General features: G+C 42.4%; 1 protein-coding gene across 1 annotated transcript; it reads right to left on the bottom strand.

Moving 5' to 3' along the window:
- Positions 1–44,704: 44,704 nt before the first annotated feature.
- On the bottom strand, positions 44,705–114,953 carry NOX3 (NADPH oxidase 3). The gene is made up of 13 exons (XM_056126385.1): positions 114,909–114,953; positions 114,184–114,279; positions 113,962–114,072; positions 112,401–112,485; positions 100,429–100,574; positions 97,407–97,588; positions 93,519–93,648; positions 85,797–85,889; positions 82,613–82,866; positions 77,453–77,612; positions 61,786–61,932; positions 57,273–57,397; positions 44,705–44,831 (listed from the first exon to the last, which is right to left on the bottom strand). Exons 1-13 carry the CDS (start codon positions 114,951–114,953, stop codon positions 44,705–44,707), a joined length of 1,701 nt encoding a protein of 566 aa, XP_055982360.1.
- Positions 114,954–144,179: the final 29,226 nt, after the last annotated feature.

Raw genomic sequence — 144,179 nt, 5'->3', positions numbered from 1 at the left:
ATCTTTGAAGATACCATTAGCTTCAATGTCATGGAGGGTTTTGCCAACTTTATCTTCAATGTACCTTATGGTTTCTGGTCTGATGTTGAGGTCTTTAATCCATTTTGATCTTACTTTTGTACATGGTGTTAGGCAGAGTTCTGAGCCTATTTTTCTGCATGTAGCCGTCCAGTGATGCCAACACAATTTATTAAAGAGGCTTTCCTTACTCCACTTCACATTACTTGCACCTTTATCAAAGATTAGATGAGCATATGATTGAGGAGAAATGTCAGTGTATTCAACCCTGTTCCATTGGTCTGCAGTTCTGCCTTTGTTCCAGTACCATGCTGTTTTAATTATTACTGCTTTGTAGTACAGTTTGAAGTTCGGGAGGTTGATTCCTCCCATTTTCTTTTTCCCAAGAATTGCTTTAGCTATTCGTGGGGGCTTATTGTTCCATATAAATTTCAAGAGTGTTTGCTCCATTTCTTTGAAGAATGTCATGGGTATCCTTATAGGGATTGCATTGAATTTATACAATGCTTTCGGTAGTATTGCCATTTTGACAATGTTAAGTCTCCCGACCCATGAGCAGGGGATATCTTTCCATTTCCTCATGTCCTCTTTTATTTCCTGAAGTAGCGTTTTGTAGTTTTCTTTGTACAGGTCCTTTACTTCCTTAGTTAAGCTGATTCCTAGGTACTTGATTTTCTGGGGCACAATTGTGAATGGGATTGTTTTTTTCATGTTGCTTTCTTCTCTCTCACTGTTTGCGTATAGGAAAGCCATGGACTTTTGGGTATTGATTTTATAACCTGCAACTTTACTATACGAGTCTATTGTTTCTAAGAGTTTTTTGGTGGAAGTTATTGGGTTCTCTAAGTAGAGTATCATATCATCTGCGAATAGTGAGAGCTTGATTTCTTCCTTTCCTACCTGAATGCCCTTAATATCTTTTTCCTGCCTAATCGCTATTGCAAGTACTTCCAGTACTATATTGAACAGCAGTGGAGAGAGTGGGCATCCCTGTCTCGTCCCTGATCTTAGAGGGAAGGCTCTCAGTTTTTCCCCATTGAGGATGATGCTTGCTGTAGGCTTGTGGTAGATGGCTTTAATTATGTTGAGGAAGGTCCCCTCTATACCCATTTTGGCTAGGGTTTTCATCATAAAGGGGTGCTGGATCTTATCAAATGCTTTCTCTGCATCTATTGATATGATCATATGCTTTTTATCTTTTCTTTTGTTGATATGGTGGATTATGTTGATTGATTTCCGAATGTTGAACCATCCTTGCATCCCTGGGATGAATCCTACTTGGTCATGGTGTATGATCGTTTTGATGAGTAGTTGGATTCTATTTGCTAGTAGTTTGTTGAGGATCTTTGCATCTGTGTTCATCAGGGATATCGGCCTGTAATTCTCTTTCTTTGTGGTATCTCTGTCTGCTTTTGGTATCAGTGTGATATTTGCTTCGTAGAAACTGTTTGGAAGTGTTTTTGATATTTCAATTTCGTGGAAAAGCTTAAAGAGTATTGGGAGTAAGTCCTCTTTAAAGATTTGGAAGAATTCACTAGTGAATCCATCCGGGCCAGGACTTTTGTGCTTGGGGAGACTTTTTATTACCATTTCAATTTCCTTGATGGTGATAGGTCTGTTCAGGTATTCCAGGTCTTCTTGGTTCAGCCTTGGGAGTCTGTAGGAGTCTAGGAATTTATCCATTTCCTCGAGGTTTTGATGTTCCGTGGCATAAAGCTTCTCAAAGTACTCCCTGAGGATCCTCTGAATTTCTGTGGTTTCTGTTGTAATGACCCCCTTTTCATTTCTGATTCGGTTTATTAGGGTTTTCTCTCTCCCTTTCTTTGTGAGTTTTGCTAGAGGCTTATCGATCTTGTTAATTTTCTCAAAGAACCAGCTCTTGGTTTCATTGATCTTTCGGATTGTTTTTTGGGTTTCCATCTCATTAATCTCTGCTCTGAGTTTTATTATTTCCTTTCTCCTGTTCGGGTTGTGCTCCTTTTTTTGGTCCTTCTCCAAGCTCTTAAGCTGTGAGGTTAGGTTACTTATGTGTGCTCGCTCCTCCTTCCTGAGGAATGCTTGTAGAGCTATAAACTTTCCTCTTAACACAGCCTTTGCTGTGTCCCATAAGTTTTGGTAACTCGTGTTCTCATTTTCATTCCTTTCTAGGAATCTTTTGATTTCCTCTTTGATTTCCTGTCTAATCCACTCGTTGTTCAATAGTGCACTGTTTAATTTCCAGGTGTTTGATTTAGTTTTCTGTTTTTGTGTGTGATTTACTTCTAATTTCAGCGCATTATGGTCTGAGAAGATTGTTGATACAATCTCTACCTTCTTAATTTTATGGAGGCATGTTTTGTGGCTCAGCATGTGGTCTATCTTGGAGAATGTTCCATGTACGCTTGAGAAGAATGTGTATTCAGCTTTTTGTGGATGAAGTGTCCTGTATATATCTACTAAGTCCCTTTCTTCCATTGTTTCCCTCAAATGAAGTATGTCCTTGCTAAGCTTGAGTCTGGTTGATCTATCAAGAGGTGACAAAGCAGTGTTGAAGTCTCCCACTAGTATTGTGTTGCTATTGATGTCTTTTTCCAAATCTATGAGTAGTTGTTTTAAGTACTTTGCTGGTCTCTCATTAGGTGCATATACATTTATTATTGTAAGTTCTTCCTGTTGTACAGATCCTCTGATCAATAAGTAATGGCCTTCACTGTCTCTTATGACCTTCCTCACTCTGAAATCAATGTGGTCTGATATAAGGATGGCTACCCCAGCTTTTTTATGGGAGCTGTTTGCCTGTAGGATTGTTTTCCAGCCTTTGACTCTGAGTCTGTGTTTGCTTTGACTATTGAGATGCGTTTCTTGCAGGCAGCAGAATGTTGGGTTCAATTTTCTAATCCATCCTGCCACTCTATGTCTTTTAATTGGTGCGTTTAGCCCATTGACATTGAGAGAGATTATTGTTATGGGATTTTGTCCCATTGTTCTGTTAAAATTGGGTGTATTTGAGGGGCCTTTCTTGCCTTAAAGTAGCCCATTTAGTTGTTCTTGTAACCATGGTTTTGAGTCTATGAAGTTCCTGAGCTGTTGTTTGTCTGTGAAACTGTGTGTTGTTCCTTCTATTATGAATGAGAGTCTTGCTGGGAAAAGTATTTTGGGGGAGGCATTTATTTCATTGAGTTTTTTTACTATGTCCCACCACTGTTTTCGGGCCATGAGGGTTTCATCAGAAAAATCAGCTGTGAATTTTAAGGATGCTCCTTTGTAAGAGATTTCTTTCTTCGATCTTGCTGCTTTCAGAATTTTGTCTCTGTCTAAGGTTTTGGTCATTTTGATCAGAATGTGTCTTGGGGTATTTTTATTCGGATTTCTTCTAGCTGGTACCCTTCGGGCCTCCTGAATGTGGTCACAAGTTTTCTTCAGCTCTGGAAATGTTGTAGCAATGATGTCTTTGACAGTTTCTTCTTCATCGAGGTTTTCTTCCTGTCCCTCTGGGACTCCAATAATTCTTATGTTACCCCTCTTGGCTTCATCACGATCTTCTCTTGCCATCTGTTCCCGAATTGTGAGTCTCTTTTCCATTTTCTGCTCTTTTCGGGAGAGTCTCTGAACTTCATCTTCGAGCTCACTGATTCTGTTCTCAGCCGCTGTTACTCTGCTGCTGAGGCCTTCCACTGAGCTTTTCAATTCGCCTACGAGATTTTTCAGGTCTGACATTTCTGATTGCATTTTCCTCATTTCTGCCTTCAGATCCTCTTGTCTTCTATTGGCATTGCTTTCCATTGTTTCTTTTAATTCCCTAAGCATCCTAAGTAGCTCCCTTCTGAATTCCTTGTCAGAGAGGTTGTCTAACACTACAGTACTGTTGGTGTCATCTGGGCTAGACTCTTCAATATGAATGTTTGGTGGGCTTTTGCGTTGCTTTACCATTGTGAGAGGTGTGGTTTAGTCCTTCACGTTCAGTGTTACTATTCTGCTTGATATGCAGTGTGAGTTAAGATAGGCTTACGAGTTATTGGCAACTGTATTTCTAGTGGCTGAGCTAAAATAGAGAAGTTTCCATCTAAGAAGTTAGCTTATGGTTCCTATGGCATATGTAGTGGGAAAATATTTCGCGGCCGCATTAGCGGCCGCGGCTCCGGAAAGAGTCCCTGGCACTGGGCGAGGAGTTGGGAATGTCTCCTGTTTGGAATTGGAGCCGTTCAGCTTTGTTGCCCAGAGCTGGGTCTCTGTGCCCGTCCCACGCGGCTCAGGGGTTGAAAACCAGCTGTCTCGGGGCTGTTTCTAGCTGCGCGTGCCCAGAGAGGAACCCAGGCCCTTGGGGGCGGGCTGTACCTGTTGGAATTGGAGCCGTTCAGCTTTGTTGCCCAGAGCTGGGCCTCTGTGCCCGTCCCACGCGGCTCAGGGGTTGAAAACCGGCTGTCTCGGGGCTGTTTCTAGCTGCGCGTGCCCAGAGAGGAACCCAGGCCCTTGGGGGCGGGCTGTACCTGTTGGAATTGGAGCCGTTCAGCTTTGTTGCCCAGAGCTGGGCCTCTGTGCCCGTCCCACGCGGCTCAGGGGTTGAAAACCGGCTGTCTCGGGGCTGTTTCTAGCTGCGCGTGCCCAGAGAGGAACCCAGGCCCTTGGGGGCGGGCTGTACCTGTTGGAATTGGAGCCGTTCAGCTTTGTTGCCCAGAGCTGGGCCTCTGTGCCTGTCCCACGCGGCTCAGGGGTTGAAAACCTCTAGCCTCATTCTATTTCTTGTTTCTTACCATCTCTCTTGTTAATTTGGGGCATGAAGTTTGCCACTACTGCTCAGCCCCTTTGCTACCTGGAAGCCTCTTTGCCATAGTTCTACACTTTTCTCCTGGCGAGTGTCCTGTTCTTGCATCCCTGGTAATGACACTCTGCGTCTGTTCTTCCCCTAGGACGAGTCTCATAACCCTCTGTGGAAGTCAACCCAGCCCGTTGTGGCTGGTCCATTCTTCCAAGTTATTCACCAGAGTTTTAGGTCATGCTGCAGCTGTTCCAGAGCAATCTGCATGTCCTCCACTCTCTTCCAAGTGACTGATAAAAAGGGTAAATGAAATCGAAGGGGGTAGCAAGGAGAAGTCATTGGGACATAACCAGGGCAGGGGCTGAGGGTCTGAGGTCCAAGGTGGTATTGAGACATGGTGTAGATTCACACCACAGAGCCAATCGTATCGAAAGCAGGAGATCCATGCCACAACAACCCAACTCCGAATGGGCCTGTGAAGGAGGCAGGCTGGGGCCCGGGAGGGAACCTGGGGACATCAAGGGAGCGGAAATGACCCTGGTGGAGGGATTAGTGTTGGAACCTTGTATGTCTGAAACGCAACTGAAAATAACTTTGTAAATCATGGGGGCTGGAGCGATAGCTCAGTGGTAGGGCATTTGCCTTGCACGCAGCCAGCCCGGCGGAGTTGGGTTTGATTCCTCTGCCCCTCTCAGAGAGCCCGGCAAGCTACCAAGAGTATCTCACCCGCACGGCAAAGCCTGACAAGCTACCCGTGACATATTTAATATGCCAAACACAGTAACAACAAGTCTCACGATGGAGACTTATTGGGCCCGCTTGAGCAAATTGATGAACAACGGGAGGACAGTGCTACAGTGTGTGAACTCAGTAACACAGTGCTACAGTAAATCATGGTGTCTTAATAAAAAAAAAAAGAAAGAAAAAATTTATAAAGTGGGAACTAAATTCCAGGCGGAAATCCCCACTCTCTGTGATAATCCCTTCCCGTCACAGGCTTTCAGCTCCGAACCCTCCCTGCACTGTTTCTCTAACATTTCCCTGCACAGTTATTTAGAAACAAATGTTCAATATTTATTATAGACGGAGCACTAATTTTAGCCAAATTAGGACAAGGGAGAGATAGTTTTTATGTGACCTTTGTGCTTAGGGGTTGGTTTGGTTCCTTTTATTGTCATTGTGGGTCTTATTTCTGCTCATTTTATAAGAGCTGGGACCTAATTTTACTATTATGATTAAGCAAAGAAATTTTTAAACTGTGTCTTTTCTTTTCTTGACGTATTGCTACTCCGCTCATTGATGGATTGCATCTGGGACCCTGGGGAAGAACACAATCCTCATTACATGTTCTTAAGGGATGACATTGTGTCCGTGAGGACCACCTGACTGGAACAGGAGGTGACGCTGCGGAGTGAAATAGGTCAGGACGGGAAAGATGGACACCAGATGGTTTTGCTCGTATGTGGAAGACTATCAGTCACTAAAGCAAACAAACCAGCCAAACGCTACAGAACAAACTCCTAGACTTGTGGAACTATGGCGGTGACCAGAGGGCAGTGGGGGTGAGGTGGGAGGCATGGGGAAATAGGACTTTTTATGGGGACTTTTTATGGGGCTTGTGTGGTGGGTGGGATGAGTCCCCTACACAGAGAGAGCGAGGTGTTAAGCTGTAGCTCTGACATGCTAGGATGGTGTAAATAAAAGGTAGGCCAAGAAGAAGAGCAAAACACAATGCAGAGTAAGTGTGGGGAGCAAAGGGCAGTTAGGAGGGAGAAGGGATGGCTATAACTGTAAGAAAATAATCACTCTGGACAAGAACTGAGTGCGGAAAGTGGGTAAAGGGATATTTATGAGCAACTTTCTGTATCTGTATTGTAAACCAGAATGGCCAAATGGGGGAGGTGGGGGGAGAGAGACAGAGATACAGAGAGACAGAGAGACAGAGAGACACAGAGACAGAGAGAGACAGAGAGAGAGAGAGAAAGAGAGAGAGAGAGAGTAGGAAAGTGCCTGTCACAGAGGCAGGCAGGGGTTGAGGGGAGGGCAGGAGGAAAACTGGAAATATGGGTGGTGGGAAATGTACACTGGTGAAGGGACGGGTGTTGGAACATAATATAACTGAAGCCCAGTAATGAACAGCTTTGTAACTGTGTATCTCATTGTGATTCCATAAAATAATTCATTGTGGAATTATTTTATTCCATACAATAATTCATTGTATCTCATTGTGATTCCAAAAAATTCTCTTTTTTTTAAAAAAAAGAGAAGGAAAGACAAAACCCTAAACAAAGAGAAAACAAGTTGGAACTGATGTGAAGGTGCAATTCACTTTGCACTAATGTGTTTTGTGATGTCCTATTTCTAGGAACTCACTGGGGCAGTAAGAAGGACGTCTGACACCCCAAAATGCTTCAAGTTCCAATTCCCAGCAAGGTCTCTGAGAGAGAGACTCAGTGATCACAACTTTAGATAAATTTTTCTAATTTCAGTATTAATTTTTCCCTTGTTGATGATTTCTTTTATTCGAGGGAGGGTAAACAATATCTATCATCTATGATTATTGCTGGAAAAATGTGGCTGGGTTTGAGTGACACAGAGTTTGAAGTCACTGAGACATGTACATTACAGCTCAGACATGGTCATGAGGATCCATTAGAACCTGTTGTGGAGGAGAGGATGGTTATGAACCTGCCTCTTTGATGCAGGAGCCAGCATCTTTAAGAGGTGGAATTCTAGGTGTCCTATGGCAGGAATCGCTCCACCACCTGCCTTTACTGGCACTGAGGCCCCATCAGGTAAACAGGGTAGATGCATCAGTACAGAACCAACAGTCACTGTGCAAGCAACCAGCATCTATATTCTGCAACCCCAAGTACCACAAGGACAGGGAAGAAGTGGAACAAATGCTTCCAAAGCCAGAAGTATAGGAAGGCCATCAGGATGTCACACAAGCTAGGCAGGTCTTGGAGTGAGCCATGGTCACATGGAAATTTAATAATTATTCACTCAGTGAAACACTTATTTCTAGGATATTGGCAATTGGGCAATAGAGAAAAGTCCTTTACTACACTATTCTGCTGTTGTTCATCGATTTGCTCGAGTGGGCACCAGTAACATCTCACAACAAATTGTGAGACTTGTTGTTACTGTTTTTAGCATATCGAATATGTCACGGAGAGCTTGCAAAGCTTTGCCATGCGGGAAGGATAATCTTGGTAGTTTGCCGGGCTCTCTGAGAGGGGAGGAGGAATCAAACCTGGGTCAGCTGCGTACAAGGCAAATGCCCTACCTGCTATGCTATCGCTCCAGCCCAGAGAAAAATCCTACTGAGAGTATTTTAGTTTTGCTGTGTAGTTCAATGAACACATGTGATATTTCTATAGTTCAAAATGTTCTGAATCATGATATGACTGAAATCAAATCATAAACAACTCTGTAACTGTGTATCTCACTGTGATTCAATTAAAAATAAATAAAACTTAAAAAAATTATGAATGTAAGAAATGTTACTGAGTAATTTTCCATTATAAAGTTCCAAACATCATTATATATGTCACATTATATATATACACATGTTTAAAAATATATACACTGTATTATAGGTAGCATGTGACATAATACTGTGAATGTGTTATATTCCAAATTTATAATTTATAGAAGCTGATTATTCTAACATAATTTACATTTACCTTTATTTTAACAGCTCTGGTGTCTGATGTTGAGGTTAGAAAATTTTCTGGGTTGGGGCTGGAATGATAGCACAGTGGGTAGGGTGTTTACCTTGCATGCACCTGACCTGGGTTCGATTCCCAGCATCCCATACGGTCTCCTGAGCACCACCAGGAGTAATTCCTGTGTGCATCAGCCAGGAGTAACCCCTGTTCAATGCAAGGTGTGACCTAAAAAGAAAAAAAAATTTTCTGGGTGATGATTATTTTGATATTTTAGAACATTGATCTGTAACTCACCAGTAGTAAGTATAGTATAACAAAAACCCCTAGAATGATCTCTGTCTCTAAGCATGATCTTATGACAGAAGAAGGGATTATAGTAGTCCTATAGCTGACTTCCAGCAATAATCCAAGTTACTCTTCCATGCTTTTCAATAACCATGTATCTGACAAAGGATAAAATCAGATTATTCATTGTCTGCATAAGTGTATGTGCCCGATTTTCAGTGCTACTCTTACACTTAATGTTATAATTCAGAATGACTCCAGTTAAAGATTAAAAAAACCCAGCAAAATAATAATGTATCACTCTCTGTTACAGATAGCATATTGCAAAATCACATATAATATATGCCTATATGTATGTTATACTTAAAATGACCCAATTTGTGTTTCACAGGAGCTACTCATGCAGATTAAACACATGATTGCTGTAACAAGGTGTACCAGACAGTTCAAGGAAGCATGGCCGTGTGGGACTGGTTTGGAGAAATGGAAATTAAATGAGTTGGAGGAGAAATATGGAGTCTGCCCCCAGAGCTCAGGAAACACCCTGTTTCCTGGAATGGATGTGCAGAGGAACGGATGTGTGGCTCAGTGGGTTTATCTGATACAAAGAGAGGGAATTCTTCTAGAAAGGAAGCAAGAGACAGCCTCAGTGATACACTGGTGCGTAGCTCAACTTGTGTCTTTTAGAGTATTTTGACTGGTATTAGTGACAGCTTAGAAGAACAAAAACAAAAGTCCTTTAAAGATAGAAACCATCCTTGGTATAAGAACTTGGCCTCAGGAGTTAGCTTAGGTGATGCATGCAGGAGCCTCAGCCCTGTGTCCACCTCTTCCCTCTCTTGCCTGTGCTAGATGCTCTGGCCCCGGGTCCCAGCTGCCTTCAGAGCACAGTCTCTGGGCTCAGGTGAAGCCCACAGCCACATGGCTTGGTGGCGAGTTCCTGGTGCATGGTTCCTTGTAGTGCATGGTTCCTGGTCTTCTACACCACCTCCCAGATCAGCTGGTCTGCCTCTCTCCAGTCCAGACTCACTTTTTCTCCCTGAAACTCCACCCGTTGCTCTCATCCTCTTCACGGAGATGGTATCTGCACCCTCCTGCAACTCTGAGTTATCTGGTTTCCTTTTTTATTTCATTTCCAAATTGCCATGTTTTCCTTAGAAAAGCACTTACAGTTTTTTCCTTTTCCTTCTGTTTCCTCCCTGTACAAGAAGGGACACATCTACGACATTGGCAACTATCACCCGATCTGCCTGTTGTCCGTTGTCTACAAGCTGTTCATTCGAGTCATCCTGAAAAGGATTGGCAGAACACTAGATGAAGGACAACCAGGCAAGCGAGCTGGGTTCTGCAAAGGATTCAGCATGATCGACCATATCCACACGATAACCAAGTTCATTGAGGTTTCTCAGGAGTTCAAGATGCCACTCTTTTTAACATTCATTGATTTAAAGAAGGCCTTTGATTCTGTTGAGACTGAAGCGGTCATTGAAGCCCTAGCCAAACAGGTCATTCAACTCAATACATCAGGATCCTCCATGAGTTGTATTATGGACTCAGTACCAGGATCTCACTGTTCTACAAGGAAGTGATCGTTGATGTCAAGAAAGGGGTTTGGCAGAGTGATGCCATTTAACCAAAACTCTTCAGTGCCACCCTCAAGAAAATCATGTGACGACTGGAATGGGAAGAAATGGGAGTGAAGATAGATGGTTAGCAACTACACCACCTCCACTTTGCTGATGACATTGTTCTAATAACACCAAACATTAGCCAAGTGGTACAAATGCTGGCCGACTTCGACTGTGAGTGTGGAAAGGTCGGACTGCAGTTGAATCTCACAAAGACAATGTTCGTGAGAAACAGACTCATTCCTGACATTCCATTTGCTCTCAATGGAACGAACATCTCCAAATGCAGCAGTTATGTGTACCTAGGTCGAGAACTCAACCTGGCACTTGAGTTGCACAGGTGGAATGCCTTCAAGAGTGTCAAAGAAATAGCTAAGAGGACAAAGAACCTCCAGCTCTGGACACATCTCTTTGATTTCACTGTTCTTCCTGCATTATACACCTCAGAGACCTGGGCCCTACAAAAACAGGATGAGAACTCTATTTGGGTCTCCCAAAGAGGAATTGAAAGAGCTATGCTTGGAGTATCATGCTTCACTTAAGTGAGAGAAGGAATCAGGAGTTCCAATCTCTGTCGATGATCGAGAATCTGGGATGCTGTCTTGTTTGCCAAAGTGACAAAAATTAGATGGGCTGGACATGTAATGTGATTTGGAGACCACCGCTGGATTAGAGCCGTTACCAAATGTATTCCACTTGACATCAAAAGATTGCATGGCTGCCCACCTACGAGATGATCAGACTTCTTTGTCAAGACCCTGATTGAACTGTTTGAGGCTCTTTGTGTTCCTGGAGTGAGCAGACACCACTGGGCTACACTAGTACATGACAGGGACCAACGGAGACGTTACTGGCGCCCGCTCGAGCAAATCAATGTGTAACGGGGATGTCAAGTGATGAAGTGATCCTTTCGTTTCTACGTTTAATCCATCTTTATCTGGATAATATTTCAGCTTCTCACTGGTTCTGTCTACAGCCTCACCTTCTCTTCCCCTGGTCTGACATAGTAATGCAGAAGACTATTTTTTAAACATGTGCAAAAAGAACATTTAAGAAGTTCCAGAAACGTGGCTTTGCCAAAGGAAGGAAGACTGCAGAAGACCACACAGTTAGTCAGAGACAGTGATGGCTTGAGTCCAAGATTTAAACTTTAGTTCCAATACTTTTTCTACCACTGTACTCCATGTCTTGTGAATTCCAGTACAGCCATGAGTGTCTGTCCCATTTTAGCCCTAAATGTTCCAATTTGTTGACCTTCAGTTCCTCTTGGAAGTCGGTGGGATCCTAAAACTTAAGTAAACAAAAACGAATGATGACCCAAATAAAAATGTGATATAAATAGAAGCCAGGAATGGGGGATGTGGCTTACCAGTCATAAATGTGAGACCCTGGGTTCAACGCCAGGAACCGTAAACAAATACAAGTGGACAAGCAGAATACAGTCTTTGTACTGTCTTTCTTTTATCCCCCAGACAGATCAAACTGAAAGAACTTGGTATCACATGTTGTTGACTACCATTTTTCATTCAAGACAATTTCTGACACCAGACAATTTCTGAATCAGAATTGAGCTGGTTCTAACTGTGTGAGTGGGAGGTGCTTCATGCAGCTGACCTCTGACCTTTTTTTTTTTTTCAGCGTCTTTCAAGAACATTTACATAGGTTCTGATTTCTTTCATTGGTTGGTAAGTCTTTATCCCTCAGTGTTGGAACTTGGGGTATAAGGAGCAGGGAGCTCTCTGTTTATGTTAGCATGCATGGCATAGAAAGTGGATGGAATTTTCTTTGTGAATGTTTTATGTATTTTATTTGAATGACTGAGGAACATTTCCAATGGCTTGATGCTGTGCCTATACTTCCTTACGTTGCAGAAAGGTAAATTAAAGTTTGCATATGTGACTATTTAAAAATCTCTTAGTATTGCCATTCCCCGTCCCTTCTCTTCCCTTTGTGGGAATTGCAATGACCTGAGGTGACACACACTTGGGTGTGGTCCTTGAATACGTGTGTGTGTGTGTGTGTGTGTGTACCACACCTCTTCTATGTGCACTTATGTTCTTGTTCTTTTTCCAGTTGAGTCACTGTGACTTATAAAGACTGTCCATAATAGAATCTCAGGCCAACAGTGTTCCAACACCAGTCTATCCACCAGAGTCATTTTCCCTTCACCAATGACCTCAGGTTCCCTCCCACAACTCAGCCGGCCTACTAGAAAGAAGCGTATTTGAATATTTTGATTATTGTCATTTGGCCCAATGCTTTCAGTATTGTTGACTCTGCATATAGACATATAGGTATACCACGCCTGTACACCACTCATGTGCCCAAGGCCCCAGGTCCCTATCCTTGTTATCTCCCATCTGTCTCTTCTTCCCCCTCCACTTTTCCTCCCTTGCTCTTTTCATTTCTATACTTTAGGGCCAAGGGTTTGTCCACCTTTGAGATTTTGTTTTTTCTTGTGATGTTCTATGCACCACAGATAAGTGAGATCATCTGGTATTTGTTCTTCTTCTTCTGTTGTACTTCACTTAACATTAGATACTCCTGTTTTACTCATGTTATAGCCAATTGCATGATTTCATGATTCCTTATAGCTGTATAGTATTCCACTATAGATATCACATCTTAAGTTGCATTAAGTTGCATACAATATCACATCAATGCTATACAGCTGTATAGTATCCTTCCCATGCCCTTGGGCCACACCAGCCAAAGCACCCCTCCCAGGCTGAGAGCCCACCCCTCCCAGCTCACTTGCCACCAAAGTTTTCACTGAGAGAGTTTGATGCTGAGTTTACTTTGAGGGATACTTTTCAGGAATTTAAACATTTTTTCCCCCATTGATTTTTGTTTTATTTATTTTGGTTTGGGCTGGAGTGATAGCACAGCAGTAGGGTGTTTGCTTTGCACGCGGCTGACCCTGATTCGATTCCTCTGTCCCTCTCATAGAGCCCAGCAATCTACCGAGAGTATCCTGCCCACACGGCAAAGCCTGGCAAGCTCCCCGTGATGTATTTGATATGCTGAAAACAGTAACAAGTCTCACAATGGAGATGTTACTGGTGCCAGCTCGAGCAAATTGATGAACAGCAGGAGGACAGTGCTACAGTGCTACATAGATATCACATCATCATCTGTCATTGGACACCAGGGTTGATTCCATATTTTAGCTTTTGTACTGAGTGCTGCAATGAATAATGGCATGAACACGTCTTGCTTTCACATGCTGGTTGCAGTCATGGTTGCAGTCCCGGGGATGACTTCCTTCATTGTGGTGTGGGGTTGGGACCACAGCTTGCATCTCACTCACACGTGGGAGACTTGCCTTACTGGAAACCCTAGAGAAGGCAGTTTGGGGCTCAGCTTCCCCAGAGTCAAAGAGCACCCATAGCCCATCTTAGGCCCCAGAGTTGTCTTAACTAGTAGTGAATTTGCTTCTTCTGCCACCTGGTTATAACAAATGAGAGTTCAATACACCAAGCCCTTATTTGGCAATTTCTATCTTTGATACACTTTCCAAGTGTTAACGAGTTTATCTGCATGACCAGATTAAGTAGTTAATCTGGTTCCATTGAGCATTTGTCCATGATCAAAAGTGTATCCACTTTTTATAAGTGGATCAACCTGGAAAGTATCATGTTAAGTGAAGTGACTCAGGAAGAGAGGGGCAGACATAGAAAGATTGCCTTCATCTGGGAATATAAAGTAACAAAATGGGAGACTAACACCCAAGAATAGTAGAGATAAGGTTTGCTCCATGGCTTGGAAGCTTGCCTCACATGCTGGGGAAAAAGGTAGCTCAGATAGAGAAGGGAACACCAAGTAAAGGGTGTTTGGAAGATCCTCTCAGGTTGGGAGATGCATGCCGAAAGTAGACTATAGACCTAACACAATGACCACTTAATATTTCTATTGCAAACCACAACACCCCAAAGGAGAGAGAGAGCAAAAGGGAATGCCCTGCCACAGAGGTGGGGTGGGGGTGGTGGGAGGGATACTGGGATCATTGGTGGTAGAGAATGGGCACTGGTGGAGGGATGGGTGCTCGATCATTGTATAACTGAAACACAAGCATGAAAGTTTGAAGTATGTAACATCATAGTGATTCACTAATAAAAAAAAAACCCTAGAACTAAAATGGGTTAGTTTGTGTATGTATAAACACGCATATAGTTTGCTTACTATGTGTATATTTAAAAAATTTCAAGCAGAAGGAAAAAATCCACTTTTTAGTGCTTTGATATTTCTCATTGTTTTCTCCCTGGCTGTAGTCCTTCCAGGGCCAAAAGAGCACAGTTCTTTGCTGACATGAGACTGTCTTCTTCATTCTCCTGGGCTCAATTCCCTCTTAGTGGAAGGTGTTCAAGCATGAAGATGAAGTGAAGGAAAGGTGGAGGTCCACCTACCTTTGTATCCGTCACAAATGCCACTCAAAGAGAAAGCCAACATTCTAGTGCCTCTCTGGTTAGGCCCCCTGGATTGAGCTATGTCTCTGCTGATGGACAAATTTGTACGGAGCACCTCCTAGGAGCCAGATTTTTTGTTATACACCAGGATGGAGTAGTGAATGAAACAGATGTCAGGCTCTGCCCTGATGGTAGGTAGCCCAGAAACTTAGAGACTTACTTGGATTTTCCTGTAAAGTTCATATCTTCTTATTTGAAAGCATTTTTTGAAAACAAATTCCACAATAGTTACGATTCTTGGGGTAAATGCAACTTAATTTGTTTTAAAGCAGTTTTCTTTCAAGCCCCAATGATTATGCCTGGTAATTAATGACCTAAGCCAGGAATGAAGGTCTAGACCAAATACTATCTTGACTGCTTAATTCTTGAGATTTTTGGATTTGGGAAACTTGTTGAGGATTTGAAAGCGTATATCACACCAAGTTTTCAGAAGATATGCATACATGTGTATAAAGCGTGTCTATTTATGTGCAAGATATGTAACCACAGATATGTATATATGTGGAGATGAATATACCCTTTAAACATTTTTAAAAGTAATTATATTTTACTTATTTAATTAATTATTACTTATTGTTTGTTTATTTTTGGGCCATGCCTGTCAGTGCTCAGAGCTTACTCCTGGGTGGTCTGGGGGACCATGTGTGGTTCTGGAAATTGAATCTAGGTTGGCCACATGCAAAGCAAATATCTTACTCTTTGTACTATCTCTTCAGTTCTCAAATTGATCATATTCTGTTTTGGGGGTCTTTTTCAAGCAGTGTTCAGGGAGTCTAGGGGTCTCTCCTGGAGATGTCTATTGGGCTCCCTGGGCCAAAAGATTCCATGTTCATGCTCTTTTAAGGAACTTAAAGACCTCCTGAGTGCCTGGACCCCAGGTGACTGATCAGCATCTATTGAGAAATATTGCAGTTTCATAGACCTTGTCTCATTTACATGTCAGCTGTCACCAGAGGGTTTTACAGATCAGAGAATGTTGCTGATGAACACTGGTTCTCACAGACAACTCTCTTCAATTCACTTCTTTGACCTCTTTGATCTCTCCACTGGGTTGTTTCAGCCCTTTGAGGGGTGACTGATGTCAGAGCATTCTAGATGGGAATATACCACTATAGCATGACTAGGACACAGGTTTCCACCTTAGTTTTCTCTGTCAGTTGGATAAGTACTTTGTCTCTAATGTATGTTCTTCCATGAAGAAGACATGTTCTACATTCTGGGTAGTGATGGAAAGAAATCTTGGCAGGCATCGTTTCCCCAGGATAACTCGTCTTTGATTTCCCCCAGTGCATTCATTCTCTTCCACTTGCCTATGAGAAATTCTATCTGACAGCTTTCTGTTTCTAAATGTAGTTCTGTGAAATTTTCACTGATGATGTAATGTTTTATTATTAAATAGGACTTAGTGTCATGTGAGAAACCCGGGGATTTTATTGGAAACAACCAATAGTGTCTTGTTTCGTTGAGCAATTTTTACAGTACTTATCCTTGCCTTAGTTTTATTTTTTCCTTTTCTTTTTCTTTCTGGACTAATGTCAATTAGCTCTTCCAAGACAAAAATATTGAGTTCCAAGGTATATGTGGCAAAATAGTTACAGCACATATTCTCTGGTTAGCTGGATTATGGATGATTTTAGTTTTATTCATTTTTCTTCTCTGTATTTTCTACATTTTCTACAGAGACAGCTTATTGCTTTTGTAATAAATATTATTAAATATACATAGTTCTTCGTGGAATTTTATGTAAGTCTTACCTGTAAAGAAATATATCTATTAGATTCTTCTTAGAAGTATCTTGTCCCTTCCTAACTGTAGATAATAATGATTATGATCATTATTCAGTCCTAGGAATCAAAACCAGGGCCTCACACATGCATTCAATCACTGAATCATGTCCCTAGCCCCAAGATTCATTTCTTCTTACTTTCTTTTTGTTTTTTTTTTTTAGGGCTGTATCTGGTGGTGCACAGGGCTTACTCCCGGCTCTGTGTCAGTGATTACTCCTGGAGGTGCTGGGATCAAACCTGGGTTAGTCACGTCTAGGAAAATATCTTTATTCTTAAATGTACAGGGAATCATATCCTTTGGTCTTCACTCTTCACTGCCTGCCAATTAGCGGCTTGTCAGACCTCTGTTCAATTGATCTGTCGGCACAAGTTTCAATGGATGCAGAATTTTACCCTTGAGCTTGTTCTAAACTCTTGAGTACAGCACATTTATTTCCAGTGATTTTTCAACTTTGGGAAAGAAAATTGTGACAAAATGCATTATTGATTCAGCCAGGAACACCTAGTTTATTTATCGCTATTTGATTTTGTACCTGTGACTGATCTGCTTCAGAAGTTAATTTAGGAGTGAGAATGTCACTAATGCCTTCCTTTATAAATGGATTCATTCTGCTATCTCCTTTTCAGACCTGCATGCACTTTTTATATTGTGATCATCAATCAATGGATCTCATTGATTCTCTTGTGGTCTTTTTTGCTCCCATGTTTCTCATAAATATTTTAATACTGGGGTTGGTTGCTCAGAAAGGTCCCCCACGTTTTTCCTAGTGAATTTAAAGGAGAGAACTTTGCATCGGTTCTACTCTCGGTGACGTTCCTTCTCTTTTTCTAGTTGAGCATATTTATTTTTACTATGATGTCTTCTAAATTCAATATTTTCTTCTTAAGCTCTACAAAACTGGCAGATTATGGAGGATGGGGTTGTGGGCAGGATTTGACCCGGAAGCGATAGCCAACTGCAAACTTCGAATCTAGATATTTATGAATGACCTTCTTAGAGCCATTCCCACCCATGCCAAATTTCTATCATATTTCTTTTGCACCTAAAATCTTATCAATTTTTTTTTTGTTTAAGATGCCCAACAGTACAAAGACACCACTACCCCCTCCTGTGCACCTGCTCCCTGTCCTTCTTATAGAGTTTTTGTTCGGCAGCAAGCGTCTGGCTAGTTTGTTGCCTGCTAATTATATAAAAATCCTCATTTGTTGCCAAGTGTTCCCATATGGCCATTTGGTCTGGTGAGTCTTTAATGCTTTTTGGAGCAGTTAGGCATACAGGAATGGTCTTTCGCCACTTGTCCCAACCCTTAATTCTTAGATTAGGGCATCTTTATTTTAGTATCCTTATTTTTCTCAGATTGTTCGTTGATTCCTGATTGCTTGCTTTGAGTCTGGAAAAACTTAGTTATTGTATTTCCTTCCATTTTTCTCCCAGTTTCAAAAAAGCTTTCTGAGACTTGAAAAAGATCCTTAGCAGGTTGGTGTTATTTTGCCTCAGATGGTAGCCTACATTTTCCCATATAGAATTTTCATATCCCCAAAACTCTCCTGGTTCTTGGTGAATCTATGAGTCTTGTCTTTATATATTATCTTGTCTACATATTCAGGCTCTGGAAAATGTTTAGCTTTAAAATTCTTCTTCGACTCTATCTTGCCTTGTGAGAGTGGATTGGAACAGGTATCTGTCCCTTAAAATGAGTCAAGCATCGTTCAAATTGAATGACTATAATGGGTCCTACCTACTTTATCCTCTCTAACATCAGCAGCCTGAGTTACAAATAACTGGGGCATGCCAGTGTATTCAGTACATGTCTATGGCCAAGAACATATATTTGAGCTTAGTCTATCCAATCTATACATGAACCCACTTTCTCTCTTTCCAGGAGCATCTCTATCTTGGAGAAGGTGGCTAGGGAAAAAGGATGGGAAATGCCCTGGGAGTTAGTCTAAACAAAAATTAATTTCTTGTCTTACTGTGTCCAGTTGGATTTGCTGTCATGAAAAGAGCACTGCAGTTAGAGTCAAGAGGTTTGACTTTTCCTTCTGGATCTGTCTCAACAAGTTTCCCCAATCTGATTGACAGGACTTCAAAGCAGGTGGTGCTAAACTGTTTCTATGGTGACCTGCCATTGATGGTCAATGAGAAGAGGGATGAGCCTGAGTCCTACAATAACTGGTACCCGGAGAGATGAGGTGAGCTCTAGGGCCACAGCACTTTCCTCTGGGCAAGAGTCTAAGTTCTGAAGTTGTTGAATGTTATGTGTTGACCTATTTTTATTCTATCCCCTCCTCCTCCTTCCCTTCCTGGCTCTTGTTGATGCTGTGGTGAGCGGACGTTGTGCACACCTGGTTTTGACGTTGGCAGAGCCCACACCATACTCTGATGCTCACACTCTCGGCTGTGGTGTGTCATCCGCGTGATGCTCCTTGTGTCCACTGGACTCACACTCTTAGGCACTGTGAATGTTGTGACTGTGGTGCTCGCTGGACGTTGCTTTGGAGTTTACACTCCCACACATATCCGATAAGAGGTCCCACTTCCTGGTGGTGGTGTTTGCCCTGCAGGCACACCTCCTTCTGTGGTACTTCCAAACACCTGACTGGTGTGAGTAGAAGTTGCTTTTGGTGTCAGGATCACAGATAGCAGAGCTGAGGGCATTGTATTGGACGTCACAGGTGGAAAACCAAAGTTTTAATGGCTTCATCTATTTGGGGCGGGGAGAGACTCCCAAGCAGTGTTTCAGGGGCCCAGGGGCCACTGATTGGGATCCTCAGCCAGTTGGCCAGATGGTCTAATGTGTGACTCAGTGAAATGGTCCTGCTCAGGCCCAGGTGTTCTGGGGGTCACCAGGGGCACAGTGGAAGTGTTTAGGGGCCGTGTGATGTTAGGAGCAAAGCTGGGACCTCCTGCATGCAAGGCATATGCTCCAGTTCTTTGAACAATTTCCCATGAGGCCCTAAGTTACTTTGTGTGTTTGTTCTTGGGTCATGCCTGACAGTGCTTAGAGCTTACTCCAGGCTCTGTCCTTCAGGATTACTCCTGGCTGGCTCAAGGGACCACATGGGAACTGAGGATGAAATTTGGGTGGGCCATGTACAAGGCAAGTATCTTACCTGCTATTCTATCACTCTGGCCTCATAATTGCTTAATATATATATGTATATATATATATATTTTTTCCCTTTGGGTCACACCCAGCTGATGCTCAGGGGTTACTCATGGCTCTGCACTCGGGACTCACTCCTGGCGGTACTTGGGGAACCATATGGGATGCTGGGAATCGAACCTGGGTTGGCTGCGTACAAGGCAAACACCCTACCTGCAGTGCTATTGCTCCAGCCCCAATTGCTTAATATTTTAATGCAAGTTTCTTTCAGCGAAGATGCAAATGATTATGTCTGTTAGGATCATAAACAAACATTGAGAAGATATTGGCCTCTAGTCACACAATTCATCTGGTACAGGAGACATCAGGGTGATATGAGGCATGAAGATAGCTCTGTTCTCCACTTGGATTGCTGAATTGTAATAATAAAACTCTTAAAATCGTATTTTCTAACCCAATCATATCATATTCAGTCTTGTTTACTCCAAATGTTCTCTTGATTCTTTTACATGAGCATCTTACTTGACTTTTTTGTTTTTCATAAAAGTTGGGTTGGAGCTAGGGAGATGGCTTAAAGTGCCAGAGTGTGTGAATGGCAATGCATGAGGCGAACTTTATTTTATTTTACTTTTATATTTTTAAATTTTTTATTAGTGAAACACCATGAGGTACAGTTGTAGACTTACAAATTTTTGTGCTTGGGTTTCAGTTACACAATGATCAAGTACCCATCCCTCCACTAGTGCCCGTTCTCCACCACCAAGGATCCCAGTATCCCTCCCACGCCCCTTTCCCCCATCCCACCGCACCTCTGTGGCAGGGCATTCCCCTCTGTTCTCTCTCTCCTTTTGGGTCCTGTGGTTTGCAAAAGAGGCATTGAGTGGCAATCATGTTCGGTCTATAGTCTACTTTCAGCATGCTTCTCCCATCCTGGGAGGATCCTCCCAACACCTTTATTTGGTGCTCCCTTCTCTATCTGGGCTCACTTTTCCCCTGTAGGGGAAATAGGTGATACTATTTCAAATCGTTAGAGATGATTAAAATAATGGGATATTTCCATTTTTGACCGCTCTCATCTCTCAGGCAACATTTCTGATCTCCAGTGGGAATTACTGGGCTCTTTCTGATAAACAGGAAGTTAACGAGTGTCCAACATAAAATTCTGCCCCAGAGCTTAGTCTCACCCTAAGATAATGGGCAATACCTAAGGCAAATGACCAGCCAAAGATCTGTTTGACCCTTGCATTCTCTGTACCTTTCTTGTCAATCATAGGAAATGCAGAGAGCTAAATTTCCATTTAAAAAGGCCTACATGAAAAAAATGATTATCTTTAACTTCCTTGCATATATCTCAAAGACCCAGTTTTCCTATAAAAGCCCCATAAATGGAGCCATAGTTAATTCAATCCTATACTACCACATGGGAATTTTTTTTTTCCTTTCACTTCTACTTTCCAATAAGCTTTTCTATTTCTATCTCTGAGTGTCTTTATTGCTCAATATTTTTATTCTGGAAACTATTGAAGAACCTGGGAGCCCTGGATGAGCACAGTGACATTCCCTCCCGGTCACTATGGCTACATCATCATTCCTGGTTCTGTGGAAGTTAAAAGTGAAGCACAGTGCCTGCCCAGTGGGTCCGTCTCTGCTCTAGTTCCTGGGAAAGGGTTCTGAGTTACTGAGCCCAGAGGTCTTAGAAGTTCTGATCATAGGCAGACCCTGGAGGCGGTGTCCACACAGACCCCAGTGCTAGGGACTTGGGGGATACTGGCCACTATGGTGATACTGGCAGGTATCCATGGTCGTGAGGATTGCCAGGAAAGATCAAAGCAACAGAATGATAGGAACCACTGTTAATGCACATTTATTATGTATGCCAAGCAATGCATCTGAGCTATGTCATCCTTTTAAAGTTTATTATAAAAATCCACATAAGAAAGTAAAAAATTGGGGCTGAAAATTGAGCTCAGCAACAGAGCTCTTGCTTTGCATATTAGAGGCTCCAGATTCCATTCTTGGCGCTGCAACAAAAGTGAAAGTCTAAGTGAAAATTACCCCTACATCCATCATCTACATTTAAAAATTGGATGATATCAAATGTTTTTCTGTAGGTGAGTCTTTTTTTTTTTTTATTGGTGGAAGTACCTTAAGTTACAGTTATCATGATAAAAACACTCCTGAAAAATAAGGACATTTTCCATATAACTCTAGCATTAATATCATTCCTGACTAAGTTAATAAGGCTCTAATATCACCGAATGCTCTGTTGATATTCAAATTTCCCCATTTCCCCCCAACTAATGTCTTTTATAGCTCATTTGTTTAAACCAGAATCAAATTGTCGCATTTGTTATGTCTTTTACATATCTTTTGAGAGAGAAAAATCCCTCTTTCCTAGTATAGCATTGCATTCTGCCCTAGAATGATGGCATCAAGACAAGGAAAGCCTGACTCTACAGCCAAAGCACCCAAGACAATACCACTGTCCTTTGGTCACTTTTATTATTTTTTGTTTGTTTTGGGGCCACACCTGACTGTGCTCAGGGCTTACTCCTGGCTCAGCTCTCAGGAATCATTCTTGGAGGGCTCCAGGAGCCATATGAGATGCTGGGGATGGAACCCTGGTCAACCGTGTTCAGTGCAAGCACCTTGCTCATGGTACTATTTCTCTGGACCTCTTTGGTCCCTTTTGCTCCACAACATACATTCGCCCCTCCTTTTTCATAGCTGAATAGTATTCCATTGTGTAGCTAGACCACAACTGTGTTATCTGCTCTGCTATGTGAAGCATTGCTTGTTCCTGGTCTCTGCGATTGTAAATGGTTATGCAGCAAACATCGGTGAACCTATTTTTTCACATAAATATTTTTGTATGTTTCGGATGGACATCAAAAAGATTGGAATCACTGGGTCATATGGTAATTCTATTTTTAGAGAAGTAGTTCTTCAATTTTGAGAAGTCTCCATATTGTTTGCCATAGAGGCTGAATCAGACATCAGGCTCACCAGCAGAGAATGAAATTCCTTTTCTATTGCAACTCCACCAGCACTGGTTGTTTCTAGATTTTTTTGTTCATTTGTTTGTTTTGGGCCATATGAGGCAGTACACTGGGCTAATTTCTGGCGCTGGGCTCAGAGATCACTCCTGGTGGGGATCCAGGGATATGGTACCAGGGATTGAACCTCAGCTACCGTGCAACACAAATGCTCAAATATTGTACTGTATCTCTCCAGCTCTTTTTCTAGATTTTTTGAGATAAGACATTCCACTGATGGCAGGTAATGGCTTAGTGTTGTTCAATTTGCATTTTCCTATTGATAGAGTTGAACAAATGTCTGTAGGCCATCTCTATGTCTTCTTTAAGGAAGCACCTATTCAGTAAACCTCCCCATTTTTGGTGGGGTTGTTTGCTCTTTTGTTGAATTCTCTTAATGTATTGTAGATCCTGGATATTAGCCCTTCAAAGGACAGTCGTTCTTTCTAGCATCTTGTGTTTTTTTTTTCTGTTTGCTTGTGGTACCCCCATCTCCTATATCTAAAAGCCCAACTGAATTCAGGCTGAAGCATTTTATCAAGAAAACTCGATCTTGGTGGGTAGTGGAAGGTGTCTAGTCCATTTTAATGACATTAACATTTATCCCTGGGAAAAACTGGTCATCCTTATATCCCTATTGTTGCTTTGTCTTCTAAACCTCCCTGTCGTAGTTGTTTCACAGACTCTATGTGCTTGAAACATTTCTACATCTTGCATCCCATTATTTGTGTTTTCTGCTCATGACGACAGTCCTGTGGACCCTTTACAAGAATGTACTTCACCTCACAAAACTGGTGCAAAGAAGAAGAAAGTGACTGAGAACTATCCTGAAGACTCAGTGGATATAAATAGAGTAGAGCAGGAGTAGATAAAAGAAAAATCCAGATCTAGTTCTGTGCGAAATTTTCATAAACTCAGCTTTTTTATTTGTTTACATTCTTACTCTTAGGTTATTTTGACCTGGGAAAACATGGTCGGATAAATCCAAGTGTATTACTAGGTACTCTCCTCCACACTCATGTGAATGTGGGAGGGAGCAGGTGTGTAGTAGGTATTCTTTTTTTTAAAAAATTTTTTTTTATTAGTGAAACATCATGAGGTACAGTTGTAGACTTACAAAGTTTTGTGCTTGGGTTTCCGTTGTACAATGATCAAACACCCATCCCTCCAACAGTGCCCATTTTCCACCATCACTGATCCCAGTACCCCTTGCACCCCCCTCATCCCCCCATCCCACCCTGCCTCTGTGACATGGCACTCCCTTTTGTTCTTTCTCTCTCCCTTTGGGTGCTGTGGCCTGCAAAAAAGGCATCGAGTGGCAACATGTTCGGTCTAGAGTCTAGTCTCAGCATGCTTCTCCCATCCTGGGGGGATCCTCCCAATACCCCCCATTTGGTGCTCCCTTCTACATCTGGGCTGCCTTTACCCTTAGAGTGTGAAGCTGGCCTCCAAGCCATGGAGTAAACCTCCTGGTATTTATCACAGCTGCTCTTGGGTGTTAGTCTCTTATTTTGTTACTTTATGTTATCCAGCCACGCGGGTTCCGGGGCCAAGACCTCCAAGCCTACTCGGATTGGAGTCGAGCATCTTCCACCCAGATCCTCCAAATTCCAGTAGGCGGGGGTCACACCCACCACCTGGCCCCCTGGCGCCGTGTAATCCCATCAGCGGCCAAGACTCAGAGACTATAAAATCCAGATCCCGGACGAGAACAGTGCAGTCTTCTGCCCCCGCGCCTGGGTGTTCCTTCCCGGGGCCCCTTGGAGGGGAGCGGTTTGAGCTTTCCTCCCCGCCCCGACCAGGGCTCCGGCAGCCGAAGACCTCCAGGACCAGCCACCACCATGCTGAGACCACTCTCCGCATACATGAAGGTACTGGCAGAGGGACAAAGCCACGCGGGTTCCGGGGCCAAGACCTCCAAGCCTACTCGGATTGGAGTCGAGCATCTTCCACCCAGATCCTCCAAATTCCAGTAGGCGGGGGTCACACCCACCACCTGGCCCCCTGGCGCTGTGTAATCCCATCAGCGGCCAAGACTCAGAGACTATAAAATCCAGATCCCGGAACCAAGCGGCCGCATTCGCGGCCGCAAGACATCTTATCAAAACTTTTTTTTATGACATCTTATTGTCTCATTCCTACTTTGGACAAACTTGCAGGCTATCGAATGTAGCCTGCCCACAGGGCAGAGTCTGGCAAACTCCCCGTGGCGTACCAAATATGCCAAATACCAGTAACAATGATGGGTCTCATTCTCCTAAAGAGCCTTGAATATAATCTCAGGGCTAGGATGAAAGAGACATTACTGGGGCCTGCTCGAGGCAATCGACGAATTGACGAATGTTATCCAGATGAATGCAATCTTTCTATGTCTGTCCCTCTCTTTCTGACTCATTTCGCTTAGCATGATACTTTCCATGTAGTACCACTTGTATGTAAATTTCATGACTTCATCTTTTCTGACAGCTACATAGTATTCCATTGTGTAGATGTACCAAAGTTTCTTTAACCAGTCATCTGTTCTCGGGCACTCGGGTTTTTTCCAGATTCTAGCTATTGTAAACAGTGCTGCAATGAACAGAGCAGGTGTGTAGTAATAACAGACATGGTGCTACAACTCGGGGAGTTTGGGGGTTCGTCAAAGTCCTACAGCCAAACATGTGTTAATTTTTCTCTCCTTTCTTATCTCTTACTTAAAAAAAATAAACTTAATTTAAAGGGCTGGAGCCATAGCATAGTGGGTAGGGCATTTGCCTTGTGCGTGGCCAACACGGCCGACCCGAGTTCAATTCCTCTGCCCCTCTCAGAGAGCCTGGCAAGCTACCGAGAGTATCTCGCTGGCATGGCAAACCCTGGCAAGCTACCCGTGACGTATTCAATATGCCAAACACAGTTAACAAGTCTCACAATGTTACTGGGCCTGCTCGAGCAAATTGATGAACAACAGGAGGACAGTAACAGTGAATCTTTTAAAAAAATTAAGATGTTGTGATTCTTGAGTTACTCATAATCAAGTTTCAGTTATACAATGTTTCAACGACAATCCCACTACTAATATGACCTTTTCTCCACCAATGGCCCTGGGTTCCCTCTTATCCCCAAACTACCTTCCTGAAGGGCACATTTTTGTTGGTTTTGTTGGTTTTTGGGTCACCCTGTGGTGCCCAGGGTTTACTCCTGGCTCTGTGCGCAGGAGACACTCCTGCTGGTGCTGGCGGATCATGGAGGTGCTGGGGACTGAAATTCGATTAGCCGAATGCAAGGTAAATGTCCTCTCTGCAGTACTGTTGCTCTGATCCTTCTGCCAGGCACATTTTTAAGTTTAGTTATTATAGTTCCTGTCTCGTCTCTTGCTTGCAATGTTGTTGGCTCTGTGATTTACTATCCATGATAGCCAAAACCCGAAAACAAACCAAGTGTCCAAGAATAGATGACTAGATAAAGAAACTATGGTACATATACTTAATGGAAGATTTTTAAATTGAATTCCATAAGAGACACAGTTCAAAAGTTCATGATTGAATTTCAGTCATACAATGCTCCAACACCCTTTACCGGTGTCTTTTCCTTTTAGACACCTGGCTTGCACAGTGTTCACTGAAAAGGTCTCCTGCACATCACTTTATCTTCTTTCAGCACACAGTTCTTATCTAGAATGATTATTTTCAACCATCACTGTTATAGTGGTCACTTCTCTGTTCTAACTGCACTCCCCTACCCCTCCTCCACACACACACACACACACACACACACACACACACACACACACACCCTTGTGGTAGGCTTCCTACCATGGGCCAATCCTCCTGGCCCCCATTTCTACTGTCTTTGAGTATTATTCTCATACTATTTGTTTTTACGTATCCCACAAATGAGTGACATCACTCTATGTCTGTCCCTCTCCGTCAGACTTATTTCACTCAGCATGATACTCTCCGTGTCCAGGTATAAGGAAATTTCATGACTTCACTTTTGCTAATGGCTGTGTAGTATTCCACTGTGTAGATGTACCATAGTTTCTCTTTCACATTTCTCTTCTCAAGCACTTGGGTTGTTTCCAGATTCTGGTTATTGTGAATAGTGCAGCAATGAACATAGGAGGGCAGATTTTTTTTTTCTGCATTGTATTTTTGGCTCCTTAGGGTATATTCCCCAGAGCAGTATTGCTGGGCTCAATTTTTAATTTTTTGAGCAATGTTTATATTGTTTTCCAAAAAGGATGGATGATTCAGCATTCCCACCAACATGAATGAAAGTCTCTTTCTCTCCACATTCATGCCAGCACTGGTTGTTCTTATTCTTTTTGATGTGACATGATATCTTATTGGTCTTTGAATTTGCATCTCCCAGGTGATTAATGATGTAGAGCACTTTTTTATGTACCTTTTAGTAATTTGTAATTTTTTTTGAGGAAATTTCTGTTAATCTCTCCCCCTTATATTTTTTTATGGGATTGGATGTTATGTTCTTGTTAAATTATATCAGTGCCTTATGTATCTTGGATATTAATTCTTATCTGATGGGTATTGTGTAGATAATGTCTCCCATTCTGTGGTCTGTCTTTGTACACAGTGGAATATTACTCAACCATAAGAAAAGATAGTCATGAAATTTTCTGCTACCAGGAGGGATCTGGAGAGTCTCACGCTGAGTGAAGTTAGTCAGGGGCAGAGGGGAGGTACTGACACAGAACAATCTCTCTCATGTGCGAGATATATGGAAACAAAGGTGCAATGATGAATACACATAGACAATGGGAATAAAGAACACAAGAACTGGTATTCAATAGAAACATGCCCCCTGAGGGGCTGGGGGGGGGTGGGATTGGGAGGGGACAATGTCTATGGTGGGGGGAAGGGTTCAACCAGGAGGAGAACCTGAAGCTGAATGGTGGTGAAGTGTTATGGACAAAACCCTATCGGACCACTCGGCCACGCTATGTAGCTGTTAGAAAAGATGACGTCATGAAATTTACATACAAGTGGCACTACATGGAAAGTATCATGTTAAGCGAAATGAGTCAGAAAGAGCGGGATAGACACAGAAAGATTGCATTCATCTGGGGAACATAAAGCAACCAAACGGGAGACTAACACCCAGGAATGGCTGAGATTAGTACCAGGAATTTTGCTCCATGACTTGAAGGTCAGCCACATGTGCTAGGGGAAAAGGAAGCTCAGATAGAGAAGGGAGCAACAAATAAAGGGTGTTGGGAGGATCCTCCCAGGATGGGAGAAGCATGCTGAAAGTAGGCTATAGACCAAACATGATTGCCACTCAATGCCTCTCTTGCAAACCACAGCACCCAAAAGGAGAGAGAGAGAGAACAAAAGGGAATGCCCTGCCACAGAGGCAGGGTGGGATGGGGGGGATGGGGGGTGGGAGGGATACTGGGACCCATGGTGGTGGAAAATGGGCACTGGTGGAGGGATGGGTACTTGGTCACTGTATAACTGAAACCCAAGCACAAAAATTTGTAAGTCTATAACTGTACCTGATGGTGTTTCACTAATAATAATAATAAAAAAAAACACCCTACCAGAACCTCTCATAGAAGCAGAATGGGGTGGGGGGCAGGTGGAAGACAAAAGGGGGTGTGGGAGGCATTGGTGAATGAAGTGAACACTAGTGAAAGGGTTAGTGTTGAAACATGGTATGCCGAAGACCCAGCCTTGTGTAACTGCAATTTCATGGTCACTAAATAAAAATAGTTAAAAAAAGAAAGATATATCTGATTGTGCATCCTTGGCTTGCTGCCATTGCCTGTTTGATGGTGAGCCTGTGACAGCAGCCTGTGAAACACCTTGTAACAGTGCTCAGGTGGGAAGAAGCTAGTCACTGGACTCAGGTCCTAAGTGGTCTTGAAGGTGGCTTATTATGGACAGTCACGTACCACTTCACGATTGGGATGTGTTCTGAGAAATGCACTGTTGGATGGTTTCAGTGTGTGAACTCACAGAATGTACTCACACAAACCAAAATAATACATCCTACAGGCCACCTGGGACCTACTCCAGTGATTCCCATTTAAGTCCCACCCTCAGAAATGTAATCTGTGAACTATCAAGACATTTTGTGGTGGTGCATAACTGTTTACGCACCATGTGACCATGTACAAATGGTTCAATCTTTGAAACTAAGTTCACTCAGCAGGGGGGATAGTGATGTAACTTCTCAGATCTGCTCTCTGGGTTCATTCATTCTTGCTTCCAACCACCAAGTACCTACTGAACACCTTCAGCTTGCCAAGCACAGTTCTGGAGAGGGAGAATAGTGTTGCTTACGTGAGATCTTTGCTCTTGTTGTGCCTTCCAATAGTCTGATCTCAAAGCAAGTGAAATATCCAGCACATAGGATAGGTTAGAGCTCATTATTTCCTTTGATCTCTCTTTCTCTCCTTGTTCATCCTTGAGTGGTCTACACTGTCTGGAGGGGAGCTGATTACAACTTGAATTAACAGTGAAAAAATATTGAGGCTTATCTACTACGTGTGTGTGTGTGTGTGTGTGTGTGTGTGTGTGTGTGTGTGTGTGCGGCCGAGGGGGTGAATTTGGAAAGACAAATGCATCCATTTCAGTTCCAGGGCAGGAGCGATCGTATAGCAGGTAGGGCATTCACCTTGCATGTGGCCAACCTGGGTCTGGTCCCATCTGGTCCTCTGAGCCCTTCAGGGGGTGATTCCTGAGTGCAGAGCCAGGAGTAAGCTGTGAGTATCGCTGGGTGTGCCCCCACAAGCAGTTCTCTAGTCCATAGTGCTGCTTTGACATGGAGAAAACCTTAGACATAAGGCAAGGGAGACATCCTTATTCAGTGTGTTAGGAAAAAACTGTAAACAAAAATGTTTATGTATAAATATATGTACATAAATACTCCAAGACATTCTGGAGAAAGAGTGGCTGAGTTCCTCACATCTTTTCCTTTTGAATTTGGATCATTTCTGCTGCTCTTTTGCCTCCTGGCATTTCTAATGAGTTCTCTTTGTATATTTATTTATTTATTTATTTTTTGCCCTGCCCTGCCATCTGATGCCATGTCTTACCCAACCCAGAGACTGTGGGCACGATTCCTGCTCAAGGACGACTTAAGCCAGCATCGCAAGCCAGGCCCAGCCGGTCCCCAGCCCTGAGTACCCCGAGGATGACTGTGCTGGGTCAGCTTCCTGTGTTCCAGATGGATAGACGCCGTCCACCGCCGCCTGCATGCTTCCTTGCGCCTCAGTCTCTTGGCCACTGTTATTATTCCACACCTTCAAGCATTTTCCGCTAAAGAAGCTGACTGAGCAAACGCACGGAGTTATTTTTCATTTCCTTTGATGGAGCATAATGCTTTCGTATATAAACACAATAACACAGCCATCAACGCCCGCGCTTTGATTACCGGAGCGGATGCTGTGTGTTCAGCATCACTCGGGGCCAGGCAAGGGGGCCGCTCATTTTCCGTTTTCCCTTCCCATCGAAATGATGTTCACCAGAAGGGAGTTCTCAATCAAGGGAAAACACAGTTTCCCCCTCCCGCAGCCTAGTGGATCTCCACGCGGGCACACACGCTCTCCCATCCCTGCATCTCTCCTTGGCTTCTATCGTTCACCCGGAGCCGGTGTGAGATGCTCAGCCTGGCTCCTCGGAGCACTAGCACCACGGCTCCGAAGCTGTCTCTTGCAACGCACCTCTGTGATTTGCGAAAGTGGAAATAAATCAAACCTGGGAAGAGATGCCGCGTTAAGCCAGAAGCTAAATGTTACATCATGTTGTGCAAGGCGCGGGGAAGGGAGCAGCCTGATTTTTTTTTTTTTTTTTTTTTTGCTGGCAGCACAATATCTTTGAGCTTGTTACCTCCGCCACAGCCCCATTAAAATCATCATTCTGAATCTGCGGGAAATTGTCACCTCTTTCTTGCCTGCCCTGGCAGCTGGGATGGGACCGCTGCAGACATTGCTCATTCCCTTCAAGGTTCTTAACACGCAGGCAAAAAAAAAAAAAAAAAGGGGGGGGTGGGTGGGAAAGATGAAGCTTAATTTGTTAAAGAAGGACAAAAAAAGAAAAGAAAAACAACAACCCAGTGTCAGCTTACCCTCCGGCTCAGCGCGGGCACCGGGGAAAAAGCAAAGCAAAGATAAATGCCTCTAGGTGAACTGGCATCGACTGTTTCTCTGCCCTCACTCTGCTGCTCTGCAGCGTGTATCACATTCATCATGCCCCGATGGGGAGACATTTCAAAAACTTAGGCAATTTACAAACAAAGATGTACCATCTTTGAAAAAAAAATGCAATCGCCTAACTTTATTTTGGGATGCTTTTCCCCCCCCTTTTTTTTTTTTATTTTTTGCAACAACTGTGAATCAGAAAAAGGTGTTGCAGATGTGAGGGGAGGCGGTTAATTCCCTGGATGCGGACAGGAGATGAGGCAGGAGGGGAGGATAGAGCAGAGCAGCTGCCCTTCCTCTCTCATGCAGTGACCTTCCTCCCAGGGTAGGCACTTGGCCAGCCCTTCCCAGGCCCTGCAAAGCTCAGCTCTGCCTGGCTCCTTCCGCAGCTCCTAAGCTGAGAGACAGGCAGTGCTCAAACAGTTCCGTTGCTTCATCCCATGGAATTGAACTGAGCTTCCCGGAGCTTGGAGCTTCGGGGTATCCCAGGGCCTTCTGTGCACTCCCTCCAACATCTGGGTTTCTTTTTGCCTCTTGTTGCCTTGCTACCAAGAGCAAGTGTGGAATCTGTTCCCAATATCGATCTCTGCAGCTATTATGGCCCTGATGCTAGAGGTTGGAGCTTTCTGTTAATGACCCTTGGTATCATCAGTCTAATATGTCTCTCCACCCTGGATTTCTGCTACCTGTTCTTCCAGCTAGGATCCCGGGAACTACAAGTCTGTGATCTCATGCACACATAGTCCATCTGAGTGTGTGACCTTAAACATTGCAACAGCAGCAGCAGCAGCTGCAGCAACAACAGAAGGGAAGGCAGAGAAAAATGTGATTGAAGAAATGAGTGTTACCGAGGTTATGAAAGTCATCTTATTCTATTCGTTTGCGTCATCTCTACCTTTCAAAAAATCAGAAGTATGCGGTGTTCTAAGTTGGGGAATATAGTTTAATTTCTGGATTTTATACACACGGTTGTATGTCTGTGTTATAAAATGATTATTTTTCTTGTTTTCAATCTTATTGGAATGATTCCACTTGAAGCATATTACTTCAAACATATTCATCTGTACCTTCCGTGCCCTCAGTATAATTGTGAGGTTTACTCCTATTTTTTAATTCAACAGTGAGCCAAAAAAAAAAAAAACTGGTGGAAGCAAAGGATGCTTGGAGGATCCTTTTGGGATGGGAGATCTGTATACTGTATCACTGTCCTCCCATGGTTCATTGATTTGCTTGAGCAGGCCCAGTAATGTCTCCATTGTGAGATTTGTTGTTACTGTGTTTGGCGTACCGAATACTTCACGGGAAGATTGCCAGGCTTTGCCATGCTGGCGAGAAACTCTCGGTAGCTTGCTGGGCTCTCCAAGAGGGGTGGAGGAATCGAAACTGGCTCGGTCAGGTTGGCTGCGTGCAAGGCAAATGCCCTACCACTGTGCTATTGCTCCAACAAGGATGGGGGATATGTGCTGAAAGTAGACTATAGACCGAACATGATGGCCACTTAATACCTGTATTGCAGGTCACAACACCCAAAAGGAGAGTGAGAGAGAGCAAAAGGGAATGCGACTGCTGCAGAAGTGGGGGGTAGGGGAGAAAAGGTGGGTGGTGAGAGGGATACTGGGAACATTGGTGGTAGAGAATGGGCATTGGTGGAGGGATGGGTACTTGATCATCATATGACTGAAATGTAAGCACAGAAAGTCTATAACTGTACCACATGGTGATTCATTAAGAAATTTTAAAAAAAGCTGGTGGTATGTTTTTAGACATAACATTTTAGGCTATAATTTTTCATATTTGTAAAAATATGAATAATAAACATAATACAAGCAGGAGACAAGACAGAGTCCATCTATGGTTGACAACGCCTGAAATATTTATTAAACTCTTTACAAATTTCATGATCCTTGTTTTTTTTTTTTTTTGGGTGGGCACACCCAGTAGTGCTTACAGGCTACTATGGGTCCATGATCAGGGGTCATTCTTGGTGATAGTCAGGCGACAATCTAGGGCTGGGTGTCATACCCAGATCTCCTGCATAAGGAACACTCAGCCTGTTGCATTATCTTGGGCCCTTGTGGTCCTTGTTCTTTAGTTTTGTGTGAGTTATTCTTATTCCAGTATTTTCTAGGTATCTTTAAAAAATTAGACTGTTGACTTTTTGGCAAAAATTTCTTAAGGATATTCACTGAAGAGAATTGATGTATTTATAATGTTAAACCCTTCCACAAATTGCCAACTGGTGACTATAACTTGAAATGACACATGTTTCTCTTATTCTTATGGTCTAACTCCAACACGAATCCCACTGAACTAAAGCCAAGGTGTCTGGAGAAACTTCCAAGGTGTTCTCTTGGAAGGTGCTAGAGAGGCTCTGATTCTACATCCCTTGGCTTGCATATGCTCCCATCCTCCTGGAAACACCCAGGTCCACCCAGGCCCTGCTTCTGCCTCACATCATCTCTGACAGTCTCATGCCTCTTCTCAAGTCTCCAGGTAACAAGGCTCAGCTGGATGGGAGCCGACTCTCTTCCCACCTCAAGGACTCATCTGAAAACAAGCCTGTTGCCTTAAGTCCATGTTGCCAGTTAATATCAGAGTCAGTTTCTAGGAACCAGGATGCTCTTCGTCTTATTCTACACTGGTCCATCTGGCAAGTATTTGTAGATTAAAAAATTATTACTATTATTGTTATTGTTATTATTATTATTATTATTTGCTTTTTGGGTCACACCCAGCGATGCTCAGGTGTTATTCCTGGCTCTGAATTCAGGAATTTCTCCTGGCCATGCTCGGGGGACCATATAGGATGCCGGGGTTTGAACCGAGGTTGGCCGCGTGGAAGGCAAACGCTTTACCCGCTGCACTATCGCTTTGAACCCTAAAAATTATTATTTTTGGTTCAATTACTTTTTAAGTTCAGGGGCCACACCCTATAGTGCTGCTGACTATCCCTGCATAGTGCTCAGGAATCACCCGGGCAGTGCTCAGGGAACCATGCAATTCTGAGGATCAAGGCTGAAGTTTCCACATGCCAAGCTTGTGCACAAATCCTTTGAACTACCTCCCTGGTCCCTAAATTTTTAATTAATTTTTACTTTTTTAGATGGCTGGAGGAACCGGTCGGGATGGGAGATATGTGCAGAAAGTAGATAAAGGACCAAACATGATAACCTCTCAGGGTCTATATTACAAACCATAATGCCCCAAAGTAGAGAGAGATTATGGGGAATATGGTCTGCCATGGAGGCAGAGGGAGGGTGGGAAACAGGGGTGGGGTATACCAGGGATATTGGTGGTGGGGAATGTGCACTGGTGGAAGGATGGGTGTTTGATCATTGTGTGATTGTAACCCAAACATGAAAGCTTATAACTATCTCACAGTGATTCAATAAAATTAAAATAATTTTTTTTCACTTTTTTGGGGATTAATACCCAGCAGTCCTCAGATCTTTCTTACTGCTGGCTCTGTGCTCACGGATCACTCCTGGCAGTGCTCAGGTACCCTGTGCAGGGCTGGGGTCAAAGTGGATTCTGCCCCATGCAAGGCAAGCACCTTAACCCCTGTACCATATCTCCTCCTCCCCCATCCCTAGTTCTTACATTTTTAAGTTCTGAAACTTACATCTGCCTGTCTAATACCTGTTATTTTATTTTATTATTTTTTTATGTTAAGGGCTGTTTTCCCTTTTATTTAAGGGATGACTGTAGTTCGCTGGAACATTTTTATAACTGCTTTAACTTCTCTTTGGTTAATGCCAACACTTGTGGCATCTCGGTGTCGGCATCTGCTGATTTCCTTTCTTGTTTCGGTGGAGATTTTCCTAGTTCTCTGTATGACAAAATCTTTGGATCGCATCCTGGACATGTTGAGCTTAATGTTATGATACTCCGGTTCTTATTTAGAGCTTCTATTTTAGCTGGCAGCAGGTTTAGGTTCAGAACACACACATCCTGGTCTTCTTTCAAGGTTTGTGGTTCCAACATCAATTAGTTCTCCAAGTCTTGCAGTCTGGCCCACCCCGTCTGCGTGCGACCCAGAGGCCAATGTGAACCCTGGGTCACATTACTCACTAGAGTTCAATTATCAAATCATTTATGGTATTGATTCAGGTTAGTTTTATACACTGTCCTCTTGGGAGTTTGCCTAGGACCTCACACATAGGCTTAAGATTTCATTTTTAAAGTTCCTTTTCCTCTTTAATTAGCTCTTCCGCCCACCCATACACCTCTGCTAGACGTTTGTTGAGTGTAGAAAAGGAATGGCTGGCAAATCTATACCCTTTGCTCTTGGAACTTGGGGTGCAGTGAAGCAGGAATCTATTTGTAACATTGAGGCAGAGAGGGGATTTTTAGCATGTTCTCTGTAAAGATTCTATGCTTTTTATTTGAATGATTGATGAATATTTTCTCTGGGCCAATGTTTACTTCCAAACATCAAAAATAAGATAAATTTGAAGTTGGATGTAAATTTCTTGGGAATTTGGAGGATTCTGGGGCTTGGGGAATATGTACTACATTATAAAAATATCATATGAATATAAAATTAGAATATCATATGAAAATGTGATGGTGAGGTAGGAGATAGTACACAGGGAATATGCCCACTAAGTGCCTGACTTGGATTTGACTTCTAGCACTACATGGTCCCCAAGAATTATAGATGCCCATCAGGAGGTGTCCCCTAGTACGGCTAGGTATGGCCCAGAAGGTTCCTGGTATCATTAGGGTAGCCTGGGTATCTGTGATACCACAGGGTCTGAGCAGAGTCACATCCTTGGGCCCTTGTATTAAATTGCCTGTCTAATAGACTAAGAATTGCTAAAGGGACCCCTTGGGCCTCCTAAGCAATGCTTGGGTCCCCCAACATGATCATGATGATCCTAGGGAATTTTTTAGTGGACTCTGTGGATTGAGATCAGATCACTATTATGCTGTTGTCTTTCTGATCAGAGACTTTTATAATAACTTTCCATTGGTTGGAATTGATAAGGAACAGAGCAACTGGACAGAGCGATAGCACAGTGGGTAGGGTGTTTGCCTTGCAGGCAGCCGACCCAGGTTCGATTCCTCAGTCCCTCTCGGAGAGCCCGGCAATCTACTAAGGGTATCTCACCCGCAAGAGCCTGGCAAGCTCTCCGTGGCATATTCATTATACCAAAAACGGTAACAACAAGTCTCACAATGGAGATGTTACTGGTGCCTGCTGGAGCAAATAGATGAACAATGGGAGGACAGTACTATAATACTAAGAATTCTTAAAGCAGTATTTCTCCTATTCAGTCTGAGGGGAAGAACTGGGAGAAAGTAAACTTAGAGGACTTTAGATATTATGAAAACTGATAGGATGAACAATATAAGAACTGAAGAAAATGCAAAAGAAACAGAGGAAAGAAAAAAATCCACCATGTGACCGTGGTTGGTAAATCCCTAAGAAGATGCCATAGATTATTTGACAATGAGGAGACCTACATAGATGAAGATATATCAAACTTGGACACCACCACCTCATCTAGGAAGGAAAGGCAAGTCAATTTGATGAGCAGAGCTTTATATGAGTTGGTAGACAGCTTTACCTAAAGGACTGGATAGGACAGAGCGAAATTTAAAACACACACACACACACACACACACACACACACACACATTTTTTTTTTTTTGCTTGTTGGGTCAGTCCCAGTGATGCTCAGGAGTCACTCCCGACCTGGCTTTGCATTCAGGAATCACAGCTGGTGGTTCTTGGGGGACCATCTAGGGTGCTGGGGATTGTATCCGGGTCAGCCATGTGCAAGGCAAGCGCCTGGCCTGCTGTGCTATCTCTCTGCCCTCCAGAAATTTCTCTCGTACTTATAGGATGTCACAAAAATATAACTTTTGTTTTCCAGAAATATTTATAGAAAAAGTGAAACAAATGAGATGACGAGGCAGTGGTTTGGGATGGGGTTGGCAGATGGGATGAAAAAAAGTGAGGAATGAAAAAACTCAGTGATATTTAGTGTTTTCAGCTTAGACATTTTGCTAGATGCTGGTGCCATGAACTGAAGTAAGAAAAACTGGAGTAACAACAAATTGTGAGAAGTAAAACAAAGAGTTTGGTTGGGAATATGTAATATTCAAGACGCATAGTGCCATCGGTGGAGTAGGCAGCAGGATGGAACAGACTGGAATCCAGAGAAGTCTGCTAGAGTTTTAAATCTGGGACCCATCCACCAACAGATGGTACCGAAAGCCTGGGGAATGTATGATGTTTCTCAAAGGAAGAGAGAAGACAGAAAAAGAAAAGAATTCTGACTAAGTCGTAGAACACTTCGGCATTTTTTTAAGCTGAAGAGAGACGCCTGAGAAAAAAGTGAAGAGGTCATATGTCACCAAAGTCATAGGAAGAAAGCATTTCAAGGAAGAAGAAGTGGTCAACTGCTTTAGTGTCAGCTAAAAATAAAAAGGAGTTGAACTCACATCCGGCAGATGGTGGACTTGATAATAGTTATAGTTGTGGAGCTAACGGTCTCATTGGAGGGTTGGCGAATATTCTGACTGTTCATTTATATTGCAAAGAACACCCACATTTGCTAATAGTCACAATAAGAAATAAGTATAAGGTAATTAAAAAAGTTGTGTACAAATAATAGAAGATTCTGAAGCAGAACAGTCCAATAGTCTGAGTTGGTTTCTACCTGGCCCTGCCCCTCTGAAGGAGTACTCATGAGTCACTAATACTTTTACTTCTCAAAGACCATGAAGGTATTCTAAAATTTGTCCTTCTTCTTTGGGGAAGGTATGAATAAATAGGGAAAGAATTTATCAGATCTGACTTTATTTTAGAAGAAGGAATTCAAATTTCATTGAGAGAAGGAATTCAATGTCTGTGAATAACCTCTCACAGATAAGGATTATGCTTTTTCCTTCCCTGCCCAATTAGATGAGTGAACCATGTAGATTTTATAATCACAGAAGATAAAATGGAACCCCCAAAATATAGCTTCCTCAGCCTCTGAGCCGGATTCCCCTGCTCTGACAGTCCTTCGTTGCTGCTTCTGTTCTTTCAGACTAATTGGAAAGTTGATGAAACATGAAACACCCAGGTTAAAGTTATGGTTTAGAAGACAAAACATACCCCATATCAAAAAAATGATGCAGCATTGCTGAAAGTAGACTATAGACCAAACATGAATGCCACCCAATGCCTCTTCTGCAAACCACAGCACCCAAAAGGAGAGAGAGAATAAGTGGGAGTGCCCTGCCACAGAGGTAGGGTGGGATGGGGGGATGGAGGGTGGGAGGGATACTGGGATCAGTGGTGGTGGAGAATTGGCACTGGTGGAGGGATGGGTATTTGATCATTGTATAACTGAAACCAAAGCACAAAAATTTGTAAGTCTACAACTGTACCTCATGGTGTTTCACTAATAAAAATAAAAAAAAATGATGGAAGGAGCAACATGACTCATAATGTCCCTGCAACCCCCAGCAACATGGCAGGAGCCACTACTATATGAAGTGGAATACTGAAATACTGTTTGACCAAAGAAATAAAAAGTATTGAGATATTCTACAACATTTAAAAAATTTTGTGTGTGTGTGGAGAGGTGGGGTACACATGACTGTGCAAGGCTTTACTTCTAGCTCTGTGCTCAGGGATCACTCCTGGGGGGGGGGGGGCGGTAGGAGGGCCACGTGGGGATTGGAAGGCAAGTTTCTTACCCACTATCTCTCCAGCTCCCCTCCACGACTAAGAAACCAGCCACATGAGGCCATGTATTGTATAATTCCATTTATAGGAAAAGGTCCAGAATCAACAACTTTATAGTGATAGAAAGTTCACTGATGGTTTCCCAGATTTGGGGTTCAATTTTAGGGGAAATAACTGATGATGGGATGGGGTCTGTTTCGGTAGTGTTTGAAATACTATAACGTGGGCCCTGGTAATGTCTCACAACTTTGCAAATATATGAAAGCTTTTGAATCATGCCTTTAAGTGGGTTCATTTCATTGTATGTAAATTATATTTCAGTAAGACCTACAGTTAAAAAATTACACAAGATAAAACATGATCTCAGAGAGAGTGAGGAAAAAACACCCAAGATGTGACCAACAACATGGAAAAATCGATAAAATATCTGGTCAGAGTCAGCTTACATAAACAAGGTGAAAAAAATATGAGGAGTAACTGTACCAAAATGATCTAGGGAAAAATAATACTGGATAGAACAAGGGGAAAAGCCCTCAATTTAGTAGAAATTTTAATGGAGTTAGTTCTTCAAAATTGCTTTATGTAATGGAGAGTTTAATGAGAACATTAATTTAAGGAAAGGAGAAAAAAGAAAAAAATTATTAAAAATAAGCAATGAAATGAAAATGGATATTGTAGTTCTAAGGAACCAGTCAGTATTCCAATCAACAATTTTAAAGGTAGAAGTAATTTAAAAATTGCAAACACTAAGTAATACAATAGATATTACTGAACAAGTAAAATGGAATAAATAAAACTAAATTCTAAGTCTGCTATCCTTCCCTAAGTTGAAGTTCCAAAATCCAAAAATATGAAAAAAAAAAGACTTATTTCCTTTTGGTTACCCATGTGGCATGTGGTTGCATGATCTATTCCAAACAGAGATGAAGTTATTTATAATCTCTGTTTGCCCCCACTTAATTTAAAAAATTATATTTATACTTTTCATTAAAAAAACAAGAAAGGTTTTGTATACTGGTGTTATTTCAGACTTTTCTTAGACATGCTATACAATATATGGACTGTATTTCTTTTCTTTTTTCTTTTCTTTTTTTCTTTTTCCTTCCTTCCTTCCTTCTTCCTTCCTCCTTCCTTCCTTCCTTCCTTCCTTCCTTCCTTCCTTCCTTCCTTCCTTTCTTTCTTTCTTTCTTTCTTTCTTTCTTTCTTTCTTTCTTTCTTTCTTTCTTTTTTGTGTCACACTCAGCAGTGCTTGGCTGGAACAGTAGAACAGCAGGTAGGATGTTTGCCTTGCACGCGGCCGACCCGGGTTTGATTTTCCCGCCCCTCTCGGGAGAGTCTGGCAAGCTACCCGTGATGTATTCAATATGCCAAGAACAGTAGCAACAAGTCTCACAATTTGCTGTGAGATATTACTGGTGTCGGCTGTAGCAAATTGATGAACAATGGGAGGACAGTGCTACAGTGCTACTCAGCAGTGCTCGGGGTTATTACTGGTTCTGTACTCAGGAATTACTCTTGGTGGTGCTTGGGGGACCATATGGGATGCTGGGTATCAAACCCTGGTTGGCCATGTACAAGGCAAGAACCTTACCTGTTGTACTACTGCTTCGACACATATTTATTTTCTAAGATTTGAAATTATTTAAATTATAAAACTATTCTATGGGTTTCAGGCAAGGTTGAGGGCAAGGAACAAAAGTGAGAAAAATTGAAGATACGACTTTATCATAATTAGAAAAATGAATAGAGTGGAAATAAGAGCAATGAGGATAAAGACAATTGATATCACTGAGTTAGGGAGACAAAGTACACAGGGTTCAATAAAAAATCTTTTCCCACAATGAAGAAAATAATCTCCAGAATACAATGCAATGCAAGAAAAATCGGTGTGACAGAGTAAATAGAACAAGTTATGAACTTGATCAAAGAAGCCAAAGGGAATTTAGGTATGCAGACAAAGAAAAGGTAAAGGGGAATGAACAAAATTGAACCCACAATTCACTGCCAGCATATTCAAAGACCAAAACACCTACTTATATTTACAAAGTTCCCGTTGCAAGAAAACTCTGTGCAACCAATTCTCCATCCAGTGATAAAGCAGCAGGTTGACATTCTCAAAGATGAATCAAATCAAGAGAACACAACATCTATGCTCTTAAAACATGTTGCTTGACAATTAATCTAACAGATTAGTAGTTTAGGCTCAATAGGAGAATAGAGAAGTTGAAATAAAAGGAATAGCGGTGAGCTGAGTTTTCTCTTTTAAGTTACTTATAGACTTGAACCAAGGGTACATTTAATCAATATTTCTTTTATCCTCCTGTATAATATATGAATCTGGGCATGCTTCGATTCCAGAGTCAACCTCTCATCTTCCACATTATTATTGTCCACAATCTTAGCTTTATTTGTTTATTTTTAAAATATATTTTTTATAAAGTTTTTCACAATATCTGATTACATTTAATATTTGAACTCCAATCCTCCACCATTACACCTTCCCACCACCGTATTTCCATCTGGATATTCAAACGCTGCCCCCAAAGCAGAACCAAAATAATTTATTTTGTATTGCTGGTTATGAACAATTCACTAAAAATGAGACAAAAAAAGTGTTTCTTAGAGAAAAGTGTGTGAAGATTGTTGTATTTCACCTAGGAGTCATTAAATCCTTCTATAAGAGATTAGTAGAATGTTAAAGATTGAGCTTTGTATGCTTATATATATATTTGTATAAAAATATAAATGTATAAATACATTTCACCCTTAAACCCCATCAAATGTGGCATGCTACTTTTGGTATATTAGTGATGTAAAGTATGAGATGTCCAGGAATAGATTCACTTGTGGGTGACGTTTGGCCGAGCTTGTGGAGGGCAGCCATGAACACGGAGGCAGTTTAGTTCTGGAGGTTTTCGGCTGCAGGAGCTGGGTCCCTTGGGACAGGGAGGGGGTCTCACCCACCCCCTTCTGGGTTGCCCTGCATGAAACAGCCTGTTCTGGGATCGGCACCATGGTTATGGGTTATCTTAGTTTTAATTTTAGCAACATTCCTTATGAAATAATCACGCTCTTTTACCAGTTAGTGCTCAGGGATTTGGGAAAAATACTTTTTATTTTTTCTTATCATCATTGAATTTATGCAGTCCTTTTCTGTCTCCGTTTGTTGTTGTTTTGGTGAAGGAGATGCCTTTCAGGTTTTTTTTTTTGTCTGCCAGTATCTATTTGCCTTTACTCTTGTATAATAATTCTGCTGAGCCCCAAATTCTCAGTTGGTAGTTATGTTTCTTCAGCACTTTGAGGATGTTATTTTGTTATCCTCTGTTGTCTATTGATGTGTTGAGAAGGCAGCTGTCAGATTTATTGTTCATTTGTAGGTAATTTAACTTCTCTCTGGTTCTTCCACGGCTGCTTTTTCATGAGACTGATTCTGGACATGGTTTTTCTTTTTCTTTTCTTTCTTTCCCTTGTTTTATTTTCTACACTTTAAAATTTTCTTTTGTATATTCTCCTTAGATAAATTTTAGGATATCTACTCCTTCAAGATCAGGAATGGGTTCAGTGGTGGAAGGCATGCCTTACATGTGTGAGAATCAGGGTACAAACTCCTAAATTGAGAAAATAAAATCTACTCTATCAAAAAATTTCAAAGAAACTTGAAATGAACTAATTTGGAATAAATTGGTATCTTTAGCATGTTTAAAAGTTCTTTTGGAAACATGTTATTTCTACTCACTTAAAATGTCTCTTTGTAAATATTTGTTCATTTGTCAGTCATAAAATTATGAGTAAATAAACTTATAGATTTGCTACAATTAAAATTTTTTTGAATATACAATTTCCTTAAAAAGTAATATCTTCTACCTAGCTATTTCTATATGAAACAATCTGCTAGTCTTGCATTTTTAATATCTTGATCACTTAATCACTTAATATCTTGATACTCAGATTTTTTACAATTTGTCATTAAGTAGCATAGAGGTTAGACGGAAAAAAGGATATAAATAACAGAGATTAAAAAATTCATCAAAATCTGCTTTTTAAAAGACTTTGCTTTTTAAATGAGCATTTAGGTTTTACCGAAAATTGAAGGAAATATGCGGAGATTAAACTTTGTTTTTAAGGACAAGTATACTTTAATAGATTAGATAAAGTGAGATGACTAAAGAATACATTTGATTTTCCAATGGGAAAATAAAAATAACATGGCCAAGAGAAAATATTTTAATATATTTAATTTTCTTGCTAAAGTAAATTTTAGGTCTGTACATTCAACTATATAAAATTCTACTTGTAAAGTCTGAATCAAAATTAAATGAGGAAGCAAATATGCAGACAGCTGAGGTTTATCAAAATTAGTACAGTTGAAAAAATAGGCATCAAGTAATAATGAAAAATTCCACTGCAGAGTTAGTAGATATAATTTCTGAGACATCAGGGAATATACTCAACCTCCCCCCTAGAGTATATTTTAAAAGTGTCCTCGATATCTTAGCACTAATGTCACGATAGGAGGACAAAGCAGAAGAAATGATCAACTTACATTTAAAAATACCTGAAAGAGCTTAAATGACCACACTGGATTTTGTAAGAACAAATCATGTCAGACCAATTTGATTCTTTTAATGACATAGTGGAATCTGCAAAGATTGGCATTCGTAAAGCAATATTTTAATTTTAATAAGCATTTTGTTCTGTTGTGATTAGAATGCTATTAGTAAGCTAAGGAAGGATAACAAAAGCGGTACCATTCTCAATGGTTATCATTAACACTATCCTTGAGGCTCTCAGAACAAAAAGGAGGTGCAAGAATTTGTGGAGTCCTATGGATTCAATAGCTTGATTGAAAACCTACGCAAAAATTTTAAGGTATTTCTAAAGCTGTAGCTGTTCCTAAGATAAATATGAGTTTTGGAATTGTGTTACTTTCAAAATGTTCTTAAAATAATGGGAACAATTTAAATATTGTGCAGTGAACACATTTATGAATACATTGGCATAAACAGCTGCATAGTATAGAATAACTGGCCCTATAATTAAAGGAAAATTCCCTGTGTATTTGCGGGGCAAAGCTAAAATTGAAGATAAGTGTCAAGATGATCATAGATCAAGATATAATAGTGATCAAAAGTGTTTATGAGAGCCTGAGAAATATAGAAGAAAGAAAAAAGAAAGAAAAATAAGGAAGAAGGAAAAGAAAAGAAATTTAGTTCAATTGAAAAAACATATGGGATACAAGGTCTGAAAAAATCACTTTCTATATAATACAAGTCATTTTTCTATTAGAACATACTGTTTCATTTCAGTCGACACATTTTAAAAGGATGTGGGGGAAATGAAAATGGATTTGAAAAAGAGAACCAAGAATGATTGAAAGGCTCAAATATATATCCTAGACGGAAAGGTTAAGAAATCAGCATTATTTGAACTAGGAAAAGGATAGGAAGGGATGATGTTATTATCATTTTCAAGTATATAGAAGATTTTTTATGAATGATAACTTCTGTTGGTAATTTCTCAGGTTGACAGAGGATGAAAAAAAGCAACAAAGGAGCTTTAGTTTAAGCAGAAAAGATCAGATATGGATATAAGGCAGTTTGCCATTGAAGTGATGGAAATTTGAAATGGCTTCTACAGGACACTGCAAGGCAGGCAGCTACATCATATTGTTACATGCAGTCTCCATAGTGCATGGAACATCAAACAGGAAAATACGTTTGGGAGACAGGGCCTATATCTAGATCAGCAATCTACTCCACTGGTCTACTATCTTTTATTTTTTTTGGGTAACCCATCAGCTGAGAATGACTTGTGCAATTTTCAATCATTGGAAACAAGTCAAAAGAATATCTTATGACATAAGAAAAGTATGTGAAATTCTATTTCAGTGTTCACAAATAAAGTTTTCTTGGAACACAGCCATCTCCATCAGCGATGTATCTTTGGCGGTGGTGAAGCATTAAAATGGCAGAGTTTGCCTAGTTTTGACTCAGACCATATGGTTCAAAGAGCCTAAAATAATTGGTCCCTGTAATGCTACATACTGAAGTAAATGCAGTGATTTTTACAGGAAGTTTTCCAACCCTTGACCTTTATCACTGTAGCCACTTACTCAATACTGCGATTTCATCTCCAAAGTCTAGAAGTGTTCCTTATTGTAGTAAAAATGCACCCCCCTGGGGTCAGCTGACGAATGTAAGTGGCACATCTTTTGGAGTGTCTTTGAGAGACTTTTGGGCCCACAGAAGAACACGCCGATGCTGCTACTGTAGAAGGTAAAGCAAAAGAAGGAACGTGTTACTCAGAGCAAGCCTGGCCAGAGGCCAAGGCACAAGGAATGAAGGTGCAAAGTGAGGGCAATGAGCTCATTTGTAAAAATCTCCGAGGGTGACCAGGGGATGGCTTCCTAGGTTCTGGGGGTACCGGGCCACTCCCCCAGCCAGGGCGGCCCAGGCCCTAGGGTAGATGGTGGAGGAGACGAGGGCCAAGCCGGTGGATTGATCATATACCATTTATTCCCCCTTCATTTCTCTCTCTCTCTCTCTCTCTCTCTCTCTCTCTCTCTCTCTCTCTCTCTCTCTCTCTCCCCTTCTATCCTGGACCCTTTTTCTCCCTCTCGCTCTGACTCTGGATCTCTGGAGCCCGAACCCCTTCTGATCTTACAGAGAGTCTTAGTTTATACAGCAATCATGTAGGGTGGTGACACAAAGGTGGGTTGAACATCCACAAATCAACAAAGAGAGGTAAGACCACTCCTCCAGGAGATTAACTCAAGGATAAAATCTCATCTAAAGAGATTACTCCAGATTTCTAGGAGATCTGCTCAAGGGTGGGATCCCAACGAGGGTGTGTTCTTTCCTCAGCTAGTAATCTACTTAAATAGTTGTAGTAAATCTATTTTCGATATTTCTAGCAATGTCACTCTGTACGAGCACAGTAAGAGATATAAACTTAAATTTTGGTTCTTCCTGAGAACATCTCACTATCTATTCCACAGTCCTCAGGCCAGGTTAGTCTTCTTAGCCCCAGCAGGGTCGTAGTCTCGTGGTTACTTACTTTTGGATCATGACAGCGTTTTTCCATGATCATGCCCTCAACTTATAGTTGAGTATAGTGGCAAGGTATCTCACAGCTTGCCCTGGGTCTATTCAGTCCCTCATTGGGACCCTGCTTTTAGGGTGCTAGGATCTAAGGGCAACTGAGTCAAGAGAGCAGATTCCCAGGAGTAAATATCATTCGGAGTCAACCAACTTCCAAGTTACAAAGCATAATATTAACTGTCTTCTTGTGTCCATACAGAAAGGACATTGCTTTAAGGTAAACTATTCAAAAGACATAACTTACAATACAAGTTCAGTATCCTTAGAAGGATCTGATCTTACAAGCTAACAGAATCTGATTAGGGAGAAAAGGTGATTAACTGTTTGGGGAAGAGAGCATAGAGAAGTAGTTACAAATAAACAAAAGAATGGGAGTGACTCGGGAGCACTGGGATGAGTGTGACCTGATAAACCTAAGCTACCTGAGGAAGGACAAAACAGTATTATCCTACACTCAGTGCATTTCCTCAACCCACTTTCTCTTCTCTTAGATTCTCTTGTCTTGCTTTGACTACCCTGTTCCCAAACAGGCTTCCAGAGGACTGTTACACCCTGAATCAAACCGGCTGGTGGTGCCAAGAAGATCTGAGGCCAGTGAGGGCCGTGGTGACTCAGAAGGGAGTTTTGAGATGGAGGCCCTATTGGCTGGCTTTGTGGTTAGATGACCTCGAGTAGCATCTTCATGGGGTGGAGACCAGGATATAAGTTTGCTGAGAGCAGGAAGCTACACTGGTTGGTTTATATTAACATCCCACCATAGTGCCCAGTGAATAGTAAAAAATCAAACCTATTTTTCTAATGGAATAAATAAATTATTCTGCTCATTATTATGTGCCTGGTCTCAGGCAAGACTCTGTCACTGGGTTTATTATTTTAAAAATTGGGGCTACATCCCATAGTGCCGGGTGGAACAGTGGGGGCCGTGCCAACTCCCACAGATGCTCTACTGTGCAGTGTGGTCCATGGTGCTTGGATCAAACTCAGGGTCTCTCCTATGCTGGGCAACACACGTTCTACCATTTAAGCCACACCCTGTGCCCAGTACAAGACTCTGAGCCTCATTCTTCACATGTCTAAAGCCAAGATAATAATGACTACATGGTATGTTCTATTGAAAGCCAAATTAGAGAACACATTCCAAATGGGGTTAAAGTGTTAGTTATGAATATCTTGTTCAACCCTGCCTTTTGGTAGATAATGCAATTTATACCAAAGTAATAGCAATTTAGCTATTTCATCTGCTGGAATTACTTTAGTTTTTAGAAAAGGCTCAAAAGAAGAGTTGGAGAGGAAAAAGACATTTGCTGAAAATGAAGTCAGCCAAAAGTTGTCATCTTTAATCATGACATTGCAAATAGCCATTGGAGAGGAATTTTACACATTGGGATGGTCCAGGGACTGTTCAATGCATTGTGACCACAGCTGCCGGCTCTTCAAATATAGAAGCAAAGCAGGGATGCAAGGAGTCAGGGAGTCTCTGGGAGCCAGGAGGGGCCAAAGTCTTATGGACACCATATATACCTCGATCTAACCTTTCCCCAGCCTCTGAAGTAAGATGCATTCATTAACCCAGATCAAGATTCTCAAAAAATTAGAAATTGAGCTCCCATTTGACCCAGTAATACCACTCCTGGGAATATACCCCGGAAGGGCAAAAAAGTTAGTCGAAGTGACATCTGCACTTGTTTGTTCATTGCAGCACTCTTTACAATAGCCAGAATCTGGAAAAAAACCTGAGTGCCCGAGAACAGATGACTGGTTAAAGAAATTTTGGTGCATCTACACAATGGAGTACTATGTAGCAGTTAGAAAAAAAGAAGTCATGAAATTTACATACAAGTGGTACTACATGGAAAATATCATGCTAAGCGAAATGAGTCAGAAAGAGAGGGACAGACATAGAAAGATTGCATTCATCTGGATAACATAAAGTAACAAAATAAGAGACTAACACCCAAGAGCAGCTGTGATAAATACCAGGTTGTTCACTCCATGGCTTAGAAGCCAGCGGCACACTGTTGGGGCAAAGGCAGCTCAGATAGAAAAGGGAGCACCAAATAAAGGGTGCTGGGAAGATCTGTCCAGGATGGGAGATGCATGCTGAAAGTAGTCTATAGACAGAACATGATTGCCACCCAATGTCTCTTCTGCAGACCACAGCACCCAAAAGGAGAGATAGAACAAAAGGGAGTGCCCTGCCACAGAGGCAGGGTGGGATGGGGGGGATGGGGGGGTGGGAGGGATACTGGGATTGGTGCGGGTGGAGAATGGGCACTGGTGGTGGGATGGGTACTCGATCATTGTATAACTGAAACCCAAGCACAACAACTTGTAATTCTACAACTGTACCTCAAGGTGCTTCACTAATAAAAAATAAATAAATTAAACAACAACAACAACAAAAAGATTTCTCATACTTTGCTGTGCAAAAAGCATCTAGGCAGACCCTTAAGACATACATTCCTGAGCTAGAAACCAAGGAATGCCTCATTAGTAAGACTATAGGTTAGACTGAAGTCCTGTGTAGTTCTCTTTTTTAGGCAACAGATCCATTAACTTTTTTGAGGATGCTTCAGATCCAACACCAACAAGGGCAAACCCCTTTGATTGGCCATTGGCAGTCTCCTGCCCCCGCGCCTGACTGTCCTTGCCGCTGGGGCCCCTTGGAGGGGAGCGGGTTGAGCTTTCCTCCCCGCCCCGACCAGGGCTCCGGCAGCCAAAGACCTCCAGGACCAGCCACCACCATGCTGAGACTACTCTCCGCACACATGAAGGTACTGGCAGAGGGACAAAGTCACGAGGGTTCCGGGGCCGAGATCTCCAAGCCTACTCGGATTTGGGCCAAGCATCCTCCACCCAGATCCTCCAAATTCCAGTAGGCGGGGATCACAACCACCAACTGGCCCCCCTGGCGCCGTATAATCCCATCAACGGCCAAGACTCAGAGACTATAAAAACCAGCTCCCGGAACCACGCGGCTGCATTTGCGGCTGCACGACATCCTATTATAACATCTTATTATCTCATTCCTACTTTGGACAAACTGGCAGGCTCCCGAATGTAGCCTGCCCACACGGCAGAGTCTGGCAAACTCCCCGTGGCGTACCCAATATGCCAAATACCAGTAACAATGATGGGTCTCATTCTCCTAAAGAGCCTTGAATATAATCTCAGGGCTAGGATGAAGGAGACGTTACTTAGACCTGCTCGAGGCAATCGACGATTAACAGGATGATTTGTGATTTTTTTGTGATTGTGAAGTCCTGTGACTCACTCTTTTAGGGACTTTCTTCAGGCCCCAGGACCAGTACTCTGTACCTTCTCAGTACTGGCTTTCCACTGGGAAATGTGGATTTAGTCTACATCTTATTTACTTATATTTTCACTTACATATCACTTATATATTCTTATTACTTATAGAAGTGGTTGTTGGCCAATTATTCTGTATCCACATTTTAATTGTGAGTTTGAGGACCAACTGGAACAACCACGGTAGACGTTGATGGTTCAATTGCATTTCAAGCTCTCACTTCAAAAAAATTTATCAGCAAATTCATTTTAACAATGATTAAAATGCCTAACTGCTATTTTTTTAAAATAAATCACTGCCATGGCTAACTTGGAGGAAGCATTCCTTCAGAAAATATTTCCCACTGAAAAATCAGAGTCGGGGGCTTAATGCGGCCACTTGAAGGAGCTGAAGAAGAAGAAGAAAGTGATGCTGAAGAGCTTCTGTTGCTTATACACTTCGTTGCTGGGTAACTTGGGATATGCTGACCGCCGCCTCAAACCTTCCATGTCCTTTGTACACAAGAAAATATGTATCTCCGGGGAGATTTCCCCCTAGCTTCTAAAAGCTCCTTGAGAATTTAGACAAGACACAGCCTGCATGCTCCCGGTTTTCAGCCCCATGCTGGGGACACTTCATGAATTTACAGAGGCCTCATCCTGCTGCTCCGAGCTGAACAGAAAAGAGGATGCGGCTGTTAACCCCTCACCCCGTGTTGATTACAGGCTTCCCCATCCTGTATTTGGTGTGGTGTCTGCATCCCCGGCTAATGCATTTGCACAGGGTCAGGCAAAACCCTCCTCAGCCTCCTCAGCCCGGTGTGGCGTCTGAGGGAGCCTTGCATCTCCGTTCAAAGGCTCTGTGGTGGGTGGTGTTAGCTTCCCAGGCGTGGAGGTGTCAGCAAAGTGATTGCCCACCGGCCCCTTCCCACAGGCTGGGATTGCCCTTTCGTGTGCTGCCGTGGGGACTGTTTACAGAGCCCAAGGATACCCTTTGATGCTCTGCCTTTAAGGCTCCATTTCAAAGGATTCAGGTTGCTGCTGCCAGGCGTGCCACGGGGTCTCCTACAGTTCACAGCTACCCCCGCTGCCTTTGAAGCTGTGGCCATTACTGCAGCTAAGTACACACTTTTCTGTATTCAGGTAACCATCCCCGTCAAGGCACCGGGCCACAGAGACTCACAAAGGCCATTCATTAGCTCCCTTCCTGGAAGGTGGAGAGAGGCCAGTCTGTTGCTAGCACCCGGTGCATTCTTGAGAAATAGCTTTTCCCCTGCCCTCCCTTTTTTTTTCTCTTCTTTTTCTTTTATGAGGTCATGGACAAGTGCAATAGAACCCTAAGGTTTGGTTAAGAAAAAAATAATCTTCAATAAAGTTTAATGACTCATGATTGCTCAGAATTTCAAAACAAAGCAAAAAACGCCAATTTCTCTGCACAAGATGTGCAAGAACAGGAGATATTCTGGTTCAGGTTCCGGCTTGCAGGTTCCCGAGCTTGTGCAAGCATTGGAGGGCCGAAACAGTAGCAGCATGAGCAGCATTGATCAGTAGGAGCTGCTGACTGCCGCGAGGACCGTTTTTACTCCAACGGCAAAGACGGCCGACCTTGGCAGGATTCTTTCAAGCCCTGCTAACCTGTAAAGAAAATGCCCTTCTCCCTCGCTTGCCATCTGAACACCACCAGGACTCAGCTCTGCGGGAATGATGCATTTTTCAAAATCAGTACTGCACTGCGAAGGGTTCCAAAGGTCACAAAGATTTCCAGGCAACAGATATTTGGGAACATGGGGGCTCCCCAGAGCAAACCCACCATCTTGCCAGACTCCCAGCTTCGGCTACCCTGAGCCCAGCGCTCTCTAAATTGTATGTTTGTTTTTATGTGCTGACTTTTATGCTTGGTAAGTTATAAGCCTATAGGGGCAGACCCTAAACCCCATTAAAAAAATCAAATTACTTTATACCCTGAGTGTATTCTGCAAATAAAATCGATAAACAGAAGCTTCCCGTGGATTTATGGAGGCGCAGCAAAGAGATGAGAGCCCCTCACTAAGTCGGTGTTGCAGGATGGACGCAACTTTTGGTTAATCTCTCCTGGAGAGTGTTTTCCATTAGAAAATGCCTCCAAATGATTCATGGCATAATTATATTTTTGTGCAACATCGTTCCCCCCACCCCCTGCCCAGTAACACAGATGATAATTGTACTGACCATTTTTTTTCTCTTTTTAACCCTTCACCCACTTGATTTTCGACAGCCAATTTGGGTGGTTTTCTTTGCAGCCTAATAGCTCAACAGCTCAGTTGTTTCTGAGTAGTAACAGATACCCTTGGTGGTAACTGCGACAGCTGCGATGCACCCCTCCAGTCCCCGGAGCTCTCCCCAGCAATTCTCTCTGCTTCTGTACAAGTTAGTTCTCTTGTTCAGCTGCCCATCATTCCTTCTTGCCATCCTTTCAACTAGTTATGTTGGCTACTGTGCCAAGCCCTGAGAACTGGGCAGTTACTGGCCATGAGGACTTTCTTGAGGGGAAAAAGAAAGCAGTTGATGTGTAGCCCTGAAACATAGAGAATAATAAAGCCCGTTTGCCTGCCAATCCTGTCTATTTCTCCTCTCTGAGAAAATGCTAACCTATAAACTACTGCATACAGAAATATCCCATTATTTTAATCATTTCTAACGATTTAAAATAGTACCACCTATTTCCCCTGTAGGGGAAAAGGGACCCCAGATAGAGAAGGGAGCACCAAATAAAGGGTGTTGGGAGGATCCTCCCAGGATGGGAGAAGCATGCTGAAAATAGACTATAGACCAAATATGATTGCCACTCAATGGCTCTTTTGCAAACCACAACACCCAAAAGGAGAGAGAGAACAAAAGGGAATGCCCTGCAATAGAGGCAGGGTGGGATGGGGGGGATGGGGGGTGGGAGGGATACTGGGACCCGTGTTGGTGGAAAATGGGCACTGGTGGAGGGATGGGTATTTGATCATTGTATAATTGAAACCCAAGCACAAAAATTTGTAAGTCTACAACTGTACCTCATGGTGTTTCACTAATAAAAATTAAAAAAAAGAAAGAAATAGCATCACCTAAACTTCAGAGTAATGGTAGGTCCACCTTGTGCTACTCCATAAACAAACAAATGCCAGTAATTTTCTTTTTTCTTCCCATTTTTATTTTAGGGGGACCAGGAAGGGGAGATTTTTCAAGTAGTACTTGGGAATACTGGGGGCCATTCCCTCTGACACTCAGTCTGGCTGTGTGGGCCTGAAGGTGTGTGGTCCTGGTGCTATTTGGGCCCAAGGGTGCTGAATCATTATAATTGAATCTACTCTAGATTATAACTGGAAAATGGAGTGTCCTATGGTAGAAAGGTACTATTAAGAATGCCCCAGTGACAGGGCTATGGTGACTTTATTTTTCTCATGAACCCATCATTTATCACAAGAAGTATTTCCATTTCAGTCTCTTTCTTTAAGTCTGCTGAAAGGTAGTTATACAGTGAATGTTCAGAGTATCCTATTCGACGGAGGGTTCTGCATGCTATTATCAGAATGTCAATTTCCTAAAGATGTCATTTAAAAACATTTTGGGCATATGCACGTACAAATGAGAATTGGAGGGTGTGCATGAAAGCAAATGTGGTTCCAGATGGACACGTTTACTCAATTTAGCAGACAGGTATTTCTACATTTCTGCAAACAATAGTGGGTTTAAAATACATCCATGCAGAATGGATGATAAGCTCCCCAGTCTAATTGGTGTGGACATCTTTCTTCATCCCTAGGTTGGTTGGCTGTTCTAACAAATGGTGATATTCTTATTTAATACATTAGAAATATTTCCAGTAGAGTTATGAAAAAAATGGTCAAATCTTTAAAGTTTCTATGATAATTATTATGTAAAGTTTAATGCCCACAAAACACGGGAAAGTTATCAGTGGACATGTCAAAAAGTGGCCAACTTAAAGTATATAAAGTATAAGATCAAAGGTGGAATTCTACAGGGAATCATTTAATTCAGTGTGTTAAAAACAACTGATCCACAAATCCAGAAGGTGGAATATATCACAATGTGTGTTTATCAAAAAAGTAGCTTGATGTGACAAAGATATATTTATTTTTATTCTATCTACTTTCTTGGAAACGATTCCCTGATTTTCTGAACATTTGTCTAAAACTTAGGAACATATTGAGAATATTTAAAAAAAAATCAAGTACAGCTTCTTCCATTTTTGGGTAGATGCACGTTTTGATAAATTAGAAAATGCTATCAAGACATGTATTTAATTAACCTATATTTTAATTGGAGCATGAGTTTTATTGTTTTGGTGTTTAAAGTAATTTTCTACGTCTAACTTAAGTCCTACACAACAGTTGCTGCATACATGTGAAATTGGACATTTCAACGAATGTACGAATTTGGATCATATATCAGTAGATATCGGTATGAACAGTAACGCAAATAAAAACAACAGAATATACTTTCCCGGTTTCGACTTTCTGTCTTTGATCTCATTTTAATTTTCCTCCTCTTTCCTTATTTGTATTCATTTTGATGCCCACCAATTTGTTTCTCTCTGACTGTTATTTTTGCAATTTTCTGGTTCCTTTATAGCTTGCACTAGTCTCTTTGATCTGCTTTCCTTCAAGCCTTATTTTTGGTGCTGTTTTTCATGTTCTATAAAAAAAAATAGTTTTGTCCCCTCTCCCCTTTATTCTTTTGATTTAACTCCTTCTTCTGAGAATGAGAACAAACTCCAGCTTTGAGTGAACAGGTAAATGTTTTTAAAAAGAGTAAGCCCTAAGAATCCTTGGCTTTGCGCTGATGAATAGAAATGGTTGAGAGCCAACTTCAAAGATTCTCAAGAACAAAGACCCTTTTCTGAGGCCACGAACAAGCCCACCGATTCTGACTCATCTTTGCCAAAAGATATGAGCTAATGACAGGACAGACCTGTCTTGTAAGAGTAGCCAAGTGGGCTTGGGAACAAACATATCCTTGACATAATAAGGGGAAAACATACTGTTTATCTCCTTAATAACCATCTTGAGGAAAATTAATGGGACTTTGTCCTTTGTGCAGAACAGTAATTGGATTGTGTGTTTCATTTATAGCTGGACAAAGGCCAGGATATTGAAATACTTCTCAATATTAGATTTTCTTGTTTAAAAATTAGATTTTATTGGCATTCCCTTTCCGAGATTTCTTCATTAAAAGCTTCATTAAGCATAAATCTTCTTTTACACAGCAGAGCACAAAATTATTTTAAGGAGGTCATTATAAAAATCTTTTGGTGGTGTGGTGTGAAGCTCTTTACTGGAGTTCTGCATTTTCCCAGGGAATCTGGAGTTCCAGGGATAAGAGAATGACGGGGCTTTGCGTATGTGTGTCTGTTATTAACTCCATTGATGGGGTGGATTTAGACAACCAGGCAGAGTGCTCTAGTGCTGAAGGCTATTTACAAATAGGTAATTTAAAATAAAGCTTTAGTATAGTATGTGGTTGAGGCTTGATCCTGTGGCGTCTGAGCTTTGGGGAAATCTCTTCTGGTCTGGAAGAGATAACGCTTGTCCATGGGGAAAGCATTTAAATATCTAAAGTTTGGATAAGTAGAACTGGTTTTTCTGTATGTTTCTGTCCTGATCTTTGAGGCAGGCTGCTGGGAGGGGTTGAGAAGACCATCCTCACCAGGACAGGTGACCACGGTGTCAGGTGTCCCCCTTCACATGTTCCTCTGACTCCCTGAACATGGGACACTGTTGTACTGGAGCCAGAGAACAGAAGGAAAAGAAAAAACGTAAATGTGGGTTGTCCATGACCCAGAGGATGAATACTAGTCAGTACACATGTGTTCCAGAGGGCAGGAAAAATACTAGGGAAGTGTGTAATGTTTGATGAGGCCATGCTTTCTGGGTAGGAAGACCCAGGTAGACAGCAACATGACCAACGGGAGAGAGAGCCAATAGAGAAAGCCAGCCAGAGATACCTCATGACTTCCGTATACTCTTGGTGGCTGAGCATCATGGACAAAAAGAAGAAGGGGCGTGGTCTAAATGTTAAGGTAAATAAAATAGCTAGAAGCAGTGTACTCAGCAGAACTCTATACACTACAGAGAGAGAATATATCTTCTTATCCTTCCACTAGTTTGGTTCCTGGATCTCTGTACATTTATAGATGCATCTTCCTTCTATCCAGCACCTTGGATCCAAAGGCACCTTATAGGCTTATTTCACCTCCCCCTGCCTCTTTCATGTCACCCCTGAGAAACTAACTTATGCCTAAATCTCACCCCTAAGCCCCTGACTCATATTCACTGACCTGATACACATTTCTTGGGTATAGAACAGGCAAGCTATGCATGTCAAAGACCAGGAGACTCGATTGCCTGCACCTGCTGGAAGTTCATTATTCTTTCAGAAGAAACTCCATCCTGACTGGGGTTGGCCTCTGCATCTTCAGAAAAGATCCAGATCCCAATGGCCTTTTCAGATCCAAGTCCACCACCATGGGGCACCTCCCCGCTGTGTTCTGCACTCCCTAAAGATGCTTCTGACTGCCAATAGATGCCACGGAAGACAAGAAGGGTTCTACCCTGCCTCTGCCTGCGCATCCCTCATGGCAGCCCTCTAAGGAAGAGATATAAAGTCTTATCACAGCCCATGACTGACCCCCATTGCGACTTTTACAGTGACTGTTTCTTTAATCCACCCAGTTCCAGCTGTGCTTTCATCATAGATTCCTGCAGTGCACAGTGACTCTGTGTCCTCCTGTTCTTTCTGCCCATGTGGAACACCCTCTGCTTATTTCTGCTGCATCCTCAAATACAGAAATGCATCTTGAAACAAAGATATGGTTAGCCCATGCTGGCTTTCAGTAGCCTTAGTATAAGGGCCTTCAAAATAGAAGTTGACTTAGGAGGACATGAAATCACAAGGGTAACTAGGTACATGTGCTCTGCCCTTGTCAATAGGCCATGTGTTCTCTTGGTTCTGAAAGCAATGTGGAGAGTGTGTTGGATTAGCCATGCCTCAGAACGGGGCAAAATAGCTGGAATAAATGACCCTGTCCAAGATCACATAGTAACTTCTAGAATCCAAAAAGCACAGGATTCTTTAGTCTTGCTTGGTGGTCCCAGAGCAAATGCTCTTCCTCCTTTCCATCAAAATTTATGATAGAAAACAATAGTAATAACAGGAATGGTGACAATGGTAATGGCAGGAATAACAATAGCTCACAATTTGCTATATTAAACAAAATATGGTTGAGCACTTCTCTGCATTAACTCATCTAATCCACACAGCAGGCAAGGCAGGAACCACTGCTTTTATTTACACAGGAGACTGAGTCAGCACTCAGGCCTGTCCAAGAGTTACCTGTTATGCTGCCACAACCAAGATTTATATTGAGTCCCTTGGGCACAAGAGCCTGGGCCTTTAGTCACCATCTGAAATCCTCGCTTGGCCTTAACCACTTTTTATCTGCTTCGCTGGACAGACTAGTTTTAACTTATAGTTTGATACAAGTGGATTCTCCAGTTGGGGGATTAGAAATCAATTCTTTTCACAAAGATGTCTTGAAGAAATAGGATCTTCAACAAACTATGATTTCTCTTTCTTTCTTTCTTTCTTTCTTTCTTTCTTTCTTTCTTTCTTTCTTTCTTTCTTTCTTTTTCTTTCCTTTCTTCCTGCCATACCCATTGAAACTCAGGAGTTACTCCTGGCTCTGCATTCAGGAATTATTCCTGGTCATGATCAGGGGACCATATGGGTTTCTGGGGCTCAAACCCAGGTTGGCCCCTTGCAAATCAAGTGCCCTCCACTACTTGCTGTTCTATCTATCCAGCCCAACAAGCTACCATCTTTAATTGATGGTAAGGGTGAAAACTTTCAAGGCAATTGCAAAGTTCCAGATGGGTCTTGAACTAACCCAGGACCATCTTTTTCTTTTCTCTTTACCTTCACACCCCTTGGCCGAGTGAGATGGCCTTCTATTTTTTTTTATGGTCACACCTGGTGATGCACAAGGGTTACTCATGGCTTTGCACTCAAAAATTGCTCCTGGCGGTGCTCGGGGGATCATATGGGATGCTGGAAATTGAACCCGGGTTGGCTGTGTACAAGGCAAATGCCCTACCTGTTATACTATCACTCCAGCCCCTGACCTTCTATTTTTAAGGCAAATGTTTTGTCTTGAAATGAGGTTCCCTATGCTACAGACTAACAAGCTTGCACGCCAAAACCTTCCATATCAGCAGCAACTTGCATTTCTCTATGGACGCTCGCTGTGGGCAGGGAAAAGAGTCCCAAGTGCCTTACCCAGGGTGGTTGTAAGCCATTTGCTGAAACTCCTTGTTCCAATTGGGCCTTCCATAGGAGGTTTTCTGCTTTAGCCCCGTAATTGCATCAGTAGTTTCATCCCAGTGCAGAGCTATGTAAATAGCCTACATAAAAAACAAACAAACACATTCATCAATGTTATCAGTGGCTAGTTATGGGATGGGAAAATGAAATATCTACTAAACAGTGGATGAAGTTGCAGTGTCCTGCTATAGATTTAATATGCAAAATCTTATTTCTGTTGCAGTTGCTGGAGGGGGGAAACACCTAGTGGTGCTGAGTGATACTGGGATCCAACCCAGGGCCTCACACACGGCAGACCAGGGTGTTCCACTTGAACCACCGTCCTTTTTGGATGGGGCTGGAAATGCTTATTCTTGTTATCAGAGCTCCTGGGTTCTGTCTTCTCCCAGAGGCCTTCTGTTTCATTTGTTTTTCTACTCTGTCTTGGTGCTATAGGAATGAGGCCCTTTCCTTGGTGTGGTTGAGTAAGAGCATGGGAATTGAACCCATGCCTGGAGCATGAGTTTTTGCTTCAAAGAGACAAGACTTACACAGTGACAGTGGTTCATGAAAAGTAAGCTCAAAGCTCCTTCCTTTTTTCCTCCACACTTTCCAAGAACAAACCTGACCTTTGATCCCTGTCATTTAATAACAGAACTTGGGACTTGACTGGAGTGATAGGAAAATTCTGGGGAGAAGCTGGATCTATCATTACACTGCATTTGGCCTGGCAGAAGAAGGCATGGGTGGGGCACATCAGATTTTTTTAATTCTTACTCTGCTGTCTTCAAGATGTAGTTGCCCTTTCCAGTCTTCATTTTAAAGTCTCGGCACCTCTCTTGGATTTCAACTCCCCAAAGTATTTTCATTAAGATCATGATCATGATCATCCTGTTGTTCGTTAATTGCCTCGAGCAGGCACCAGTAACGTCTCCTTTGTCCTAGGCCTGAGATTCTCAAAAGTTCCACATTCAAGGCTCTTTCAGGGTTAGGAGAATGAGACCCATCATTGTTACTGGTATTTGGCATATTGGGTACGCCATGGGGAGTTTGCCAGACTCTGCCGTGTGGGCAGGTTACATTCGGTAGCCTGCCAGGTTGTCCAAAGCAAGAATGAGATAATGAAGTTATGAAATTTGATTATAAGTGGGTGCTCATGGAGAAATCAGGCTAAGTGAAATGAGTTAGAAAGAGAGGGACAGACGTAGAAGGACTGTGCTCATTTGTGGAATATAAAATAACATAATAGGAGACTGACACTCAAGGATAGTAGACACAAGGGCCAGGAATATTGCCCCACAGTTGAAAGCCTGCATCATGAGCTAGGGGAGAAGACAGTTGGAATAGAGAAGGGATCACTAAGTCATTACAGTTGGAGGAATCGTTCAGGATGGAGATGTATGCTGAAAGTACAGGACCAAATGTGATAGCCTCTCAGTATCTGTAATAGCCTCTCAGTCTCTGTATTGCAAACCAAAATGCCCAAAAGTAGAGAGAGAGTATGGGGAAAATTGCCTTCAAGGGAAGGCTTGTAAAGGGGAGGGGTATACTAGGGACAATAGTGGTGGAGAATGTGCACTGGTGGAGGGAGAGGTGTTTGATCATTGTATGACTGAAACTCAAACATGAAAGTTCTGTAACTGTATCTCCCAGTGATTCAATTAAAAAAAAAGTGTTTCCATTTCTCAGGATCCCAGTTGGCATGATCTTCAAATACCAACCACAGCCCCCTCTGCCCCACCTCAGTCTCCCTGCCCGAGTCTGGTGCTTGAAATGACATCCCATTCCCCACATCACTAGCCACTTCCCCTCTATCTCCACGTTGATTGGCTGATGCCTCTAGGCGGACACTCTTGGTGGAGGGTATCTGTTTTGTGAGATGCTCCTCAGAGGAAGGCCCCTCTGTAGATATCTCTACAGTCCCTGTGTACAACCACTGTGGCCTGGAGCAGACCATGAGACTTCTTTACAAGAACCACACAGTGCTCTGGAAAGAGAACATTGCTCTCATGAGACTGAAGTCATTTTGATCAAGACAACCTGAGAAGGCATGAGTGGATTTAAGGGGCAAACTATGAAGTAGGCAGAAGGGAAAGGCTAAAGTGTTAGGTGACTTGGATAAAGACATGGATTGGAGCTGCAGCCAGAAGAAAAGGATGGAATGTCCCAGAACAAAGGGCTTCTGCCAGACTAGAAAGGAACTTCATTATTCAGCCAATAAGGCGACCTTTCCTTCTTGTGTTGTAACACCACTGAGCTACCAATCTCCAGTGTTCAAGCATTCACAATTCTCTAAGTCCCATATTTCTCAGCTTAGTGTTCAATTAATCTCTCAAACCTGTTGATTTGCCCTCTATAATACCTTTCCATCTGTCCCTTCTGTTCTTGTCATTCTGCCACTTTGAGGTTGTCGAATTCACTTGAACCATTTTTTTTTCTAAAACACCCTCTTGATTTCTTCCTGACAGAATGCACCAATTATTTTTTTCACCTCCCCCACCCCAAACCAAAATTTGAGCATCTAAAGTATTTTCAACATGTCATGGCAAAAATTGAAGGAATGTCTATTTTAAATCACATGTCTTCTGAAACTTTATTTTCTATACTTTTGGAAGAGACCACAATGGAATAGGACAGTGTTGTGACAAAAACCAAGCAGAATTGCAGCCCTATAACTCCTTAATGCCCTAATGATAGGGATAGTGTTGATGTGGAATCAACTCACTTCAGAAGCAGAGAGCAAGCACAATTCTAGAACCGAAAGACCAAAGATGTGTCTGTATTTTGCCAAGTGGGTCATTAGTGAAAAATCCCATTTGAATAAGGGAGAGGTGTATTTGGAAAGCACAATTAACACTATTTAATTTATTAAGAGGTTTTAAGTCTAGTTCCCAGACCTATATTTCTATTTCTCTCAGAGGAATAAATATTTAAAGCTGGCTGCTAATAAAAACCCGAAGGTTAATTTAGATACCGAATTTTAAGTAAAGTCTTATTCATTTGTAGAAAGAGTCAAATTATAGGGATGTTCCACAGTGCCAATGTGTGTGTGCATGAGAGAGAAAGAGAGAAAGAGAGAGAGAGAAACTATGTTTGAGAAAGAAAAGGATAAGAAAAAGCAAAAAGAGGGAAGGGAGAGAAAGAAAAAGACAGGTGGAGGAGAGAGTGAAGGTTGAGAGAGAGGCTGAGGGGGAGAAAGAGGCTTTAAAGAATTTGTAAATGCAGTAACTTAAAAGCAAATCTCCTTAGTGCAAACACTTTTCTTCAAGTAAGTACCAGTAGTAGCTGCTACAGACTTGTTGTTTAGAACATATGTTTCATAATCTATTAATCACTTTACTGTTGTCTTCCATATTTGAGGGGCTAGAAAAAATTTGCAATTTAGATTTATCACTCATTATTATCAATAATGAAATGCTGTCATTGCACAATATTTTCTTTATAGTCATTAAACTCAGCTTTAATACCTCATTAATAAAATCACCTGGACAAAGGATCATCCTGACCTTTGGTGAGTAAGCATATATGGACACAATGTCTCAGAGTGTCTTCCGAAAAAGACAATCATGTACTCAAAGCAATTATTTTCTATTATAAATACATAGCTAAATCATGTACATAGATAAATCATGTACTCATAGCAATTATTTTCTATTGATGCTCATATGTTTTACCAAACAAAATATTGAGTGTAAAACAGCTGACGGGTTTTCTGTTTGACTCTGAGCAGCTCAAAGATTGAAATTAGTATCAATTAGGATCCCAATAAGTCTCACAGTCAATCAATATTGACTGGAAGTCACTAAAATGACACGTGTGGCTTTCAGTGCCTTGATTTTTCTCGGCATTCCAAACTTGAGATTGGCTTCCCACACCACCCTCTCTTCCAATCTTCTCTATTCCTCGGTAAATGAACTGAAGTTTCTTTTATTGTTTCAATCTCAATAGGCTGCTTTAACCTGGTTTCATTTCATTCTCCTTTCTTTTTAAGAACAGAAAAAAAATATGTCTTTCATGTTACCCGATAACTACAGCTCATTATTGAAATTATTGCTCCTCTTCTCTTTGCTCTATTATTAGATGAGTTAGATAATTTGGCGGACTTATGAGCAAAGGGGAGAAGGCAGCAGGAATAGAGAAGAGATCACTAAGAAAATGATGGCTTGAGGAGCCAGTTGGGATGGGAGATGTGTGCAGAAAGTAGATAAAGGACCAAACATGTGCCTGTATTACAAATCATAATGCCCAAAAGTAGAGAGAGAGAGAGAGAGTATGGGGAATGTTGTCTGCCATGGAGGCAGGGGGATGGTGGGAAAGGGGGGGTATACCAGGGATATTGGTGGCGGGGAATGTGCACTGGTGGAGGGATGGGTGTTTGATCATTGTGTGATTGTAACCCAAACATGAAAGCTTGTAACTATCTCACGGTGATTCAATAAAATTAAAAAAAAAGAGATAATTTGACTGCTTCTCAGAGTCTTATCAATACCTGGTTCTCATCCCATTCTGTAAGAAATATGTGGTAACTCAGAAAATAAGGTTTTCCTTGCTCGCTCATGCGTGTTTCCAGAGACAGTAAGAGATCAGCAAACCATTCAAAAGCCTTCGGATCCCGGCAAATCCAGTAGAAATACACCTGCGGAGAGAGAAGGCAAGACAACGGATCTGTTCTTCTTTCCATAATGTGCTGATAATCACAGGCTACTTTATCTCCATTAAATTATTTGAGCCCAAATGGGCACTTCTGTGAAATAACACGCTTCCCTCTGCCAGCCAACAGTCCCACACTGTGATTTCTTTAGAAGAAATTCACATTGTGTTTGAAAAGGCCCAGAGTGAATTCTGTGTCAGGAGCCCGTGGGCTGTTGCCAGTTCCTCTGCAAGAGGATCAATTCGCGGCGTCGCTGGCTGTGCGGCCTTTGAATGAGGTTAATAATCATAACTAGCTGTGCCTTTCACGGCTCCCGAAGGGGATAAACTGTTAGACCAACCCCCTTCATCTTTACTTATGACCTAAGCTCGGGATTTGAACTCTCTTCTCTGGAGACCTCTGAGGCTGGGGCGCTAATCCCCTTCACTAGCCAGGACCTCTAGAGACTGGAGATTATGGTAATTGTAAATCTAGCCACCACTGGGGCCAGAAGTTTCTCCCAGCCAGACATATCGGTGTCCAGGCAAGCTGGTGGGTGGAGGCGGCGGCTATGTGACAATCACCGTTACAAAATTATGTGTAGGAACATTTGAAAAAAAATATTCTCTGCATTTAGAACACGGCATGTGGCCAGAAGTCACTTGGGTTTGCTAAACAGAAAGGGTTGGCTACTGTGCTTTGCTTTGCTTTCAGATCATTGTATCTAGAAAAAAAAAATCACAGGATAACGCTATTAATTCTTCTGATTTTTCTCACCCTCTGATGGCTTGCTGCCCTCAACTCTTTCTCCTCCTCCCCCACACCCCTACCGAGTCATCTCCACTGATTCCCAGGATAAAATTTGGGGTGGGATGGGCTGGTCTGGATCTCCATCAGAATAAGTCTCTTCCACATTCCCTCTCCCCCCACCCCATCTCAGCCGGCAAATGTACAATCATACCATCAACTTATAGACAAGATTGAATGTACATAACAAATTCATGAGAAAAATAAAAACATCATGGTATAGTCCAAGGCTAAATATCCTGTTTGTTCTTTCTAGTTTTGTGAAGGATTTTTTAATATTGACAGGAAGAATAAAAACTGGTGAAGGAGAGGCTGAAGAGATAGCACAATGGGTAGGGCGTTTGCCTTGCATGCGGCCAACGTGGTTTCGGTTCCCAGCATCCCATATGGTCCCCTGAGCACCGCCAGGAGTAACTCCTGAGTGCAGAGCCAGGAGTAACCTCTGTGCATCGCTGGGTGTGACCCAGAAAGCAAAAAACAAAACAAAACAAAAAAACCTGGTGAAGGAGACCTTCTCTTCAGATCTAGATTTGGCAGATTTAGTAGGCAGCTGGTGCTTGGAAGGGTACTTTGAATATAAATCTCAGGACAAACACTCTCAAAGTTCCATTTGGCATGTCTGCTGCAAAATGTAACTTTCTGGTGACTGTGTGGAAACCCCTACAAATACAGTAAAGGTGCACACCTTCTCTTTGACTGGCTCAACTAATAGGGGATAAGTGCTCATTCTGTGTGGATTTGCCTTGGTTCTGGAACATACAAGTGCTAAAGACACAAAACGCCCTGCCCTCATGAATTTCTACTTCTGAGGAGGTAGAAAGACAATCAATGGCTAAAGTGTAGACAGTAGAATGTTTCTCCACAGATTAATAAATACTATGGAAAAGATGGCGTGGAAAGGACACTACTAAGTAAAGCATTTGAAGAAAGAGACAGCTGGTGAGATACAGCAATTTTCACTAATTTTCTTCAGAGGAAATATTTTTTTCATCATTCTGTTAGCAATTTAACAACAGCAAGAGAAAATTAATTACTGTGGGCCTGCGACGGGGGCAGGTTTAAGGGGTAATTGGGAAAACTAGAGACAATGGTGGAGGGAAGGGGATCATGTAGTGGGATTTGGGTTGGAATGTTAAGTCCCTGTAACAAATCATCAGGAACAATTTTGTAAACCACAATGTTTGAATAAGTGTGTGTGTGTGTGTGTGTGTGTGTGTGTGTGTGTGTGTTGGGGTCGGGGGAATTTTTTGCATATGTAGGACTTACCTATTTCATGTAAACTTTAAAATATATTAACACAGAATTACAAAGTTTTGTTAATGACAGCTAAGGCGTAATTATTACCACAATGAGATCCAAGTGCAAAATAAAATTTAATGCAATAAAAAAAGGCATGGAAGAGGTGGGTGTGAGGGGTAAGTCTATGGATGGAAGAAGGAGGACTGAGGATGGAAGATGGAGATGGAAGATGAAGATAGAAGACGAAGAACAAAAATCAGAGATGGAGGACAGAATGGAAGATAAAGTATAGAGATGGAAGAGGGAGATGGAGATAGAGCATGGAAGACAGAGATGGAGAAGGATGGAGAGAGATCAAGGGGAGAACATCCGGGAAGAGACCTTGAGTGGGACTTCTTCTCAGGGAGAATTCAGGAGGCTGCTGTGCCTGGAGAGAGAGACAAAGAGAGAGAGACACACAGAGAGAGAGAGAGGCAGAGACAGAGAGAGACAGAGGACAGAGACAGAGAGAAAGCAATAAGGGGTCTGAAGGAAGGCTGGGGAATTGAAGATGGACTTACGACCACCATGGATGCTGTTCATTGTTGACAGTGCTTTCCACATGAGAGAAAGTGTGTGTGTGTGTGTGGGGGGGGGGTGTACCCTGCCTTTAGGAAGTATCATGGCACTGGGTTACCCGGAGGTTGTGTGGAGAGTGGAGGAGTGGGCAGTGGAAGCCAAGAGACTCCTTTTCTATCCTGGCTTGTGCTTGATACTGCCCTCTTCCTCCTTTTCATCCTGTGCCATGCCTAAATTGAAAATCTTAGAAAAGGCAAAAATCTTACTGTATTCATGGGTACAGTATGGACTGAATGTAAGCCCTTCCCAACTAGATATCCTCAGAAGAAGGTTGCCATCTGAAATGGTGGCATTTGGCTTAGAACAACCTTCATTGACTGCTTTTCTGTCATTTTCCACACTGTAAGGCACAGGCTTAAAAGAAATCATGAGATTTGTTTAAAAAGACCCTCTTGATTTTAAAATCGAATCCCAGTGGTCTTCCTTGAAGGAAAAAAAAATAACGCCTGCCGAAAGCATTGTATAAATTCAATGCAATCCCTATAAGGATACCCATGACATTCTTCAAAGAAATGGAGCAAACACTCTTGAAATTTATATGGAACAATAAGCCCCCACGAATAGCTAAAGCAATTCTTGGGAAAAAGAAAATGGGAGGAATCAACCTCCCGAACTTCAAACTGTACTACAAAGCAGTAATAATTAAAACAGCATGGTACTGGAACAAAGGCAGAACTGCAGACCAATGGAACAGGGTTGAATACACTGACATCTCTCCTCAATCATATGCTCATCTAATCTTTGATAAAGGTGCAAGTAATGTGAAGTGGAGTAAGGAAAGCCTCTTTAATAAATTGTGTTGGCATCACTGGACGGCTACATGCAAAAAAATAGGCTCAGAACTCTGCCTAACACCATGTACAAAAGTAAGATCAAAATGGATTAAAGACCTCAACATCAGACCAGAAACCATAAGGTACATTGAAGACAAAGTTGGCAAAACCCTCCATGACATTGAAGCTAATGGTATCTTCAAAGATGCCACGCCACTGGCCAAGCAAGTGAAAACAGAGATAGATAAATGGGACTATCTTAAACTAAGAAGCTTCTGCACCTCCAAAGAAACAGTGACCAAAATACAAAGACAGTCTACAGAATGGGAAAGGATATTCACCGAATACACATCTGACAAGGGGTTGATATCCAGGATATACAAAATACTGGTTAAACTCCACAAGAAGAAAACATCCAACCCCATCCAAAAATGGGGCAATGAAATGAACAGAAACTTTCTCAAAGAAGAAATCCGAATGGCAAAAAAGCACATGAGAAAATGCTCTACATCATTAATCATCAGGGAGATGCAGATCAAAACCACAATGAGATACCATCTCACACCTCAGAGACTGGCCCAAATTCAAAAGAACAAAAGCAACCGATGCTGGCATGGATGTGGCGAGAAAGGGACACTCCTTCACTGTTGGTGGGAATGTCCACTGGTTCAGCCCTTCTGGAAAACAGTATGGACGATTCTCAAAAAATTAGAAATTGAGCTCCCATTTGACCCAGCAATACCACTCCTGGGAATATATCCCAGAGAGGCAAAAATGTATAGTCGAAGTGACATCTGCACTTGTTTGTTCATTGCAGCCCTCTTTACAATAGCCAGAAACTGGAAGAAACCTGAATGCCCAAGAACAGATGACTGGTTAAAGAAACTTTGGTACATCTACACAATGGAGTACTATGTAGCTCTTAGAAAAGATGAAGTCATGAAATTTACATACAAGTGGTACAATATGGAAAGTATCATGCTAAGCGAAATGAGTCAGAAAGAGAGGGATAGACATAGAAAGATTGCATTCATCTGGGGGATATAAAGTAACAAAGTATGAGATTAATACCCAAGAATAGCTGAGATCAGCACCAGGAGGATTACTCCATAACTTAGAGGCCAGCCGGGTATCCTAGAGGAAAGGGCTATTCAGATAGAGAAGGGAGCACCAAATAAAGGATGTTTGGAGGATCCTCCCAGGAGGGGAGATGCATGTCGAAAGTAGACTATGGACTGAACATGTTTGCCACTCAATGCCTCTTTTGCAGACCACAACACCCAAAAGGAGAGAGAGAACACAGGGGATTGCCCTGCCACAGAGACGGGGGGATGGGGGGATGGGGGTGGGAGGGATATTATCCATGGTGGTGGAAAATGGGCACTGGTGGAGGGATGGGTATCTGATCATTGTATAATTGAAACCAAAGCACAAAAATTGTAAATCTACAACTTTAAAAAAAATAAAATAAAATAAAGGGGGAAAAAAAAAATAACGCCTGCATCTTAGCTACCCCCCCACACTGACCTGAGTAGCCTTTCCAATCAGAACCACCCCTGTCCTGACTTTCTTGTGGCCGGGCTGTGTGGTGTGACGGCCTGCCTAGGGCTTGCAGCTCTTTTATCCCCTCTCCCTCCTGGCCATCGCTTTGTGTGTGTTTCGCGCTATAATTGACTTACAGGTGACACTGCACAGCTTTGGTGTGAGAGGCAATGGAGGAGAAAACTGAATAGGCCCCAGAGAAGTGCTTCAGGCGGAAAAGGAGACTTTGAACACAGGAAAAGGGTATTTACTTTGATTCTCTTTCATCTTGCTAATGATGAGGGATCCTCGCTGCGAGGGCGCCGCGGAGAGCCACCTCTGTGTTTGGTCCGATGGGAAGGGCCGGGACATGTCCCCAACAATAAGCTTCACTTTGTGGTCCAGGCCTCCCTCCACTTGCCCTTCCTTAGTCTCCAGAAATAAAAGCACCCTGAAAATCCAGCTCCCGCTAGAAAGCAGGGCTTTGAGAATTCTCTAGCTGACATCAGAGGGCCGCAATCCTTAAGGTGACTTTCAAAGGTTTGATTTGAAAAAGAAAGTCCTCAATGGAACGAAGAAAGCTTAGACTTTTGGAGGAATGAGACAGATTCATGGGGCAGGACTGGGCCAACCCAATCTTGGAGGTGGGATGGATCCCCCAAAGCTTCAGGGTACTCCTCTGGAACTGTGCCATAAGGTGAAGGGGTTCTGTGTGCCTAAAGACTCTCATGAACCTTCACTGTCATCCCGTTCTGGACACTCAGTCACATGCTGATACACAGGGATTGAGTCCAAGAGACACTTTCCTGACAACCCCATGCCAGCCCCATATTCCTCTGCTGTGTGTGTGTGTGTGTGTGTGTGTGTGTGTGTGTGTGTGTGTGTTTATGTGGTGGTGGGGGGGTTCCTCTTTACAAATTCTGCTGTGATACCTAGTCAGGTCAAGGCAATCTTGGGCCAGTAGGAAAAAGGACTCTTACTACAATTCCAGACATGAAACAAGGAAAATTAAAAATCTACACCACAGTCCCAAACTCAGCAGAGTTTCCGATTGTAACTGGATAGGCATGCGCAAAAACACGGCTAGAAAATAAATCCATAAATACAATCTCTGCTGCTTTATTTATTTGATTTTTGGGCCACACCCATCAATGCTCAGAGCTTACCTCTGCCTCTGTGTTCAAGGATTACTCCAGGCAATGCTCAGGGACCATATGTAGTACGAGGGGTCGAACCCAGGTTGGTTGCTTGCAAGGCCAGTACCTGAACAACAATCTCTGTTCCTTTAGCTCCCAAATCAATTTTATGATGATGCAATAGGGGAAAATGACTATTTCTTTCTCTATATCTATCTACCCAGCCATCAATCTTTCCAACTATCTGTCTATTCATTCATCTGTTTACTGACCTCTCTATTTATACATGTACCTATATTGCCCATTTGTCTACCTATATAAAGGAGATTGTTCAGGAGGACTCAGGGTTAGTTGGGATGGGTGAGTACATCAGAGTAATTACTCACTGTGACTCCTTGAGCCCCATGACTTGGCTTCGCCATCTCCACACCGAGTGACTAGGGGCAGGTTATTTAATTGAGCCCAATGACCACATGTGAGCAATGGCAAAAGAAAGCCAAGTCAGTCCAGAAACATAAGCCACGAGCATATTGTGAAGATGAAAGGTCATGGCATGTGGCAACACTTGGCCTGAGCTCACTGCAAGCTCTGAGAGGTTGGCTGGCCTTACAGCTCTCTTTCCCCCGCCACCTGCTTCCTTGAGGGAGTCCAGGGGCCATTTGCCTTAGTTGCTGTTGGGGGTGTGGAGGACTCAGTTCCCACTGGCCACTGCTGAATCACGGAGATGGTGGCACTGAGTGGAGGAGGGAGCCACTCTTTCTTTCTGGCTGCAGTCCGGGAAGCTGGCATCAGGTAGTGATGAGACAGGCGACCCCTGCCCGGGTACACCCCAGCATCCTAGAAGCTACACCTGCATGGAGGTTGGACTCGGTACCACCTCTCCCTGGGAGATGCCACTGGGTGGTGCTCTCTCTCTGTCACAGGGAAGCAGTGGCAGAACCAAGAATCATGTGACATGAACGGTTTACTTGCTTTGAGAAAAAGAAATCACTTTCAGGACTAACAAATAATGGTGAAAGCTGGTCTCGGACTCTAAAAGCTGAAGAGCCAGGAAAGGCTGCTCTGTGGAAGCCACATTAGCAAAGCTGCTCAAGAAAAGGACGTCCTTGGAGCCCAGGGATGGCTCCACGGTAAAAAGCCCCTGCCTTAGCAGCAGTGTGGCTGCAAGTTCGATCTCCAGTGCCTCTCACGTGCACCAAGAGTGGTCCTGGCAGCTCTGTTGTTTGGGATGGCCAGCCTTGAGCATCACCCTAGAGGGTGAGATCTCCAGCCTGTGTCAGCTAGAGATGGCGTGGGTGCGTGTGAGCACTGGCACTGAGGCAAAGGGCACCACAGCAGCCCCTAACAGCAGCAGCACCCACGGACCAGCTTCACAACTCAGGGGAACAAAGTGCCCAGTGCACTGTGCTGCCAGCACCAAGAGGTGTGTGATCCCAATCACTGCCACCACAACAAAGGGAAAGGAAGGGAAATGGGAGGGGAAAGCCAAAACCCTTGCTTCAGAATGTGTGCGCTAATGAATTGACCCGGAGTGGCCTCGGCCACTGGCCGTGACAAAATAAAATCCAGGATCACGGCAGCAACTATTGATCGAGGAGCGCCGAGGTGTTCTCAATGTCAGCTGTGGCCCTTACCTCTTCAGCGAAGAAATTCTCTTGGGGGCAAAGAGTCTTGACACCCTGGAAACTCGTGGCTACTGGCTGCCAGCAGTCATTATTTCCTGCCTTGGGGGTGCCTTGGAGCAGGCTGCTTCCTGTCTGTTTCTCATAGTTCTGGAGGGGAACTGTGGGGGTACCCAGGTGGGGGTGCTAGCATGCTCAGATTTCCAGTGAGGCAGGCTCTCTCCTGGGGGCCCTGGCTGCCTCCCCAGAATCTGGTCTCACAGTGCTCTTGCAGTCTCCCAAGAGGACCCCATCTTCTAGTACCATCACGCTGGGGATTAAGGTGCCGGTATAGGGAGCAGCGTAAGGTACAGCCATAATAGGTGCATTGCACTGTTGCACTGTCCTCCCGTTGTTCATCGATTTGCTCGAGCGGGCCCAGTAATGTCTCCATCATGAGACTTGTTGTTACTGTGTTTGGCATATTGAATATGTCACGGGGAGCTTGCCTGGCTTTGCCTTGAGGGCGAGATCCTCTCGGCAGCTTGCCAGGCTCTCAGAGAGGGGCGGAAGAATTGAACCCACCTTGACGGGGCTGGCTGAGTGCAAGGCAAATGCCCTACCGCTGTGCTATTGCATAGACACCTATTATGTTTGAGGTCTTTTTTTTTTTTTGATGCCTTGATTTGCTTTAATTAGTCAATAACTGCACTGCACTGCACTGTCTTCCCGTTGTTCATCTATTTGCTCGAGCGGGCACCAGTAACGTCTTACAACAAATTGTGAGACTTGTTGTTATAGTTTTTGGCATATCGAATACGTCACGGGTAGCTTTCCAGGCTTCGCCATGCAGGCGAGATACTCTCGGTAGCTTGCTGGGCTCTCCAAGAGGGGCAGAGGAATCGAACCCAGATCGGCAGCGTGCAAAGCAAACACCTTACCCGCTATATAGTCAATAACAGTTAAACCAAAATGTTCATCCATAACAGAACGACCAATTGTGAGTCACCCATACTACAGAATGCTCTAAAAGCATGAATTAAAATGGAGTTGATCACGAGGCACGAACACTGGCAATGTTCCAAAGTCATGTCAAAAGAGAAAACGCAAAGGTAGCAAAAATAACACTCTGAAAAAGAGAAGGTGGGGGTGCAAGCACAGAAAAGGCACAGCATTAAAAATATCCCTGAGCACTTAATGCGGAGCGTCCTGGAAAAGAAGTAGGGGGAGGGAACTGGTGGTGAGTTCGGGGTGGGAGATTTCTTTCTTTCTTTCTTTCTTTCTTTCTTTCTTTCTTTCTTTCTTTCTATCTTTCTTTCCTTCTTATTTCTTACTTTATTTCTTTCTTTTATTGAATCACCATGAGACACAATTGCAAGCTTTCATGTTTGAGCTTCAATCACAAAAGGATCCAACACCCATCCATCCACCAGTGCACATTCCCCAATGTCCCCAGTATACCCCCCCTCTCCAATCCCCCCTTTGCCTCCATGGCAGACAATTTCCCCCCCCCACTCTCTCTCTCTATTCTTGGGCATTATGGTTTGCAATACAGATACTGGGAGGCTATCGCGTTTGGTCCTTTATCTGCTCTCAGCACACATCTCATATCCCAGACGATTCCTCCAATCATCACTGACTTCGTGATCCCTTCTCTATTCCAGCTGCCTTCTCGAAGGGAGATTTTTGACGGAATATTTTATATAGCTCTTCTGCAGGGGCCCCGTTGAGGTGCATGGCTTACCGGGGTTCATGAACCAAGATATTAAAAATATTGAGATGGATCACATTCTCACATGACAGTGGGGGGTGGTTCTGGGGCTTTGAGGTGGTCTGCAGAGCACATGAGCCATCCTGGGGCCCTCGACCTGGGCCAGTTCTTCTCCCTGGCGCCATTTATCACCACACGCCCAATGGTGATCAATTTCAGGACTAGCCAGAGCTCCAGTGTGAGGAAAAAGGGAAAGTAAATAATTTCTCAAATGAAACAGATTAAATTAAAAGCATTTTTCATTCATTAGAAAAGAGAGCAGGCCTCCCTTTGTTTTATTAATATATGTAAGTCGGGTATGGATTTTTTGCCTTTCTTGGCCTCTTTGCCTGGTTCCCACTGGTCCCTGCTGTCTTTTTATTTGAATTATCTGTTTATTATATTAGGTTAAGAACCCAAAGGCCATTTTCCATGGGACACACTATAAATACCCATTATCACGGTTATATATTATTGAGCTGATGAAGGAAGACAATTTATGAGGAAATTAGATGATCTCAGTTTTGCTATAATCTATTTTATTATAGTCTGAAGATTACATATGCAGTTAAGAAAATGAACCCAATCTTGCAGTTGGCCCTGCTCTTGGTTCTATACGGTGGGAATATCAGGGAGAAGCAAAATGTGGAAAGCCAATATATTTATGTCGGCCAGCGCCCCCTCCCCTCCCCCTGGTCCACACCTATTTCATTCATCATTTTGACAGTTTGCACAAGCAAACCGTCCTAATTTTTTTTCAAGAGCTCTTTTCACAAATTGAGTGTGATGTAGAATTAATCATGCCCGTTAGGCAGGAACTGGAGGGCTTTCATTGCACGGGTCCTTCGCGAGCGGCACACCACGGAAATTCCTCGGCCACTCACATGCCCTGCCCCGTGTCTCAGAGGAGCACTATGTTCTCAGATCCCATTTTTTTTTGTATAGGGAGGGATCAAATATTCTTAAGCCTTCTTCTTGGGAGTCTATTTCTAAGCTTTCCTCTCTGCCACTCACTGCTCACCCCCATCTCTGAAGCAATAAAGCATCCTGAGAGAGAAATGTTAGCATAAGCTTTGAATGAAAAGAGCAACCCATATAACCCACATAATCATATAACCCATATAACCCCAAGAAATATTCTATGGGTTACCTGACGCCACTCCGCCAACCCCAACATTTCTCTTGAGTTCCCTGAAAATGGAGAGGTAGAGGAGAAAGACTGAGAGTTTGAACTTGCAGTTACAATGACTGAGAAAATGTTCAGAGCAGATTTTTTTTTTATTATAGACCCGTGACACAGGATGGTCTATACAAGTTGGCACTTTACTGAGTTTTATAGGAGTTGTTGCGGACCCCACTCTAACTCCTCCTCCGCCCCTCTCGGAGAGCCCGGCAAGCTACCGAGAGTATTGGATATGCCAGACACAGTAACAACAAAGTCTCCAATGGAGACGTTACTGGGCCCGCTCGAGCAAATCGACGATCAACGGGAGGGCCTTTACCTTTACCTTTACTCTAACTCCCATCCCCAGGCTGCTTTCCTCCTTTGCTTACTAGAGGACACTAGGAGAACTATCACCCAAATCTGTCTCTGTGAAGACGCTGTTAGAGAAAAAGGTGCTGCTTCACTCCACTGCACTTTAGAGATGGTATATATGCTGGTGGTTTTAGTGAAAGGTGTAATAGTGCTTAGATCTCAAAAGCAAGTCGGAGGTCCTGGAAAATACCAGTTACTTAGGCCTAATCATAGATGTTTTCAATACAGGATTGCTTTAAATCAGAGAAATGGCCTAAACTTTTGCTCTAAGGAAGCGGATCTTATTTTTAATTTTCAGCCTAAGTGCTCAATAGTGTGAAACCTCACCTCTTAATGTAAAAGAGACTTGAAATCAGAAACACTCCCTCTGGGGCCAGAGTGACAGTACAGCAGTTTGGGGTAAAGCCTTGCACATGGCTTACCTTGCGCATTTGATGACCCAGCATCCCAAATGGCCCCCCAAGCACCTCCAGGAGTAATTCCTGAGTGAAGAGCCAGGAATAACCCCTGAGGATATCCCTGTGTGGCCCCCAAACAAAACCAAACAGAAACCCTCTGTCCCGACTCCTGACTCAGCAGCTGGGCAGCCCTGGATAAATGAATTCCGTTGTATACAGATGTTGACTTCCACTACCATTTGTAAAGCTAGGACATTAGGAGCCTTGAGTGATCTTGTGATTCAATTTCTTTAGCTTCCTTTTCCCCACCTACAATTAACCTCTTATGGAGAGAAGGTTGATATCCAGGAGTTCCGGGAGGGGTGTTTGGACCACACTTAGTGGTGTTTGGGAGACCATGTAGTGCTGGGGATTGAATTCAGGGCCTCACGTCCCACACATACCTGGCATGTGGTCCACCCCTAGTGCCCCCTCTAACCTCTGCCATTATTTTCATTTGTATTTTTCAGTAGAATTGTTGGTTCAATATGATTCCAAATTTGTAACAGTTAAGAAAACATAGTTGTTATCGCTGTCTTTGTTTTTGGGTCACACTTGATAGTACTCAAGGCTACTCCTGGCTATGTGCTCAGGAGTCACCCCTGGCAGTGCTTAGGGGACCACGTGGTACTGGGGATTGAATGGGTCAGCTGCACAGCTGCACACAGTGGAGGGACATGCTTTAACCTCTTCAGTATCTCCCCAGCCCTGAAAACATAGATTTTTTTTTGATTTCTAATTTTATTCTCTTTACTTTTTTGGACTAGTGGTCAATCTTCTTGGGGTATCTTCTTAGCCTTCCCACTGTAATTAGCCTTGGGAAACCCCATAAGAGCCTCCCAGGAATAATGATAGGATAATGATAAAAGACCTGATACTAATCGTTTGTAGGTTCCTCTAAGAATTTTTTTCTCTCTGTAATACAATAATTGGACTGTATTACTTTAATTAGAAAATGACGGAACAAATAGTCTTTTGGCTCAAATCAAAGAATGGATTCGTCTTGGCTACCTAGAATTTCACAGGAAAATGTAGAAGTCAGTGGTTCACTCTTTGGGGCACATAGACATTTATTCACGTATTGATTTATTCAGAATTGATAGAGTGTGTGCATGTGTATAGATGCATCCGCACATCTCTCTCTGGATACACCCACACATGTATCATCCTGGAGAAGCCACGGTCAGGGAGCTCAGAGAGATCTTAGGAACTCAGGAAAGAAGGCTTGAGGGTGTAAGAGAGGGAGCACAGTGGTATAGAGGCTGAGAGAAAGCTGAGGTGGTGCCAGGATGCTACTGGCTGTCCCTGTCCATGTGGGTGGGTTCTGGGTAGTGACAAATACATATCCATAGAGTGACGTGATTATGTGACTTAGCGCAATGGAAACCGGAAGCAGAGAGCCACCCCTACAAGTGACTTCTGCTGCGTAAAGGGAGGAAGGAAAGGAACAGCTGGGAGTCCTGGGGACTCACCATCTTGTTATGGGGCCACACATATTCAACAGTAGCTGTTCTGCTTGATTCTTGCCACAGAGTGTGGATTTGTTTCCCCATGCTGAGGCCTAATGTGAAGGTATGTGGTGGTAGGTGGGGCTCTGGTAGGTGATGAGACCATAAGGGTGGAGTCCCCTCTATGAGATGAATGGTTTCTGTGCTTCTGCTGTCCCACGGGGTTCATGCTCAGTGCCCCTGTCTAAAGCAGCAGTAGGATCTCATATTTCATTAGATACCATGTTTGTGGGTACCTTCAGTGTGGGACCCTTGTTCTCCAGAACTGTGAGGAATGCAAAGTTGTTTATGAGTCCCAGTCTGGAATTTAGTTACAGTCACCAGAGAAGACAGAACATGTAGTTAAACCATTAGGGACGTAAGTGGGCTGCATCATAGTGCAAAATATAATAATCATATGGAAATAGCCTAAATGTCCAATGATAGTTGAATGGGTAAAGAGGCTGTGGCATCCATATGGGAGGCAATAACCATATAGCTTTGAGAAAAGATGAAATTGTGCAGTTTCCTGCTATTTGGATAAAATGAAGGCCATCATGCCTAACAAAATATGCCAGAGCAAAATGGATGGATACTGGCTGATCTCTCTCATCTGTGATACAGAGTGAAACAAAACAAGGGGATAGATAACACTGAATCAAGATGAACCTTTGATTACAAAACAGAGTTCACTAAGTTGCTGGGCAAGAATTGAGTGGGGAGGAAGATGGAGACCAGAAGGGGCATAAAAACTGCTGTGGAAGGTCTTGGGTACCCGGGTGGTGATGAAGGAACAGTAACCTTATATACCAAAATTATAAAGATTGATATTATTGATATTATTATAGCCAATGGGTTGGAGCAATAGCACAACGGGTAAGGCATTTGCTTTGCACGTGGCCAACATGGCCGACCTGGGTTTAATTCTTCCGCCCCTCTCGAAGAGCCCAGCAAGCTACCGATGGTATTTCACCTGCACAGCAAAGCCTGGCAAGCTACCTGTGACGTATTCAATATGCCAAACACAGTGACAACAAGTCTCACAATTTGTTGTGAGATATTATTGGAGCCTGCTCGAGCAAATTGATGAACAATGGCAGGACAGTGCAACAGTGCAGTGCTATTATAGCCAATAATTATATTATATTATTATTAAAGTGGAATAGGCATGAAAAAAATTCACCAAAAATCCCAGTGAGAAAATGTAGGTTACAAACATCTGTCACTTGGAAAGTCACAAGACAGGCATTCATTCCGTCTCACTTCTCAGCTGGGAAGGCCTCTATTTCAGAGAGGGTCTAAGCCAACCACCTCTCATTCTTGGTGAAGAAAGGGTCCACGGTCAGCAAGACTTGGGACAACCTAACGCTGTTTTCTGCAGACTTAAGAGGTGCGTTGATGATGTGAGTTTGTCGAATGGGACAAGTAGGGCCATTTTCTGCCTCTCTTTCTCTTTGCTGTTTTGATGTTGGTGCGATGCCTGAGGTCACATGGCAGCGTGTGCTTGCACGGCACTCTGCGGTGCTCACTGGGTGGTGGTGGGAGGGGTGGGGGTTACATTCCTGACCATGGTTGCGCCCTTGAGCTCTGGTGCTCATGCATGCCTGGTTTAGATGTAGTGCCACCAAAATCACTTGGGGTGCTGAGGGTCACAGACCACAGAAGTTCCTGAATCTCGTTTAGCACATGCAGGCAGCACCAGGGAGGGAGTCGAACTCCTGGCCTCATGCTTGCAAGGCAGGTGCCCTGGGAGCCTTTCCTAGTTACCAGAGCAACATTTTAGCTCACATGGCTACAGAATTTTCTTAAGTGGAACCTGTGACTCCTATTCCATAGAACACACCTTGGGGTATGCTGATCTCATCCAGAACCTTCCTTTGCTAAGGGAGAAACTGGACCCAAGTGTCAACTAGAGAAGCAGCAGCAGCGGAACCCGGGCCTGATCCAGGCTTTCCTGATGACCTGCTTCTCCAGAGTTTACACTGCATGCATGAGTGCAGCTACTTCCGCCCTGTGCTCTAGGAGGCAAAGAGGGTTCAAGTACAGAATCTCTGAATGAGGCAGAGAAAGGGGAGAAAGAGGCAGAGAACTGGAGAAAGTGGTAGAGAACATACAAGAAATGACCAAAAAGGGAGATTTGGAGCTAGAAAGAAACCCTCAAGCGAGTGGGCTGATAAGGCCCAGGGGTGCCCGTTTGGCCTCTGTTGAGGATGCTAGTTCACTGGAGGAAGGTATAGAACTGTCCACTTGCAGTCACAGTTGCAAGTACCGGACTAGAGAGACTCAGACCAGGCTGCCCGTGAATCTCCGACCTCAGCCCACTCACATAAGCGTTTGCAGCCCGTCCATATTTCACTGACATGAGCAATTACATGTCCTGTAATGGCAGTGAAGCAATAAAATTTATGTCTTGTCATCTTTAACAAGATTAGGCATAACCCTTCTCATAAATATAATACTGAATGGAGATTTTTAAGAACATAAGTGTAGTTAAGGAGCTTGGAGTTTATCCCTCTTAGTTAATTAAAATCCTCCCCAAGAATTGGCAGATGATAGATAGAAGAGACGTGGAACCTTCAAATCCACCGAAAGGTGAACTAATGATCTTTCCCCTCCATACCTTGCTCAGCTTCTGCGGGCTCTGGGACTCGCATTGGTACCAGAGAGATTTTAGAAGAGCAGCGAATGGCGTGACCCCGATCCCTGCAGCGATGCACACGCTCACCGGGTAGTGAAACACGTCGGTCAGGGGTGTTCCAAATGGCCCGTCCACTGCCAGCCTGCGGTTAGAGTAGAGCATGGACATCACTCACTCCCACTGCCAGATCCTTGAAAGCTCTGCACCAGAAGGCTGACTCAGAGTTCTGGCCTATCTACGGGGACAGTTGGAGCTTTTGTCCTATTTTAGAAGGGATGATCTGAGCACTGGTCAGTGAGCCATTCATGGCAGAGAGAACCAGGCTCTCTCCTCTGAGCTTCCCCTGCAGCCTTCTGCTTTCCAGAAGTCAAAGCTCCTTTGCCCTTCTCCCTTTTCGTTCTTTGGTTTTGGAGTCACACCTGGTGTCATTCCTGGCTCTGCACTCAGGAACTGCTAAGGACTCTACAGTGCCTGAGGGGTCTTACAGGATGCAGGGGATCGAACCCAGGTCGGCTGGATGCAAGGCAAGTGCCCTACTCACTGTACTATGGCTCCGCCCCCTCCCTTTTCAGTTCTTAGACACTTATGTGGACTTCCAGCCTCAGACAGCCTAGGAGCAGAGACCTGTGTGCTCTCTGTCGCTCTCCCTCTGCTCCAGCAGCTTTGTCAGAGGACAAAGGCAGAAGCCTGGAGGCAGTCTAGATGGTGCTTCTGTCTTTGGGCTAATGCCATCGCCCACAGTTTTGTTTGCTGAGTCCCACCTCTTTGCATGTTCATCTCCATTTAGTCTAATGGGAGCTATTCCTTTGGGATCAAGGCAATTGTCACAGAATCTGTCGGCGGTGTGGTCTTTGCTCATTCTCTCAGGTGATGCGAAATCCAAATCTGTCATCATTAGCAGGCCAGAGGTGGCATTGAAGTGTTGTCTTTGGCACAGTTTTCTTGATGAGGACATGGCCCATTTATGGAATAAATGGCGATCCTCTTTAATACCATCCAGAACAAAACTGGCATCTGTGCTCAGAGCTTTCCTTCCATGCCCTCAGCTGTACCCTTACTGCTTTTGCTACGCACCAGGGTTTTGTCAGGGATAAACCAAGTGAGCTCTTGACTCCCCGTGCTCCCTCTGGCTTCTCTCCTTTCCCTTCGCAGCAGAAAGCCTGTCTGGACCCCTGAGATATGGCTGGATCCCTTCTTGTGTGACTTAGGATGCTCTCGTCTGCCAGCAGTCCCCAGTGAGCTGGACACTTTGCAGATTTTGTTTCGGGTACAGAGAGTGTCCACCCATCACTCCCAGGAACCCGAACGTGGTCGGCTGCGCAAAGACAGCGCTTGAAGCAGTCAGGCACCGTGTGTTGAATACATTGTCGAGGGGAGCGTGAGCCTCTGCAGCTGGCAGAATGTATTTAATAACCTCCACTCTTCCCAAAGCACACATTTACATAGGAACAAAGATATGCTAATTAAAAGGGTTCTAAGTTATTCATACCATTCCCTGCGGGCTGGCGGGTGAAGGTACCCGAGGTTGGCCCATTTGGGTTTCTTCTGTGTTCATGAAAGTTCAATGGGGTTTATTTAAAAAGATTCCAGATGCCAGACCTTCTAACAATTCAGATGAACTCTCCTCGAGTTAATCTTAATAAATAAGGCTTTGTTACATATTGATATATGGAAATGGAAGAATAAAAATAAAAAGGTCATTAACCACAAAGGGTTAGTCTCTCAGCCCTCCGTAGATGATCTCTTAAACAAGTAGGTAAGGGGAATTCAGAGAGGGAAAAAGGAAAACCCTAGCTGTCTATGGATTACAATGTCTTATTATTCATTGCTTTTATAATTAGTCCTATTTGGAATTTATTTGACATTTGATTTTTATTTTTATTTTCAGTATGTATTTACTTATTTATTTTGGTTTGAGGTCCATGACTGGTTGTAGCCAGGGCATATTCCTTGTTCAGGGATCACTCCTGGAGCTGTTCTAAGGAATTATAGGTGGAGTTAGGGATAGAACTCTGAGTCAGCCACGTGTAAGAGGGACCAAGAGTGGCAAAGCTGCTCTGTGTGGAGGTTAACAAGACCAGAAGAGCAAGGTGAGTTCGGATGGGACAGAAACATTCAAAGAGATCACCACAACCACAAATTCATAGGCCTTGAGCAAAAGCCACCCCACACTCTCTGGGTAGAAAGCTTACCTACTGTGGGAGCCCTTTCTATGTGTCTGCTGGGATTTGGATGAAATGTCATTTGGCTCGTTAAGGGAAAGGCTGGTGAGTAGAATGGAAAACTATATCCATCATGAGCATAAGCTAGGCTGGAACCTAGGGGAAGGTACTGGTCTTCTGTCAATGCCAAGGGGAGGGAGGGAAGCCAGGATAGGAGCATGCCTGCGAATCTACTCTCACTCCTGATTTGAAGCATGTGCTTTACCTTCTGAAACGTGGAGTTCTCTCCGCTGGTTTGCTCCCATGGACAAAAAGGCAAAAGTTCTTCATGGGCGAGTCAGGGTTCTGTCATTTGACTTGGATGCTGAGGCTTTGTTATCATACATTCTTCCTGACCCATGTTTGACATGAAGGCATATGTCTCTTTCTGCACACTAACCACTACATAGTTCCTGCTCAGAGTCCCATAGGAGGAGAGAAAGAATGATAAGAAGTGGATCAGATTCTGTGTCTTACATTTATGGCAACATCCCATTTGTTACCAATAAATGGTCCTTTTAAATGAGTTAGAGCTTCCATCTTGGATCTACGCATGCCTTTATTTCCTCATCAAAGATTTCCTCTCTGCCCAGGACTGACCATCAGACCCGGCTCGGAGGCCCTGGCCCTTCCTATCCTCAGGAAGTTGCATTCTGGGCATGTTGTAGTGTCCACCAGCCAACTTCTTTTGACAGTGATTAGCCACTGCCCTCCACGGATGATGGAAGAGAGAATCTTTGGTTGCATCTTGTGAAATATCAAATTGTCCTTTTTAATGAAGTAACATTGCATTATACAACAATGTGAGTTTCAGATGTGTATCCTTGCAAAATGTGGGATACTACACCAAGCTAACCATTCAAAATTCAAATTTTAACATTTTCTCCCCAACAGTTTGTGTGTTTGTATGCGTGCATGTGTGTGGATGTGTGTGTATGTGTGTGTGTTTGTGTGTGTGTGTCCAGTTATTCCTAGGGATTTAAATAAAGCCTTTGGATTGGGTAATCTTGCGGCAAGAGAGATGGACTTTAAGTCTCTGTTGATTAAAGGGGCAAAGGATGCTGACTTATAGGGGCATTTCTGTCCTGTGCCTGAACTTTCATGAACAGTATGTGTTTGTGGATTGAATTGTTGAGATGTTGAACCCATCTGATCTTAGTTTAAATTATTTAGTCAACGTGGGTGTAATTAACTAAGGGATGATGCCTGTATATAGAAATTGGAAGATATTTCGAGGGCTGGGTCTTTCTAAGAAGGTACTACAGAAACACACAATAACCCAACCCCAGAAGGGAGAACACCCTGCAGGACAGGCAGAAATGCGGGTGCAGCTGTGGCAAGCAGGGATCCCAGGACTATTGGCAAACCCCGGAGACCCAGAACTCTCAGAGAATACATTTTTGTTGTTTAACATCCCCACCCCCAAATATATATTGGTGTTTTGTTAAGAGAGACCCAGGAAGTGAATACACACAACGCTTCTGCTCAGGCCTATACCCTAGTGCATGTTCACCTCCCTCCGAGCAAAATGAAATCATCTGCTTGCATGTCGAGGTCAGTTTCCCCAGACCTCTGAAAGTCCTAGAGAATGGAAGAACGTGTTGCCATCTCTGCATTCGTGGCACAGAGTGGGGCTTAATTAATCCTTGTTGCATACGCATGTGTGGGGCCGGAGAGACCGAGGACACGATGCTCTGTGCTGACTCTCAGCTCACTTTGTCATTTATGAGCTTTGTGCTGCGATTGTTTAGCTCTTCCTCCAGTGTCTGGGACCTGCTGCATTAATTCTGAGCCTGAAGTATCCTTAGGAAGTCCAGACAAACTTTCCAAATATAATGAAGGGTCTCAGGCAGCAATAAATTTCACAGGACTGTCTCGTTGCAGATGTCACGGGATTAGCCAACGGGTGTTTCTGAGCTGGGGAAGCAAAAAAAAAAAAAAAATCGCTCCTTCTCCCCAGATTGTTGCCTACTTCGATGAACGTTTGAATTGAATTGTACTTTGTTGTTGTTGTTGTTTTGGGGCTGCACCCAGCAATACTCAAGGCTTATTCCTATTTCTGCTTCCAGGGATCACTCTTGGCTTGGGGAGCATATGGGACGTCAGAAACTGAATCTGAATCCGGGTCAGCTGTTTGAAAGGCAAATGCCTTATCCATTGCACTATCTCTGGTCTCATGAACATTTAACATTTAAAGAAAGGTTTTTTTTTTTATTGCTACAGAAATCTACTATTAGACATTTTTCCCCCTTTGTTTTTGGAGGTCTTGGGCCATGCCCAGTGTTGCTCAGGGCTTACTCCAGACTCTGCACTCAAGACAAACTCCTGGTGGGCTCAAAAGAGACCATATGTGGTCCTGAAGATTGAATCTGGGTTAGCTGAGTGCAAGGCCTGTGCCTTACTTGCTGTACTATTTCTGTGGCCCCTATATTAGACTTTTTGTATGGAGTCTCAATTTTGAAAGCTGTACTCAGTTTTTTTACTTCTTCTTTTCTTTTTGGGTCACACTCAGTGATTCTCAGGGATTACTCCTGGGTCTGAACTCAGGAATTACTCCTGGCGGTGCTGTAGTACCAAATGGGACGCTGGGGATTGAATCCAGGTAGGCCGCATGCAAGGCAAAAGCCCTACCTGCTGTGGAACCACTGAATTTTGTGGCACACACCTGCATCTAAACTGTTACTTTTATAATAATATCATTTCAGTTTTTTTTAATTTTATGAGCTTTTTGCTGTGCTTGAGCACCACCACATCTGGTGGTGCTCAGGGCTTACTCCTGGCTGTGTTCTCAGGGAATCACTCTTGGTGGGCTCAGGGGACAATCTGGGATGCTAGTATCGAACTTGTGACAGCCGCATGTAAGGCAAGCACCCTACCAAATGTACTATCTCTCAGGCCCCATAATAATATTGCTTTTAGGTCCACAGAGGTGGGCTCTCACCTTGGCAGGCTCTGGAGCTCTTGTGGGGCCTGGTTCCCTACCCCAAAGGCCTTGCACAGAGCTTCTGTCCAGTCTCCCACTGCCCGGATGTGTACGCTGAAGAAGTCCTCGTGGGGCGCAGAGGTGAGGGTAAAAGGGTGCCACTCCAGCACGGAGATGGCCGGGCACTGGAGCAGGATGTACTGGCCCGGCTCCATGTGGAAGTTGTTCTTCTTCATGTGCAGTTCCAGGACTCCACAGGGATGACTCAGCACCTAGAGTGGAGCAAGAGAGCCTTGTCTTGGCACTCAGGCAGGATGCTGAAGAGCCAGGGCACCAGAGACTTAAAAAATGAGCAAATCAATCAACACTCCCTCACAATGAAGAGTCAACATCCTGCCATGCCAAGTGGCTCCCTTCCAAGTTTCCAAAGCTTTGGGGTGCAGCTAGGTAACACCTGGAGTCACATTCACAGTCGTAATGGGTTGGATTGAGTTAGACCAGATCAGCATGGATGGGAAAGGAGCTGAGAATCCAATCTTTGATTTTTTTTTTTTAATACAGGGATAAAAAAATGAAGTAAAAAAGAAAAAGAGGATTGAAATTTAAAATCAGCTTTTTGGAGGTCTAGAGTATGTAAACTGCCTGCTAGGAGTTTCTGGGGTGCCCATCATCCTTTTCAGAGCTGGGTTGGCAACTCCAGCAGGAAATCTCTCTGCTTCTGATATTCTATCTGAAGTTAGGAGAGATACACACAGGAACATGGAGGTCCCCGACACGTGACTCTCTGCCCAACATGGCCAGGCTTTGGATAGCTACCCAGTCAGGCAAACCCTAAGGACTATAAGCTAATGCATCCTACACAGCATTTCATATATTTAATATTAAAATTGCCACAACCTTATCTCTACCTCTTGCAAAAAAATGCAATTCTAGTTTACTCTTCATTTCAATGCTCGGCATCATATTTTCAGCCCTGGTGAAACCATGTTGGGTAGAAACCAATCTTTTTTTTCAATTTTAATGTTTTTACTGAGTCACCATGAAGTACAAGGTTACTCATGATTGTGTTTCAGGCATACGGTATTCCAATAGTAACCCCTTCACCATGTTCACTTTCCTCCATCACTGTCTGCAGTTTTCTTTCCACCTCACTTTCTGCCTCTGTGGCGGTGTTCCCCCCCCCCCCCCCCTTACCCCACCTCCCCATACACTTTTAGAACTTGGTTACAATATGTTATCCTGCATAACCACTTTACCACCTTTCAGCGCTCCCAATTCCAGAGTGACCCCTTCCCTCCGCCAATGTCTTAATGTTCCTTTCCTTATCATACCCCCACCCCTTCTGGTGGCAACATCCTACTGAAGACCAGTTCTCATGTGCTGGTATTGCTTTGGGGTTGTTGTTATGTCCCTGCTATGTTTCTTTATATCCCGCATATGAGAGAGATCATTCTGTGTCTGTCCTGCTCCCTCTGACTAATCTCATTCAGCATGTGACTCTCTAGTCCATCCATGTAGCAGCAAGTTGCACAGTTTCATCTTTTCTTACAGTGGGGTCGCATTCCACTGTGTCTATGTACCTTTATCCACTCGTCTGTTCTCAGGCTCTTGGGGTTGGGAAACCAATCTTTAAACTCATTCTGAAATGTCTTATCTTCATCTGTCTCTTGACTCCTGCCTGGGTTCCACATTTTTAGATATAGAGAAGCTTCCAGCAAATGCTTTTCTTGCTTTTTATGAGAGTGTGATAACTTGCCACTTAGGCAAGAGAAGGAATTCATTTCCCTTCTTAGAGTTTTTGTTTTCAGAAAGAATTTCTCTAGGTCTCCACGAGGTCTTCGTGGCACAAGATAATAATGTACAAAATCTAGTGCCGTGGTCCTGGGGCCCTAGGAACCTACTCAGACAAATATTTCACAGCGTTTTAATCATTAATTCTGTTTCTCATCCCCATGCTTATCCTTGCTCTGAATCTGCTGTGAAATTGTCTCCTTAGTAACAGCTTTGAGATGGTAGAAGTTTGACTGACTGGTTTGTGATGCAGCCTGATATTCGTCGGTGCTTAACATAAAACTAGCAATACAGGAAACAGCTTTAAACTGAAACACGGAGCAACATCTGGGCATGTGCTCTCAGCAAGGTGGTTAGGGGGATCGAATATTTTGTTCCTATTCTTTTGGCAAGGAGATGTAGGTTTGGTTAGCAGAGAATAATTTTTCTTTGTCACGGGAAAAAGCCCGGTGGGGTCTATCTGTTAATGTTTCAGCTACGTTCTCACTAATAGGGACTGACTGGCTCATCCTCTCCAGTTTGATTCCCCCAGTACCCCTCTTCTTTTTTTGCTTTTTGGGTCACACCCAGCGATGCTCAGGGGTTACTCCTGGTTCTGCACTCAGGAATGACTCCTGGCGGTGCTAGGGGGACCATATGGGATGCTGGGAATCGAACCCAGGTTGGCCACGTGCAAGGCAAACACCCTACCCACTGTGCTATGGCTCCACCCTCCTCCCCTCGCCCCACTCTTGCTCTGAATCTGAGTGGCTCTTTTTCTTTTGGTGAGGAGGTTGGGACACACCCTCCTGTGCTCAGGTCGTACATGTGGCTCTTCCTTTACTCAGGGATCACTCCTGGCCATGCTCAGGGGACTCCTGTGCAGTGCCAGGAATCAAACCCTGGTAGACCCTGTGGGGAGGGCAAGTGCCCTGTCTGCTGTCTGGTTCCTGAGTGTGACTCTTTGTCCATGTTTTTCAGTAATTCCAGAGGGGTGTGTGTGTGTGTGTGTGTGTGTGTGTGTGTGTGTGTTTGAAAGTGTGGACACATTTTTTTCTGTATTTTCAAAGTCAGTGTGTTTATGTGTTGAAGGGAATGATTTTGGAGGTTACTGTGACCTACATAATGCCTGTTTCCTTCACTGCTCCCCTTTCCTTCAATGGAGACGCAAATCAAGAGATACACAGACCATTCCAGCACTGCGCCATACCCCTTTGCAGAATTCTGTGTACCAGTCTGCAGCCCTGATCCCTGTCTTCAGAAAAATTAGTCACGCTGAAAGATGTGCGGATACAAGCAATTATTAGAACAGAAGAAGAGCCTCTAAATTACAGAGAGTTCTGCAATAAAAATGGCAAATTAAAAACTTGGGCTAATAAAAAATTTTCATCTGCACTCAGGCTTTTATTCAGACATAAAGCTACATGCATACCTTGGTAATGACAACTTCTTGCTGAAATCGCCAAAGTCTAATTATTCTTTCGCATGCATACAAGACCACAGGGCCGAAAACCCATTTCCAAGCCTGCAGAGAGCAGCAGAAAGAAGAGAGGACATGAAAATAGAGTCAGAATATTTTCATTTTGAGCCAAATCAATATGGAACATAATGGGGGACAATATGGAACATTTAGACATTTTCCTTTAACTTTGGACCAGTTATCAACAACAAAGATGTCTCCTTTCATTGAATACTATAACGTTCAATTATTCCTTGAAGTCCATAAGCTTACTTAAGAGATTAAGCTCTTCTGTATTGGTTTTTATGCTTACGTGATCAATGAGGCCTTTATGTAATTAGAAATAATTGAATTATTTGCAAAGAAATAAGAAAACAGATTGATGTTTATGTTACCTATCAGAGGGTTGTAAATGCTCCCTCCCAAACTCAGCCCAAATCAAAGGCTTCCAAATCTACATTTATTGAGACGACACAGAATGTAGGAAATTAAAAGGATAAAAACTACCTCCTGTAGTCACTTTTTTGGGGGACACAACTTGGAGAAGAAGAAACACCTTCCCCCAGCACCCCTGACCCCTCCCCCGCATATCCACACATAACTTATTAGCTACAGTGTGATAAATCAGTGTTATCTAGAGTAAAACATAGAACTGGTTTGTCAACTTTTTAATGTAGCGTTACGACTCAGAAATAAAGCCTCAACCCAAAGAGGGTTGCCTTATTGAACACGTTCCTTCTTTAAAAAACTGTATCTGGGGTCAACCTCTTCTGAGTATAGATTGTCTGCAGGACTCAGTTTATCACCTGGCTATTCTTGTTCTGGGTATTGTAACATAAGATATTTTCTTCCTTCTCAAAGAGAAGAGTGAAAGCACAAATCGTGAAGACTTCCATTAGGTCAGCTACCAAACCGCCCTAGAGGCATAGGTATTCACTTTATTTCACATAAAAGAGAAACTGAGTCTCAACAAACAAAGAAACAAACACTGTCTTCCCATCGTTCATTGATTTGCTCGAGCGGGCCCAGTAACGTCTCCATTTTGAGGCTTGTTACCGTGTTTGACATATTGAATATGTCACGGGGAGCTTGCCAGGCTTTGTCGTGTGGGCGAGATATTCTCAGTAGCTTGCCAGGCGCTCCGAGAGGAGCAGAGGAATCGAACCTGGGTTGGCCGGGCTTGCTGCGCGCAAAGCAAACGCCCTACTGCTGTGCTATTGCTCAGAATCTGAGTCCTAACAAGAGAAAACAAACCATCGAGGCTCATATAGGCAGCGAGATGTATAGAGGAGCATGACCCTGGATGGGTCTGCAGCCTGGCTTCTGCTCCTCTGACCCTCCCCCCTAAGCTGACCCTGGCATTACACTCCTTTCTGTCCAACAGTGGTGCTGACTCCAATGGCAAGTTGACCTGTAAGATTCAGTGAACATGAGGAGACTGAGGGTTGTTGGGGAGCTCGTCGAAGTCAGAGATGAAACAAGCTGGTCTGGGAACGGTGTAGGCAGACGGAGGAGTCAGGCTAGATCTGACCTTGACTTTCTTTAGCTAATATCTCCCTGGCTGTTCTAAACTATAGCTTGCACCTTAGACGCAGGGAGGGGGCTCCTTTTTTTGAACTTGGTCTTTCACTTATCTCTCCCCTAGGCTACTTCCTTTTTCCGCCCTCATCACACAAGCATCTGCCCTCTCTGTCTACTCCATTCCCAGGCCCCAAGGCCCTCGGCATTGCTTTTATGTGTGCTGTTAGTCTATGTTTTCTATTTCTCTTCTGTTTACTTCTGGGTCTGTTTGTACGGCTCCTCTCCTCACCTGCAACAACCCATCCCATCATCCCCTCCCCCCCAACCGGAACCTCTTGTTTTCCCGAAGAAAGGTTCAATTCTTGCAGACAACGGAAAGCAGTGTGGCCCACTCATTCTTTCCTTTGCAGGGGTCAGCAGCGTGTTCAGAATAGCAGAGCCAACCCCATTGTCCACGTCTGCTGGGAGGTGGGGATGGCGAGCAGGAAAAAGGAAGAGATAGAAGGGTTAGACAGGAGGGCTGCAGTTGGACCAGAATGAAGAGAAACTGTTTGGAAATCAGGTTGGTATATTTACCAAGATGATAGAAATAATGCAGTTCTTCCCAGAGGAGCTTAGAGACCTATTTGCGGAAACATTCACAGACTCTCTAGGTATTCTGGCAAATTATATTTTTTTCCTCCCTCTCAGAACATTTTGGATATCGCAGACTTCATTTGGGTGGCAGCGAATCAGTCATGGTCTCTTATTTTTTTCCATGTTGATGAAACAGAATGGATTATATTTCTCTGTACGCAGAGTCGGGATAGAGAATGTAAGCTATTCATCCTCGCCTCTGTCTCTACTCTGGTTTATAAATTGCTCCAGGAGCACCGGAAACTAGGAAGGGAGGGAGAGGAACAGTTTGAGTTGACTATGGACAGGATTGCCCAGCAGTGCTAAGATGGAGAGACCAGAATGAGGAACTCGGAAAGAGAACCTGAGCTGTTCTTGGTAAATCTGTGCTCTAGCCCAGGGTTACTGTCCTACACCCTGTTTCTCAAGGTGCACCAATTAATGCTCAAACTTTCTGTTTTGTAAAATGGGAGCATTGGAGGGAACTGTCGTTTAAGTTTTCTCCAAGTTCTTAAATACTTTAGCTTTATTCACATAAATAAATATCTTGGAGGTTTGTTGGAGTTTTCTCCAATCCCAGCCCCAACCCCAAGTCCAATCCCGTGATGGGTTGTAGTTAGCCACAGATAAAGGAACGAGAACAGAGTCAGAAGGGATGTGGGAGATTGGCAATGCAAAGGCAAGATCAAGGTCACTGAGTTAGCATCTTGGCCGGGAAAGCTGATAAAAAACAGGTAAGACATGAAAGCTTGCTGGCTTTCAGTTTCTCCACCATCTCTCTCTCTCTCTCTCTTTTTTTTTTTTTTTTGTCTTTTGGGCCACACCTGACAGTGCTTCAGGGGTTGTTCCTGACTCTGCTCTCAATTACTCCTGGCAGTGCTTGGGGGACCATATGGGATGCTGAGGATTGAACCTGGGTCGGCTGTGTGCAGGCAAGCGCCCTTCCCACTGTACTGTCACTTGGCCCTCAATATCTCCACCTTCTAAACGAAAGAGCAGAATTATTTAGTGTCTGAGTATCTTTCATGCTAAAATACTCTGGGTTATCTTTTTATTTTTTCTTAAACTGTGTTTTAAACCCTCGTGGATCCTTAGCTTTATTTTTTCCCTCTCCAAAAGTACTCAGAAAGTCATGGTACAGAGAGTCTTTTTATGATAGGAATAAAGCTATGTTGATTTAAAAGCAACGGTAATGAAACTTGTTTTTCCCATTTTCGCTCCAGGTTTCTCGTTCCTCCTTGAGACTGAAACATGATGTCTTTGATTTTATTTTATGTGCATGTTTATGAATGGCCTCTTTTTCTAAACAATAAGGTTTCCAGGCACAGAAGGCACAGTTGTTTTGTAAAATTTCTTTTTTAGGGGAGGGAGTTCACACCCAGCAGTGCTTAGGGCTTACTCCTGGCTCTGTGCTCAGGGATCACTCGTGGTGGATTCATGAAAGCTGGGCTGGTCATGTGCAAGTCAGACCCCCAGCCTGCTGTACTACCACTCCGACCCCAAGAGACACACTTCTGAGTCCGCCTCGTGTCTAATACCAAGCCTGTAAGAGCCTCTTAGAAAGAGTTTGCTGCGTTACCGCTCAGTGTAAGGTCTCCCTTCGGTCACGGTCACGGTTCTCCCGTTGTTCATCGATTTGTTCGAGCGGGCCCAGTAACGTCTCCGTCATGAGACTTGTTGTTACTGTGTTTGGCATATTGAATATGTCACGGGTAGCTTGCCAGGCTCTGCTGTGCGGGCGAGATCCTCTCGGTAGCTTGCCAGGCTCTCCGAGAGGGGCGGAGGAATGGAACTCGGTTTGGCCATGTTGGCCACTTGTAAGGCAAACGCCCTACCACTGTGCTATCGCTCTAGTCTCAGCTTTATTATGATTAACATTGATAAAAAAAAATGAAATAAAGTGCTGATTTTTGGGTTGTTGCTATTTTTGTTTTTGTGGTTTTGGAGCATATCTGACCCCTCAGGGATTACTCCTGGCACTGTGCTCACTGCTGGGGGTCCTTGGGGGGGTCATAAGATGTGCTGGGGTTGGAACCGGGGTCAGCCACATGCAAGGCAAGTAAGTTCTTTAGCTCCGGGGCTATTTCTCCGACCCAGTTAACTGCTGATTTGACTAAGGAAGATCAAGCATCCTTTGACTGGGGACTGCAGTGGGCAGTTTAGGGTTTTGGAGTTTTGCTTTACATTTTTATTTATTTAGGTTTTTTTTGGGGGGGGGTGGAGAGGTGGAAGTAGATCAAGCTGATTCAGATGGTTCAGTGAACATTAGGAGGCTGAAGGTTATTGGTAAGCTCATCCAAGTTAGAGACAAAATCTGCTATTCTGGGAATGGCGTAGGGAGACAGAGGCTGATGACAGGAAGTCAGGCTAGAAGCTGACCCTTAACCTAGAAGCCGACCCTGTCATGTTCAGGGGTAACTCCTGGCTCTGTGGTCAGTACTCATTCTTGGTTGTGCTTAGGAGGCCTTAGGGGATGTTGGGGATCGAATTCAGGTCCATCTAGTGCAAGGCAAGTACCCTACTCACTGTACCATCACACTGGCCCTTGCTTTACATTTTTTTAGCAGTATTTTTTTTAACACCTTTTTGTCTTGTTTTGTTTTGGGGCCACCCCTGGTGGTGCTCAGAGCTTACTCCTGGCTCTGGGTTCAGGAACGACTCCTGGTGGCTCAGAGAACCAAATGGGATGCCAGGGATCAAACCCAGGTCAACCTTGGGCAAGGAGGCCTCTGGGCTCTATGGGTAGGCCTCATACACTAGTTGCTTTGTGCTCTGGCCCCTTTATCAGCATTTTTGTTGCTGTGTGAGGCACTAGGGATCCCAGCTACTGGTGCTCAGGGGATGCACTGGCATTATCAGCTGTGATGGGGACATGCCACGGCCTCACCCACACAAAGGCATGTGCACTGCCACGGAGCCACACCCTAACCCAGCAGTACCCCATGGGCCAGCGGAGACACACCTGGTGCTTTTTCAGACATCATGCCACTATGTACTTACGATAGTACAGTGGAAATATGATATTTCTCTGCCCCCAAATGAAACCCACGTTAGTGTGACTCATCGATTGTGCTATTCCGGTGACTGTGGTGTGCCCACTCCCGGTGCCTTTGAACAGTGCGATGTACAGGAGGTGCAGTACACAGTTCTCTCCATGTCAACACCGGAGTAGTGCACAGGGCAATGAAGGGGAAGTGATAAATCCTCTCTCGCTCAAAACACCACGGAACTGCACCCAGCGAGAAGAGGCAAGGAAGGGGAGATGGAGTCCTGCAGAGACCGGGTGAGTTAGGTGCAGCGAAGCACAAGAACTCTTCCTGTCCTTGGGATGCCTTTTGGATTCAGTGTCTCTGAGACATCACAGAGAATATTGTACAGTTCAGCCAAGCGGTAATTGCGCGGCCCACACACAAGCTGAATCAGGATCCATTAAAAATAATGGGAAAGCCTGCCAACATGAGTTTGGGTGTGCAAGGAGGGGTAGCCGGGGAGGGCGAGCAGAAAGATGGGTAAGTTCCCCCCTTTTAATGATAATTAATGCCCACATCCATTGTTGGGCGCAGGCTCTGGTCTGTATGCATGAAGTGTGGGAGGGTATTGATTTTTTTATGGAGACGCTGTAGCTGAGAATTTTAGAGCGGCATTCATGTTCCTCATTGCTATGCAGGCTGGGTCGGAGCAACTGATAGTAGCGTGTAAGACAGAGACAATCTATACCGGCCATTAAAAGAACCACAATCTAATGGCTCAGCTATCCCCCTTCTCTCCATTTTAAACCTCCCTCCTAGCACTTTCCACTCTTAAAATCCGGTGCTTAATTGAATATATTGGAAGATTTTTGAGGAAAAAACAAACAAACAAACAAACAAAAAACCACCAACCATTTATTCTTTATATGCTGATGACTTAATTTCCCTAAACCCCACTGCGTGCATGCTATCATTCCATTTTTTTTTTAATGATGTAGATTCAGGGCACTTTGTTTCCTCCTAGTTTTTCGTCCACTGGCTTTATTTATTTCCTTTCAAACATCACTGAGCAACCCAAGGTCTGTTGTATCAGATCCCTGGGCAGGTCCTTCTGCCACTGATGGTAACGGTGGCAGTGTACCAGGAAATCTTGTTTTGGCGATCTCGTGGATATTATCCCCCACTCTAATTAATTAAATCTCCTTTGGGTGAACATTGTCATTATTTCAGGGACGGGAGTTTAATGAGAAGAGGCGGAATATGCATTTCCACACTCCCATTGTTTGCACCACCCCCCCCCCCCCCAAGTTGTAGAGAGAAAAGAAGGCTTATGAAAAGGGCAGGATTCTCAGGCAACCGTGCTTAAGGTTCACAGGAGATGCGAGGCTATTAATCCTCAGGACGGAGGAGGCAGTAAAGCAGAGGACAGGTTGCTGGGCATGCCGGGAACCGAGGGTGGGAGCCAAATGGCCTTCTCACTCCCCCCCGAGGCATTCTGGTGCTTGCAGAGCGCTGGGTACCCAGCCCACCAGACTGCCACATCCAAATGGCAGTGGAAGCACACATTTCACCACGGACAGAGTGCTTTTGGCAGTAAACCTCTCCTAAAATGATCCATAACTCGATTTCTCCATTAGCACACTTAATAAAGAGACAGCTTCTGCCTAGTGCTGACATGGGCTGCTCTAAGCACAGAAAAGCTCGAGTTAGTCTAACTTTAGAGACGCCAAATTTTTTTTTCAAGTTCCTGGATTCATTCATTTAATTTCTTTTAATTTTATAAATTTGTTTTCTACCTTTTTTAAAAATTGGGTTGTATAGCCTATTTGCTTTTGCTTTTTTTTAAAAAAAATTTTTTAAATATTTGTTTTTGATTTGCTCTAGCGGGCCCAGTAACGTCTCCATTGGAGACGTTGTTGTTACTGTGTCTGGCATATCGAATACGTCACGGGGAGCTTGCCAGGCTCTGCCGTGCAGGCGAGATACTCTTGGTAGCTTGCCGGGCTCTCCGAGAGGGGCGAAGGAATCGAACTCGGGTCGGCCATGTTGGCCGCTTGTAAGGGGAACGCCCTACCCGCTGTGCTATCGCTCCAGCCCGATATGCTATGTTAGGGTTACTGTAGTGTTCAAGGTTATGGTCTTGATGTAGAAAGCTACTACTGCACACTATTGCCACAAAAATCTCACAAACCTATGTCACCTCAAGTTCCTGTGTCATCTGTGGTTTGACTTCTCCTTCCCTGTACCCCCATTATTTTTTGATTGAAATCTGTGATTTTTTTGTTTGAGGAGTTTTCTTGAAGGTGGGACACATCTGGCAGTGCTCAGGGGTTACTCCTGGCTCTGCACTCAGGAATCACTCCTGCTAGTGCTCAGGGGACCATATGGGATGTCAAAGATTGAACCTTGCCATCGGTAGGGCTATAAGGCAAGTGCCCTACCCACTGTACTATCTCTCCTGCCTGACAGCTTCGCTTTGGTGCATACTTGCATACTGTTACTTCCTTTTGACAACCCCTACCCACGTGTTCCAGACCCCTCACCAATGTCCCTGTGTTACTTCTAGTCAATCTAATGGGTTTATTCTTACCGAGGGTTCCTTGCCAGCAAACTGAGGCAGGGGACACGGGCTGGCTTCTTGCCACTCAGTATAGCGTTCTCGACAGCGGGTAACGTTGTGTAGTAAGAGACTCTCTGCTGTTTGGCCTCGAACAATCCGACTGGCCATGTAAAGAATAAAAACAAAGGCAAGCTCCTTATTTTAAGGCAGTTCTGTGCAGTCTCAGGATACCACTGAAAAACAACATCCTAATGCAGGTTTCTAAAAGAACATTTGCACTGCCTGGAAATGCCGGCTGTCATTCATTCTCTGCGTATCTTTGAAAACAGGCATTTCAGAAGCTCTGAGGCACTTTGAAGATCCCCAGGAAAGACAAGGCCCTGTCTGGTAGGCTGTGTTAAATGGAAAGTGTCTCTATTAGAGAATTCATAATGAAGAGAAATGGTTTGAACACATCCTTCTGTAGACTGTTGAATTTAATTAGGCTCCCTCTCATCCTGATTGCTGATTTGGACTAATTGGCTAACTTTGTACTCTTTGGGTCTGGGGCAGCTTTTTCTAACTTTTGCCCTTCTTGATTTGTTTCTGAGCACCGAGAAGTTCTCAAGTGAACAAGTAAGAAGTACCCTAAATAATCATGGTGCCCTGCCTAGTGACCACTGCCTGTATATAGTTAGTGTTTGAACAGGGTTTGAGTGCTAAGACACTTGATTAGTTGGATACTGAAGAAAGGTCCACAGGACCAAGAGTCTTGATATGCTGCTGTGATGCTTGCCACACTGGCTTCTGACATGCTCCTGGGCTTATCCATTGCTACCCAGGCAGAGCTGCTCTGTTCCTGGGAACTCCCGAAGAAATTACATGGGCTTAGTTTAGAGACAAGCTCCCTGTGGTGTATTCGCTATGCCAAAAACAGTAACAACAAGTCTTACAATGGAGATGTTACTGGTGCCCACTTGAGCAAATCGATGAACAAGGAGAGGACAGTGGTACAGTGCTACAGTGCTAGTTTACAGAAAGGTGTTGCTCATAATCGGACTTGCTTTTGCATCTCATAGACTCAGGTTCTTCGAGTCTATCCACAGAATAGCAGGTTCCGTGGGGACTGTGGTGCACCAAGTGTCCTGGAAAATAGCATAAGAATTGACACTTGGGCTTTTGTCCCCAGGTGTCAGAGAAATGGGTCCAACTTGACTGCTGCCTTTTGAGCTAGGTGAACAGAACAATTTGGGAATGTTCCACAAGTAAGCCAGGAAGCTAGAGAAGAGGCTACAGGAGGCAAAGAATAGATGGGAGCCAGGAACAAAGAATCTGTCCACTTTTACACCTTCATTCTCTGGCTGCAGTAACACTCTCTTTCCTGTGAAGGAAGCCTCCGAGCATTCAACAAAGACAGTATCTTTTTAAAAATTAAAAAAAAAATTTATGTCTTCATCTATGCCATCCCATAATAGGAAGATTAGTGGGTTTTAACACATTCCAATAATCCTACTTTACTTGGCATTTTGTATAGAATTTGCAAATTACTTTTTGCTGTAAACAGTAGCTGTAGAATACTTCAAGCTGAGAAGATTAAATGAGGCTCTTATCCCAAAATAAGCCTTTCAACTAAGTTAGAATGACTAACAAATTTCATCTTGGGAAATGTTATTTAGATACGAAAAAACATCTCCAAGAACCCCTGCCTGTTGGAATCCTCTGGGGCTCCTACAAGGCTCCATCCACGATGCAAACAATGGAGGCAGATGCGGGGGAAGGAAGGCTAATCTAGACATGGCAGCAATGAAGACCCTCCCTATTCGCTACAAAGGGTCACACCTCAGACTGGGAGTGGAGAATACAGAGAAAGGAACTGAGCGATTCCGATGGGAGCACTGTGAGACTACACAGATACTCCGTCCATTTCCACCCCCACCTCCCATACCCAAAGTCAGCCCAAGAGATGAGAGATCACACATTTGAAGAACCCCTTGCGGATTTAGAATTACTCTTAGTATTGTTGCTATTGTTACATTATTTTGGTTTGGAGGCCACACCCAGCGGTGCTCTGGGTTTACTCCTGGCTCTGTGCTCAGGGATCACTCTTGGCAGCACTCGGGAGATCATATATGATGCCAAGGATTGAACCCGGTCAGCCACATGCAAGGCAAGCACCCTACTGACTGTATTGTTATCTCTCCAGCCTCCTGTTGACTTCTAGAAGATGGTTTCAGGAGTAATTTTCTTTCTGAAAAACAGGCAGTAGAGTTAAAGGAGTTTCAGAACCTCTACTTGAAGCACTTTTTTATTAGTAAGTCATTTGAATCCAAGCATTTATGCAAGGATGCTGTTTATATGTTTCAGACAACATTTTACCTAAGACTAAATTTTCTGGGGAAAAGTGAACACAGCCTACCTGGGTTAGATCCCTGACATCTCATATTTACCCCCTGAGCACTGCTAGGAGTGATGTCTGAGCACAGAGCCAGGAGTAAGCCAGGAGTTCCCCAAAAGCCAAAATATAAAAAGTTTTCCTTTGTATTTTTATTTTTAATTAGAAAGACTAAACTGTTTTCTCACTTTCAGATTTTATAATAATATGTAGTATTCTTGTACAGTAAATTATACAAATAAATTTCAGGAGTTTGGACATTAAAGCATTTGGAGTTTTCCTTCCTTCCTTCCTTCCTTCCTTCCTTCCTTCCTTCCTTCCTTCCTTCCTTTTTCTTTTACAGTTACTTAAAAGTTCCCTTTTATATAAAATGAAATTGCAGGAATTTGCTATGGCTTTATAGACTTGTCATATGGCTTTACAGTTTGAGGAGTACACCTTTGTATATCTATGCTATAAGTCTCACTGTATCTTCCAGTCCAATCCAGCAAAGCTTGGGGTTTGGGGACTGGAAGACCCTATCATGGGTTCATCCTGGAATTCTGACACAGTCACTTTAATCTCTGAACACCTGTCTCCTTCTTAGCAAATTGATGAACAGTTTGATTTGCTGGGGTTGTTAGGGTCAAAATGATCACATATGTGAGTGTGCTTTGAAAATAGTGAAATGGGCAAAAATAAAAGGCATCAAGTAATGAGACAAACTAACTTATCGGCTTGGTACAAAGCTTGCAACATGGCATAAACTAGCTTATAGATATTCAGTGGTGGCTTGGTGACAGATTATCTAGAAAATTCAACAACTGGATCACATTCTATTTAAGGGGCTGTCTCGAAGTGCAGTTCTAGGTCTCAATGAAGAGAGGAAGAGTATCAGACAGATGCTGAATGACAAAATAGACTTTTATGGATTGCGGCAGTGTATAAGCACCCTAGAAGTCAGATGAGGAAATGGAGAAAAAGAAAATTAATTAAAGGTATGCACGGGCCTCTCTGCTGAGTGACCAGTGTTGGATCTTGAGCCATGATTAGACTGACATGTCCCACTCTCTCCCTTGCTCTGCTCTGGGTTCCCTAGGAGGCATTTTGAACAAAAGGGAACCAGCATCTGGGCATCATAAAATCTATGTCCTGATTCATGGCACATAAATGGAGCAGCAAAAGTAGAGTTTAAGTGAAATATAGATTGTTGGTCTTCCAACATCTATCATGATTCCAGAATCTTATAGACATGCCAAGACTCTCCAACAGAACTCAGTAGAAAAAGTAAGTATAGTGTTCCATCACCTAGGTCAGTCATCACGTAGGGTCTGAAGCAGTGTTGGCTACAGCCAGTGGGCTCACCGCTGCCTTTTTCTGGTCCATTCTTTGGTCCCCGACTAAATAGCATCCAACTGGGATGTTGGCTGCAGCCAGTGGACACCCCCCTGCCTTCTATACATCCTCCCTGACTTAACAGCATCCAATTCTCCATCTGAAGAACATTCTAAGATTATTTTGAGGTTCACAGAGATTAGACGTTGAACTTGCAGCACCATCTAGCTTACCCGATTCCGTGGAGAGCCAAGCTGATAAAGAAGACGATGAAAACATGGTGTGTGTACCAGAAGAGCTCGTAGGAGGCCTGCCTGATGGCTTCAGTGGAGGAGGTCATGATCAGGACGAGAGCCAGAGTAATCACAAGGCCAGTAACACCCGCAATCGTTGTTAACAACTCAGTGGTTGTGTTCTAGAAGAATCGAACACATCAACATTGACATGTTTGTTCTGACTTCTCATTTCAGGGCCAGTACTCCGAGCAGGGAGCAACTCAAGATGTTCTCATCAGAATATATTAATATCAAGATGCTACAACTCAAGCAAGGTGGTTCTTTCCCTTACCCCAGCTGATGGTGGATGTTGGCTTTGTGCAAGTCTCATCAACTGCCATTTCATAGATGACAGTTTTTAAAAATTTTAAAATGACCCTAAATTTCAATTTTTTATGTCAAAACTCTGATGCTAAGTTGAACTGAAGAAAATAGATAAACATGCATGGGAAGAGAAAACATTTCAATGGAAACCTCAATTTCCAGTTTTTAATTTTAAAATAAAAATGGTGGATTCTCTCCATCCCTGACTTCACTGTATTTTAACATTAATAAACACTTTTTTTGGAGAGGTCCCTGGGGGTTATTCCTAATAAAGCAGCTGCACACTCTTGGTCCTCCAGAGGTTATATTTTTGCTCTTGCTTTTTAATTGGAAGGACCATGACTTGCATTTCTTTCAAACCACCTCATGAGGCTTGGAATAAGACTTTGTAAATCCTCAGTGATCAATAACAACGCAGCTATTCTTATCTGGTAGACACTGCCGAACAGCCCAGATTCTGACCTGTGAGTTCCAGGGACAGTTAAGTAGCCCTTTCGAACAGGAATCAAAAGCATTTTGTTTTTATGGTGAATTTCCCATACTCTCTTCAAGTCATTAGTATTCATGCATTGTGTTCCTATTGTGGAGCTCAATAAATTCAACTATATCTTTTGTCAGTAAAATCTCATTAATTTGGGCTGCTTTGAGATCTCGGGGTAATTTGGACAGGGACTTAGTTCTTCGTGTTTATTTCTTCTTCAGAGAGGAGACAGTGGGAATAAAATTGAAAAGGGTATGTCTAAGACATTTAAAATATTTTTTTTCAAGTGTACTGAGGCATTTTGGAAATCTATTTACAGCATATGATGTACTAATTCCAAATCATTCTTTGTTGCTTATTAAATCAAATCCCCACACTTGCTTTTCTTGCAACGTATTGATTGACTGGTTTGAGTTGCAATGTAGCCTCTAAAATAATCCCTCTGCATCTCTCCAGAAAGATTCTATAACGTGCACTTTGTCTTATTGATGCTCCTCTTTCTTCAAATACCCTGAGTTAGAGGGTTTCTGGAACTTAATTAGTGCTTGCCTCATATATTGCTTCTAAAATTGTAAAGTAACTCTATTGGGAGCAGTTTAATCATCTTGTTAAATTGTCTTAAAGTATAAGAAATACTTTCTTACTCTATGTCTCTTCAAAGTGTTGAGATTCATTCTTGATTGTATGTAATCAAGAAATTTCTAGAGATTTGGTGGGATTATTAATTCCAGTAAGTTCCTATATGATATTGTGACGTTCAACTGGGTGATCCCCAAAATAGTTCCACATGCATAGGGCACCTAGAGCTTGGTTGATAGCTGGGAAACATCTACTTCTAGTGGTATCATCTGCAAAACAGTTGCTTTATTTGACCAGTGGTCTGGTACTGAAACTCATTTTAATATAATCAAGAACATGGCATGGAAGAATATTCTTAAAAAGAGAATTTGATGGGGCTGGAGCAATAGCACAGTGGGTAGGGCGTTTGCCTTGCACGCGGCCGACCCGGGTTCAATTCCCAGCATCTCATATGGTCCCCTGAGCACTGTCAGGAGTTATTCTTGAGTGCATGAGCCAGGAGTAGCCCCTGTGCATTGACGGGTGTGACCCAAAAAAACAAACAAAAAAAAGAATTTGAATTTTGCTTCTTAAAATAAGTTGTATAGGTAAAGTGTTTACTTAAAGAGATGCCCAAGTGAGAATGGAAAGAGTTCCATTTCAGAATATGTTGCCTGAGAATTTTTCCTGGTCAATACAAATTATTTTTATTATTAGCATGCTGGATTGCATATTCCAGAATGTACATGTATAACCTATGGTTTAGACCAATCAGGAAAGAAGTCAGAAGAGGCATTAAGGAAAGAAAAGCTTGTAATTTTTGGGGCTCTGCCACCGTTCTGAGCCTATAGGTAATTAACACTAAGAATGTCACAACCCATGCTGGTCTCATTATGAAATTAATACTCTGGGCCAGTATCTGAGTTGGTAGACTAGTTACTCACATTGTGTGCCAAAATATGACGCAGAACAAGAGGTATGAAAAACAATTTGCAATTTGAAAATGAGCACATCCAATTTATCCAATAATCCCTGGATTTTGATGGCACATCACATTCTTCACGATTCTCTAACATCAGTGAAAAAGTTAGATCTATCACAAGCACCTTTCAAAATGAAAAATATTATGGTTTTAGCAAGTTTCTACTTTTCCTTTTCAGGTGAATTTATTATTTTCATTAATTATTAATTATATTATTATAATTATATTACATAATATATTAATATATTACATTAATCAAATAGTATTTTTTTCTTGGTCATATCTTAACATCTGTGGCAGAATAAAACCCACCTCTTTGTAAAAAGGAGAAATGAATGTTGCCATTTTGGCCCAAGTTCCTCTGGAATTTTCTCGAAAAGCATTCGAAGGGCCAGAGTGATAGTACAGCAAGTAGGGCATTTGCCTTGCATGAAGTCCACCCAGGTTCAACCCCCAGTACCTTATGTCATCGATCCCTGCAAGGAGTGGTTCCTGAGTGCAGAGATGGGATTAGTAGGCCCTGAGCATCAATGGATGTACCCCATAAGAGCAACAACACACATCTGAAACACTTTTTCTGACAAAAAGGATAGAAAAAGAAGGATTTTTCAGGTAGTAGCATACAGACAACTCACCGTATGGAAGGTCCGGATGGGGTTGAGGTAGGTCTCATTTGGGGTGTCTCCAAGTTTAGAAAGTACAGCCAGAAGTCCCCCTACTTCTGCCGACTGACTGGCATGGTAGCGTTCCAGGTTGTACAAATGTGCCACGATGTGGATGGCTGCAGGTGAGGAGACCCCGTGAGACATGAGCTGCCTGATCTCTCCTCATGGTCATTCAAAATTATTCACCCTCTGTGCTTGTGTGTCCTTATCCCTGTTCCCCAAGGAAGAGGGGGTTCCTGGTGTGGTGTCCCTAATGTCTTCAAGGCTGTAAATCCAGAGCTTCCACCAAGAGAGTCTGACTTACCAATAGGAATGCCATTTGAATCATTAATAAATCAATATTATATTAGGTAATGAAATTTTATAATTTCATTTATAATTTATAAATTTATAAAAGAATGTTTATACTGTATAAACATTCAATTATTAAACATAGTTTATAAACCATTTTACATAAGTTATAAACATAGGATCAATGTTGAAAGGAGAAAGGTTTGGGGCTGGGGAGATAGTACAGTGGGTAAGGCACTTGCCGTGCGTATAGCCAACCTGGGTTTTAACCCCAGCACCCCAGAAGTCCCCTAGCATCAATAGGAGTGATCCCTGAACACAGAATCAAAAGTAAGATCTAAACACATCCAGGTGTGATTCCCTCCCAATAAAGCCAAAATAATAATAACAATAACAAAATAGAAAAAAATGAGGAAGGGATTATGACCCTATAAGATAAATAGCTTCTTCCTGAAAAATCAGAAGGCATTATTGAAGAATAATTCCTTATGTCACACAAAGATATTTATGCCTATGATAAAGCTGTCTCTGTGTTTCTCATTCTTTATGAAAGGTATCAGGGAAGATATAGCTTTTTTTCCTCTTTTATATATATTTTTCTATTCTTCCTTTATGCACTTTAATGCATACTTATGCATATTTCTCAGGGGACCATATGGGAGTATTGGGGATCCAATTGGGTCAACCGTGTGCAAGTCAAGTGCCCTACCCACTGTACAATGTCTCTGGGTGCCAGTCTCTTTGGAAGAAGAAAGCTGAGTTTTCCAATTCTGGACATTCGTGATGTCTAAATTCCAAGAAAGGAGACCGCGCTCAAGACCATGCACCGTCTGGCCAAGGGTGCCAAAGCTGCAGCTGCTTTGATGTCTTGTGACATCTACAGGGAAGTGAGCAGTGACACAGCCTGATGACGAGGCAGGGATCCTGTTGGGAGACCAGTGGGTACCACCATTGGGATTAGATTCAAGTGTGAAATGAGAATTCATTACTCAGGGTAGAGATAATTTCCCAGTTGCTACCAGTTTTTTTTTGGGGGGGGGGGTGAGCAAGGGATGGGAGTGGGGGTTAATTTTATGGACCACTGTGAAAAGTAGTAGAAGTTGCAACCTTGTCCTTCAGCCTCTGTGAGTCGCATCCAACGCTGCAACCCTCTATGGTCATTCATTGTAGATGGTGGTGAGAAACGGGGGAAATGTCCCAGCAGAAACATCTGAGAAATGCCAGCTTCCATTTAACCTCTTGGTTAACCTCTCAACCCCCAAATCCTTCTGTCAGAACCATTTTCTTAGCTGCTCTGCCAAGTTCTACTCACGCTTTAAGACCCATCCAAACCCCATCTTGTGGCAAGCGTTCTTCAATTCCACAGGCACAAAGGTTGCCCTGATTAAAGCGTTTCCTGGACATTATGGTTATGGGAATTTCTTGATGGACATGTTTCCCAGTGGACCTGGCAATTTCAAAACTTGTTCACCTTGAGACTTCAATGCTGTCACAATGCTCTGTGCCAGCCTGTTCCTGACAATGATTAGCAATGAGAAGGCAAATAAAGAGAGTGAGGAAGTCAATCTGTAGAGTTTTTCCCTCTGAAGATACATATATTTGAATGCAGTTTTTTTAATAGTCTTTATGTCATAAATCAAGTCAGATATGGTTTTGGTGAGACTCAAGAAGTCAAGATGTAGTGTTTCTGAGGCTATGATGACAACTGTCACCTTATGGAAGAGCATACATGATGTCCCACTTTTCTTTCTCAGCTTTAGCTATCTTAACTTAGTCACTTAAGTCACTTAACTTCCCGTTAGTCGTCGATTTGCTCGAGCGGGCGCCAGTAACGTCTCCATTTGTCCCTGTCGCGTGCTAGTGTAGCCCAATGGCATCTCTTCGCTCCGGGAACATGGAGGGCCTCAAACCGATCGTTCATGATCTTGACAAAGAAGTCTGACCATCTGGTAGGTGGGCGGCCACGCGGTCTCTTGACATCCCGTGGAATCCAATCAGTAACAGCTCTAGTCCAACGGTCGTCTTTAAATCTCATTACGTGACCAGCCCATCTGATTTTCGATACCTTGGCATATGAGACAGCGTCCCTGATCCTTGATCGTTGACGGATGTCAGAACTCCGGATTCGTTCTCTCATTTGAGTGAAACGTGATATTCCAAGCATAGCTCTTTCTATTCTTCTTTGGGAGACCTGAATGGCGTTCTCATCTTGTTTGCGTAGGGCCCAGGTCTCTGAGGCAATCTACCATGGACAAAGTCTAAACCAGGAAGCCAATTTCCTTATTAATCCCAGGATCCTTAAAGCTCAAAGCTTTACTGTGTTTGCCAAGCACAGCCTTACCCAATAGACTCAGCTTAAAATGGGAAGTGTTTGACAAGTGAACACAAACATTGGTCGTTGTTTCTAATTGTAGCTTAGTACCAATAGTCCTAGACAGGAAGTACTACTCAGATCAGTTGTCTACCATATTCCCAGCACTGTTAAAATACTTTAGGCATGTTATCTTTATCCTCAGGAATAAATATTGTTAACGTTTTACATACCAATATTCAAAAAGTTAAGGGTCAATGGGAGTAACACTGAGGTAAGGTGAATAGAGCTGTGACCTGGTGGTTCTAGGGAAGGTGAGGGGGAAGGAATCTTAGGATGATGGTGGAGAGACCCTGTAACTCTGACGGTGGTTGTGGAGCAAGAGCACAGCACATATAACACACGTATCTCAATACCATTGCAAAATTAACAGCAATGCTTTTAAGAAGACAACTGGGAGAAACTCTGAAATAAGAGTGGAAAAAGAACGGGGGGCTTGCTCAAAGGACTGGAATGCATGTGGAGTCCAGGTTCAATCCTCAGCACCACATGGTCCCCTAAACATATGTCTGTGTGCTTTGAACCCCTCAAATAAGAGTGCACACAAGAAACTCCATCCATCAGAAATAAGAGCCCATCAAGAAATTCCCATAACTCCCCCCCCCAAACCCTGATGCAAACCTGGGGGGTGTCTCAACAAAGTCAATGGCAATGTCAAGGCAATAAGCTCCAAGAAGACTAGTTCATGAACTCAATGGATCGGATCGCTATTTATAGCGGTGAGCACAGCTACAAACAGAAAGAATAAATGAGGAAGCTCTCCATGTGCTTATGGAATGGGAAGGTAGAAAACAGCCGTCCTGGGTGTGCGGCAAAGAAAGAAAAGCAAGAAGGTCCATGTGTCTACGTCTGTACGTGTCTAAGGAATCATGAAAGTCACAGAAGGAAGAAACACATGTGGCAGAGATGGAGAGCAAAGGGGAAGTGAGGAGGATGGAATTGTGACGAGGGTGCATAAGAATTCTAATGTGCACCTTGCAGCAGGCTTGAACTCATTTGGTGACAAGAATGTACTGTCTTGTCAAAAAGTCAGCCTAGAGACTGTATGCAGGGCGCTGTATGCAGGAATGGGAGGATTTCCAAGAGACTAATATTTAAAAAGAATCCCTGGGGGGAAAAATAAAGTCAGGCAAGAAGTTCAGAGTCTGTAAGTGAGATGGGGAAGGCTGATGGGGACTAAAACCCTATTTACTTGTCTCTAGAACCCCCCTTTTTAATAGTTATAATTTTTTATTTTAATTTTTTAATTTTTATTAGTGAAAAACCATGAGGTACAGTTGTAGACTTACAAATGTTTGTGCTTGGGTTTCAATTATACAATGATCAAATACCCATCCCTCCACCAGTGCCCATTTCCCACCATCATGGATCCCAGTATCCCTCCCACCCCCCTTCCCCCATCCTACCCTGCCTCTGTGGCAGGGCATTCCCTTTTGTTCTCTCTCTCCTTTTGGGTTTTGCGGTTTGCAAAAGAGGCATTGAGTTCCAAACATGTTTGGTCTATAGTCTACTTTCAGCCTGGATAGATCAACAAGAACAAAACTCAGCAAGGAATCATTGGCTTTGAAAGAAGAAATAGAAGAAAAAGGGTTTATAGACCTATACAGGGCTTTACACCCCCCAAAAAAAGAATAGGACCCCATTTTTGACCTTTCAGTCATATTGCTTCTTGTGACTAATCAATACTTTTGATGCCGTGCTAGACTCTGGAGTTTGCCTTCCCTGCTGAATCTCTTTGCTTCACTGGGCTTCTCTCTGACTAGCTCAGTGGCATCCAAGTCTCATGTCTGATCCCAACCCCCAGAGTTCTTACAGCTGGTGTTCTAAGTATGTCTTTCTCATTCTCCCTTTTTCCTCCTTTCTCTGCTCTAAGCCTTCTCGGAGTTTCCCTCCCTGGCCTCATGCTGCTCTCATTTTACAAATACAGACACAGCTCCATGCCAAGAACAGTGATGGATGTGCCATTCCGTAATCCACAGAGGGTAGCAGGGAGGGAGCGAGAGGATCCTTCTGTGTCCTTCTACTCTCTTCTCCTGTGCAACGACTTGCTCATCACAATCTATTTCCTATTAGATTGATTTCCACATGAGAGTTTGACACGGTTAAACTAAATTTAAATACACTCATTGAATAAGCCAAGATATTGAACTATTTATTTATTCCTCCTGCCAGACTCCCGGCACAGAGCTGAAGAAACTCATAAAGCCATGGAAAACCCGAGACACTTTTCTAGTGGGAGTTCCTGAGGGAATAGGTGAAAATGATTCTTTCCAGTTCTTTTTTCATTTGTACTTTAAGATTCAAGGCTAAAATATGCCATTGCTTTGGGTGCCTTCCTCCCCCACCCCAACTTCCACAGGAAAAGATAAAAGGTAGAGTGTTTTATTTTATTTACCTCAGGACTTCTCAGAGGGGATGAAAAAAATCCTCTAAACAATGTCCATTTTCCTTGTTAAAAATTTTCATTTCTTCATAGATCTCATTTTAATTTTATTGTGATCTTGGCTTAACATGAAGAGTATTTGGGTTACCAAGTCTTAGGACTTGAGTGCTTTTTTGGGAAATATGGAGATTCTTTTTTTTAGATGCTATGTTTTTTTTTTCTCTCCTCCAGAAATTTTAGTTACTTTAATTGATTATTTTTGGGAGTGCTCTCAAATGGTGCTCAGGGAGCTTGGAGGCCAAATCCCCACAATATTTGGCCAGTTGGGCCATTTTGATACAAGGATCTCAGGACATGGCACTTGTTGGGCCCTACAGAGTTTGGGGCCTCCAGGTCTACCTAGCAGTGCTCAGGAGTCTCAGGGCTATACCAGTGATACAGGGTGGGATGTGGTTCAGGGAGAATGAACTACGGGTTGGGCATATGTTGGGCAAACTTCTAAGCCTAGACACTGTAGAGGTGGAGGGGGGCGGGAGGAAGGAGCATCAGACAATGGACTTATGATTGGTTCTTTTCAATTGGTTATTGTCAAACTTGCCAACATAAGGGGTAGCCAGGCAGATGGATCATGGAAATGACTACGAGGCAGAGATAGCAAATCTAGAAAGGGGTTGTAGGATGCAAGAGAAGAAACTTCCTTTGTTTGTTCTTTTTGTTTTCAGATCAGACCTGGTGGTGTTCAGGGCTTACTCCTGGCTCTGCAATCAGGAATCATTCCTGGTGGGCTCAGTAAACCTTATGGGGTGTGGGAAATCGAACCCAGGGTGGCTGCATGCAAGGCGAATGCTCACCCTGCTGTGTTATCTCTTGGGTCTCAAGGGAATATTCTCTTTGACCCCTCACATGTTCCCTGGGGAGAGCAGGAAAGCATCACTTCTCAATTTCTCACCCACATGACAACACCAAAGGGACAAAGACTGCAAGAGCTTGGGTTAGGTTTGGGTGATGTGCTTTGAGAGGCAGGTCAGGAATCCCAGAGACTCACTATAGACAGGGACCTTGAACTAGGATAGCACAAGACACAACAAAAGGCATTGAGGGCAGCTTGGGACAGATGAGGGCTGTCAAAATGGAAAGTAAAGAGAAAAGAGAGATGCCTGGACATTGTGAAGGAAACTTGGACAACCTACTCAGACTTTACAATGCACAACTTTAGTATTGTAAACACTGGGAATTTTGTGTACTTATTTTACAAACAAAATTCAAGGACTAACCAGTTTTCATGCAATACTATCTTCCCCTGGGCTCATTTTCAGTTATTTTGTTAATTTTCTTTTTCTTTCTGGGTCACACCCAGCCGATGCTTAGGGATTACTCCTGGCTCTGCACTCAGGAATCTCTCCTGGCGGTGCTTGGGGGACCATATGGGATGCTGGGAATCGAACCTGAGTCGGCCGCATGCAAGGCAAACGCCCTACCCGCTGTGCTATTGCTCAAGTCCCTCATTTTTAGTTATTTTAACATGAACAATCAGGCTATCTATGTAGATGGTGGCAGTTGCTTCAAGTTTGAGGGAAATTGTGAGATGGTTTTTGTCCTTTCTTGCTCATCAGGATCATGTTATGTCATTAAACTTGATATTATTATGAGGCAGAGAGAACAGTGAGAGCAAACTTCTCAGCGAACCTGCCCTGTTTTCTCACCTGCAAAATGTGAATGATGAAATAAAGCCAGACAATCTGCAAGCCCCTTCCTGCTGTTATGTGTATCTGACTGGGATACTTTTCATTTGGCAGGAATATGCTGACCAGTTTCAAAGAATATCTTTACAAAACCAGACCTGGCTTAAAGGGGTTTATTTGTGTGATAAATGCAGTCCTACTGACCATGCATGTTCTCCTCTTGCTACATCTGTGAAGCCCTTAAGCGAGCCCAGTGGGCTCTGTTCTAAGAACCCTCTGTACTGAAAGATGCTAAACTGGGCATTGCCACAATTTTATTTTCTCACCCCGGTCCTTTCACAGCTAAAAGAGAGCGGCAATCTTGGATGCCCTATAAACGCAAGCTTAGTTGGAGAGTGAACTTTTGAGTTCAAATAAGGAGTTATTTTTTTTAATTTTTATGGAAGAGTCAATCAAAAAATCATGAAGGCTACAATTAGTGCCAGTTGCCTGGAGAAAGGTCCTTTCTCTCCTCTCGTTCCCTTTTATTTCTTGGGAGATGAAAGAAAGGACATGGTGTTAGAATCCTGCAAATGTGCTCGGTTCCTGCTCTTTCCTGCCTGCTAGTCTATGATAAGAGTCAAGTTGGAGTTGTGGCCTCCTAATTAAGCCGCCGGAGGGAAACAGGACCCAGGAGAAATCCTGGTCACACTTTTGCTGCCAGCACCTGGCCCCTTCCTGCACCCCTATGGCATGCCTGCCACTCATTTGTAAATTGCATCCAATCAATTTCATGCAATTGTGTTGGGTGGGCCTCAGAACAGAGCTCCTTTTGAGCTCGAGGGCCTGGAGGAGTAATTTTTGAGGCTCAGCTTCTGAAGAACCTGGCCCTCTGGGCTTTACTTGAGTCCAAAGCCTCCAAATCATTTCTTCAGAACCCTTAAATGAAACCTGTTCTTCTTAACCGTCCCCTGTCATATGTATATTTTTGTAAATAAATTTTAGCACATCATCAGGAATTACCTGGGTATCCCTATATATCCAGGGAGACAAGCAAATATAATGGTGGTATTTGCATTAGAGAGCTGACCTGTCCACTCTTAACTCTCCTCTTGGGAGGAAGCATGGGCTCCAAGAATTTCTGTTCAACGGGTAGAATATTCCAGGTCTACGGTGGACTGGGGAGTTCAGAAGGATCAACGTTAATAAGAATAGTGCATCTTTAGGATGATGATATTTTTAATTCCACTCACTCGATAAGTCCCTGAAGATGATTTTTTGGAAGAAGGGAGCATGCTCGTTAGCTCTTATCATAAGCAGAAAGGCAGAAAGCCAAAAAGAAGAGATCCTGTGACTGGTTTTCTGTGATGCCCTTGATTCCATACACCATTGTCTGCTTCTTCCCTCCTCCTCCCCAGCCTACTTCCAGCAGCCTCTAATTACACCCTTTAATGATTCGACCAATTAAAGGCTGCAGTTCAACCTAGAGAGGGACGCATGAGAAATTAGAGGCTGGCACGCAAACTTCGATGTGGATGCACTTCTTCCAAGGTTACACACCTCTATTAAGCCAGTCGGCTATCTGAAAAGCAGCATAATGGGCCAGGCTAATAAAATAAGTGCAGGGACATTTGCAGCTGCTCCCAAGTGAATACACCAGAAGGACACCCTGTGAAGAGCAAAGGTTCCATATCCATGGAACCAAGGCTTCACATTTTTTTTTCCCTCTTGAAACTGCAGTTGCTAGACACATCTCTTAGCTAATGTGAAATGTAATAATGGCTTTGTCATGGCTTGGGAGAAACTGCGAGCTTTTCTCCCAGCCTCCTGCCTCTGCCTGGATAGGAAAGGACCACAGTATCACTGACGGTTGCCATGGAGTTATGGCGTGGGGGAGAGCTTTGCTTAAAAGCATCTGACCCCTCATGGGCGGGGCCGTGGGAGATGTTGAAAGAGCCCAGGGAAGCAGTCGGGGGTTCAAGCAGAAGAGGACCAGAGACAATCTGGATTGTCCCAGGGATTGGGGTGGAGGAGAGAGCGGAAGGAAGTAGCCTGCTCCCTTGCCTTAGCAGCGTGTGAATCTTTCTCCTCAGATGATTACCTCATTTTGATTCTCCATCCTGCCCTCTGCCTATGCTGCTTTCTCCCCAAATTTAATGGCTCCTGGTCTCCAATGAGGGTGTATGAGGTCATGTCTTGAAGATTTCCCAGAATTCTTTCTCCCTCTTTTGTCTCCTAGCTATGATCTCCCTTTTCTCCTCTTCCTCCACAGGTTCGATAAAGTTTGTTCCTTATGTGCTAGGGCCTAAGGAAGACACGGTGCAAAAGGCTGTCTCAGCCCTTCCTGCCATCAGAGCTTATCCTATCAGTCTACCCTATAATTCCATCCCATCAGAGTCTATCTCAACAGAGTCTATCCCACAAGTCTGTCCCAACAGTCTATCCCAACAGTGTCTATCCCATCAGTATATCCCAACATAGTCTATCCTATAAGTCTGTCCCAACACTCTATCCCAACAGAGTCTATCCCATAAGTCTGTCCCAACAGAATATTCCAACAGAGTCTATCCCATCAATCTATCCCAACAGAGTCTATCCCATAAGTCTGCCCCAACAGTCTATCCCAACAGAGTCTGTCCCATCAATCTATCCCAATAGAGGCTATCCCATCAGTTTTCTGCATAAGAATCTATCCCAACAGAGTCCATCTCATCAGTCTATCCTATAAGTCTGTCCTATCAGAGTCTTTCCCATCAATCTATCCCATCAGAGTCTATTCCATCAGAGTTCATCCCATTACATTCCATCAATCTCTGCCATCAGAGCTCATTCCATCAGAGTCCATCCAATCAGTCTATCCCATCAGAGACTAGGTCATCAGGAGAAACTTCCCTTGTGCTAGGAACTGACTACACTTTGTGCTGCTCAGAGCTATGGCATGACACCTATGGCAGGTGAAGGAGGAGCAATTGAGGAAGAATCTTTGATCTGGTGCCATCCGACTCAACAAAGAAGAGCATTTAAGGAGAATTTAAGAATAGGAGCAAACGCGTGGATTAATCAAAGACCAACAGTAAAGAGGCTGGAGTAATAGTACAGTGGGTAGGGCCTTGCATGAAGCTGACCTGGGTTTGATCCGTAGTACCCCATATGGTCCCTTGAACCCACCAGGAGTGATCCCTGAGTGCAGAACCAGGGATCTATAAGCCCTGAGCACTGCCGTCCGCCCAAATACAAAAAAAAAAAAAAAAAAAACCAACAGAAGACCATGAGTAGAGGGGAAAATTTAAGAACTTATTTATGGAAAGAGTGGGCAGGGCTCCATGAGCTTAGCCTACCAGCCAGGTTAAATTTGGATTTGATCCTTCTCTGTAGACTTCTAGTGAGTTATCTTGTCCTCTGCAGACATCCAAGAGATTCACTTCCGAGTTAGTCTGCGCAGAGTGGCATGGACTGCATTATTGTTTGTTTAATTCTACAGAGAAAATGATGTAGGGATCTTATTTGAGATCATTACTAATCAATAGCAGGGGATTTAATAACTGGATCATAGTTCACTGCTGCCCCTGCTAAATTATACTGCAGTCTGAAGCACAACTGACCGCACTTGTTTTGGAAGGTCATAGCTCCTATGAGGCTATCTTGCACAGGGGAGACAATCCATATCACTGGTGTCACTTACTATGTATTTATGGTGACATCTAAATATATATACATATATATTTATATTTATCCCAAGGTTTAAGAAAAGCACATTTTCTTTATCCTTTGATTCCTTTTCTGTTCCAAAGCTGTTGTTTTTGTTTTTGTTATTTTGGATTCCTTTTCTCTATATCTTTCTAGCTTCTTCCTAGAGTCTAATTCTGTCTTAAAGATATTGCATGGGAATAATACTCTTCCCGACCACTTCCTATCTTTTATCTCCTTTTTGAATGCAGAAATTAAGGATTCTTAAGGCTTTAAAGAAAACCTTGAGTTTCCTTGAGTTTCTTCTCTGAAGAGTTTTTCTATGGTCTATCTGGATTCCACTGCTCACCATAGGGAACTCAGTACCCTCTGGGGATCCTTATTCTAATTTTATATCAGTTCCAAGGTCTGGAAAGACCTCCATTTCTGAGCAGAAATCTGCTTCCCTGAGTCTTCATTCCGTCAGGCATTCAGTCATTCATCAAAGGTTATTGGCACCTCTGTGTACTCAGCGCTCCTGTTGGACTTGGAACACAAAGATGAATTACCCTAGTTCTCTGACCTCCATCCCTTAGCTGCCTTTCTTTAGGACAGGATGCCTTTTTCACCCTTATTTCTTAACAAATTACAAAGACCTTTTGCAAACACTTCCCACTTTGGTTTAATCTGGCATCGGAGACAGTCGTTGGGGAAAATCTCTCTGCATGTCTCACCACACACTCAGAGTTGTATTAATTGGCACCCGGGCACCGTCTGTCATGTCTTGTTGCTTAATTAAGTCCATATTTGTTTTGAGTGTTCTTTTTACTCTGCTATTTCTTATGCATGAGAGAATAAAAACAAACGAGGAAAACATTTTATAGTTAAATTAGCTGGGAGAAACAGTTCTGGTTGAAAACTCCACCGGTCAGATTATTTCATGTATTTGTTGACCAACATAACTGCAAGACCATTGGTTTCTACCCTCCTCTTCCTCACCCGAATTTGACCTTGGCCTTCAACACTCATTTCCAGTGCTTTTCTCTTGAATTCACTTGTTTTCTAATTCGAGAAATAGCAATAACACTTTATATGCCTATAAAGCTTCAAATCTTTTCAAGATCTTTTTATATCCTCTAGCTCGATACTATTCAGAGTGTTGTTTCAAAGATCTTGCTTTCCTTTTATCTTTTTACTGCCCATGATACCATTTAATAGTTATTTTCCTACGATTGTGATGAGATTTTGAGTATAGGTCAATTTTATTTTCAACTGGAGTTAGATTGAATAATGCAGTGTTCATCTTTCAAGTAGATATTTTTCATTGTATTATCAACAAGCTTAACTATTCACAATGAAAATAAAATTTCATAAACTTCTCCTTGATCAGCTTAAATAAAACCACAACTGTAAATCAGAAATGAAAAAAAATCATTTGTATAGGATTGATGTGGTCAGGGAGAGAACAAAGATTTTCTTCCCTAAGGGTGTGTGTGGGCTTACAAATAAATTGTTAAGTTTAACACACAAGATCATGAGATCTATTACGTAGTTAATAATAGGCACTTACTTGCATTGATGACTATCCCATAGGCAACCAGTTTGTGGAATTTAAGGTTTTTGTCTAATTGTCTTCTCCATGGTCCTCGGCAGCACTAGAGTAACACACACACACAAACACAACTCTTGTTTGGGGAGAAATAATAGTAGAGCAGTATCATGAGGGTTAAGGGAACAGGGTTGGCTCCCAAATTACTAGAGGTCTGTCTTTGTGACACCACAATAGGTAATCATTAATGAATCAAACAGGTTAAACCAAATGGGTATTGCTCACATTTTCAATCAGTACAAATGATTGAGGTAGCAGTCCCCTGGCTATAAGTCAAAGCTACAGAAGAGTTGCTAAATTCCTGCCTTGGCATCTGTGGAAAATAAAGAGGAGAATCCTCCATGTCCTCATTGATGTTACTCTAGTAGTCTACATATTACTTTTATTTTTTTTATTACATCACAGTGAGATACACAGTTATGAAGTTTTTCAGGATTAGGTTTCAGTCATATAATGTTCCAACACCTGGGGCCAGAGTGATAGTACAGCGGGTAGGGCGTTTGCCTTGCACATTCCCAACCTGGGTTTGATTCCCGGCATCCCATATGGTCCCCCAACACTGCCAGGAGTAATTCCTGACTGCAGAGCCAGGAGTAACCCCTGTGCATTGCTGGGTGTGACCCCCAAAGCAATAAATAAATAAATAAATATAATGTTCCAACACCCATCCCTTCATATGTGAACATTTCCAACCACCAATGTCCTCAGTTTCTCTCCTTCCCCCACCCAACCTGCCTCTATGTAAGATAATTTTTCTTCTTCTTCTTCTTCTTCTTCTTCTTCTTCTTCTTCTTCTTCTTCTTTTCTCTCTCTCTCCTTCCCTCTCACCTCCTTTGGGCATTATGGTTTGCTATATATATATGTATATATATATATGCATATATAACTTTTTATGGAATGAAGAAAGGCACTCCTTTCATTGACATCTACTTTTTTATTTTTAAAAATAAGACTATGAGGATGACCCTGTAACATATTGTTGAAGTTCTCAATTTTTTGCTATAGAGAAAAATTTCCAGAAAACATTAAAAGAGTGCAATTTATAGAATTAGGAAATGTGTCGATTTTCCTGGAAGGGGTAGACTAAATCCCAGTAAAACCTATGAGCTCGATTTTGATTGCTGGGACTCAGGTATCAGAGTGACATTTCTTAATTGGAATGTGTCTGAACAGCTTTTTGTCTGCTTTCAATCAGACATGGTAATAGTTCAAGTAGTTCACCTGTCGTCACGAGTCGGGCCAATTATATTTGTGCTGCTTCTCAGATGGAGCACATTTCTCTGGGAAAGAGTGCTCAATGAGCCCGGTGTCATGAGAGGGTAAATGGTAAAAGATCAAATTAATCCAATGAACTGATTTCTGGTTTTCAGGTTTAGCTACAAGGTCCTCCTTTACAAAGAAACGAATCTCGGTTGGAGCAAGAATATTGGGGATATCAAAGAAAAGTACATCTCTATTTCCAATGGCACTAATATTATTAAATTATGACAACTGGAATTATTTCAAGTGATTTAGTACTTACCACACATGTCCCTCTCAGGAATGAAATAAGGTTTCGGGTGACCGGTAATAGGATTAGCATGCAGTTGAAGTTCAAGCATACTGCAGATGCTCTAGCCCAAGCCAGTGTTGACTGAGCATAAGCAAAGATACAAGAGAAACATCCAGTGAAAACTGAGGAAAATCAGGGACATAGAATCATTTTGTTTTCTGAAATGATGGTCACAGTCACCAACAAACTTACCCCCAGAATAACTCGTGTGTAAAGGAAAGAGTCTTCCTCTTCATACCAGTAGAATGTGTCGATAAACAGATATAAATTCACTCCCACCCACAAGAGCTAGAGAAGAAGAAAACCAATCAATAATACCTATCTGCAATATTTTTATTTTTCTATTCAAAATCACTTGGGGTTTCTTTTAAAGTGAAATGAAGAGATTCTCCCTAGTTGCCAGAATCATCCCCCCTTACTTTCTTCACATAATTTTCAACATTTATTATAATGGTAAGAAATTATGAAATTATTAAAAACTATTTGGAATACATATGAGCATACTTTGAAGAATTTAATGAAAGTACAAAACCTTCTAATCAACAGTGCTATACTCTTTAGTATGTGATCTCAAGGAGGAGAAAATATTTTTTAAAAAAACAACTCAGAAAGTACTCCAGAAAAAAAAATTCCAATTTCATAGTCTAATTCAAAGACTTCATTTGATTTAGAGAAACATTCATACATTATGCAAAAACAAACCACTTGACTTTAAAAATAATTAAAAATGAACTGAATCGGAAAACAACTTTACATGAATTTGTGAGAGTAAATTAAATATATCAACTGAATGTTTCCCAACAAATTTTAGTCTTTTAACCAGAATAATATGAGTCATCTTACCCAACTTACCCCCCAAAGCAGACTATAGAACAACATATAGATATTTAAGGTCAAATAGCAGAAATGATACTTACTACTAATATGATGGAGAGAACCTCATTCAAAATCCAACATCTCATTTTGAGAGCTTTGCTCTTTTGCAAAATTACGCCTGGATGCAGTATCCCGAGTAAAGGTTTCTCTGCTAAATTATTTTGTCTCTTTGAGGAAGCACCTATTGGGAGCAGCTCTCGAGGAATTTCTAATTAAGGACTTCTTGCCAAAGGCACATCATGAATATGATGTGTCTCCTGACTTGGGTGAATACAAGGCAAGTCTCTGTCTAATGATTCCTTTCTTCAAAGATTTCATAAGAAAAGAGAGCTCATTTTATTAAATTATCTTCATGTACTTTCTACCCCATTCATTTTCTACATGATTGCAGTCAAGTTGATAATAAGTCTTTATGTAAATTTGAGAAATAACCTAACTGTTGAAGGTTGATGCAGCAAAACACTTCATAAGAGCTGCTTCGCTTAGCTTATTTTTTTCGTCTATACTTCCTCATCCTCCCCCCCCCCCACAACGTCCTTTAAGAAAAAAATTTCAGAGGGAAGAAATGGAAGGGTGGGAAAATAAATATGAATTAAGCAATATTTCAGGAGGTGAAGTAAAAGATCATCTAAAATAAAATCACGTACAAGAGAACTCAGCCATTTTGAAAAAATGGTTCTAAAGAAGGAGGTTGATGGTTCGTAGGGTTAGAGGGAATGAATGCTCCAGTTGGTTATCTTCCTTGCAGTACCATGGGTTGAAGTCGACCTTTTGATACATAGTGATTTTGGAGTGATTTTGGTTACTTAGTGATTTTAGCTTTGCCATCCAGATTTTATATAAGCTCCAGATGTTACAATGACTGGGGCCACTCTGGTAAGCAGTGTTGTATCAACTGAAACAAACCAAATAGTCCAGAGCCCACCCTCCCAAAGATTTCCTTTAGGAAATTCTCACACATCAATCTAACTTCCTCTCTGCCCTGAGTCACCCCAGGGCCAGGTACTTAGGACCATCTAATAGTCAGAGCTTATTAAAATGATTCAAGCTACCTAATCTAATTCCTTTTATTTTCTTATCCTATCTTATTCTTTCTTTCCCACAAAGGATATAGACTAGGGCCCTTTGGTCCCCCTTACTCCTTCTGTTTCTGACTGAGCTCAGTGCTTTCCTAAGTGTTCCTGATTGCAAATGGTAGTAGTAACCTTTTTTTTTCCCAAATAGGTTTCTCCATATTGATCATTGAACCAGACTTGATTCAAACAAGCTCCAGGTACATTTAAAAACAGCTACATCTTATTTTCACCTTATGAGCTATTTTTGTGGGACCAACTCAGTAGTACTAGGAAGCCATGTGGCTCAGGAATTAAATCCAGGATCTGGCCCAAGGAATACACTCTATCACTTGAGTCACATCCCTGGCCCCTAAAATACCTAGATTCTTAAATAGTGTGATGTTTGGTACCACATATTAAGAAGTACATGATCTAATTATTTATTTTTTTTGATATTCCAAGTGGTGGTTGGGCAGTCTGCTAGTGCTCTTGCCTAGATATTCTTTTTTTTTTTTTCAAATAATGAGGAGTACTGTTATTTGTTCAGCCATTGATTAAGCTGATTGAATTGGGCATGAACTCCACATTGTCACTGTCACTCTCACTATCCTCCCATTGTTCATCAACTGGCTTGAGTGGGCCCAGTAACGTCTCCATTGTGAGACTTGTTACTGTGTTTGGCATATCGAATACGTCACAGGGAGCTTGACAGGCTTTGCCATGTGGGTGAAATACTCTTGGTAGCTTGCCGGACTCTCCGAGAGGAGCGGAGGAATTAAACCTGGATCAGTCGGGTTGGTCACGTGCAAGGCAAATGCCCTACCGCTGTGCTATCGCTCCACATTATGTTTTTTTAAAACTTTTATCACTGTAAGATAGAGTTACAAAGCTTTCATGTTTGAGATTTAGCCATTCAATGATGGAACACTCATCCCTCCACCAGTGCACATTTTCCACCACCCACAACTCTGTCTTCACCCTGCCTCTATGACAGACAATTTCCCCAATACTCTCTCTCTAATTTTGGGCACTATGTTTTGCTAGAAATTTCCCACCACCATTCAAACCTACCTGCCAGGCACAGATGCTAGTTAATTTATTTTCAGTTGCTCATTTTGAATATCATGAGAGCTCACATGACTGCAATTGTAAATGTAAATACCTAGAGTGTAAATTGTTGGGGTCCAGAGACATCTCTGTATGTCACTAATACATTTTGGGATTCAATTGGGAGTCTCTGGGCCAAGGCTGCTGGTGCACCAAGATGGAGTCTGTAGGCAAATTGTGGACATAACATTCAGTCTGCTGAGTGGGCAGGGGCCTGGGGAAGAACAGCCCAGTGTCCTCTGCCACCATGCAGGCTGGAGAGTCAGTCTTGGAACCTGCATACCTGGCCCTTGCTTGTGGAAGCTCTTGGTCACTGGGATTCCATCTGGAGTAATCAGGGAGACTGCACCTGCTCCATCTAGGGTGCCCTGGTGAAATTGGCCCCACAAGGGGCCTGAAGAGACTTCTGGTGCTGTGGTGTCTTTTGCGACTTGCTGCTATGTCTCTGGGCTATTGCCTGGACATTCCTGAGAGCTACACACAGTGGTGCTTGATGGGCCATATAGAGCCAGGATTTGGGTATATAAGTAACTCAAGTGGTAGAACACAGGCCTAGCATATGTGAGGCTCTGGGTTAAGCATTTGGTGACTAGATAAACTTTGTACTCCTCATCTGGTTCTGCTTGTCTCAACTGTTTCTTTGGGGAGGGGAGAGCAGGTTTCCCACATTCATTTAAAAGAATGAATTTTCATAGACTCAATTTATTTGCTTCTTCCCTTCCCTCCAGTTCCCCTGACACAGATACACACACTCACATGTCTATGAAATTATAGTTCTATGGGAGAAATCTTAGATTTGTCAGTAATAATGGAGCCAATGTGCTTCTCTTTAGGAAAATAAATAATTTTCCAGCAGTTTTCCTCTCTGGAATATATCAAAGTACAGATATTTGGGCAGCATTAACCTGAGGTTAGAGTAAGTAAAATATCTTCTGTGGCTTCTTTAGCAAGGAGTCATAGAAAGATGTAAAATCTTCTTATTCATTTCCTCTAGCCAATAATCTTCCATGATAAAATGATCTATTCTTTTTGAAGTGTTTAGGATTTACATATCTTACAGGTCTTATTCTGTTGGGTTCTAAAAATTAATTCAGAGAGAATACCTCTAGAATTTTACATAGTCTTTTCTTTTTGAGATTCAACGAGTGTGAGAAAGAGCTGGAAATTTCTGTACTCCTTCCCACCGTGTTAAGAATGAGGGACATAGATTGTTGAATAATAAAGCGTGGTCACTGTTTGTTGTAATTTATTTTTTCTATTTTTAGTGCCACAGTAAAAGTATAATGAACAGGCTTAGGTTTAAAAACACATCTTTGAATTCTCCCTCTTTATTTCTGAAATGTGATCTGGCAAACTCCCCGTGGCGTACCCAATATGCCAAATACCAGTAACAATGATGGGTCTCAGTCTCCTAAGCCTGAAAGAGTCTTGAATATGGCACTTTTTAAAACTCTCAGGGCTAGGATAAATGAGACATTACTGGGGCCTGCTCGAGGCAATCGACGAACAACAGGATGGTCGTGATCGTGATCGTGATGTGGCATTTACAAAATTTCCTCATTTTGAATATGTACATATGCTTGATGTTAAAGTGTATATATATTTGTATAAAACTTGTGGGCAGTGGTATTAATAGAGAACAGGTTATGTCTTAACTTCACCATTTTTCTCCATAGTCCATTTTTGTAGAACTTATCAAGATTTTTATTTCTCTTGTATCCAAAGATCATACGAGGAAGCTCTGACAAAGACACATCACAGACTTCAGGAAATATTTGCTCACCATGCATCTGATAAAGGGTTGGTACCCAGAGTACATAAAGCAATGGCAGAACTTTACAAGAACAAACACCTGATTCCATAACTAATTGGGAGAAGAGATGAACAGAGACTTCCTTGAAGAAGACATACAAAAAGGCCAAAAGACTTCTAAAAAATCGTCTACATCTCTAATTATTAGGAAAATGCAAATGAAATACTTGATCACTTGATCACTTGACTTCCCGTTACTCACGATTTGCTCGAGTGGGCACCAGTAACGTCTCCATTCGTCCCTGTCGCGTGCTAGTGTAGCCCAATGGTGTCTGTTCATTCTAGGAACATGAAGAACCTCAAACCGATCATTCAGGGTCTTGATGAAGAAGTCTCACCATCTCTTAGGTGGGCGGCCACACGGTCTTTTGATGTCCTGTGGAATCCAGTGGGTCATCTCCAAATCTCATTATGTGTCCAGCCCACTACCTCCACTACCCAGCTGCCACCACGCTCCAGGACACTTTCTGGATGCTCAGGCTGAGACTCACGCATGAGTGAAGCCCCACAGAACAAGATAAGTGGAACTCTGAGACCTTGGAGTCCAGGGTCAACAGACCCAGGAGCAGAGATCCTCTGCCTTCTCGCACCAACCACAGGTGACGAAGGGATTAAACCAGGAGCGCCATTCTACTCTGCCCAGTCTGCTTCCACCAACCGCCTGTGACCCAGGGATTGGATTTCGCACAAGACCCACCCTACTGCTACCAGATAAAAATACCTCACTGGCAGACCTTCACTACCTTCACTACCCAGTCGCCGCCATGCTCCAGGTCACTTTCTGGACTGCGTGGCCGCATAAGACACTTAAATACCCATCTTCCAGGATTGCCGCAACATATTTTATAGGGTTCAAGTATGGTTTGAACCATGGGAACACCTACAAGGACTGTTAGAGGCTGCCCCAAAGGCCTCTATCCCTCTCAGAGAGCCTGGCAAGCTACCGAGAGTATCCCACCCACATGGTAGAGCTTGGAAAGCTATCCGTGGCATATTCAATATGCCAAAACCAGTAAATGAAATACAAGCGATACTAAATAAATTATTTAGCAACACAATGCAAATTAAATTATTTAGCACCTGTTTTGGGGGCAGGCTTGGGTGGTGGTGGGAAAATTCGAAATAATGCAGGTGGGAAGGTGTAATGGTGGTGGGAATGGTGTTGGAATATTGAATGTAATAAATTATTGTGAACAACTTTATAAAAATAAAATTAAATTAAAAAATCCTCAATAACAAGCTTTATATAATAAAAAAGAATGAAGGAACAAAAATAAATATGTTTACAAAGGTAGGTTCACTGCTTGTAAATGTGATCACACCCCTTACACTACCCACACACCATTTCTGGACAGAATTCACTCTATTTATAGTTCTTTTTTATTTCTTAGTTGAATAGTTGGCCCAACAAAGAAAGACTTTGATCCTCAAGAGCAAGATTGATCATCTAGTAGTTTTTACAGCTGCATACTAGAATCCAAATTCCCTGTAGATAAAATGGAGTTCACAGACAATAAAAATAGCATTGCCTAATTTCCTCTTTCAAGCATTAAACATGTTTTTATTTTTTCCTAAAAGCACTTCAAACAACTGAATATTAGAGTAGAAAGAGAAAAATATATTAAAAAAAATGCAAACACATATCATGTAAAATTATTACATGGTTGTTTTGGGTAGACTGTTGTAATAATTTTATAACAAAATGAGAAAAATCATCTGTCCCTGTTCCTGTCCCTGTCACTGTCCTCCCGTTTTTCATCGATTTGCTCGAGCGGGTCCAGTAACGTCTCCATTGTGAGACTTCTTGTTACTGTGTTTAGCATATGGAATACGTCAAGTATTGAATACGTCACAGGTAGCTTGCCAGGATTTGCCGTGTGGGCAAGATACTCTCCATAGCAGAGGAGATGCATGTCGAAAGTAGACTATGGACTGAACATGTTTGCCACTCAATGCCTCTTTTGCAGACCACAACACCCAAAAGGAGAGAGAGAACACAGGGGATTGCCCTGCCACAGAGACAGGGGGGATGGGGGGATGGGGGTGGGAGGGATATTATCCATGGTGGTGGAAGGTGGGTGCTGGTGGAGGGATGGGTATCTGATCATTGTATAATTGAAACAAAAGCACAAAAAATTGTAAATCTAAAATAAATAAATAAATAAATAAATAAATAATGGTGGTGGGAAGATGTGATGGTGGTGGGATTGGTGTTGAAATGTTGAATGTAAACAATTATTGTGAACAAGTTTATGAAAATAAAATTTTAAAAAAAGTAAAAAAAAAAAAAGATACTCTCCATAGCTTGGCCGGCTCTCCGATCCTGGCTCAGCTGGGCCGGCCTCACACAAGGCGAACGCCCTATTGCTGTGCTATTGCTCCAACCCAGAAAAATCCTATATTAAATAAATTCCATTTTACAAAGAAAAATCAACTTAAAAGAGTCAAGAATACATAAACATTACAATGTAACTGATTTTTAAAAAACAATTAAGTATCACCAATATCCTACCTTTTGCTGGGCTAAGCAACCCTATTTTTATTTCAAGAAATTTAAATTAAAAAAATTAGAATTTTTTTTTAATTAAAAGTGACCTTTTAATTACAAACTTGGTTAATGTCCAATGGTCTATGCTTCTTTTGCTCACCAAAATTTCACAATCTCAGGTGAATATTTGGCCACCACCTGGATCACACAATGCTTGACTTTGTGGGTATCGAGACCTGGATTATGTTACTTAGAAGTTTATTATACAGAAGGGAGAGGCCAAGACACACACAGGAGGGAAAGAATCATTTCACGGTGGGGGCCTCCTGGAGGTGTCTGAGGGTCCGTAGCATGGGGTGGACCAGAGAGGCAAAAGGAGATCTGGGGGAAGCATTTACTCTGGGGAAAAGCCATCAGAGGACACAGTTCAAGTTGAGTTCTGTCCAAAATTCCGTTGTGGGAAAGAAGAGCAGGTGGAATATAAATTTGAAGTTCCCTGTTTCTAAACGTCTCACTTTGCTAAGCTCCTGAACTCCCGACCTCTTTCTGCTGTGGTCACATCTGTAGTAGTCTTGTGGGCTCCAGGCTTTGATCAGTTCCCTTTCTCCTCTGCCTTCTCCTTCTGCATGCACGATTTCTTCTTCTCTGTAGAAAGTCACCCAATCCCTTTCTCAAAGGCATTTGGAGAACAGTTTTTTTTTTTTTTTGCAGGAACTGACGCTCTCTCACCCAGGGACCGTTGCTCAAAGGGGAGCAGAGAGAGGCTGGCTCAGCATTCCTGGCTTCAGAACTAAGTGGCACAGTTCAAAGTCTTCTGTTCGCTAGTTTGAACTTTTTGATTTAGGAATCCGGTGAAAGCTAGCATCAGCAGGCTTTGATATGTTTTTGATTGTCTGGTGCACCTTGGAATTTACTAAACCTTAAATAATAAATGCAGAAATGCCTCCACTTCTCTGTTTCTTAATACTCAAGATGATTCCGTACAAAGCCTGACAGAAATATACTTGCAGGACTTTTAGGCAATTGGTGTTTCAACCCCCACCTTCCCCCTTCCCCCCGCCCCAAACCCCTTTGGAAGAGAAAGCCAGAGGGAAGTTTCCTGGTCTTGGCCATGAATCATTTAACTTCTGAAAATTTAACTTGGGAAAATTTAAAGTTGAAGAAGGCTAGTCTAGAAATCCTTCCTTCGCATCGCCAAGCTGTTCATCTCTCAAAAGTCAAAGTGGATGCCAGAATTCCATAGATTTCATTTTTCAAGATGAGCATCCGTATTTGAACATATTTCAAGCCAGATGGTTTACAGTTCATGTATTTGTTGCCGTTTTCCTGCCACAACAACTAAATATTGAAGACACATATTTGTGTTGAGGAGAGCACTTCAAAGCCATCTTCCCTGCTGCTCGTGCCCTGCGTGCTCCCTGCACCGAGAGCCGCCGAGAAGGTCTGAGGAATCAGACGATGAATTACACCCGTTTGATTTAATAGACCGGGGAGGGTGAGATCACATAAAACAAGTTTCCCATAAATAAATATTTTCTGCAACAGTCATGAATTTTCTGGGAGCAAATAGGAGAGCAAATGAACATCTATTGAAATATTCCGTTTTCACGATCCTTTTAGACAAGCTGGAAAATTTACTTTGTAAGCCTTCTAGAGCTCTCAAGGTAGTTTGCCAAGCGGTCAGACTGTTTGATCAGAGTTCAGGAAAGAACAGAAAGCTCAAGCAAAGGTTATGCCTTTTTAAAAAAAAAAAAAAAAGAAAAAAAAACAAACAAAGCCATCAGCTATGGTAATAGCTGGATCTGGCGTTGCTTATTGTGCTGAGGGATGGTGATGTCACGCAACAGGTTCCAAGCGTGCTCTTCTAGCATGAAACGACTTGCAGCTCATTTGTCATCTTGGGTGCAATTTGTTATTATTCTGCTCAACTCTCAATATTTGCACTCGTACAACTCTGAAGATCCATTTTGCTGACAAAGGGCCTTAGGAAGCTGAACCAAAACAATGCACAACTTACCCAAATAAGGAAGCAAAAGCAATCACTGGAAGCCTAGGAAGGAGGTATGTTTACTTGGTGCCATAACAAGATTTCTACGAAAATTCAATCAGCGCTAACAAGAAACGGACTAAATGGGGTTTGATGTCCTCAGCGTTCCTCTTAGTTCTCACCCATCTGCAAGGGGCCTGAGGCCACCAAACTCTCAGGCAAACCCTTCATATTTTTTTTCTCTGTAAACTAAATTTATTTATTTATTTATTTATATTTATATTTTTATTTTTTGCTTTTTGAGTCACACCCGGTGATGCACAGGGATTACTCCTGGCTCTGCCCTCAAGAGTTACTCCTGGCGGTGCTCAGGGGACCATATGGGATACTGGGAATTGAACCCAGGTTGGCTGCGTGCAAGGCAAATGCCCTACCAGCTGTGCTATTGCTCCAGCCCCTGTAAACTAAATTTAATTCATTGGAGGGAAATGTTGGGGTCACACTGGTGCTGTTCAGAGTCTGCTTCTAGGTTTGAACTCTGGGCTCAGGGCAGGACGCAGAGGGTCTGTGCTGTGCCAGGGATGGCATGAGGGTCATCAGACAAACACTGTGAAGATGGTGTGCAGTCTTCTCTTTTCACTTAACATTGTGAAGAATCCTAATTCTCAAGGACTGAGGGAAACCTGGGGGATGATGAGGACGAATGCTTCCATTTTACAAAGAGAACAGAGCTGGTGAGGCCAGGAATGAAACTAAAGTCACATGAGTGGCGAGTGGAGAAACAGATAAAACAATTCAGGGCTGGAGAGTTCAGGGGATAAGCATGTCTCTTGCATGGGGCCCACCTCAGTTTGACCCCTGGCACCACATATGGTTCCTTGAACATCACTAGGGACTATTCCCAAGTACAGAGCCGAGAGTATCTCCCATATACCCCCAGGTACGACCCAACCTTTTCCCTCCAAAGTGAGGTGTTTATGTCCATCCCATTCTACTCATGGTACTTAGGCTTACACAGCTTTGAAGCTTGTGGTGAGAGAAATAGAAGAATTAGCCAAGAGCTTCTCCTGAGAGTTCACCCCAGAAGCCTGGGCTCTATATGATGGAGGGTTTGGAATTGGTAATGGGGGTACATCACTCCTAGATCGCTTGGAGCATGGCTATTTCCAGAGGGCCCCTCAGGGGCTGAGCTTTTCCTCCACTATGCTAGTAAATCCTCGCTGGTCAATGAGGGAGGTATGCTAAGAGCTGTTTTATTGTTTATTTTTATTTTGAGTCTCCCAAACAGGCCCACGTTGGACGAGGCTGTATACCTCGATGGTGTGATGCTGGGCTCTCCAGAGTCACAGAAAGATATGACAATGGGCCAGTGGAAGTGTAAAACTCGGAAAAATGACCAAAAGCAGGAAAAAAATCATCATTTCGATATAGACACATTGGGATTATCATATCATATCAATTCTCTGCCCTCCTTTCCCCCGCAGATCTTTAAATTTTTTCATAAATCAGTCAACTTTTTTTGACTACTCTATCCCAGGTGTGCTAGATACAGGAGTGCCAAGATAAATGACAGGGGCTGGAGAGACAGTACAGTGGGGAGGGCACCTGCCTTGTATGTGGCAGACCTGGGTTTGATCCCTGGCACCACATATGGTTCCCCCACTCCCCGCCCCCAGCCCAACAGAAGTGAATACTGAGCACAGTGGGGTGTGTCAACTCACCCCCCAAAGATGAATAGGGAAGAGGCTGAGTTCATGATGCACACACATCCCTTTCAGTCCCGCCTAGGTGCATTGCCCCGTGCCTTTATTAAATCTGCCTTTATTAAATCTCATTGCTCTGCAATGCTCCCCAATTCTATTTGCTCCTAGTCATTTTTTGTCTCTCCCAACTCTGCAGCCGGGCTATGACTGCTAGGCTAAAACAGCGACTGAGCTCTGTTCTTCCTTTGCTGATGTGTCTCCAAGCTTCCAGGAGAGGCTGGCCTGATGCTCCCCTCCCACTCAGATTAACCCCACACTCTGGGGGTTAATCTCACCCAAACTCACCAGCATGCCTCAGTGTATTCCTGCTTTCTAGAAAGTTCTTCCTTCTGCCTTGTAAGGGTTAGGATTCCCCCAAGAAATAGATCTGATGGGACATACATCCACCACACACAGTACTCATTTTAAGGGCATTGTCTCAGGTAATTGCGGGATCTAGCAAAATGAAAAAAATGGTCTCTTAGCAGGTTGGAGAGGCGGGTCAGAGTTGCTGATTCAGTTTTAGTGTGTGTTACACAGGACAGTAAGCTGGAAACTGAGGCAGCCTTTGGAGCTCTAATCTTGAGGAGAATTTTTTTTCACAATTTTTTTTCATTGAAGTATCATGGTTTGCTATATTATTAATATTGTTGTTTTATGCTCACACTACTAGTGCACCATCAGAGTGACATGATCTTGGTAATTCTTTCTAATTTTTTGTTTATTTCCAGCAGTGCTCATTGATTACTCCTGGCTCTGTGCTCAGGGATCACAATTAGTGGTGCTCAGAAAACCATATGGAGTGCCAGGGATTGAACCTGAAGTGAGTGTATGCAAGAGAAATGCCTTACCTGCTCTCCATCACTCAGGCCCTGGATTCTCTCTCCTTGGAGGCCCCTTATTTTTTACTCCTAATGCCATTAACTGATTGGACAAGGCCCACCCACCTTACAGAGGGTGATAAGCTTTACTTATTCATATTTTACTTAAATATAAGAAACATCTTCACTGCAATGTCTCAGATGGTGTTGACCAAGTGATTCTGGCAGCACAGAGAGTAGTCAACATCTAAAATAGCCCCCATAAGCCTTATGAGTCTTGCTCTCTACCAGGCATTTGTGTGCTGTGACCTGCTCTGGGAGGTGTCTTACCTGGAATGACTTCAGCCTCTCTTGGTCAGTGCTGAAGGAAGCTGCTGTCGTTGAAGCTATGCTAGAACAGGTAGACATCCACTCCCAAGAGTGGGGGGAGTTTTCCAGGGAGTAGTGTAAGGAAGGGGATTTAAACAAAAGGGGAATTCTACCAGAAGAAAGAGTTGTTGGAGTCATTCAAGCATGGGAGCAGCAGGTACCAACAGAACACCCCAAACGACACAGTGCCCAACAGATGTGGGACACTGCAAGAGTGAACACTGGATAGGCAGGAGAGGATGCTGGGGGTGGGGGGAGATGGGACGGTCCCTGAAGGCCTGATTCCCTGTTTGGGGGCTGCCATGCCTGGGGGGCCACTGGACTGAAGCTAAAACTCCAAGGGTTGCATGAGCAACTCCAGTACTGGTGTGCAGAAGTCTGTGGGCTTGGTCTCTTCCAGGAGCTCTGAGGGCAAACCCTTCTTGTTTTCTTTACTACTCCCTGTGGCCGAGGGCACCCTGGCTGTACTTCCATTAGCCTGAGGCTGCAGAATTCTCCCTCTGCCTCCACTGTGTGACCACGTGCCTTCTCCCTCTTGTCCTCATAAGGCCCCTCACTGTTGGCTGACATCCATCCCAATTCATTCCCCGTCTATCTCCAGGTGCTCATCTTGTTTAGCTCCGTGGAGACCCATCGTACTAGCTCGCCAGCCCCATGTTTATTACTTTTCTTCTTTTCCACTTTATTTAAACACTGTGGTTTGCAAATTTGTTCATGATGCTTTTGTTACAGGCACTCAATATTCTAACATCCATCCTGCCATCACTGTGACCTTCCCTCCATCATTGTCTCCATTTCCCCAACTCCCCCTTCAAGCCTGCAGCCACAGCAGGCCCTCAGTAATTTATTTGATATTATTTGCTACCGGGCTGGAGTGCTAGCACAATGGTAGGGCATTTGCCTTGCACACAACCAGCCCGGCCGAGCCGGGTTTGATTCCTCCACCCCTCTCAGAGAGCCCGACAAGCTACCGAGAGTATTTTGCCCCCATGGCAAAGCCTGGTAAGCTACCCGTGATGTATTCAATATGCCAAACACAGTAACAACAAGTCTCAAAATGGAGACGTTACTGGGCCCGCTCGAGCAAATCGATGAACAATGGGAGGACAGTAATACAGTAATACATTTATTACTTGCTATCATGAAATAACTAATGGAATGATCAAAAACACTTTGGTATAAGAAAGTCTGTGAAAAAATATTTCTTTTTAATCACTTAATCACTTAACTTCCTGTTAGTCGTCGATTTGCTCGAGTGGGCGCCAGTAACGTCTCCATTTGTCCCTGTCGCGTGCTAGTGTAGCCCAATGGCATCTGTTCGCTCCAGGAACATGAATTGCCTCAAACCGATCGTTCATGATCTTGACGAAGAAGTCTGACCATCTGGTAGGTGGGCGGCCATCGGGTCTTTTGACATACGTGGAATCCAATCAGTAACAGCTCTAGTCCAACGGTCGTCTTTAAATCTCATTACGTGACCAGCCCATCTGATTTTCGACACCTTGGCAAATGAGACAGCGTCCCTGATCCTTGATCGTCGATGGATGTCAGAACTCCGGATTCGTTCTCTCATTTGAGTGAAACGTGATATTCCAAGCATAGCTCTTTCTATTCTTCTTTGGGAGACCTGAATAGCGTTCTCATCTTGTTTGCGTAGGGCCCAGGTCTCTGAGGCATATGTTAATGCAGGAAGAACAGTGGAATCAAAGAGATGTGCCTGGAGCCGGAGGTTCTTCGTCCTCTTAGCTATTTCTTCGACGTTCTTGAAGGCGTTCCAAGCCGCTCTCTTCCTCCTGCGCAGCTCGGGTGCCAGGTCATTTGTCATGTTGACCTCTCGACCTAGGTACACATAGCTGTTGCATTCAGAGATGGTCGTTCCATTGAGAGTGAATGGGGCGTCAGGAACAAGGCTGTTTCTCATAAACATTGTCTTCGTAAGATTCAGCTGTAGTCCTACCTTTCCACACTCACGGTCAAAGTCGGCCAGCATTTGTGCCACTTGGCTGATGTTTGGTGTTATTAAAACAATGTCATCAGCAAAGCGGAGGTGGTGCAGTTGCTGACCATCTATCTTCACTCCCATTCCTTCCCATTCCAGTCATCGCATGATGTTCTCGAGGGTGGCACTGAAGAGTTTCGGTGAAATGGTATCACCCTGCCGCACCCCTCTCTTGACATCAACGATCACTTCTTTGTAGAATGGTGAGATCCTGGTAGTGAATCCGCAATACAGCTCACGGAAGATCCTGATGTATTGGGCTTGAATGCCCTGATTGGCTAGGGCTTCAATGACCGCATCCATATCATTGATTCATTCGAATGCCTAACAACCCGAATCGGACGTTTACATTTGAATAGATGTGGCTCACTGCCTGCAGTTTCTATCTTCGTTGTCTACGCACCAACATCTCATTATGATGAAAGAGAAATCGAGAAGTTCTACATGGAGCTAGAGAAGTTCTATAAAGAAGACCACACCTTCTACAAGGTCATTGTGGGTGATTTTAATGCAAGATAGGACCGAGAAGATCAGCTGAAGAACTTCACATCGGGACCCATGGCCTAGAATGGAACGAACAGGGTGAGAGACTGTCTGAGTTCATCATGTCGACCAAGACCATTCATGGTAACTCACAGTTCCAGAAGGCAGAATCTAAACGATGGACATGGGAGTCTCCCGGTGGACGATTCCACAACGAAATAGACCACATCATATTCAATCGACGGTTTTGCCTGACGGATGTCGCTGTTGTCCCAAAATTTCGAACGGGATCGGACCACCGTCTCCTTCGTGCAAAATTCTACTTCACAGAGCAGGGAGAAAGGGCTGCAAAGTTCAAAAAGAGAACTCCCAGAATGACCACCAACTGGGAACTCTTTGGTACTATTGCGGCAACATGGGAAGATGCCATTGTTGACAACATTGACGAGGAATACGATCGACTGGTTCAGCACCTCCATGAATGTGCGAGGAACGCCAAGAGAGAGATAGCCACAAAAATCGCCTTCTTTTTAATTTAATTTTATTTTTTAGAAAGAATTTTTTTTTTTATTAGTGAAACACCGTGAGGTACAGTTGTAGACTTACAAACTTTAGTCTGTGAAAATTTTTGTATCTCATCATGAAGACATTCAGCCCTTGTTGGAGGCTTTACTGAGCAGTTGCTGCTAGCTGGGCCTTCTGTATTGATGCTTTTGTTAATTGAGTGTAGTTGGCTTCTCCATCACATTCCCATCCAACCTGGCGTCCTCCTGCTGGATGTTAGGACTGCAGGCTTTGGAGATGTTGCTGCAGAAAATCCAGAATATTTAACTGGGCACTGAGCTTACATGGCAGTTGCAGTGGAATGTGGGTGGCTTCCAGGGCTTCCAGAAGTAAGGAGGGTGGCAGAAATTAAGGAAGAAGTAAGGGGTGTGTTTCAGAGAAGGCCTGGAGTTTTCAGGCAACACCCCCCATTCCCCCAACTGTGCACCTGAAGTTTTTGACAGTTCAGCATCTCTGTGGAGCTCATCAGTGAGGCGGTGGGTTCTGGCCTTAGGTACGGCATCAGCTGTTAGGGGTGAATGTGGCAGTTTGGGGCTTTGGAAGGGTGGGAACATCTCCTCTCCCCGGATCACCCTCAAAGTCTCAGCTCTGGACTGGTATATCCGAGAATTTTTCCTGGCTAGTTGATCTCTTTCGAGATTTAAGTACGAGTCTCTATTATTTATCTTAAAAAAAATTTTTTTATTAGTGAAACACCATGAGGTACAGTTATAGACTTATAAACTTTTGTGCTTGGGTTTCAGTTATACAATGATCAAGTACCCATCCCTCCACCAGTGCCCATCCTCCACCACCACGGGTCCCAGCATCCCTCCCACCTCCCATCCCCCCCTCCCCCTCCCCCCCCCCCCCCCGTCTCACCCTGCCTCTGTGACAGGGCATTCCCCCTTGTTCTCTCTCTCTTCTTTTGGGTACTGTGTTTTGCAAGAGAGGCCTTGAGTGGCAATCATGTTTAGTCTATAGACTACTTTTAGCATGCTTCTCCCACCCTGAGAGGGTCTCACAACACCCTTTATTTGGTGCTCTCTTCTCTTTCTGAGCTTCCTTTTCACCTAGCATATGTGGCTGGCCTTCAAGTCATGAAGCAAAATTCCTGGTGCTAATCTCAGTCATTCCTGGGTGTTAGTCTCCCGTTTCGTTGCTTTATGTTCCCCAGATGAATGCATCTATTATTTATCTTAATGTAAATATTTGGCTTCTTCTAAGGAACACTTTGGGATCCCTGGGGCCCATCCTGGCAATACTTAGTCACTCAGTTCGGCCAGTTCAATGCTCCACTGATGCTGCTCAGGGGTCCCCAGGATAATGCTGGCCTGAAATTTACCATTTGAAAATTAGGAATTTAAATAAAAAACAAGAACTGAGACTTGAGCCACTGTCCAGCCAGGGCAAAGAAAGTACATCTGTTAAGGGGAAAGTTCTAATAGACCCTTGGTTTAGAGGGTCACTGTGAGAGTGAGAAGTCCTGTGAAAAAAGGAAACACAGGGGCACAGGGTTCTGGTTGTCGTATCAGAAGTTGACCCCTGCTTCCCGGGCGAGAGTAGGCTGCAAGGAATGACCAGAAGTCCATAAGGCAAAGTGGAAGCCTCTGGCAATAGAACAGTAGAGAGCTCAGGAGAATATTTTTTAAGGACAGACAGTCTGGGACAAACAATCAAGTCCCTGGAACTCCAGAAATTAGAAAGCCTTAAACATTTTTACAACACAGGAGAGAATAAGATTCAAGAAAGTAACACTTCCTCCCTAAGGAATGAAAATATCAAAGTAGTTTTTCTCTCTTTTTAAGGATCTTTATCAACCACTCTTCTGCTTTCACTTTTAAATGAAAAATAAAGCTGAATATACCCCTAATTAAATTAGTATAACTGATGGCGACAAAAATAATTTCCTTTAATTTGTGGACAGCATCATATTTTATATGAAGCTGCTAACACTCTCAATATCGAATTTCAAAATCAGTCAAGCTTGAGAAATTATTGTCTCTGACATTCCACATGATCAAAGCAACCCCAATTATAATATTATATTAGCCAAGCTAAGAAATAATATTACAGTTTCTAACCTTTCTGAACTGTAATTAGTCTCTAACTATGTATCTAAATGTGTTTGCTATATTTGCATAGCTAATAAATTATGATTTATTTAAAATATTATATTTGTAAAAGTTTGCTCTTCTTAGCTAACAAATAAGATTGTTAGGGAATAAATTTAGCTTTAAACTGACTCTTAAAAATTGAAAAATGAGATGTTTAATACATAGAAAAGAAAGTGCTGATTATCAATCTAGGTGTTCAATGCAGATGAGTGGATAATGAATGGATAATGGATAACGGTATATATACACAACGGAATATTATGCAGCTGCAAGGAATGACAAAATCATGCAGCTTGTTGCAACTTGGATGGGACTGAAAGCTATCATGTTAACTTAAGTAAATCAGAAGACGGACGAACACAGGATGACCTCACTTATCTGTGGTATATAGAATAATTGAAGGAGGGAATGCAAGTTGTTAATGGCGGAGGGGGCTGCATACATGACCCTTGATCCCAGAGAATAGGAAGGAGAAGGTAAGGGAAGTAAAGAAATTTAGTGATAATGTCATAATGCTAAAAGAGGCAGATGGACAAGGGCCTCAGGTATATTGGTGGACTAAAAGGGTGGTATAGCTCTATATCCAAACGACAGAATCAATAATACTGAAAACATGAGCTCCAAACTACGTCAGCCAAATTTAAAGAAATGCATTTGTCAAGGAGGCAGATGTTGCGGGTGGGAGGAAATCCGGAGACCTTGGTGGAGGGAAGTTGACACCAAGGATGGGATTGGTGCTGGAACATTGTATACCTGAATCTCAATTATGTAAAACATTGTAAATCATAGTGCCTTAATAAAAAGTGAAAATAATCATAAACTAATAAACATTTCTGTTTTAAAAAATCAAACACTCAAGAAGTTTGGGGGTGAAAAAGTGAGAAGACTAGGTTTCTTCTTCAGAGCAACTGACTGAAGGATAAACTGGGAGAAATAACACTCTGAGGTAGTGTCAGATGAACATGCAATGGAATAGCTTTACTGGACTCACATATCAGCTAAAGCCACATGATCTAGAAAGTAAAAAGTATCCCTATTGTTGACAAAGAGGTGACTATCAGCCACAAGGCCAAAGTCACACTAGACTTGGATTAAATACTAAGAAGAAAAATATTCTTTTGAAACAAGGACCTTCGATTAAACTGGATATATGTCAACATGAAAATATAGATTGCTTAGATTATAAAGGTGATTGCAAGTGAACAAATATCTGAATGAGAAAAACATTCAAATTTCACCCAAATTTTCTGTTTTGTATGAACTTATCTGTATGAACTTGATTTCTGAGATTTATGGCCAGAATTGTTGCCTGTCTAGATTCGGGACCCCCGATACTTCCTACTTACTTATAAAAGTGCCCCCAATTATTTTTAAATATTAAGATATGCATAACCAATAGATACCACAGAATTTCAAAATGTTCTGCAAGATATCTTATGCCAGAAAACTGGAGAACCTAGATTAAATGGATAAATTTTGCAATCTAATAAATTCCCAAGACAAACAGGAGGAAGCAGAACACCTGAACAGGCTAATTATTAACACAAAAATTAAAACAGCAATCAAACGTCTCCCTCAAAACAAAAACCTGGGCTAAATGGACTGATTGATAATTTTTTTCAAACCTTCAAAGAAGACTATTTATTTTCCTTATCAGGCCCTTCCAGAAAGCTTCAGAAGCAGGAATTTTCCCTAACACTTTTTATGAGGCTAATACCAAAAGCATTAGACCTCACAGAGACATCACTGAAAAAATTGTTGACCAATGGCCTCGATAAACATAGATACAAAGATATTCCAAAAATTCTTAGAGAACTGAATTCAACAATACATCAAAATACAACAAAAGGATCATACATTCTGATTCACGATCACGATCACGACCATCCTGTTATTCGTCAATTGCTTCGAGCAGGCCCCAGTAACGTCTCCTTCATCCTAGCCCTGAGATTTTTAAGAAAGTGCCATATTCAAGGCTCTTTAGGAGAATGAGACCCATCATTGTTACTGGTAATTGGCATATTGGGTACGCCACGGAGAGTTTGCCAGACTCTGCTGTGTGGGCAGTTTACATTCGGTAGCCTGCCAGTTTGTCCAAAGTAGGAATGAGATAATAAGATGTCTGGGAGCTGGGTTTTATAGTCTCTGAGTCTTGGCCGTTGATGGGATTATATGGCGCCAGGGGGCCAGTTGGTGGGTGTGACCCCTGCCTACTGGAATTTGGAGGATCTGGGTGGAGGATGCTCAGCCCCGATCCGAATAGCCTTGGAGATCTCAGTCAGGGACCCGCATGCCTTTGTTCCTCAGCTGGTACCTTCATGTGTGCAGAGAGTGGTCTCAGCATGGTTCTGGCTGGTTCTGGAGGTCTTCGGCTGCCGGAGCCCTGGTCAGGGCGAGGAGGAAAACTCAACCTGCTCCCCTCCAAGGGGTCCCCGGCGAGAACAGCCAGGCGCGGGGGCAGGAGACTCTGATTAAATGAGAATTTTTTCAGGGATACAAGGACAGTTCAAGATGTGCAAATAAATGTAATATACTACATTAATATATAAAAAAGATATAAAATCATATGGACAGAGAGAGCATTTGACAAGATCCAATCCCAACTGATAAAAACTCTCAAAAGAAAATGAGAACTGAAGGAATTTTTCTCAATACAGTAAAGGCCATATATGACAAACCAATAGCTAACATCATACTCATTGGCAAAAAAACAAAGCTTTTCTTCTAAGGTCGGACATAAAACAGGAATGTCCACTTTTACTGCTATGATTTAACAAAATATTGGGAGCCCTTGCTATAACAATAAGACAAGAAAGAAATACTAAAGTGATTCAAATTGAAAAAAGGAAGTCAATCTATCATTATTTGTAATACATAGGTAACCTGAAAGACACCACCAAAAAACTCCTAGAAACAATAAACCTAAGCTGTAAAGTGTCAAGATGCAAAATCAATATGTAGAAATCTATTATGCTTTTATATGCAAACAACAAACTATAAGAGAAAGGAATTAAAAAAACAATTCCAGTCAAAACTGTGCCTCTTAAACAAGTGTCTGGGTTGATATATGAAAGGAGGTAAAAGGCTTATACAAAGGAAATTATAAAGCATTGTTAAAAGAAATGAAAGTTGATCTATAGAAATGAAGACATATTCCTTGTTCCTAGCACTGTAGCACTGTCCTCCCGTTGTTCATCGATTTGTTCGAGCGGGCCCAGTAACGTCTCCATTGTGAGACTTGTTGTTACTGTGTTTGGCATATCGAATACATCACGGGGAGCTTGTCAGGCTTTGCCGTTTGGGTGAGATACTCTCGGTAGCTTGCCGGGCTCTCCGAGAGGATAGATTGGAAAAATTAACATTATTAAAATGATCATCCTATCCAATGCACTATGCAAATTCAATGCAGTCTCCATAAGAATTCCCATGGAACTTAGGGGCATGAAACAAATGCTGAGAATAAAGAACATTCTTTTTATCCTTTTATTTGTTCAATGTTAAATTATCCTGTAAAGCTAGAGAAATCAAAACTGCGTGGTGCTGAAATAAAGGCAAACTCTTGGAAGAGAATTGAGTGCTCAGTGACAAACTCTCAGATATACGGATAATTAATCTTCAACAAAGAACCTACATGCATAATGTGAAGAAAAAACTCCTTTAAAAAATGGTACTGGGAAAACAGGTTAACCTCATTGGGAAAAGAAACCTGGATCTCTATCTCACACTCACTTAAAAGTTAATACAAATGATTCAAACACCTCATTATTAAACCCGAATTCATAAAATGCACTGAGGAAAATATTAGTAATACTCTCTATGATAATCACTTCAGAGGCATCTTCAATGACTTAGTGCCATTGGGTAAGAAACAGAAGCAAAAATAAGGAAATGGGACTCTATCCAACTACAGAAGGCCTTGCACTGTGAAAGAAACCATGACTAGAATTAAGCGAACCCACTGGCTAGGAGAAATTGTTGCTTCATCCCACATCTGATAAAGAACTAATATTTAATATTTACAAAACATTTATAAAACTTTGCAGTAAAAAATGAAACAATCCCATCAAAAAAGGGAAATTTGCCCAATAAATACTTCCTTAAAGAAGACAGACAGATAGCCAATAGGTATACAAAAATGTTTTATTCAGTACTTATTAAGAAAATGCAGACAAAAATGACAATAGATATTATTTCAAATCAATTAGAATGGCATAAATAAAAAAGATGGGGAACAATTACTGCCAGCAGGGATGTGGTACAAAAGGAACCCACCCTTGCCTATATTGCTGGAAATATCATTCTGTGTGGAAAATAGTTTAAATACTTCTCAGAATATTAAGAATAGAGCTTTTAGTGATTCCACTCTTTTGCCATCTATTCCAAGAACACAAAAAAACATAAACTTGGTAAAATATTTGTGAGGGGGGAAGAGAGAGAGAGAGAGAGAGAGAGAGAGAGAGAGAGAGAGAGAGAGAGAGAGAGAGAGATAGGGAGAGACAGGGAGAGTCAGGGAGAGTCAGGGAGAGTCAGAGAGAAAAAAGTACCTTACATAGAGGCAGATTAAGTGTGTGTGTGTGTGTGTGTGTGTGTGTGTGTGTCGGGGTTGGAATTGCAGAAGGGAAACAGGGGACATTGGTGATGGGAAATGTACATTGATGAAGGGATGGGTGTTGGAGCATTGTATGACTGAAACGCAATAATGAACAACCTTACAGCCGTGTATCTCACAATGATTCAATTTAAAAAATTTTGCCTTCTTTGTACTTAAGTTAGAGTACTATTCAAAATCGTCAAAACCTGGAAACAACACAAGTGCCCAAGAGTAATAGATAAAGAAATCATGGTATATATGCAAATGGAATATGATTCAGCTATAAGAAAATATGAAATCCTGTAATTTGTTACAACATGAATGGAATTGAGGGTCTTAGGCTGAGAGAAATGACTTGAGGGAGTAAGGACAAATACTTAGTGACCTCTGAAGTATAAAGAAATGATAAAGGAATAGATAATGACTCATGATAACAGATACTGGGTAGACACCTATGGGACTGAATTTACCAAGTGAGAAGGTTGGGGGGCATCTAGAGATGGTGGTGAAGAGATCCTTATGATCTGGTGGTGGGTATGGTGTAGCAGATTTGCATTACTTCAATGTTAACAGTAATGTAAATCACAGTACCTAGATTAGTTGTTTCAAAAGAAATGCATAACCAGGTGTATGATGAAAAGTGAGAAACTTCTGGGAGGTCCAGTGAAGAGGATACAGAGAGCAGTGGTATGAGACTGTGTTTCAGGGTGAAAGTGTACCTCTGACCTGTCAGAGTAATTAAGGGCGAATTACGAAGCAATCAAAATAAAATCCTATGAAATAAATTTACATGTTCCAGGCAGGAAGATAGGGGTCCCCAGGTTGGAGAGGATGTCATCTTCCTCCTCGGAGGACACCAGGATCTCTGCCAAAGGCAGACTCCACATCCTTTGACCCTCCTTTTCATTAGAAATGGAAACTTCAGACAGTACAGAAATTGCATTGTTGTAAGCCATTTCTGATTCTTGTTAAACAAGACACCATACTATGGATGGAAAAAGTCACCTTGAGTGTTGGAACCTGTATGGAAAGGTGGAGCCATGAGTGAGATAAAAATGGTTCCTGACCAATGGGACTTCTTGGGTCTTGATAGAGGCTCTGGAAAATATCCCAGGGAAAGTAAATCTCTCAAATGGGGTGAAGACTGAGTTATGACCACACAGATAGAAATTGGAATCCTTACAAGATTCAGTACGAAGTAAAACAGCCCACAGATAATAAATGGAACAATTTCCATCCAAATTATTAGGAATAAAAGAACAATACCTATACAGAAAGAAATTATTCTAAGCTATTTTTGTAAAGTAATTTCATGACATTTTAAAGAACATACTTAGGCTCAGAAAGATCTAAGACATTCTCTTAGTGGTAATATTATTCTGAGAACTATTGTGTGCATGAAGGAGAAAGAGAATGAGTATTTATATCGTTGTCATTGGGAATCAATGTTTCAATGTAGAGAAAAATGACAGATGTGAGATCAATAAAACTAAACTGAAATTATGGATTTGACCTTTAAGCATCAGAATTAAGCCTTAATGTATATATATCCAAAAGATTACTTTCCAGCACCGAGAGTATCTCGCCCGCATGGCAAAGCCTGGCAAGCTACCCGTGATGTATTTGATATGCCAAACACAGTAACAAGTGTCACAATGGAGACGTTACTGGGCCCGCTCAAGCAAATCAATGTACAACGGGAGGACAGTGACAGTGACAGTCCATAAAATGGGTCTAGGATAATTGAAAAGAAACTTAAGGGGTGATGGGCAATGAACATTCTTGGTTCTTTGTGATGAGATACAGTAGGGTTCAGGCATGAACAAGAAGCTTAAAAGGATTTGGAGTATTTCATCACCCCAGAAAGCAAAGAAAGAATCAAAGGTCACATATGGCAAGAAGTCTAGAAACCCCAAATTGCTAAAGAGTTTTCACTCCTTCAAAATAAATTAAGGGCGAATTACGAAGCAATCAAAATCAAATCCTATGAAATAATTTTTATATGCACGTGTTGTAGGCAGGAAGATAGGGGTCCCCAGGTAATGTCAGAGAAATCTATCCTCCGAGAAAAATTCATATTGCCTGAAGACATGGAGGCCTTTGACACTAAGAACTCAGCTCAGGTGCCTGGGAAAACCATTGAGATGTAAAATTCCAGCCCAAGAGGAGAAGTGGCTGAACCCCTGGAGGCCAGACTCTACGTCTGGAACAAAGGCCATGAAAAGAGTACCAAAAGGAGACCATCAACCTCTCCTAGTTCTCCCTTTGGTCATCACCCTAGCAACCTCAGCATAATACAGTGGTGGGTGAGGGGTGGGCAGTTTGGGGAAACTATATAAACCAGCAGAGGACTCATGATGCCTGCTTTCTCATTGACGCCTTGAGCATTCCACTCTCATCTCCCCAGTTGACATGGCGACTTTAATACTTTCACATCTGACTGTGCATTGACTCTTTCCTTTCTGGAGGAGTCCATGTTCTCTCATTCTATTTTTATGCTTAATCGAATCACCGTGAGGTACACAGTTACCCATATTCTCTCTTGATGATGTATCTTAACTCACCTCTTCCCTTCTCTCCCTTTATTTCCCAGTAAACTTGTTTTACTTCACTATTTGTCTCCTCTTGAAATTCTTTTCTGTGAGGGAAAGCCAAAAAAATCCCCCAGACCTGATTTCTATCCTGTAAAGATTAATTCCTTCTTCCAGGCTGAGTCCATGACTCCTGGAGAAATCAGGTGCCTGGGACCATCCCTATGACATGCAGAATAAGTAGAGCCCAGGGTCCAGGGGCAGCTTGGTGGCTGTTGTGGGGGGTTGGCAGGTTGTGAGCATCAGTACCATGCTGACTTTTCACAGAATTTCATGGGTCCTAAATCTCCCAGGAGTTTTTCCCTGATGAAGGTGGGTAAAGAGAGAGTAGTAGATTTCTTTCTCGAGCCAGCTGTTCTCTCCTTCCCATTTTAAATATGCCACTAAGGATTCTCTGCTCACAAAACAGGAGTTCACAAGAATACTGAAAAAGACCAAATCGCACCTCATTTGTCATTTTTGGAAACTGCTGGGATACCAACTCATTATTTGAAAACTGCAAAATGAAGAGAACGCATAAATAATTTTACATTTTTATTCCAGTTTTCTGTTTGAACTGTCCCAGGGTAACCAAATAATTGATAAAGAGAAAGTTCTTTTTTAAGAGTCCAATTTCAGAAGTATGTTGGCAAAGGAAATAATAAAATCTTAAAGTGATTGTTTTACAATCTTTAATACTAGCCATAGCATCATTTCAACTTAGTAGATCAAGGCAACTCAGTGGATTTCAAGTTTGATCACTAGTGAGAACAGAGAGAGAGAGAGAGAGAGAGAGAGAGAGAGACAGAGAGAGAGACAGAGACAGAGACAGAGACAGAGAGAGACACAGAGAGAAAGCAATCAGGCATTATAATCTCTTCATGGTAGATAACATTGTGAAAACTCTTGCTAAACAAAATAGTTAACCTTTATATGATTGGGTTTCTAGATCTAAAAACTGATTTTCAGGAAATTGGTGTAGAAGATTATTGATATTTCTGAATTCATTTAGCAAACTCTAGACAATGAATTATTTTGTAATTGAATTCAATTTATTCAAAGTATGAAAACTATCAAACTAAAAATGTAGGAAAAGGAAAATGCATGAAAATGATAAGACTGGGAGAAACTATTTGCATAACATATGTATGACAAGAGAACAATATCCAAAATATACAAAAGAATTAATAAAGATCAACAATAAACTCTTACCAACACAATTAAAACATGGCCAGATACTTCTCCAAAGAAATAGAAATGGCCAATAGGCACATGAAAAGATGCTAATAATTTTTTAGCATTAGAAAAATAGAAAAAAAAACTCAAGAAATTATTTCATACTGATAAAAATGGCTATCACACACAAAAAAGAAAAAATGCTAGAGGAAAGAAACATTTTCACACTTTTTATGAGGTCTAAATAAAATTAAAATGAGCTAACTTGTACAAAAACATGAAGAAAAAAATAAATATAAGATACTTTACTTTAAATATAAGATACATTTATTATTTTAATGCAGACTTATTGATAAAAACTAATTGGAAATGAAACTACAAAAACTATGACATAGTAAGAAAAATTGAACAGAGTAGGTCAGTTTAGGGGGGAGGGTTAAAAAGGTTGCTATGGTTATTGTTTTAAGAATTCCTATCTTTAGGGATACATATTGAAATACATACTGATGCGCTGATATAACAGATTTGCTTAAAAATAATGAAGGGGTAGAAAAACATAGATAAGGGTAATATAAGGATTAGGAATGAATAAAAATGGGTCAATCCATTATTTTCAAATCTGGGACTCATGGGATTATATATAATATAATCCTCTCTAATATTCAACATAATGAGTAGTTCTAGAAAAGGTAGAGAAATCTGAGAGATTTAAGAGTTAATAGTAATAAAATATTCAGGGTTAAGAGAAGAATAGTTATTAAATAATTACATACAATTATATAACAATAATGATACAAGCAAAATAAAAAGCCAGTAATTCAGCAGCATAGAAAATTGAGTAGGATAATGTTTGGGTCATAGGCAGCAGTACTAATAAGTAAGTCCGGGCCTTGTGCTCAAGGATCACTCTTAGTGGTACTTTGGGACCATATGTGATGCCACAGATCAAAACAGAGCCATTCAAAGAAATCTCTTTATCCTCTCTGCTCTCTCTCCAGTCCCACTTAGAGAATTTTTAAATATGAGTAGACCATGGACAGGTCTATAAAATTTTGGAAAAAATAGCTAAAATATAGAATTTAAAAAAAACTCATGAATTAGTGCAGTTTGTTTATGAAGAAATAAGAAAATCCAATTATCAAAGGAATGAATTAGTAGAATAAAAATTCTACCCTGTCTAAAATGTTAATAAGACAATAAGGTCAGAATATTTTTAAAAATTATGGGATCTATAGAAGTGATCTCTACCTTATAAAAATAATTACATACCAGGATAATCTTAATAATCACACTTTAAAATTACAGGCATTAAAATTAAAATTCAGTTTTCAAATTGATATAGAACTTGCAGAAAATATAGTAGCAAATGTAACATAAAGGTGGTTAATCAATTTATTAGGACCAACCCTGTGTTCATTTTAGGAAAGCAAGGAATTTTTCTTTGAGATTAGAAAAAAATCTCTGAATTTTACTCACTACATTAGCAAATTCAGATAAAAATCTATGTTATCATCTCCGTAGCTGGAGAAAAGTCACTCTATAAAGGTCAATATTCGTTTATGATAAAGAGTTTATTAAGTTAGGAGTAAGAAGACTGAATTCATTTTTTTTTTTAGTTTTTTCAGCCACACTTGGGACTACTCCTGACTCTGTGTTCAGCAGTAACTCCTGGCCATGCTTCGGAGACTCTGTGCTGGGGATCAATCCAGGGTCCATCACATTAAGTGCTTAAACCTTTTATATTTATTATCTCTCTGGCAGAAAAATAAAGGAAACTAAAGAAAATCTGTCAAAGTCACAGCATACCTTCATGTTAAAATTTAAAAACATTTCTATTAATAATATATGGCAAGTATGTTCGTTCTAATCATGCAATATTTTGTAAAATTTTTTCTCCTGAATTTAAACAATTTTAATAGCACCACAATATATAGACTTGTGATGAGAAAAGTAGAGAGGAAATGATCAGCTACATAAATGACTGAACGAAATGACAAACTACCATACCTGCTAAACTGTTTGCAAACCTACTATTTACTTACTAAATATTTACTATTTACTAAAGTTACTACAGAATTTATCTAAAGAAGTGATAGAGTTCATGGAGACAAAAACTTCACTGAAGAACGTTGAAATGGGCTTGAATTGATAAAAAAGTATCCTTTTTTAATGAATGAGAAATCATAGTAATAATGATATAATTTTATCCAAATCAATCTTTAAGTTCAATGTTCACCGAAAAAATACAAAACAAGAAAAACAAGACTCCTTTTTGAATTTGAGAAAAATTAAAATGAAAAGAAGTTCTCCTAATATCTAGGACATTAAAAATGAGAAGAATTGACACAAGCAAAGAAAGAACAATTGTTCTTTCTTTCAAAATAATTGAAACAAATTAAATATACATATGATGTAGTGTGAAACAATATAAAATGATGTGGTTTTGGAGTAAGAACATTTGAATAGTACATTAAGGCCCTCCCGTTGATCATCGATTTGCTCGAGCGGGCCCAGTAACGTCTCCATTGGAGACTTTGTTGTTACTGTGTCTGGCATATCAAATACTCTCAGTAGCTTGCCGGGCTCTCTGAGAGGGGCGGAGGAATCGAACTCGGGTCGGCCATGTTGGCTGCGTGCAAGGCAAACGCCCTACCCGCTGTGCTATCGCTCCAGCGATTATATATGTAACATATATAATATATTACATACATTATATATGTAATATACATATATAATAGTACATTATATATGTATATTACATATATAATGCCTAGAAGCAGACTTGTCTTACTGATGCCATTGCAGTTCAATGGGCAGAAAATGTACTATATAATGCATGAAAAAAAGATAAACAACTTTAAATATGAGAAAAATAGAATTAGATATCTTCCATCAGATATAAACAAAAATTGTATGAACTAAGTGCCTGAAAGTGAAAAACAAGATATTAAACCTACTAGAAAAAAATGCAGAAAGTAGGGGCTGGAGAGATATAGTACAGGAGATAAGACTCTTGCCTTTCATGTGGCTGAACTTGGTTTAATTTCTAGTTCCGCACATGACTCCCCATCATTGCTAGGAATGACCCCTGAGGATAGTACCCAAAATAGCTCATGAGCACCATAAATGTGTCCCCAAAACAAGACATCAAAAAAAAAGTACAGAAGACACAATTTTCAGTTGCAAATCGAAAAATAATTTTTAAGCAATGAATAAACCCACAACTCTATAACATAGGATTTATAAATCTGACTGTATTGATAGTAATATTCTAATCTATATAATAATTAGAATATTGTAATATTCTAATATTATAATATAGAACCTGGCAGGCTACCAAAAGTATCCTGCCCGCACGGCAGAGTCTGACAAACTTCCCGTGTCGTACTCAATATGCCAAATACCAGTAACAACGATGGGTCTCATTCTCCTAATCCTGAAAGAGCCTTGAATGTGGCACTTTTTAAAACCTCAGGGCTAGAACAAAGGAGACATTACTGGTTGATTTCTCTAGGCAATCAACGAACAACAGTATGATCGTGATCGTGATATAACAATTAATTTTTTGAGCTAACGTGAAATTCAAGGAATAAAATTAACATGTATAACTGACAGGATTTGTATACCTAATATAAGAAAGTACGAAAAATTCATTAAAAAGAGGCAAAGAACTCTCTAGAAAACTAGTCACTTGAAACTGGATGGTGCTAAGAGAAGGGAAGCAAATGAATCAGCACAAAGAGAAAAGAAATTTTCACTTGAAATATGCATCGAGAAGGCAATATTCCCTTTCTTAGTCATTTGGTGAAAATTGGAATGCCAGATTCTATAGAGTTATCAAAGATATCACTTAATCACTTAATCACTTAATCCCCGTTATTCATCGATTTATTCGAGCGGGTGCCAGTAACGTCTCCATTCATCCCGGTTGCGTGCTAGCGTAGCCCAATGGTATCTGTTCGTTTTGGGAACATGTAGAGCCTCAAACCGATCATTTAGGGTCTTGACAAAGAAGTCTGACCATCTTATAGGTGGGCGTCCACGTGATCTTTTGATGTCTCGTGGAATCCAATCAGTAATGGCTCTAGTCCAGCGGTTGTCTGTAAACCTCATTACATGTCCAGCCCATCTGATTTTTGATGTCTTGGCAAATGAGACAGCGTCTCTGATTCTTGAGCGTTGACGAAGATCAGAACTCCGGATTCTATCTCTCATTTGAGTGAATTGTGATATTCCAAGCATAGTTCTTTCGATTCCTCTTTGAGAGACCCGAATAGTGTTCTCATCCTGTTTTCGTAGGGTCCAGGTCTCTGAGGCATATGTTAATGCAGGAAGAATAGTGGAATCAAAGAGATGTGCTCGTAGCTGGAGGTTCTTTGTCCTTTTAGTTATTTCTTCAATGCTCTTGAAGGCATTCCAAGCCGCTCTCTTCCTCCTGCGTAACTCAGGTGC

The sequence above is a fragment of the Sorex fumeus genome, unplaced genomic scaffold (assembly GCF_029834395.1).
Source record: "Sorex fumeus unplaced genomic scaffold, SorFum_2.1 ptg000061l, whole genome shotgun sequence".
Classification (NCBI taxonomy): Eukaryota; Metazoa; Chordata; class Mammalia; order Eulipotyphla; family Soricidae; genus Sorex; species Sorex fumeus.
The sequence above is the reverse complement of the archived record's forward strand: the minus strand, read 5'-3'. Positions and strand labels throughout refer to the sequence as shown.

What these genes read in the sequence shown, in the direction of transcription:
- NOX3 (XM_056126385.1), bottom strand. Translation starts at nt 114,953, where the DNA reads ATGAGATGTTGGATTTTGAATGAGGTTCTCTCCATCATATTAGTA. An exon ending in GCCCGCAGAAGCTGAGCAAG is followed by an intron (nt 61,933 to 77,452) that starts GTATGGAGGGGA and finishes CTCTCTCCGCAG; the next exon opens with GTGTATTTCTACTGGATTTG. An exon ending in CAGAATGGGATGAGAACCAG is followed by an intron (nt 57,398 to 61,785) that starts GTATTGATAAGA and finishes TTTTTTATGTAG; the next exon opens with GCTATTTACATAGCTCTGCA.